At 43.5% G+C, this 144,179-nt stretch overlaps 1 protein-coding gene across 1 annotated transcript; it reads left to right on the top strand.

Moving 5' to 3' along the window:
• The first annotated feature begins 42,240 nt into the window (after nt 1–42,240).
• On the top strand, nt 42,241–103,728 carry LOC126455837 (uncharacterized). The gene is made up of 5 exons (XM_050091599.1): nt 42,241–42,251; nt 53,267–53,476; nt 70,252–70,352; nt 98,987–99,139; nt 102,141–103,728. Exons 1-5 carry the CDS (start codon nt 42,241–42,243, stop codon nt 102,353–102,355), a joined length of 690 nt encoding a protein of 229 aa, XP_049947556.1. The 3' UTR covers nt 102,356–103,728.
• The last annotated feature ends 40,451 nt before the right edge of the window (nt 103,729–144,179 follow it).

The following is a 144,179-nucleotide window of genomic DNA, read 5'->3' on the forward strand; positions in this document are numbered from 1 at the left end:
GCAATTCACATCTATTGCCTAACTGACGATTCCTTCACTGCTCAGGCGGTATCCTATCAACAAAGACCTTCTTTTAGTCAAGATGTGCCATAAAATTCTTTTTTCTCTGTTATGGTTCGGTACTTCCCCGTTAGTTACTCGATATATCTGTCTAACCTTTAACATTCTTCTATAACACCACATTTAAAAAGCTTCTATTTACTTGTTGCCTGAACTGCTCACTGTCCACGTTTCAGGTTCGTAGAAGGTTACGCTTCATACAAAGATCTTCGGGAAAGACTTACTAACATTAAAATTTATGCTCGATGTTAACAAATTCCTCTCTTTCAGAAACACTTTTTCTGCTGTATAAAGTCTGCAGTTGATATCTTCACAACTTCGGCCATCATCATTTATTTTCCCGTCCAAAATGTAAAACTTATCTACTAATTTTGATGTCTCATGTCATAATCTAATTCCTTCAGCATTACCTGATTCAATTCAACTACATTCCATTACACTATGCTCAATACGTACACAGGAGGAAAAAGAAAATGTTACGCCCACAAGGACAGGGTCATTTTTATTAACAGCTCATGCGACAGGAAATTCATCATTGTTGGAGTGAGTATACGGTAAATTCAGACCAAATGAAACACCCACGTTACGGTAAAGGGTGGCCAAACAGTCGCGTCAGTATGCAATGTACGCCTCTCAGACGGAAACGCAGGCGTGTGTTCTCGCACACTAACAATCGTGAAGATGGGAGATTACATCTTGCAGTAAATTTTCCCAGACACCGTACAACCTCTCTTGCAATTTGGCAATATTTCTTGCAGGCTCTGGAAGACGAGTAACTTCTCACTTCACCACATTTGTTACGTGGCCAGTTGGCGAGAGATCTGGCGCTCTTGCTAGCCTGGGTACTTACTGTACTCCAAGAAGAGCACACTGTGTGGCAGCAGTCGTAGGTAGAGGTAGACGTTCATTGTCCTGCAGATAAAGGACATCACCTTCCTGTCGAAGAAGTAGTGGTAGCACGGGGATAACAGCCCGTGCAGTGTAGCGGGCACTTGTTACTTTACCCAACAGAAACACCATATGTGGTCGCGAGCTTTAACTGGTGTCTCCTCACACTATGAGCTGTGGGGAGGGACCTGTGTGTCGTGAACTCATGCACTCCGGAATAGGTCGCTCACCAAGTCTACGCGTAGCCGTTTGTGTCCATCACGCGCATACAGTCAGAACCTACTCCAATCACTGAAGGCGACAGAGCGACATCCCACCATCCGACTCTTTCAATGAAGCGGTGTCGGTGGCTGCCGGGCCAGAGGCACACGTGATCTTTGTTCTACAGCCAGGAGACGGTTTACAGTGGTCCTAGGTGACACAGCAAGATCACCATGTACCCGAATATCTTCCCTAGATACTTTTCGGTCGTCCGCCGCTGCAAGAACTGCGTCGATCTTGATGTGCATTTGCATTACGCGAACGACCAGAACCTGGTCTACAGGTGTGGGAATGTTCCACAGATCACTGCTGAAAGAACGACACACCATCGATACAATGTGCCCAACATGTTCAGCAGTACGTGGATGCGCCCATCCAGCTTCCCGCGAAAGGAGAACGTATTTGTCGGTGAGGCATGGTTGTAACCTAGAATGAATTTTGCAACCACAGTTCACCTTTAAATGTAGCATAGTTACTGCCTGCAGAGACAAGAGGGAGGACGCACAGCTAGGCTTCCTGTGCGCCATCGTATCGCCGATGACCGTGAAAAATGACTCACAAACGCTACAACCCCTCGGCATACACGTATTATACCTTGGTTCCACTGAAGACAGTCCCTGAGGAAAGCGCATTTTTGTTGCGGCACTATATATTACTTCATGTAGCTCATAGCGTCTTAATGGACAAAGATGTAAAGATAGAGAAATTGAGACTTGCCAGGTAAATATTCACACTATGTGCTTTACATTGTCAAGCTATGGGTGATCTGGATTATTGCCATCATAAAGTCTGCTGTATCTGATAATGGCAACGTAGTTTGCTGAAACTGGTCTTCGCAATAAAGGCTGTTTTAAATTGTACATCCGTTTCTGAAATATCCACAAGAAGAAGAGACAGGATCAGAGCACATGTGTGAAGACGTGTGTTAAGGCTTCCATGGTACTTGTGGAAACTATAAGGGGAAAAAACAATAGGAGAAGACAGAGACTTGAATATATCCAACAGATGATTGATGACGCTGGATGCAAATACTACTCTGAGACGAGAAGGTTGGCGCGTCTGATGAAACCAGTATGACACCGAAAAAGGCGCGCCATCATCGACTGGAATACCATCTCCAATGACCGCGCGGTAGATGGGATGTTAACTCTGATCTTCCTTGAGGAAATTGGATGATTTTTTTTTATTTCGTCCGTCTCAGTTGCACTGATATAATATTCATCTGTAGTGGTGACACACCCATTTTCAAATAAAATCGTTGCTCCTGAGCAACAGTTCGGTTTTGTCAGTCAGTAGCAACGGAGGCATAGTCTAAGATCACTGAGCGTACTTGTTGCCCACTGTATACTTTCTAGTGCTTTTTGGCACCATATTGTATAAATAATTACAGTTAACAGCACGGTGTGTGGTTTGAAAACAGTAGTATCAGCCCGAAACCGGTAACCAGTACAGCTGAATTTTATATCAGTGCAACTGAGTCGGACGAAATAAAAAATAAATTATCCAATTTCCTCAGTACTGAGCAGCTGCGTACCTCCTACCCAGTGGCAGCATGCCTCGAATTACCTAATCTTTCTTCCTTCCTTTGACTGCAATAAGAGGAGAGGAAAATTATTCTATTCGTAGCAGATGGGGCTTCAAGGCCAGATGCAGATTGTGATACGTCATTTGTCGTTTTTCACTCTCTCTGTTTTGTGTATCTACAGTACTCTGTCATGCACACATGTGCACCAATGCTGGTTCGCATGTTCAACCAATAATGCACCCCCCCCCCCCCCAAACACGCACACTCACCTCGTGAAGACGTCCGATTTCTCTTTGCACATTCCACATTCTGGGTCGATGTTTCATTCCACCCAGTCAGTAACGGTAAGCGGACAGCGCTACTCTGCAACCAGTTTATCATGCTGTATGTATAAAAGTTACTTGGAGGTTGTGTGACGCATATCTCCGCCGCTGTTCATGACTACACATCACTCGCGCCATCATTACTGACCAGCGTCCACCTGTCTTCGAAATACTGTCAATATTTTTTGCCAGTATTCAACACATTCCCGGGCCTGTGGGACGCTACTTTGACAAATTTCACGCAATTTTGAGCATGGGCAGCGGTAAGCCCAATAACATTAATGTGACCACCTGTCAAAAGCCGGAATATGGTCGCTAAGGACGGAAGGTTATTTGTGTTCCTCCACTGTGCCTTCAAGAATGACGAGACCACCCAGGCAATGCTACGGAACATTCCGCAGACCATAACGCTCCTACCGACCTGGTCCTTCCGATGATTATTATTTCTTTCAGATGTTTCACGCCATACACGCCAACGGCCATCTGTCCTATGGCAATTAAAAGACGGTTCATCTGAAAAGGCCATCTGCCGACACTCAGTGGACGTCCACTTGTGCTACTGGCGTGCAAATTCGCCTTCGTCGCCTATGAACAGCGGTTCTTCAGGAAACACTGTTCGTAATCGTCTGGTGCATCTGGGCGGTCAGTTGCTCAACAGCTACACGTATATTCGCCCGTACACATCTCAGTAGCCGTTGTCCACCGCTGTCATCCATAGTCTGTGGTGCCCACAGTTGGCTCGGCGCCTGTTATGGATAGCGCCTATTTGCCATGTATGCTATACTTCAGCCATTGCGGGACGCGAAAAATTTGCAAACATAGCCGTTTCGGAAATGCTTCTACCCTTGGACGCTTTATATACCCGCCAGTACTTGGGCTGCCACCCGCCGTCTGGGAGTAGTTGTTGCACGTTGACGTAGAACATACTAATCTGACTGGATCGTCTGTCAGACAGGGTGCGCTGCTGCGATTTTACCTTCAGCCGTAAAGTTTGTTGTCAAGCGCAAACTGTGGACGAAAGAGAAAAAGGGAAACGTTCTTTCACTTTAACTTGTTGCACGAAATCCGTTTTACGGAAACTGCAGAATATTAGAACAATTTTCTTGTGGAGATAAGTACATTAAACTAGTTAGATTGTACCAGAAACTCCTCACCCCTCGTTCTCCCCATCCCCACTTCTTTAAAAAAACTCGCATTTACATTTTCACCAGTGTGTAATACAGTGATATAATTTTGCTGGTTCTTTCAGTGGTGTATGTGGATACTGCGTGCAAAATGTTTTGCGAATAGAGTTAGTAGTAAAGAAGCTATCTCTTTATGATGATTTACGGTCTGTATTCAGATAAATGGACAATATCTCGTCTGATGTAGGAATTTATTTTTCTTTTGTTGTAATATTTTGTTTCCCTGGGGCTCCGACATTTCGCCAATCACTTATTTAGGTTAGGGTTATCCCTATGTCTTATTACCACTTGAAGATTGTCCAAGTACGCCCCTCTGTCAGTGCTTACACTACAGTTTCTCCCATTCAGGTAAATAACAAAGCAAAACAGAAGTCAGTTTTACTTACAGTACACCGTCCAGTTTCTAGTGGTGACGACCAAAGCCAAATAAGTTCAGATCCTTATCAAACCGACTGTTATAATCCTGTCTTAACCTGTACTGTCTGCGTAGATGGTCAGTATTATTCACCGAGCGAGGTGGCGCAGTGGTTAGTACACTGGACTCGCATTCGGAAGGACGACGGTTCAAACCCGTGTCCGGCCATCCTGATTTACGTTTTCCGTGATTTCCCTAAATCGCTCCAGGCCAGTGCTGGGATGGTTCCTCTGAAAGGGCACGGCCGACTTCCTTCCCTAATCCGATGAGACCGATGACCTCGCTGTTTGGTCTCTTCCTCCAAACAACCAACCCAACCCTCAGTATTATTGTCTTTGTGGTTAAGCACTTTCAGCGTCATGGATCGTGTTGATTTCAATTAATAACAGGAAAAATCGCCTATATTAGTTTCTGTTGGACTACAGCAGTGTTGGCATATGAAAAAGTCATGCTCACAGTCTTGTACCCATCGGCCTTATACAGCCGTTGCAAGAATGCAGAAAACAATTTCTGGCATCTTACTGAGTATTATCCTGCGAATGCCATCTCCATGTGACACAAACAAATACACATGTACACAGTAGAATAACTCTATACTGACGCTTGCACGCATATTACCTGCCGCCAGTGCTGGCCCTGTCACACGCCTCAGCTGAAACTAAAGGAAACTGACGAGCTGCCCGCGTTAATAGACAAGTCATCTGTTGTGATATCATAAAGATTGCATGTATCTGTCATACTGCACAGATTCTCCGACCTGCAGAAATCACCGGACCGTGATCTGCTCTGTGCAGCGCAGACCCCATTGACCGTCGTTTACATCTTCATCTCTGTGCCATGTCGATCAGTGAACGCGCTCGTCACACCGCATACAGCACGTATAACAACACCAGTAGGGACTGATAACGCCATGTCGCAAACGTGTTCTCACCCGTACGGAACAAAGCAAAGCCATGAGAGCTCTGTTTTTTATTAGTGTTATCGCTAACGATCTATATTTCCTCAGTTAACTTCGCTGTAGCACTATTACTATCTTAATTCATCGCAGGGTGCAATGACAGTAATGTGACCACCGCCTATGCTCGATGTCAACTCGCAATAAACACTCACAGACGGCAGGTGGCAACACTGGCAGTGGAGGGTATACAAAGTGTGACACAGAAAACACTGCAGTCGTCGTTACCGGAATTGGAGCGATTTATCTGACGTCCAAGAGGGCAAGATCATTGCCTTTCGGGCCAAGGGTGGAAGAATTTCCGAAACGGCTAAGTTTCTAAACTGTACTTGTGCTGCCGACCGGAATGGCCGAGCGATTTTAGGCACTACAGTCTGGAACCGCGCGACCGCTATGGTCGCAGGTTCGAATTCTGCCTCGGGCATGGATGTGTGCGATGTCTTTAGCTTAGTTAGGTTTAAGTAGTTCTAAGTTCTAGGGGACTGATGACCACAGCAGTTAAGTCCCATAGTGCTCAGAGCCATTTGAACCATTTTTGTACTTGTGCTGCCGTGGTTAAAGTATACCGTTTACGGAAAAATGGAGCTATCAAAAACAGGACAACTGTGGTGCACCACGGACCATAGATGACAGGGGTAGACGACGGCTGCGGAGATGTTTACAGGTCAATATTTGTGCAACCGACTGCCGGGACGGGCCAAGGGGTTACCAATAGTGTCTCCTCCACGACTGCTCGGCAAACGTTGCTGCGTATGTGTTTTCGCAGCAGGCGTCTGCTTGATGCAACCATGCGAACTGCCCTTTATCGGCGAGGATAACTGGAATTTGCACGCCAGTATAGCAACTTTATGTCCACTGAGTGGCGACGTGTGGCCTTTTCAGATGACTCACTGAATGTGGCCCATTGGACAGGTGGCCTTCCCACTGTGGACGAGCGGCTCTAGGCGCTTCAGTCAGAAACCGTGCTGCTGTTACGGTCGCAGGTTCGAATCCTGCCTCGGGTATGGATGTGTGTGATGTCCTTAGGTTAATTAGGTTTAAGTAGTTCTAAGTGAAGGGCACTGATGACCTCAGATGTTAAGTCCCATAGTGCTTAGAGCCATTTGACTCATTTGAACAGGTGACCTTTGGAGTGTACGGTGTGAAACGCCTGAAAGTAAACACACGGCAACAAACGTCGGAAGTTTCCAGTACGGAGGACAGAGCGTTATGCTCTGGGGAATGCTTTCGTGGCAGTCCCTGGGTAATCTCGTCATCCTGGACGGCACAATGGAGGAACACAAGTATGCATATGTGCTGTGGGATCATGTCGACCCCCACATGCAGGTCTTGTTTCCTCGAGACGATGACATGTACCAGCAGGACAATGCGACGTGTCACATAGCTTACAACGCATATGCGAATTTCCAAGAGCGCCAGGACGAGTTTAACGTACCTCCATGCCCATCAGTATCCCCGAGAATCTGTGGGACAACCTCTGTCGGGCTGTTGATCATCAATTGAGTAACCTAGCGCAGCTGGCAAAGGCACTGTAGGCAGTATGGCTACGTGTACCTGTCGGTACCTTCGAGAACCTCATTGACTCTTCCAGCACTTCTCACAGAAAGCTGCGTTGCAAAAAGTGGTTAGTCATGCTTCTCACAGGTGGTCACATTTGTTGTGGCTTGGCAAGACAGCCAAGCCACTAGCCGGCCGGAGTGGCCGAGCGGTTAAAGGCGCTACAGTCTGGAACCGCACGACCACTACGGTCGCAGGTTCGAATCCTGCCTCGGGCATGGATGTGTGTGATGTCCTTAGGTTAGTTAGGTTTAAGTAGTTCTAAGTTCTAGGGGACTTATGACCACAGCAGTTGAGTCCCATAGTGCTCAGAGCCATTTGAACCATTTTTTGAACCAAGCCACTATGAGGAAGTCGAAAGGCACGCGTTTAAGCTCACGCAGGCTGGCGCGAGGTCTGGAACAGGACAAGGTAATTATAATAGCCAATAACGTACGTAGCTGCTGGAATACTTAACTTTAATCCATAATTGGTGAGCATCGCTCGTGACGGTACATGTTTTACAGCATCAATAGTAACTGGTAATGGCGCCTTGCTAGGTCGTAGCAAACGACGTAGCTGAAGGCTACACTAACTATCGTCTCGGCAAATGAGAGCGTAATTTGTCAGTGAACCATCGCTAGCAAAGTCGGCTGTACTAACTGGGGCGAGTGCTAGGAAGTCTCTCTAGACCTGCCGTGTGGCGGCGCTCGGTCTGCAATCACTGATAGTGGCGACACGCGGGTCCGACGTATACTAAAGGACCGCGGCCGATTTAAAGGCTACCACCTAGCAAGTGTGGTGTCTGGCGGTGACACCACAACATTAATGTCACTGGGCAATGTATCATTCACTCTAAAACTATTTCTTCATGGGGACAATATTCGATACGCAACGTTTTGGCAGTGTTGTGGAATATCAGAATCAAACCGATCCTGTGAGCGTCGGCTGCGCGTGCTCGTGAATAAATATTGTGCTTCCGCTGACCACGTGTTCCAGAGAAGAAGTGTCTTTCGTGAGCGGCGTAGTCGCCTGATCAGCTCCAACAACGTATTTGTGGATCAGCAAAACAGGACACGATTCCTCCCTACACATAAGGCTATTTATAATATCTGAAAGATTTTTAAATACAAAAGACTTACAAGGCTGTGGCTTGCTGACTCAGTATTTGGCGGATACTGACGTTTCCCGTTATACTGGACCATTGAACCCACAGCGTAATCAACACATTTGTCTGGAGACAGCCGTCACTTGCCACCCTCTGAGAAACATTCCACAATACCGCGTGCAAAGAGCTACTCCGTCTCTTCAAATATTCTGTCGGCACGTTCCTGCCAGTGCGCTACTTTCCACTTACTGCATCATTACTCGCATAAGCACAGCTCCTTTTTTTATGTCATCCGTTGTGTTCCACTGCTTGCCACTATCTGACGCTCCGGTCAACATAAAGAATCATTTAACCCGCCACAAATCAATAGGCTCGTGAGTGGGTCAATGGCTCGTCGAATATTTTTCCTACCCTTGTATCACAGATGAGGAGGTCCTTGACAGTCCCCATAGGAACAAGTAGCTGCTGTTGGCGGTGAGAGGCTGTTATCGGCAGCTCGTGGGAAGGGTGATGTTCTCGCCAGTCGCCCGCAGTGCCAGCCAGCACCGCTGCAGATAAGCCTAATCTGTGTGGTCCCTAGACTTGCCGATAAGTCCGACGGACGTCCTCCGCCAGTGGCGAATGAACTTGGCTTTCCCGTTGCAGACAAATTTATCAGTACCCAGCCCAGATGCAGAGTCCGTTAGCTGCTAAACTGCGATTCAATCAATGAAATCACCATCACTGGAACGCCTTTCTGTTTGCAGCGGCTTAGGTATTATACACGTGACAAACTAGTCATCTGCTTTACTGGGTAGGCTTTTACAAAAAAATACCTACTCGTACACTTAGCTTTCAGAGCTTTTCGGCATCTTCTACCTGAATTAAATTGAAGATAATTCAGCCCCCATCCCGCCGATTCCGAACAAGGTTCTTAGGAGGTTTCCGTTGGTTGTCAAGCAAATGTTGGATGTGGAAACATTCCCAAGTGTCACTATGTCTGCTCGACTATCAAAAATGTTCAAACGTATGTGAAATCTTCCCTAAGCTTACACACTACTTAACCTAAACTATCCTAAGGACAAACACACACACCCATGCCCGAGGGAGGACTCGAACCTCCACGGGGACCAGCCGCACAGTCCATGACTGCAGCGCCTGAGACCGCTCGGCTAATCCCGCGCGCCTCTGCTCGGCTAACAGCTCGATCTCTGTCTGCTGAATTTATTACGATAAATTGTAGAAGGCGGCTACGTACCGAATTTTCTTAATAGTTTCAGCTGTTATTTGTTAATTCCAACGAAAGTACGCTTCCTTGCAACTTTATTATTTATTTAATTTTCATGTTAATCTCATGTATGTACAGACAACAGACATCAAGACAATATTGTCTCATCTTCAGTAAGTGCCTAGATATCATTGGTACTCACATCAGTCATAGTAGCTTGTATTTCGTAGGAGACGCATATAGACACATTCCCACAGGCTATAAGCAGAAGATTTCTATAATTATTCCCCCTTTCACTAGAGGGATTAAGTATCTTCAGAAAGGAAAAAGCAAATGTATCTTCCACAAGAACAAGCAGAGACTCTGTAATAGTTTAACACTACAATACTACACAAAATTTCTAAGAAGAGTTATTAAAAAAATCAACGAAAATGCACATTATGTCAGAAATCAGTAATTCCTACGACAGGATTGGGGTTTGGGTTGTTTGGGGAAGGAGACCAGACAGCGAGATCATCGGTCTCATCGGGTTAGGGAAGGACGGGGAAGGAAGTCGGCCGTGCCCTTTCAAAGAAGCCATCCCGGCATTTGCTTGGAGCGATTTAGGGAAATCACGGAAAACCTAAATCAGGATGGCTGGACGCGGGATTGAACCGTCGTGCTCCCGAATGCGAGTCCAGTGTGCTAGCCACTGCGCCACCTCGCTCGGTCATTCCTACAACAGGCTTAAGGCTATACGGAACGTAGTGAAACGAGAGACAGAACAACCAGCGACAGAACAAGATAATATAACTATTGGACTGAATGAAAGGGCTATAAATGGTGAGTCAGAGGTAGCAAAAACATTTAATAATCATTCCCTAAATTTCGCAGAAGGTATAGGTATTAACACATCAAGAGAAAAATCACAGCAGTATGTCGAAAAATCCTCATAAAATTCAGTGATATGAATGCACACTATGTGATCAAAAGTGTCCGGACACCTCGCTGAAAATGACTTACAATTCCGTGGCGCCCTCCATCGGTAATGCTGGAATTCAATATGGTGTTGGCCCACCCTTAGCCTTGATGACAGCTTCCAGGCATACGTTAAATCAGGTGCTGGAAGGTTTCTTGGGGAATGGCAGCCCATTCTTCACGGAGTGCTGCACTGAGGAGAGGCATCGATGTCGGTCGGTGCGGCCTGGCACTAAGTCGGCGTTCCAGAACATCCCAAAGGTGTTCTATAGGATTCAGGTCAGGACACTGTGCAAGCCAGGCCGATACAGGGATGTTATTATCGTGTAACCACTCCGCCACAGGCTGCGCATTGTGAACAGGTGCTCGAACGTGCTGAAAGATGCAATCGCCATGCCCGAGTAGCTCTTCAACAGTGGGAAGCAAGAAGGTGCTTAAAACATCATTATAGGCCAGTGCTGCGATAGTGCAAGCCCCCTCCGTGAGAAACTCGGCCACACCATAACACCACCGCCTCCGAATTTCACTGTTGGCTCTACACTCACTGCAAGATGAAGTTCGCCGGGCATTCGCCATACTCACACTCTGTCATCCAGTCGCCACATTTTGTACCGTGATTCGTCACTTCACACAACGTTTTTCCACTATTCAATCGTCAAATGTTTACACTCCTTACACCACGCGAGGTGTTGTTTAGCATTTACCGCCGTAATGTGTGTCTTATGAGCAGCCGCTCGATCGTGAAATCCACGTTTTCCCACCTCCTGCCTAACTGTCATAGTACTTGCAGTGGATCGTGATGCAGTTTCGAATTCCTGTGTGATGGTCTGGATAGATATCTGCCGATTACACATTATGACCTCCTTCGACTGCCGGCGGTCTCTGTGAGTCAACAGACGAGGTCGGTCTGTACGCTTCTGTGCTGTACGTGTCCCTTCACGTTTCCACTTGACTATGATAGCGGAAACAGTGGACCTAGGGATGTTTAGGAGTGTGGAAATCTCGCGTACAGACGTATGACACAAATGACACCCAATCACCTGACTACAGAGGTCACTGTTGTGGAGTACCTGGCAGTAGGCGACAACATAATGCATGTAATATGAAAGACGTACGTTTTTGGGGGTGTCCGGATGCTTTTTATCACATAGTGCATCACCAAGTTTTCCTTCTGAAATTGAGACTTATACGTTCTCTGAACAATAAAAGCTCATCTAGTTTTGATGGTCTTTCCAACAGAATACTAAAGTCTTGTTCCCACATAATAAGCACAGCCTTACCTGACGTATATAATGCATCACTGAAATTAAGACTCATGTTATATATTATCTATTGGTCTTCAATAGGGCACTAAAGATTTGTTCCATACAATGAGCCCAGTCTTATCTGAAATATGTAATGCATCATTAACGAAGGCATTTTTCCAGGGAGAAATGTCATTGTTAAACCTTTCTTCGCCTGGAGATGACAATTAGGAAACTTGTTGAAAAGTTGCTGCAGAACGACGCCTTAACTTGGCTCATAACGCTAAAAGACTTTATCTCCGAGATTAGCTGAGAAAGTCTAAATTCGCGTATAATATGTCAATTTGCCAACAATAATATCCTCAGAGAATTAAATAATACAATAGCACCGAATGGTATTTTATCAGACCTATCCAAGGCATTTGTGTAAGTGAATCACAATATTCTCCCAGATAAACTTAAATTTTATGGAATTCGTGGTAGAGCCAACCAATGGATAATATCATATGTGACTAAAAGAACGCAGAGAGTTGTACTTAGTCATTCAACCAATCTAATGAAGGGAAATTTTTCTGACTTTACAGGAACCATGTATGATGTAGCCCCAAGGCTCAACCTTGGGTCCGCTATTATTCCTCGTATTTATAAACGATCTTGTGTCTTTTATACAACAAGCAGGATTAGTTCTTTTTGCGGATGACACAAGTATTGTAATTAGTCCAAGCATACATACAGCAACGGAAGAAACGGCACACTATGTTCTTAGTAGAATTATTGGCTGGTTTCCTGCGAATGGTCTCACACTCAATTTTAAACAGACACGATATATTCAGTTCTGCATACCTATAGGCACTACACCAATGATAAGTGTAATACATGGTGAGAAAATAAAAAATAGATTGAAAAGTTAAAAAAAATGTAGGTGTCCATACTGATGAGAATTTAAACGGGAAACATTACGTTTGGGATCTCCTAAAACAACTTAGTTCAGCCACATTTTTACTTAGAATCATTACAAATACTTTGGAAAAGGCAAATCAGTAAGTTGACGTATATTGGATATTTTCATTCAGTATTGTCGTATGGAATTATGTTCTGAGGCAACTCATCTTTATGGAAGTCTTCTTTGTTCAGAAACGTGCTATAAGAATAATATGTGATGCTCACCCACAATAATCTTGTAGACAAATTTTTAATAAGGTGTTGGCCATTTTGATTACTGCTTCGCAATATACTTATTCCCTCATGAAATTGAGTTCAAAACGAATAATGATGTAATAATTACAAAAAGAGAAGAAAAATGACGTTCATTACTACACATTTAGTTTGCCTTTACCACAAAGAAGGTGCAAAGTGCTGCAAATAATATTTTGGTGCTCACTCAGTGATATAAGATGTCTGACAGACAACAAAGTAGAATTTCAAAATAAACTGAAAAAGTCTCTCCGTGGAAACACCTTCTGTTCTGCAGAAAAATTTCTATTATTGCAGCGTGTAAAAGGTGGTGGGTAGGGGTTACTAACTCAGATATGAATATTTTTAAATAAAATAAGAACAAATTTATAAATGTTTATCAAGTAGCCATATTTACGCCTTAATTTTCGATGTGAATGTAAAGCGGTACGTCCCACCCCCTTACGATTTATAGTGAAAGTGATCCATGGAACATTAAACTGACTAACTAACTTCAATGAATACAGTGATATATGCAAACGCACTGATATATTATGACTACCATCCTAAGTTAGACTCCCTCCTAATAGTTCTATATAATTTTAGATGTGTTTGACGGAAATATCTTCACACATGGGTACACCGTAAGTAGGATTTTATACTACTGACAAAATATTATGCAAATGCTACGGGTATGATTATCTGTAATTATTTTACTTGACTACCAAATCACGTATACTTTCGGGAATATCAACTGAGGAATATTTGACTAATACCTGCAGTTACATCATAAGTGTAATGGAGGTGGTCACACGCGAGCTTTGTGTGGAGTAGATACCTGAAGATGAGACAATATTGTCTCTTGTACGAGGCGAACATTATAAGAAACTAAAAAATACAGCCACAGGAAAAATGAATTTCATTGGAATTAATGAAAGACTTACAACGGGCCAAAAGTCGAGTAGTTCATTCCATTAGGAGTAGAAATGAAAAGTGTGCGGGGTTTCCCAGGAGGAATGGTTAATATTCAAGGATATCACAGGAACGATCATTCAGAACAAAAAACTCTAGTAAACACCGGATGTAAAGTGCAGAGCTATGAGCATTTGTTCATTTCCGCTACTGTGCAAGTCATCTCGTCTACTGAACAAGTGCTCATCTATCTTAAGGTATGCAAGTTTACTTTACTAGAACTTTTTGCTTTGAATTATCGCTTTTCTCATACCTTTTCGTTGTTCCTGGGACACCCTGCGCAAGATATGCTAAATTTATTAATACACACACACACACACACACACACACACACACACACACACACACACACACACACACATCCATACATACAAACAATTGTTTGATTTTTGACTGCGTCAGCGAACTACATGGGCCCAGAAATCTGTTAATATAAACCCAGTCCCCCAGCTCTGAGCAAGATTTTCAGGATGGTGCCTTTGGTTTTCAAGAGAATGCCAGAACAGTAAATTCTCTCCCGGTTATTTGGGAATCATTGCCCCCAACTTTCACTCTGCTGGGATATTTGCCTGGGAAAAGCGAAGTTATACAGCAACTCGCCTTGTTCTAATAAGTAGGGAATAAAATTTACATGAAAACTGAAACTTTCTAGCAGATTTAAACTGTGTCGGACTAAGACGAACCTGGGATCTTTACCTTTTGAAGGGCAGAGCTCTACTGATCGAGCACTCCAGCTCTGCACACGATCCGCCCTCGCAGCTTTACTTCTTCCAGTACCTCTTTCTCTTAGTAATTTTTGGTGAGATATTTAAGATTATAGCAGAAAAAGATCACAATAATTATTTATTTATTGATTCTTGTATTCAAACCACTTCGTGAACCGGCTCCACAAGTCATCAAGGTGCGTCTGACCTGTAGATGGTCGCCTAGCCAGAAACCGTTTACTATAATGTTAAATAAATAATTACTGTGACCTGCGCTGCCTTTTTCTGTTGTACTCTATCTTCTAACTTCGAAACATCACTGGTCTTAATCCACCAGGAAGTGCAAGGCACAAGATCTCGACGAGTCTCCCACCACGTTTTACATGGAGTCAGCTACGGAATTGGACCCTTTCCTATCTCGTATTTGTCGAGAATCTTCCGTGCGGCGAGTAATTCCACGTGACTCCCAAAGGGCGCTCTATTATCTAAGAACAGTCTGGCCTTGTGTTATAGTGGTGATGTGTGTGCCTGGAAACCAAAATGTCGCGGTACCGAATGCCGGTCGGACCACAGAAAATTTCAGTCTGCCTTTAATGTAGCCTCCAACTCTCAATGACGTGAAGATTTGCCAGTAAATAAGTGTGGTTCGGATTCCACGTTCAACTATAAGTTTCATTTCCCCGCGTAGATTACTCGTGTAGCAAAGAAACACGAAAGTCGCAGAAATTTAGTTCAATTGAAAGACTTTCACGAGTCCATCAAGCCACACAGAATTATTATTAAGGAAGAAATTTACCGTTCATAAATCTTCCTACGGTTGAAAGTCTGCCGCTTGAGACCTACTTACAGCTTATCCCATTGTTTGTTTGTTCAGCGTTGCAGGTCGATGGTTCCAATATATTTTTGACATAGTCTTAATTTTATAAATAACAACCAGAAACTTCTAGCTATGACTGATTATTATTGTTCGGTACAAAATAATAACACGAACACGACGAACTGAAATAGTTCGCTGCCGCAGTATTGTACCCTTGTCCCTAGGCAAACACAGTACAACGCCATCTTGAAAACGTGCACTTTAATGTGCATTTATGTTTTGTTTTCATACAGTTCATATGCATTGTAACCATCTGTTTTAAGATGGATACGTACGGTACACACTCTGGAGGGGGAAAGGAAGCATCCAAATGACATCGGCAGTCACAAATTGCTGGTTCTGAGCCCGTTTATAATACAATGATTGAAACATATCGAAATGCGGAAGGTCTACAAACATACGAAAACAAAAATTACTAAAAAAATTGCAAGGTATTTCGTCTTCGTGCTTGGACTAAAATATTTCAAGTCCTTTCTACAGACAGTGACAGAATTAATATCAAGCTTTGCAGGATAAATTTTCGAAAACAAATCAAATACAAAACTAGAACTTCAGAAAGCTGATAAAGTAAATACAAAAAACATTTCGATGTGGAAAGGGACGGATAATTTCAAGTAATTTTATGCAGTGGGCGAGAGTGTCTGTTATCTTACATCAGAGACAACTTTTATTACGTAGAATTTAGGTAATGACGAACAAAGCAGTTGTCATTGATTAGTAATTGGCAGATTGCATCGAAGCATTGTATTTGGAATATATCGAGTAGAAGGGGTCGATCTCGGCTTTATAAAAATTGTATGACACGCTATGGGAAGTGAATAGCATCTGTATTTCAAACGCGTGCATCCTGCCGCTCGCGCCATCTTTTCCGCAGTTTCGTGGTGGGCACGCTACGTCACAACGCCTTCGTTACCCCGCTGATAGACTTGGCTCCACGATCCTGGCACACTGTCTCGTATTGTACTGTGCTGGCGAGAGCTTTAGTGAGGTAACACTGAAGTATCTCGTTTACTTTGCACGCTCAAGGTCAGGAAACGCGAACAACTGTATCTGTTTCGCTTGCAAGGTCACTCACGCAGGTATTCTTCACCACTTGTAACCGAGGACTGTCACTGCACCTCTTGAACCTCTCTAGCATTATTATTATTACAAGCCGCAGTACAGCGTCTGCGAGCCTGTAGGAATGTGCAGGGACTTGACTCATCGTGAAGCGGCAGGTGGCGTCCAGAAATAGACTGGCGCAACTGTACAGGGCGTGGGCCGCTCTCACTGGTACACTTGCGGCAACTAGCAGCCAAGTCAGCGACCGGATCTGTCATACGACTGTTGACATGCGGCGTTCGACTTTGGAAAAAGCCTTCCGATTACTTTAGATAGACACTATGATGACTTCTTCAGTAAAGCCAGAGCGATTTTCTTCGCTCAACTATGATCTGGGTGCGCGACCTCAGTCGGTAAGAACGGAACTCTAATTGGATCAATTTGTTGTCCGTCTGGTATACGTCCGTTAGCCTGTCCGACTGTTTAGACCATTTTTCTCAGGATGCCGGCCGGAGTGGCCGAGCGGTTCTAGGCGCTACAGTCTGGAGCAGCGCGTCCGCTACGGTCACAGGTTCGAATCCTACCTCGGACATGGATGTGTGTGATGTCCTTAGGTTAGTTAGGTTTAAGTAGTTCTAGGGGGACTGATGACCTCAGAAGTTAAGTCCCATAGTGCTCAGAGCCATTTGAACCATTTTTTTTCTCAGGGACTGGTAGAGGTATCAAATTGAAATTTATGTCAGATACTAAGGTCTACGGTCTCTCAACAGGATAAAAAATTTGATCTCCTAAGTCAGCGCAGTCGAAACATACGGAAGTTATGGGTCATATTTTTATGTTCCCAAACTCACTCATCAAACCTGTAGATTAATAGGTTTCTTAATTGTGTTTCCGCTCTTTTTAAATGATTTGTAGCCTGCCTGTTTGTTTAACCAATGGCTTATCTCCATAATAAAAACCACGATTTATACCTGTCGATTCTAGTGATCTGTAACCTTCCTACTTGCTTAATGCTTCTTACCGTATGTTAAGAACGAGCATTTGTAACTGTTGTTTGCTCATTTTTTTCCGCAACTTTGTTATTTAGTCAAAATGGCTTTGAGCTTTTCAACAAAATTTACTTTTTCCAGTTTTTAAATACGTTTTAACTGTTATGGCTAGTCAGGTAGATGTGCTGTGCTGCAGCTAGTACGAGGTGCATTCAAGTTCTAAGGCCTCCGATTTTTTTTCTAATTGACTACTCACGATGAAACTGGCGTTACTTCTCGACGTAATCGCCCTGCAGACGTACACATTTTTCACAACGCTGACGCCATGATTCCATGGTAGCGGCGAAGGCTTCTTTAGGAGTCTGTTTTGACCACTGGAAAATCGCTGAGGCAATAGCAGCACGGCTGGTGAATGTGCGGCCACGGAGAGTGTCTTTCATTGTTGGAAAAAGCCAAAAGTCACTAGGAGCCAGGTCAGGTGAGTAGGGAGCATGAGGAATCACTTCAAAGTTGTTATCACAAAGAAACTGTTGCGTAACGTTAGCTCGATGTGCGGGTGCGTTGTCTTGGTGAAACAGCACACGCGCAGCCCTTCCCGGACGTTTTTGTTGCAGTGCAGGAAGGAATTTGTTCTTCAAAACATTTTCGTAGGATGCGCCTGTTACCGTAGTGCCCTTTGGAACGCAATGGCTAAGGATTACGCCGTCGCTGTCCCAGAACATGGACACCATCATTTTTTCACACTGGCGGTTACCCGAAATTTTTTTGATGGCGGTGAATCTGTGTGCTTCCATTGAGCTGACTGGCGCTTTGTTTCTGGATTGAAAAATGGCATCCACGTCTCATCCATTGTCACAATCGACGAAAAGAAAGTCCCATTCATGCTGTCGTTGCGCGTCAACATTGCTTGGCAACATGCCACACGGGCAGCCATGTGGTAGTCCGTCAGCATTTGTGGCACCCACCTGGATGACACTTTTCGCATTTTCAGGTCGTCATTCAGGATTTTGTGCACAGAACCCACAGAAATGCCAACTCTGGAGGCGATGTGTTCAACAGTCACTCGGCGATCCCCGAAAACAATTCTCTCCACTTTCTCGATCATGTCGTCAGACCGGCCTGTGCGAGCCCGAGGTTGTTTCGGTTTGTTGTCACACAATGTTCTGCCTTCATTAAACTGTCGCACTCACGAACGCACTTTCGACACATCCATAACTCCATCACCACTTGTCTCCTTCAACTGTCGATGAATTTCAATTGGTTTCACACCACGCAAATTCAGAAAACGAATGATTGCACGCTGTTCAAGGAAGGAAAACGTCGCCATTTTAAGTTTTTAAAACAGCACTCATTCTCGCCGCTGGCGGTAAAATTCCATCTGCCGTGCGGTGCTGCCATCTCTGGGACGTATTGACAATGAACGCGGCCTCATTTTAAAACAATGTGCATGTTTCTATCTCTTTCCAGTCCGGAGAAAAAAAAATCGGAGGCCTTAAACCTTGAATGCACCTCGTATTTATATTAGGTGTAGATAGAGGTCCTAAACGGAAACACAACTTGTAAATACGCACTGGTTGCTCGCGGTCGCCATCGAGTCGGATGTCTAAGCCGTGGCGGACCCACTTACTCGCGGTGCTGAAAACTCGTATCCAGCGGCCGGCCTCTGGGTCAAGATACTGGAAAGTTCACTGTAGCGCCGCTTCTCCATTGGCCCATGGCGCCACCTTAAGCTGATTATTAAATAAACCTCATCATTGTACCCGTTCTTCAGCCCCTTTTTACCAGCTATGTCATTTTTGTGTATAAATTTTAAACGCTTGATTGGCACGTGACGTAAGGTCCTAATGGTGTTTCATTTGTTTAAGACTGACGTTCAGTTTCGTTTGACTTATGTTACAGGTACGAGCGCCCTCATTGTGTTTGATCTTCGTAAGCTTGTAGGCACTCTAGCGGTCGTTGCTTCTTATACACTGAAGAGCCAAAGAAATTGGTACAACTGCCTAATATCGTGTAGGGCCCCCACGAGTACGCAGAAGTGCCGCAACACGACGTGGCATGGGCTCGACTAATGTCTGAAATAGTGCTGGAGGGAATTGACGTACGGGAAAATCCCCACTTCATCGCTACCTCTCAGACGCTGTGTTCCATCGCTCATGCGCCGACCACGTTCAGACTCAAATCTTGATAACCTTCCATTGAAGCAGCAGTAACCGACATAACAACTGCGCCAAATACTTGTTGTCTTATGTAGACGTATACGACCGTAACGCCGTATTCTGCCTGTTTACATACCTCCGTATTTGAATCTGCTTGCCTGTACCGGTTTCTTTGGTGCTTCAGTTTATAAGGGATATCTTCTATAGTCAAACCATCAGTCTGTTGGTGCTAATCTTCTTGTGTCTCGTGGTTTTCTATATTTTGCTTGTGATGCAAAGTTCTTTGGTCACCATATCTTCGCGTTTTTTATGTTACTTTCTGAGAGTTTTTCAGTACTAGGTAAAATTCTTAACGAATGTACGTTTATAATCTGTTTACTCTGGTACATTTACAGCTATTAATCTGCTGTTAATTGTGATCTAACCCTGGTAATCACTAAATTCTTATTCTATATCCATTCTTGTAGAACTGTATTGTCCAGAGTTTGCTTGACGACTGCTTTCCGATTTAAGCTTAACTGCACGATCTTCCGAGGATGGCAAATTAATTTGCCGAAACTACTCAAGAAATTAAATTAATAAAAATTTGTGCAGCTAACGCCTGATTATTTCTATTCTTAAAACGTGTTTCGCAGCTGCTGATTGACAGCCACGAATAAAATTTTAAACCTACAGATTAGCATTGCATATATACGTCGTATCCGGTTGTTCAGCGATAAAGCGTGTGCCTGGAAACCGAGAGGTCACTGGATTGAGACTCGGTTGAACAACGATTTGTTTTCAGTCTTCGTTTTAACCTAGTCTTCACCTCTGAACAATGTGAGGAGTAACTGGAAACAACTTGTGGCTGGGATTCCACTTTGCACTGTAGAACACGTTTCCCATGTTGTACACGCAAGTCTCCAAAGTGTCTTCCAATAGAAAGACTTGCAACAGACCACTGAGCCACATGAAATTATTCTTATCACCTGTATGTACATAATTTATTTTGTATGAAATTTTTAGGATGTGAATCTTTCTCGGCCTTGTCTGGTTTTTATTTTTTCTTGCTTTTGATCTATACAGAGAGTTCATCCGAGGGCAAACACCCTATGGAGAACCCCTCTGGTTCGGATAAAAGTATTGGTTCATCTTATTACCAATAAGTGAACCCCTTCTTTTATAAACAAAGCGTACAGAACTGGTGAACTTGTCTGACCCGAGGCCATGTGAACTGCGCTGACGAATGTACACGGTTTCCAAGCAGCCTTCGATAACGTAAGGCATCGCCTGGCAACAGCCAATTGACTAAGTTCACACGTATACTGAAAGGGAGGAAGGAAGATAGGTGTTTACCGGTTTATTGCAGACGGCATGTTAGTCAGGATTCTTTTTTTATGGGTCATTAGCGTTCTCTTGTGACAACCTCTTCAATCTCGGCACTTGCACTCAACGTCCTCTATTTTTTTTTAATCTTTCGCAATCTACGTATTCGCCTACAGCTTCTACCTGCACAGCTCTCTCCAGCACTATGGAAGATATTCAATGGTGTCTTAACCTGTGTCCTATTATCCTGTCTCTTTTTCACGTCATGTTTTCTACATCTTTCGTCACTCATTCTACGGAGTAAGTCCTGATCTCTTATCTTACCGATGTACCTAATTTCAACATCCTTCTTAGCACCACGTCTCAAACGTCTCGATTCTCTTATTTTTCTGTTTTCCCACAGTCTATAAGTCACTACCACGCGATGCTATACTTCGAACGTACTTTCTCACACATTTCTTTTAGATTAAAGCCTATATTTGATACTAGTTTTCTTTTGGCCAGCAACGTGCATTTTATCTGTTAGTCTACTTTCTGCATTCTCCTTGCTTCGTCTGTCATGTGTTATTTTGCTTCCAAGGTAGCAAAATTTCTTAACTTTGTCTACTTCGCCATGCCTAATTTTGATGTTAATTTTGCAGCTAATCTAATTTCTGCTACTCCTCATTATTTTCGTCTTTCTTCGGCTTATTCTTAATCCATATTCTGTATTCATTACTGCTCATGCCTCTAAACACATCCGGCAATTATTTGTCACTTTCGCTTATGATGAAAATACCATTAGTGAATCATGTAATTGATATCCTTTCACCCTGAATTTTAATCCCACTCCTAAATCGTTCTTTTATTTACGTCATTGTTCCTTCGATGTATAAATTGAGCAGTAGGGGCGAAACTACGTCCCCAGCTTACACACTTTTCAATCAGACCACTTCTATCTTAGTCTCCCATTCTTATTTTTCACTCTAGGCCCTTCTACACATTGTATTTTGTACTTTGGTTTCACGACAAACGCGATAATTGGTCTCCTGTGCCGGCCGCGGTGGTCTCGCGGTTCTAGGCGCGCAGTCCGGAACCGTGCGACTGCTATGGTCGCAGGTTCGAATCCTGCCTCGGGCATGGATGTGTGTGATGTCCTTAGGTTAGTTAGGTTTAAGTAGTTCTAAGTTCTAGGGGACTGATAACCACAGCAGTTGAGTCCCATAGTGCTCAGAGCCATTTGAACCATTTTTTTGGTCTCCTGTTGGATTGAACGCAACGGCTTAGTCTGCTTGTAGTGGTGTAAAATGGTTATTACCGCTTACCTCTATCAACAATTTTTATTTATTTTTAATTGAAGCTTGAAGCATTTCTAATATCCAACTAAATTTTTTCGTTGCTGTATTGGTACACTACTGGCCATTAAAATTGCTACACCACGAAGTTGACGTGCTACAGAGGCGAAATTTAACCGACAGGAAGAAGATGCTGTGATATGGAAGTGATTAGCTTTTCAGAACATTCACACAAGGTTGGCACCGGCGGCGACACCTACAACGTGCTAACATGAGGAAAGTTTCCAACCGATTTCTCATACACAACCAGCAGTTGACCGGCGCTGCCTGGTGAAACGTTGTTGTGATGCCTCGTGTAAGGAGGAGAAATGCGTACCACCACGTTTCCGACTTTAATAAGGGTCAGATTGTAGCCTATCGCGAATGCGGTTTATCGTATCACGACATTGCTGCTAGCGGTGGTCGAGATCCAATGACTGTAAGCAGAATATGGAATCTGTGGGTTCAGGAGGGTAATACGGAACGCCATGCTGTATCCCAAAGGCCACGTATCACTAGCAGTCGAGATGACAGGCATCTTATCCGCATGGCTGTAACGGATCGTGCAGCCACGTCTCGATCCCTGAGTCAACAGATGGGGACGTTTGCAACAACAACCATCTGCACGAATAATTCGATGACGTTTGCAGCAGCATGGGCTATTAGCTCGGAGACCATGGCTGCGGTTACCCTTGACGCTGCATCACAGCAGGAGCGCCTGCGATGGTGTACTCAACGACGAACCTGGGTGCACGAATGGCAAAACGTAATTTTTTCGGATGAATCCAGGTTCTGTTTACAGCATCATGATGGTCGCATCCGTGTTTGGCGACATCGCTGTCTACGCACATTGGAAGCGTGCATTCGTCATCGCCATACTGGCGTATCACCCGGCGTGATGGTGTGGGCTGCCATTGGTTACACGTCTCGGTCACCTCTTGTTCGCATTGACGGCACTTTGAACAGTGGACGTTACATTTCAGATGTGTTACGACCCGTGGCTCTACCCGTCATTCGAACCCTGCAAAATCCTACATTTTAGCAGGATAATGCGCGACCTCATATTGCAGGTCCTGTACGGGCCTTTCTGGATACAGAAAATGTTGGACTGCTGCCCTGGCCAGCACATTATCGATATCTATCACCAACTGAAAACGTCTGGTCAATGGTGGCCGAGCAACTGGCTCGTCACAATACGCCAGTCATTACTCTTGATGAACTGTGGTATCGTGTTGAAGCTGCATGGGCAGCTGTACCTGTGCACGCCATCCAAGCTCTGTTTGACTCAATGCCCAGGCGTATCAAGGCCGTTATTACGGCCAGAGGTGGTTGTTGTGGGTACTGATTTCTCAGGATCTATGCACCCAAATTGCGTGAAAATGTAATCACATGTCAGCTAGTATAATATATTTGTCCAATGAATACCCGTTTATCAGCCGGCCGCGGTGGCCGTGCGGTTCTGGCGCTGCAGTCCGGAACCGCGAGGCTGCTACGGTCGCAGGTTCGAATCTTGCCTCGGGCATGGGTGTGTGTGATGTCCTTAGGTTAGTTAGGTTTAAGTAGTTCTAAGTTCTAGGGGACTTATGACCTAAGATGTTGAGTCCCATAGTGCTCAGAGCCATTTGAACCATTTGAACCCGTTTATCATCTGCATTTCTTCTTGGTGTAGCAATTTTAATGGCCAGTAATGTAAACAAGTCTGAAAATTGTCTGTGCGTTGTTAGCCATATCGTGTATTTAGTCTGCTGGAAACTGTCAAACGAGCTCCAGGTGTTTTGATTGCATAGCGGTAGCAGCTCGGACCAAGCCGCTACTTAGCCACTGCTGAAGTACTGCTTATTCTTCGTATTTTATTGTCCCTAACGGTACATATCGGTAAAACAAATATCAGACTGGGCTAATTTGGGACAGCTCTATCGAATGGGCACGTATAATTCCGCTTTGATTATACTTTTGCTCGTAAATGGAAACAAACCTATACTTCTGGTGGACAGTGAGCGTCACAATGAACGAAATGACGAGCGGTGTTTGTTTGGGCTGACTTCAGCTGCAAATTGCAAAATCAAAATTGCAGATATCTGCCGAAACACCAGAGAAAATGAGGGCTGCTAGGAAGGACACTCGGCACATGTAGATGTTAGTCTGGGTAAAGTCGCATCTCGAAAATAAAGAATGCTTAGCGTGCAGTGGACATCAAGATTACAATGAAGAATGAATTCAAGGAGAAAGATTAGGTGGACGAAACTGGGCATGATCTTCTTATATGAACCGTTCTGTCATTCTCCTGAATGCACTTAACAAAATTATTGAATTTTTAGATGGCATAAAGGAGGTTGGTAATATTTAATGATCACAAGAGTGCAGGGAGAGATAATTAAGATGACGTGCGCTACGAAAATACATGTAGGGGGAGTGAGGCAAGTAGATACAGATGGGACTGTGAGCTACCGCGCATGCGCCGGACGTACATGAGTGAGTAGAGGCTGTTGTTTACCGCGACGCAGTGCCACACGGCGTCCAGCTGTCAACAGTGTACTCTATGCGTGTTTATTGTTGAAATTGTGTTTTCATGAGTAGAAAGTAATTGTTGGCTAGTGTGAGTTGGCGTTCCAGCAAGAGGATATTCTTCAGGAAGTTCACTGTTGGCACAGTTAAACGCCTGTTTCTTGGTAAGAATTTCATGATAGTTTCATCTTTCTAGACTTTATATTTTAGAGACTTATGTTTGACTTAAGAGACACTTATTCAATGGGGCAAGTTGATAGCGTAGCTGGGGCAAATTGATACAGTGTATCAACGTACCCCAATACTGTAAAAATTAGAATTTTGTTCAAAATGGTTCAAATGGCTCTGAGCACTATGGGACTTAACTTCTGAGGTCATCAGTCCCCAAGAACTTCGAATTACTTAAACCTAACTAACCTAAGGACATCACACACATCCATGCTCGAGGCAGGATTCGAACCTGCGACCGCAGCGGTCGCGCGGCTCCAGACCTAGAACCGCTCGGCCACTCCGGCCGGCTAGAGTTTTGTCTTTTCTTACAGAAACATGGTGCGGAGGGAAAGTCCCAAATGAGAGCTTTGAAAAAGCCTATGAAGCCGTCAAGACCAAAACCATATCTTTACGTGAAGCAGCTTAGCCTTCGAGATCGACAAAATGACATTGTTTAGATTTATAAGAAAAAAAAAGATGAATCGCAAAGTCAAACGGTTACAATAGGGTATGCCAAACCAAGACAAATTTTTCCAGACCAATTATAATCTCAACTCGAAGAGTGTATAATACACTATTCTAAAATCTACTAGTGTCTTACACCACAAAACATCAAAGTTTTAGCTTACGAACTTGCTGTGGCTAATAGGAATATCATTACATTGCCTGATTCATGGATTAACCATAAAATGGCTACAGAGGACTGGTTTAGCTTATTTATCAAAAGACACCCGCGACTATCAATCAGGGAGCCTGAGGCTACGAGCCTTAGTCGCGCCACCAGTTTCAATAAAGCCAATGTTGATCTATTTTTTGACAATTTGAAGAGTACTTTAGATAAATACAAATTTGAATCTAAGGATATTTGGAATGTCGACGAGACCGGTGTGCAAACAGTTCAGAGACCAAACAAAATCGTTGCTCGGAAAGGAGTACGCCAAGTAGGGAAAGCTACGTCAGCGGAAAGGGGGCAGACTGTCACTAGAGTATTGGCTGTCAGTGCCATCGGCAACTCAGTTCCTCCGATGTTCATATTTCCAAGAGTATTCTTCAAAGATCACTTCATCATTAAAGGACTACCAGGATGTATTGTAACTTCCTACCCATCCGGATGGATCACACCTGAATCGTTTCTGAAGTTCATTAAACATTTTCACGGCCTCGGGCCACGTAAGATCTACCAAGGGCAATCCCTGCTTGTTGGTTTTGGATAACCATGAATCACATTTATCTATTGAAGTGCTCAACTTCTGCAAAGAAAATGGTATCGTCATGTTGTCGTTTCCCCCGCACACTTCCCACCGCCTGCAACCGCTTGACAGGTCAGTTTATGGTCCTTTCAAGAAATTTTACTTCGCTTCAGTCGACGACTGGATGATCAACAATCCAGGGAAAACTGTAACAATCTACGACATTCCTAGCATAGTAAAGATGGCACTACCTAGAGCAATAAATGCTACAAATATTATGTCTGGATTTAAAGCAACAGGAATCGCGCGATACAACAGAGAAGTGTTTACTGATGGTGACTTCTTGTCCAGCGCAGTCACGGATAGAGAGATGACTTCACAAGACAGCACTGTCAAGACTTCTCAGGCTGGGACAAGCAAAGTGAACCGAACTGAGACTACAACTGCAGTTCCATCTACAAGTAAGGATGTTTCTCTAGGTGTATTCACTGTAAGCCCTCAAGACATCCGCCCATACCGTAGAGCGAAAAAATATCAAAAAAGGGAATAAACCTTTAAAATACGCTATCCTTACTAGCACACCAGTAAAGGAGAGACTGGAAGAGGAAGCCAAAGAAAAGGAAGCTAAAATGGTAGCCCAGTCAGAAAACGCCAAATAAAAGGCTTTTTAAAATGATAGAGAGTCAGACTAAGGAGAAGAAGAAGGTGAACTAAAAGAAATGCGTCCCAAAGAATAAAATGAAGGTTGCATCAGAGTCTGAGGAAGAAAACGACGCCTTGTGTCTCATATGTTTGGAGCCATTCTCCGAGTCCAAGCAATGTCAGGACTGGATACAGTGCATTTCTTGCAAAGAATGGGCCTATATAGAATGTGGTAACGTCTGTAAGATGTATACTTGTATTCACTGTACATCTGACTTTGTAATCAGTGATTATGAGTAGGTTATGGACACAATCTCATGATCTGTGTGTTTAAAATAAGATAATAATATGTCTTACGTTACCTTTGTACTATATTCTGCTTAATAAATGTTTTCGATTATCTATTGAGTGATTATTTGCTACCTTAATGTCAATTAGCTTATTATTTGTACATTTGTATCAACTTGCCTCTCGCTAGTATCAACTTGCCCCCATGTGGGGAACATTGATACACTTTGCAGCATTAAACAAATATTTTAATTTTGGGAGATACATGTGGTTGATCAAAGCGTAAATACCATAGAAAAGTGCACAACTAATTGAAGTATAATATTATAATTTTCCCAATTAAAACAAAATTAAAACAAAAAATGTAAGAAATAAAATCTGAAATTTGTCTCAACATGCCTCCCTCTCCCCTACGCCAATTCATTACCAGACTCGTTATTGAGCTTTGCTGACGCATTCTTCGCAGGGATAATTCACTATTCGGTTCTCTGCATTGTTACTAAATTCAGTTGTGTTGATAACCGATATGAGTGCATGGACAGTGCAGTGTGCAATATGGTTGCACTGTTGAACGTGATTAGGAAAAAGAAAGGAAGAAGAGGATGGAAGCAGGTGGTGCCACCATAGTCTGTTCCTCTGGAACAACAACAAGGGAGTCGCCGAGCTTGACTTCCCGATATGGCGGATGGATCAACACCAACTGAGCAACGTGTTCTGGCTCCATGAGGCACTGTGGACGGATTTAATTTTTTAAACTTAAGACATTCTTAAATAGTTCAGTGAACAGAAACTGTTGACGACCACCTCTGCTTTCCTTGCCAGTGACACACTAGTGATAAACGTTTCTTATGCTGACATGACTCACACTGGTTACCTTGGACTCGAATGGCACGAGCGAGTAAAGGGAGCGCGTGCTCGGAGGATCAGTAATGTGATCAGTACACATGCTGCTCCATCGCAGTGATAATACGCAGCAGTACTAGGTAGGAACGTAACCAGTTTGGACGTGGGCAGAAGAAAACAGCCAGTGTGGCTGATATGCGGTAAAGCAGTGAGTATAATGAACCAGCTGAAATAAAGGAATATACAAAGTGTCCATAATTAAAGCTCCAGTTTCAAAACGCTGTCGAAAGACCTATTGCTCAAAATGACGACAAACTCGAACAGTCCCGAAACATTCCTACAATTCGATATTTCAGATACTTCAGATAGCTTTTAGTTCTTTCGGCGATGCGTTTTCAATCTTATCTATGCTTGTAAAACGACGGACCTTTAATGTTTTCGGTATTTATGAACAGAAAAAGCTACATAGGGCCATAACGCGAATATACAGATGGACGCATCATTATAGTACTGCTTTTGTCCAAAAATCCAGGAGCAAGCAATGAACGGTGGGCAGGGGTATTATCGTTGTGCAGACGCCATGAATTGTTTCACTACAGATCTTGGTGTTTGCATAAGTTGAACTCCTTATTGATCCAACTCATGAGAACGCATGGTCCATTATGCCGCTAAAATCAAAGAACACAGTGTGCACAGCCTTCGCATCTGACCGCACTTTTCGAGCGTTTTACCGACTTGGCGATCCAAAATGCTACCTCTGTGATGATGTAGCCAAGTTTCGAATTCATATATGTACGACCATGTGTAACTACCTTAATAAGACACGTTTCTGTCGTTCTGCATCGTTGCTGACTTCATCTGGCGACTCAAAAGCAACTTGCATTCGCCGCTGCTTTTGTTCAAAATTCAAAAATTTTAGAACAGATTTTGCTGTCGCACGTTCCATATTCAAGAAAACCGTAAAATTTCGTGGCATGAGCCAGTTACTGTGTTACCACCGTCAGCGACCGTTCTTAATATTTTCTGTCACTTATTTCATCAGTTTAGGGTTTGCTGAACCGTCCAGGGCGCTCGTCATATTCATCTTCGGGGCATCTTCGAAACCTTTATAGCACTTTCCTCATACTTAAAAAAAGCAATACTTACCATTTCTAATTCAGTGCTGCATTTTATCCAGTTCCTACGGCAAAATTTAATACAAATTCTCTAATCCATTTTTATATAACACAAACAATCGCTGTTACTGACAAAACACATGTTATCCCTTTGGTAGCTCAAGATAGACTAAATATGCCATATAGATAAATCCGTACTCATAATTAAAAGACTTATTTATTAACAGAACAAGCTCGATTTGGACTAACAGCTGGCGAGGAATTGCTAAATTTCCATTACTTTCCGGACACACCACATAATTTATGACACTGAACTTGATATCGATCACAAACTGAAAACGTACAGGGCATATGTCTTACAATCCGAGGAACATTATCTAGGAAAAAGAGAAAAGAAACAATACTGAAATTTTCTGAATTAATAGCCCTGGCAATTTTGCTTAGCGGCCCAGAGACGTGGGTGGCTAGAGACGAACATTTTAGTAAGATACAGAAGTCATAAATGAGACACCGAGACGCGTAAAAGGCTCCATATGACTGCATAGATTTAAAAACGCCTACATACAGTGAGAACTGGACGTTTTTGAAACAGAATCAACCAAAATGGAGAGACGCGATTCTCACATCTGATTAGAATGCCAAGAAGAGAAAAAACCAAAAGAAGTTTCATGATGCGAAAGCTTGCAGGAGGACCTGGTATTGTTCCTACTAGTGTTCTTCTATGTTGTTGTTGTTGTGTTGTTTTGTTGTTATGTTGTTGTTGTGGCCTTTAGTCCAAAGACTGGAAGACTAAGGAAACGTTGGCAACAACTTTCTCCGTGACCGAAAAAGGCGAATCACCTACTGTCTGAAGAATAAGAAGAAAAAGGAAAGAGGAAGGAGAAGAAGAAGAATGAAAAGAACTTTATTCTGAACTGCTGCATTGAGACTCGAATCCCGCTCCTCCCGAATTCGATCAGAGGCTAAACTATCTATGGTGTTGCCTGGATCGGTGAGCGCATTAAGTCCGTTTCACACGAGCGACTTTCTGATCAAAACTGACTTCTCGTTGTGGATACGCATCACGTGACTGTGCAAATCCGCAGCAAACCACGTTGCGACTGGATCAGTAACGTCCATGCTCAACTGACTGAATCGAGTGCAGAGTTCTAAAATCTTTATTGCTGCAAAATGTGCATGAACCAAAACAACTGCTAACATCAGAAGTTAACCTGTTGTCAACGATCTTTCTCCTACTATACGAAGTAATAGGTTTTGTGATTTATGTCTTCTTAATCTATATTTCGTTGTTTGTTTTACTTTTTCAGCGCATTACAAAGCTTGCAGGAGGACCTGGTATTGTTCCTCCTAGTGTTCTTCCATGTTGTTGCTGTGGTTTTGTTGTTATGCTGTTGTTGTGGTCTTTAGTCCAAAGACTGGTTTGACGCAGCTCTCCGTGCTATTCTATCGTGTGCAAGGCTTTTCATCTCTAAGTGACTACTATAACCTACTACATCCTTCTGAACCTACTTGCTGTATTCCTCTCTTGGTCTTCATCTACGATTTTTACCCCCCACGCTTCCCTCCAGTACTAAATTGGGATCCCTTGATGCCTTGGAATGTGTCCTACCAAACGGACCTTTCTTCTAGTCAGGTTGTACGATAAATTTCTCCTCTCCCCAGTTCTATTCAGTACCTCCTCATTAGTTACGTGATCTATCCATCTAATCTTCAGCATTTTTCTGTAGCACCTCATTTCAAATGAATCTATTCTCTTCTTGTCTAAACTGTTTAGCGTCCTTGTATGGCTTCCATACATGGCTACACTCCATACAAATTAGAAAGTACTTCCTGATATTTAAATCTATATTCTATGTTAACAAATTTCTCTTCTTCAGAAATGCTTTTCTTGCCATTGCTAGTCTGCATTTTATATCCTCCCTGCTTCGACCGTCATCAGTTATTTTGCTGCGCAAATAGTAAACTCATCTACTACTTTAAGTGTCTCATCTCCTAATCGAATTCCCTCAGCATCCACCTACTTTAATTAGACTGCATTCCATTACCCTCGTTTTGTGTTTGTTGATGTTCATCTTATATCCTCCTTTCAAGACTCTGTCCACACCGTTCAACTGCTCTTCCAAGCAGCAAGAGAGGGGAAAAAAACCAATGTGCACTCCGTGTGCATACCGGGAGGAGTCATTCCAGATGTGGAAAGGGTCCTTCCGGATGCCATGAAGGGTACAGGGTGCACCCATCTGCAGGTGGTCGCTCATGTCGGCACCAATGATGTGTGTCGCTATGGATCGGAGGAAATCCTCTCTGGCTTCCGGCGGCTATCTGATTTGGTGAAGACTGTCAGTCTCGCTAGCGGGATGAAAGCAGAGCTCACCATCTGCAGCATCGTCGACAGAACTGACTGCGGACTTTTGGTACAGAGCCGAGTGGAGGGTCTGAATCAGAGGCTGAGACGGTTCTGCGACCGTGTGGGCTGCAGATTCCTCGACTTGCGCCATAGGGTGGTGGGGTTTCGGGTTCCGCTGGATAGGTCAGGAGTCCACTACATGCAGCAAGCGGCTACACGGGTAGCAGGGATTGTGTGGCGTGGACTGGGCGGTTTTTTAGGTTAGATGGCCTCGGGAAAGTACAGAAAGGGCAACAGCCTCAAAGGGTGCGGGGCAAAATCCAGGACATGCGGGAACCAAGCAGCAATCGGTATTGTAATTGTAAACTGTCGAAGCAGCATTGGTAAAGTACCGGAACTTCAAGCGCTGATAGAAAGCACCGAAGCTGAAATCGTTAGAGGTACAGAAAGCTGGCTGAAGCCAGAGATAAATTCAGCACAGACGGTGTTTAGAAAGGATAGATTGCATGCAACCGGTGGTGGTGTGTTTGTCGCTGTTAGTAGTAGTTTATCCTGTAGTGTAGTAGAAGTAGATAGTTCCTGTGAAATATCATGGGTGGAGGTTACACTCAACAACCGAGCTAGGTTAATAATTGGCTCCTTTTACCGACCTCCCGACTCAGCAGCATTAGTGGCAGAACAACTGAGAGAAAATTTGGAATACATTTCACATAAATTTTCTCAGCATATTATAGTCTTAGGTGGAGATTTCAATTTACCAGATATAGACTGGGACACTCAGATGTTTAGGACGTGTGGTAGGGACAGAGCATCTAGTGACATACTGGAGTGCACATCCGAAAATTACCTCGATCAATTAAACAGAGAATCGGCTCGTGGAGATAACATCTTGGACCTACTGATAACAAAAAGACCCGAACTTTTCGACTCTGTAAGTGCAGAAGAAGGAATCAGTGATCATAAGGCCGTTGCAGCATCCCTGAATATGGAAGTTAATAGGAATATAAAAAAAGGGAGGAAGATTTATCTGTTTAGCAAGAGTAATAGAAGGCAGATTTCAGACTACCTAACAGATCAAAACGAAAATTTCTGTTCCGACACTGACAATGTTGAGTGTTTATGGAAAAAGTTTAAGGCAATTGTAAAATGCGTTTTAGACAGGTACGTGCCGAGCAAAACTGTGAGGGACGGGAAAAACTCACCGTGGTTCAGCAACAAAGTTAGGAAACTACTGCGAAAGCAAAGAGAGCTTCACTCCAAGTTTAAACGCAGCCAAAACCTCTCAGACAAACAGAAGCTAAACGATTAGGTGAGGGCTATGCGTGAAGCGTTCAGTGAATTCGAAAGTAAAATTCTATGTACCGACTTGACAGAAAATCCTAGGAAGTTCTGGTCGTAGGTTAAATCAGTAAGTGGCTCGAAACAGCATATCCAGACACTCCGGGATGATGATGGCAATGAAACAGAGGATGACACGCGTAAAGCTGAAATACTAAACACCTTTTTGCAAAGCTGTTTCACAGAGGAAGACCGTACTGCAGTTCCTTCTCTAAATCCTCCCACGAACGAAAAAATGGCTGACATCGAAATAAGTGTCCAAGGAATAGAAAAGCAACTGAAATCACTCAACAGAGGAAAGTCCACTGGACCTGACGGGATACCAAATCGATTCTACACAGAGTACGCGAAAGAACATGCCTCCCTTCTAATAGCCGTGTACCGCAAGTCTCTAGAGGAACGGAAGGTTCCAAATGATTGGAAAAGAGCACAGGTAGTCCCAGTCTTCAAGAAGGGTCGTCGAGCAGATGCGCAAAACTATAGACCTATATCTCTGACGTCGATTTGTTGTAGAATTTTAGAACATGTTTTTTGCTCGAGTATCATGTCGTTTTTGGAAACCCAGAATCTACTCTGTAGGAATCAACATGGATTCCGGAAACAGCGATCGTGTCAGACCCAACTCGCTTTATTTGTTCATGAGACCCAGAAAATATTAGATACAGGCTCTCAGGTAGATGCTATTTTCCTTGACTTCCGGAAGGCGTTCGATACAGTTCCGCACTGTCGCCTGATAAACAAAGTAAGAGCTTACGAAATATCAGACCAGCTGTGTGGCTGGATTGAAGAGTTTTTAGCAAACAGAACACAGCATGTTGTCATCAATGGAGAGACGTCTACAGACGTTAAAGTAACCTCTGGCGTGCCACAGGGGAGTGTTATGGGACCATTGCTTTTCACAATATATACAAATGTCCTAGTAGATAGTGTCGGACGTTCCATGCGGCTTTTCGCGGATGATACTGTAGTATACAGAGAAGTTGCAGCATTGGAAAATTGTAGCGATATGCAGGAAGATCTGCAGCGGATAGGCAAGTGGTGCAGGGAGTGGCAACTGACCCTTAACATAGACAAATGTAATGTGTTGCGAATACATAGAAAGAAGGATCCTTTATTGTATGATTATATGATAGCGGAACAAACACTGGTAGCAATTACTTCTGTAAAATATCTGGGAGTATGCGTGCGGAACGATCTGAAGTGGAATGATCATATAAAATTAATGGTTGGTAAGGCGGGCACCAGGTTGAGATTCATTGGGAGAGTCCTTAGAAAATGTAGTCCATCAACAAAGGAGGTGGATTACAAAACACTCGTTCGACCTACACTTGAGTATTGCTCATCAGTGTGGGATCCGTACCAGATCGGGTTGACGGAGGAGATAGAGAAGATCCAAAGGTGAGCGGCGCGTTTCGTCACAGAGTTATTTGGTAAGCGTGATAGCGTTACGGAGATGTTTAGCAAACTCAAGTGGCAGACTCTGCAAGAGAAGCGCTGTGCATCGCGTTGTAGCTTGCTGTCCAGATTTCGAGAGGGTGCGTTTCTTGATGAGGTATTGAATATATTGCTTCCCCCTACTTATACCTCCCGAGGAGATGACGAATGCAAAATTAGAGAGATTAGAGCGCGCACGGAGGATTTCAGACAGTCGTTCTTCTCGCGAACCATACGCGACTGGAACAGGAAAGGGAGGTAATGACAGTGGCACGTAAAGTGCCCTCCGCCACACACCGCTGGGTGGCTTGCGGAGTATAAATGTAGATGTAGATGTAGATGTAGATGCTGTCTCCGACCGAATTAAAACGTCATCGGCACACCTCCAAGTTTTTATTTCTTCTCCTTGGACTTTAATCCCTACTCCAAACACTTTTGTTTGCTTTACAGCTTGCTCAATTTACGGATTGAATAACATCGGGGATAGGCTACAACCCTGTCTAACTCCCTTCTCAGCCACTGCTTCCCTTTCGTGCCCCTAAATTCTTATAATGCCATCTGGTTTCTGTAGAAATTGAAACTTGTCACACTGATGGCTCCAAACAGGAGAATTTCCTTGGCTGTTCTGTGGTGTTCCCTGATCATGTTACCCGGATTCGCCTCCCTGCTGAATATACCGTTTTCGCAGCGGAGCTCGACGCGATCCTGAAGGCACTGGAGCTGATGCATCGTGTTCGGGACGATCGATTTCTTCTCTGCTCCGATTCTCTTAGTGCCTTACGATCACTGCAGAACCTATACCCGACTGAGGAGATGGTCCAGCTGATATGTGACCAACTATACTTGCTCCAACGGCGGGGTAAAGAGGTATCCTTCTGCTGGGTGCCTGGTCATGTCGGCATATGGGGCAATGAACAAGCCGATCGGGCTGCCAAGGAGGCCTCCAGAGAGCAGGATGTGGTCCAGTGTCCTATCCCCTTGCAGTCGGTCATTGCTGCACTCCACAGGAAGTGCATGGAGTTGTGGGAGGACGAATGGCTGGCGGTGACGGCCAATAAACTGCGGTTGGTAAAGTCAACCACTCGGCCGTGGCGTTCCTCCTGCCGGTTGCTCAGGCGGGAAGAGGTGGTTACCCCTGTTTTATGTTCCGTTTTATATTCCTGTTCTGGGATTTTTCTTGACACCCGTCTCCCTATGTTACTGAACGGGCGCTGAAGACCTTGCTGTCGTGCGCCCAAAAACCCCTCTACTACTACTACTACTACTACTACTGTAACTTGTCTTTCGCTCCCTGTATTTTACCCCTGCCACCTTTTGAATCCCATAAGAGAGACGAAATATCTTATGGCAAAAATACTGGACAAGGGAAAATATTACACTATGTATAAATAAATACTTAAAAGGAAACGTTCTTTAACGTAAATTCTTTAAAAAACGCACAAGTCAGCTCTGTTCAACAAGGAAAATAGCTGTCGGTGTTATGTGGCATTAACAAAGAAAACAAACATTGAAAGATAACATTATATTGTTCTTGAAAAATCGGGTTCGCCAAGATCGTCTCTAAATCTTTTTGTTGATTACCGGTTTCGGCAGATCTGTGTTGCCATCATTGGATTTTGTAGTAGCAAAGATCTGTGGAAATCAGTAATCAGTAAAAATATTTACAAGAGATGTAGGTGGACTTGATTTTTCGAGAATAATATAAAAATTTAGATCGCCCCAACAGTTGTCACAGTGTCAAGCTTTTATAAAGGATAACGTATTCTAAATATTGTTTGATGTGTTCTTCAGTAAATGTTTTCTATAGCAAATAAATGTAGAGGTACTGAAATGTCTGGACGATTCTTTTCCCATTCAGTTCTCAGGAGGAAATTTTACTACACGATCTTTGTCCAGTATAAGTTTTGGGTTGGTCATTAATGAAGTATTATCACAGCTTATTTCTGCATTCTGTTGCTGTATTTCTATTTTTTCATGAAATTCCTGCTTTCAGCGTTCCGGTGCCAAACTGCAAAGCGGACAACTGTCGTAATACACATAATTTTGGCACTGACGTGTAAACGAAAAAAGACACTCGTGACGTACGAGAAAACAGGAGTAAACTCCAGGGGTGCTGCAGTAGACTCATTGGCTACGGGTAGTCGAGTGAAACAAGAAAGTCGCTCACGTAAAAGGGCCTTTATAGTCGGAGCACAAACTCACTTGGGAAATGATGAGGAAGGTAGACTGCCGTGGCCTTTGAAAGGAACGACTTCTTCTTGCGTCAGCGTGTATGTAGCGCGTAAAGAACCAGCCATTAAGCTGTTGTGTGCTTTACGAGTTAGTCCACAAATCTCGATCTCGACTGGTCGACCCGACAGAGGAGAAAGCTGCGTCTTAATGGGCAGCGTTTTGTATGCTGGAACGCTACGGGCTTTTAGTGCCGTCTGTGCGGCTGGAACTAGATGTGTCACGAGCGACATGGCGTCTTCACGAGCTCTGAGAGAGTCTGATGTTGCTTTTCCAGCGTCATGTAATGGGCGTAGGAGCAACAAGCTCTACAAAGATACGTCTCTAACGCCCTAAGTAACAAAAGACGTAAAAAGTAAGACAAGTTTCTTGTAACAATAATTATCTTCGCTCCTTCATTTGGACGTCTAGCACGGGCAAGTCTATTCCTGGAACTATTTTATGAACAAGGGCTTCCTCCTTCTTATCCCATCACCACAGTAATGCGCACTTAGCCAGTGTTAAGTTACTGTGATACGTCCGTATGAAAAACTAGTCGTTATTCGTGCCCCATGAGTTGTCAGCTGAGCTGACTCTCTCGGAATTTCCTATTCGGCATTGAATGTAACACAGCTTCACCAAGATCAGCCTGGAATTGAGCATAAAATGCGTGATATTCTGTAACACCAATAACGCAGCACCTAACTTTGTACAAGCCTTGAAAAACACGACATCTCTGGGAAGTAAGTGCCAAAGTCAATAAAATTCACCAACAGCCGTGTAACTTAAGATATTATTTTATTTTACTTTATTGTGAAGGCTACTAGTTTCAGCATTACATTATACCATCTTCAGGCCCCATACGCCTCAGTCCAAATAAAATAGCAATTCTATCACGTCTTAGAATGAGGCCATTGTGTAACGATTGATTTCACGATATCCAGTGTGTTATGGCTCTATACGACATGTCCGTTTATTTGAATAGAGGCGTATGGTGCCTGAAGATGGTATAATTTAAAGCTGAAGAGAAGCCTTCACAATAAAATAAAACAATATCTTAAGTTATACTGCTGTTGATGAATTATATTGACATTGACAATTACTTAACCAGCCGATGTTCACTGTTCATGATGGACCAACAGAGATCTCTGGGAAGTGTCGATAGAGCTGTAATATTTCCAAGCTGTCTTTACTCGAGTACAGTGACAAAGTATTGGGTGCTGCTTTCAGTAATTAGTTTAACTCTAGACGCTGCCGGAAGTAGAGTAAAGCTGGCTGATAACAATATTTAATGTCCATTTATAGTGTAACTTGGTTACTCCTACAAGACAGTTGCAACACCAGAGAACTGTACCGAAATGCAGCACGAAATTGACCAATGGTGCAGGGACTTACAAGGTGACCAGTAAGGCGAGGTTTACTATCATTTGACCGAAAAAAGCATGTTCTTTGAGAATTTTTTTTCTCGGGATGTGTTATAGATATCAATGCCAAGTTTGGTCAAAATGTTTATTTATATTTCCTCTACAAACTATAATTTTTTAGACCGGAAATGTCGAAGAGCAAAGGCGGCAGTGCCGTTGGAATGAAACAAAATTTCGATGTAGACCTCCATGAGCGGTCTGAAATCAAAACTGAGTTGGTGCTAGAGAAGTATATAAGATTCTTTAGGAGTTGTACCTCCCTTAAGTTATTTGGACCATAGGAAACAAAATGACGGCCATTTAGAACAAAATAGGGTTCTTTCATTGATTTTTCGACTTAGTCGGCTAAGTAAAAATATTTATAGTTGATGGATCGGAATGAAAGTGGTTCAACTCCTAGACAATTTAGTTAGCTTCGTTGGAAACAATCTTTTCAGTAGATTTGAAGTTACCATACCGCGCGATAAAGAAAACAAGTCATTTCGAGAAAAACGGGTTTGAAGTTTTGACTACATATAAATGCAATATTATGCAACTTACGTTCAATCTGCTATTCGAGGTCCACAAAATAGTGCTTCCAGTTCGTCACAGAGGGCGTTCTGCTCGATCTGGGCCATCCTGCGCTGCTCCAGACCCGCTCGTAAGGCCGGTGACAAGCGGTTTCCGGCGCTTGAATCCGGTGGTCGTCCGAATGCTTGGCGAACTGCGTCAAATAGAGTCCCAGGGTGACGTCCATCGTTGTCATGGTCTTCAGAATTGCTGAATACCTTTCGTTGAAACTGCTCACTGCCAGGAGAGTCGCAATCTCCACAGTCTTCGCACGAGAATGCAAATGCTTGGGGGCTAACTTCCAAACGCACGCGTTCAAACTTTCATTTGAATTTTGCGTGTTTCCTCCCAAGCACCGGTACAATAACTCGTCCTCCGAAAGAAAAAAAACTGGTGCTTGAAAAAGACCGATTTCAGGCAGGTGATTTTTTTGCTCAACCGCGAATAACAAACATTTCCGTCCCGTATTCGTAAAACCCGTTTCAGGGGTGGATTCTTAACACTTTTATGGATCCAAAAATGCAATTTTAAAAAAGTGGATTTTTTGAACCAAAAGATAATAAACCTCCCCTTAACCCAAATACATCGCCTCGGGAAAAAAACAGTACACCGTTTTAGAGGTTTACAATTCACTCAAGATTTATTGCTGCAAGAGTGCATATGGAGTACATGAAATCATTACATTTACAGATCATTGGCATAAGCGGTTCTGATGTACCAAGACCGAGCGAGGTGGCGCAGTGGTTAGCACACTGGACTCGCATTCGGGAGGACGACGGTTCAATCCCGTCTCCGGCCATCCTGATTTAGGTTTTCCGTGATTTCCCTAAATCGCTTCAGGCAAATGCCGGGATGGTTCCTTTGAAAGGGCACAGCCGATTTCCTTCCCCATCCTTCCCTCACCCGAGCTTGCGCTCCGTCTCTAATGACCTCGTTGTCGACGGGACGTTAAACACTAATATCCTCCTCCTCCTCTGATGTACCAGGTATCGATTTATGTTCAAACACGCATATTAGTCGGTGGTGTAGCCTCCGCAGGTAACAAAGCAGGCGCTGACTCTGCCATCCACTCGATCGTACAGGTGGCGAATACTGTCTTGGGATACGTTCTGCCACGCCTGATCGACCAGTTCACCTAGTTCTCTGTAGAGAGTTATTGGTTGATGAGTCACGTGAGCCACTTCTTGTCCTATTACATAACACACGTGCTTGAGTGGATACAAGTTTCGAGATCCTGCTGGCTAGGTAAGTTGCTGGACGTCTTGCAGAGCACACTGATTTTCATATTGGAACAACACATTACCTTCCCATTGCAATAACGGCTAAAGAAGGGGTCTAACAACATTCTGCACTTAGCCGGCCTCGGTGGCCGTGCGGTTCTAGGCGCTCCAGTCCGGAGCCGCGCTGCTGCTACGGTCGCAGGTTCGAATCCTGCCTCGGGCATGGGGGTGTGTGATGTCCTTAGGTTAGTTAGGTTTAAGTAGTTCTAAGTTCTAAGGGACTGTTGACCACAGCAGTTGAGTCCCATAGTGCTCAGAGCCATTTGAGCCATTCTGCACTTACCGAGAGCTGGTTAGCGTCATTTCGAGAAACGCCCGAGTGAACGGGAGTTGTAGCTTATCGCACCCCAGTTCGTTAGTCCTGGGGTGGGGCCAGTTTGTTTTGGACGAATGCCCTCTGAGACAGAGCTCACCAGGTCTAGTCCAAACAACCATCACTTCTTCGCTGAAGAACGCGGCTCGCCATTCCATCTTCCAAGCGATCCTCTGTTAGCACCAGTCGAGCAGTGCACGTCGATGCTGTGGCGTGAGTGGAAGGCAGGCGAGAATGGTGCGTGCCCGTAGTCCCATCGCTAATAACCGGTTCGCAGCAGTTCGTGTCGACACGTCTGGGTTTACAAGCCATCTCATTTGTGCTAAGGTTGCTGTACGACCTGCCACTGCTGCCCTTACAATACAACGGCGGGCGTGTGTGTTGCGTGGAAGCAAGGATCATCCGAAAGGACCATCCCAGCACTCGGCAGTCCACAGTTTGACCCCTTTCAGACTCGTTCAGTCAACATTTTCGGTAGGCAGCGTGCCCAAATCTTAGAGTAGGTCATTTTTTTCAGTAACTGCCTCTACGCTGCCTTTACCGATTGATAAACGGCGACAGACTTCACCAGGTGCCACCCAGCAGTCGTCACGGGTGATTTGGGCGACACGTTGTTGCAATCGCCGGCCAATCGCTCCGCCTTCTGTAAAGCGACGAAACAATCGTCTAACAACGATGAGGTCCACCGTAGCACCTCCACACAATTTCTTAAGCCTTTCATGAATACGACTGGGCGTTTTACATTCTGCAGTAAGAAATTCATCCACAGAATTCTGTCTTATACACTCATGCTCATAAATTAAGGATAATGCTGGTACATGGTGAACTAACGCTCTGATGGGCGGTTTGCGGGCTTAAATCACCTTGGGATATGACCATGCGGTGCATTTGCCCTGCGGTCGTCGCACGGTGACGCTGGCAGCAGTCCACATACGCAGTGGTGTGTTGGCGCATGTCAGAGTACGGTGTAGCGAGTAAATGTGCAGACGTTTTCAGACGTGCTAATGGTGACTGTGTGTTGAAAATGGCTTAAAGACCGCATAATGATGACGTTATGAGGGATAGAATACTAGGGCGACTGGAGGCTGGTCAAAAACAGCAGGTCGTAGCTCGGGCCCTTCGTGTGGCACAAAGCGTGATCTCACGATTATGATGACGATTCCAGCTGACAAGAAACGTGTCCAGGCGCTACAGTACGGGACGTCCACAGTGTACTATACCACAAGAAGACCGATAGCTCACCATCAGTACCCGCAGACGGCCACAGAGTACTGCAGTTAGCCTAGCTCGGGACCTTACTGCAGCCACTGGAACAGTTGTCTCCAGACACACAGTCTACAGACGACTGAACAGATATGGTTCATTCGTCCGGAGACCTGGAAGGTGCATTCCACTGACCCCTGGTCACAGGAGAGCCCGTAAATCCTGGTGTCAATAACACAGTACATGATCATGGGAGCAATGGTCCCAGGTTATGTTCACGGACGAGAGCAGGTATAGTCTGAAAAGTGATTCTCGCAGTGTTTTCATCTGGCATGAACCAGGAACCAGATACCAACCCCTTAATGTTCTTGAAAGAGACCTGTATGGAGGTCGGGGTCTGATGGTGTGGGGTGGGATTATAACTGATGCACGTAAACCACTGCTTATCTTTGACAGAGGAACTGTTATAAGTCAGGTGTATCGGGACGTCATTTTGCACCAGTATGTCTGCCTTTTCAGCGGTGCAGTGGGTCCCTCCTTCCTCCTGATGGATGATTACGCTCGGTCCGACCGAGCTGCCACTGTGGAGGAGTACCTTGAAACAGAAGATATCAGGCGAATGGAGTGGCCTGCCTGTTCTCCAGACCTAAATCCCATCGAGGACGTCTGGGATGTTCTCGGTCGACGTATCGCTGCACGTCTTCAAACCCCTACGACACTTCAGGTGCTCCGACAGGCACTGGTGCAAGAATGGGAGACTATACCCCAGCAGCTGCTCGACCATCTGATCCAGAGTATGCCAACACGTTGTGCGGCCTGTGTAAGTGTGCATGGTGATCATACCCCATATTGATGTCGGGATGCATGCGCAGGAAACAGTGGCGTTTTGTATCAAATGTGTTTCGGGACGGTTTCCTCAACTTATCACCAATACCGTGGACTTACAGATCTGTGTCGTGTGTGTTCCCTATGTGCCTATGCATTTAGCGCCAGTTTTGTGTAGTGCCACGTTGTGTGGCGCCACATTCTGCAGTTATCCTTAATTTATGAGCATGAGTGTACATGCGTCAGTGCGCTAAACGCTACAAGAGAGTCGTTGTGTGGAGTGGTTTACGTGTTTAAATTCCGAAGGCATGCGTTTCAAGACGAATCGGGCAAGGTATGACGGTCACGTAAGTCTCATCGTAAGGTGATTGGTGGAGTACAGAGAATAGGTACATGATGGGCCTCTAATACAATGGTACTTTTCTCAAAGAGAGAACATTCACATACGCTCAGCAAAATGGACGAGACGTTGTGATGCGCAATCCTGCTCACCAGAAGAGTCGTCATTGTTTAGAAACATTCGGTTTTCTGTCCCGGAGCGGAAGTATGTTCAATTGATAATTGCAATCAGTTTGTGGCCGGAAGATCTTTAATCACGGCGTCGTCCTTGTACCTGTGTGCCGCTATTGAATTCAGTGTTTACATCCTTTATTTCAGCAAACATCAAAAGCAACACAAAAATATCACATTCCACGAGCACATTACAATGCGATGTATATCAAGCATCAAATCACCAGACAAAATATTTAGGATGGTGCAACCAAGTTCATAGCATTTTTGTTTTGCATGTCCTGGTTGCTACGGCTCTATTTATGGAGTATCACTGTTTTGTTATTTACTGTTACTATCTGAATTTACATATTGTCATTTCGTAATCTGGAGATGGTGAGCGGAGTTGTGGACGCTAGAAGATCGAGTGACAAGTGGAGAAATCGGAACATTTCCGACATATTCTTCTGTTTGAGATCATTAGAGGGGGCAGCAGTGGAAGCAGCCAGAAATATTTTTGCCCTGTATTGGGATAGCACTATTGGACAAAACACGCCAATCGTTTTAACATTAGTGGCTCTCCACCTTCAGGAAGACTTTTCGGCATTTCATGAAAACCTTTAAAACATATTACTCCACAATGATTCACATTATTGTACTCGAGAAGTGGCAAATGGGATGAACTGTGACAATTTCCGATCGTGCGACATTTGCATGCAGAGGGGAAGGTTACAAAATCGGGTGTGAATAAGCCAACATCACAAAAATCAGTAGGTGGCCTTATGGGCATCTCTGCTTACTCGTCATCAATTCGCTCGTTAACAACACCGACCATTCCAATCCAGTATCGCTACTGATGACGAGAAAAGGTGTCTTTATGCTAACATAACGAAAAGGAATCGTTCAGACCATACAAAGCAGCAACTCCTCGAAAGATACTGTTATGCATGTGGTGGAACAGTGACGGTGTGATGTACTACGAATTGCTTCCCTGAGGTCTAGCCATCACTGATGACATATGTCAACAACTGAGATGTCTTGAAGAATCAATCCAAGAACAACGACCAAGAATACTGCGTGAACTAAAGCTACTCTACGATGACGCCCGCCCACATTGTTACACTGACGAAATACATTATACGGGAGTTGGAATGTGGAGTCATCCCGCACCCACCTTATTCGCCTGATCTTGCGCCCCCAGATTTTCACCTTTTCCATTCTCTATTATACATCCTTCAAGGAACTTTCTTCTCGGATGAAAATGCGCTCCGAACATGGCTCGCTGAGTTCTTCGCCTCCAAATCACATAATTTCTACAGTCGCGGAATCGAAAAGTTACCAAAGCATTGGTAGACTGTTGTGAATAGTGAAGAAGAATATATCATTGATGACTAAAGTCTCTGTTACGTGCATCTCTTGTATTTATAAGCTTATGGAAAAATGCTACGAACTGATGCCACCAACTTAATATAAGACAGTACACGTACTACGTTGAGGAAAGGAAAGGAAGTGTATCTTAGTGTTTCAATACAACCTACTACCACCCGTGAAAATAGGTCACAAGTCACAAAGAAACGCTCGAGCTAATGGCTAGCCATTAACAGTGACTATTCTTGGAGATGAGTTTTTAAAAGCCCCTCTGCAGTAGTAAAAACAAACATTCAGCGGCAATATTTTTTGTATAACGTTCCTTTTGCTTGTCGCAGTAGCCAGCCGAGATTGATCAGCGTGGTGTGCCTACAGTGCGAAGTAACTGTCTGGATGATAAGTTGTGGTAAAAAGGAGCCTCACATAATTCGTATCTGCCTGTTTCCTTGACACGCAGTCTTGGGAATAATTAATCCATGAAAAATCTCCTTGCTGAAAAACAGTACAGTAGAAGAATTTGTAACCACTGAAATACAACCAATAGGTATCAGGATATGTTTTGCTTTGTGTTATGTGTTGTATCAGCCGCTACAGAATGAAGGGGACTATCCCAGGTTATCACACTGTATAGATCTATTGGTCGACAAGGATGTACGAGGGCTGTTTCAAAAAGTAGGGTGACTTTTCAAATTGAGCGGCAACGTAGATTCGACTATCGATCTTTTTTTTGTTATATTGGTTCACATGTCCAGAACATATGTTCAGAGTTTCAGGTATACAGTATACTTCGTTTGTTTTTGACAGAAGAAAGGTTAGACGTGTTCTAGTGGGCTCGGCGATTTTTGATTATTATAAAAATGGAGCAAGGAATTTGCATCAAAATTTGTGTGAAAAATGGAATCAAGTGCTCTAAAACACTTGAAATGTTTACAATGGCATACTGTGAGTCTGCTCTAAGTAAAAAACGTGTTCACAAGTGGTACAAGCTCTTCCAAGATGGCCGAGGAGATGCCAATGACGAACCTCGCTCTGGACGCCCCAGAAAGTCAATAACAGATGATAGCGTCGAAACTGAGAAGAATATTATTTTCGAAAATCGTCGAATTACCGCAAGAGAAGCTGCTGAGGACTTTGGCATATCGGTCTGCTCGTGTAATGCATTTTTCGGGCATGAGACGTGTGTCAGCGAGTTTGTTCCAAAGCTTCTCAAATTCGATCATAAGAACCGTCGCATGAGCATCGCTCAAGAGCTCTTGAATGACGTCAGTGATGATCCTGATTTGCTCAGAGGAGTAATAACTAGTGACGAAATATGGGTTTACGGTTATGACGTCGAAACCAAAGCCCAATCGTTCCAATGGAAGCATCCCGGAGAGCCAAGACCGAAAAAAGCACACAAACTTTGATCAAATTTCAAAGATTTGGTCACTGTTTTTTCAATTACAAAAAATGGTTCAAATGGCTCTATGGGACTTAACTTCTAAGGTCATCAGTCCCCTAGAACTTAGAACTACTTAAACCTAACTAACCTAAGGACATCACACACATCCATGCCCGAGGCAGGATTCGAACCTGCGACCGTGGCGGCCGCGCGGTTCCAGACTGTAGCGCCTTTAACCGCTTGGCCACCACGGCCGGCTTTTCAATTACAGTGGTGTAGCCCATCATGAATTTTTTCCTCAAGGTTGTACGATTAATAAGGAGTATTACCTTGACGTTATGCGCCGTTTGCGAGAAGCAACGCGCAAAAAACGTGTGGAGAAACAATTCATGGCTTTTGCATCACGATAATGCACCTGCTCATTCATAGTTGCTTGTGAGAGATTTTCTGGCCAAGTACAACATGACAATCATGCCTGTCACCACATACATCGGATTTGGCCCCCTGCGACTTTGTCCTGTTCCCAACAGTGAAGAGACCTATGAATGGACGAAGATTTTCAACGACTGGGGAAATAAATACTGCATCGCTGGAAGTACTCAAGGCTGTACCAAAAAGTGCTTATGAGAAGTGCTTCGAGGAGTGGAAGAAGCGGCCGTCAGTCCGGAATCGCGCAGCCGCTACGGTCGCAGGTTCGAATCCTGCCTCGGGCATGGATGTGTGTGATGTCCTTAGGTTAGTTAGGTTTAAGTAGTTCTAAGTTCTAGGGGACTGATGACCACAGATGTTAAGTCCCATAGTGCTCAGAGACATTTGAACCATTTTTTTTGGAAGAAGCGTTGGCATAAGTGTATTGTATCTGAGGGGGATAACTTTGAAGGGGACAACGAAAATATTTTTTTTTCATAAAAATACAGTCACCTCACTTTTGGAACACACCTAGTATTTGTAATTTCCACGCCGATACACAGTGCTGCAAGATGCTGCAGGCACTTTCTCCTGATCGTATTGCTGGCTCAAGTGACATTCTTTCTACCGCACTATACGGTATAGTATCCATGCTTTACCCCTTCTCTAGCCATCGTAATTTATTTTGTACCAGGTTTCCATTAAGCACTATAGGCAACAGGTATTACCACATTTGAAACCCATATTGACTGTTAATCGACCGCGAGTCTTTGAAAAATGTAAACTGTTTTTCAGAAACCGTTTCCAGACACGAATTTCTGCGGACTTACTTAAATTATGCTATCAAGAAACATGTTTCGAGATACGAGCCTCGGCCTCAGGCTAAAAATGGTTCAAATGGCTCTGAGCTCTATGGGACTTAACTTCTGAGGTCATCAGTCCCCTAGAACTTAGAACTACTTAAACCTAACTAACCTAATGACATCACACACATCCATGCCGAATGCAGGATTCGAACCTGCGAGCGTAGCGGCCGCGCGGTTTCCAGACTGTAACGCCTAGAACCGCTCGGCCACGCCGGCCGGCGCCTCAGGCTAAGATGGCAAAGCAAAAAGCATTTTTTCCAAAGTTCACACAGACTACCCAGTCACGTTAATGTGACCAACTTTCACCACATTTTGCGGCGCCGCCCGCTGCGAGACGTGCAGGAAGACAGCGAGTGAGATTCTGCAAGGTAGCGACAGGGATGTGGAGCCATGCCGACTCTGCTGCCCTGGCCAGCTGCTCTAGGTTTCGCGGTTGAGGATCCACGTTGCGAATAGCTCGATCGAGGTAGTCCCAAAGATTCTGAGTTTGGGGTTCAATCCAGGGAGTTTGGTGGCTAGGGGAGCACGGTCAACTTATCCTGGTGCTCTTGAAACCACTGTGAGCTGTGTGAGACGTTCCATTGTCCTGCTGGTACATGCCATCGGGCCGAGGAAACACAGGCATCGTAACCTCATCTACATTTATACTCCGCAAGTCACCCAACGGTGTATGGCGGAGGGCACTTTACGTGCCACTGTCATTACTTCCCTTTCCTGTTCCAGTAGCGTATGGTTCGCTGCAAGAACGACTGCCGGAAAGCTTCCGTGCGCGCTCGAATCTCTCTAATTTTACATTCGTGATCCCCTGGGGGGTATAAGTAGGGGGAAGCAATATATTCGATACCTCATCCAGAAACGCACCCTCTCGAAACCTGGACAGCATGCTACACCGCGATGCACAGCACCTCTCTTGCAGAGTCTGCCACTTGAGTTTGCTAAACATCTCCGTAACTCTATCACGCTTACCAAATAACCCTGTGACGAAACGCGTCGCTCTTCTTTGGATCTTCTCTATCTCCTCCGTCAACCCGACCTGGTACGGATCCCACACTGATGAACAATACTCAAGTATGGGTCGAACGAGTGTTTTGTAAGCCACCTCCTTTGTTGATGGACTACATTTTCTAAGGACTCTCCCAATGAATCTCAGCCTGGCACCCGCCTTACCAATAATTAATTTTATCAGATCATTCCTCTTCAAATCGTACCCCACGCATACTCCCAGATATTTTACAGAAGTAACTGCTACCAGTGTTTGTTCCGCTATCATATAATCATACAGTAAAGGATCCTTCTTTCTATGTATTCGCAATACATTACATTTGCCTACGTTAAGGGTCAGTTGCCACTCCCAGCACCAAGTGACTATCCGCTGCCGATCTTCCTGCATTTCGCTGCAACTTTCTAATGTTGCAACTTCTCTGTGTACTACAGCATCATCCGCGAAAAGCCGCATGGAACTTCCGACACTATCTACTAGGTCATTTATATATAATGTGAAAAGCAATGGTCTCATAACACTCCCCTGTGGCACGCCAGAGGTTACTTTAACGTCTGTAGACGTCTCTCCAATGATAACAACTTGCTGTGTTCTGTTTTCTAAAAACTCTTCAATCCAGCCACACAGCTGGTCTGATATTCCGTAGGCTCTTACATTATTTATCAGGCGACAGTGCGGAACTGTATCGAACGCCTTCCGGAAGTCATGGAAAATGGCATCTACCTGGGAGCCTGAATCTAATATTTTCTGGGTCTCATGAACAAATAAAGCGAGTTGGGTCTGACACGATCGCTGTTTCCGGAATCCATGTTGATTCCTACAGAGTAGACTCTGGGTTTCCAGAAATGACATGATACGCGAGCAAAAAACATGTTCTAAAATTCTAGAACAGATATATAGGCCTATAGTTTTGCGCATCTGCTCGACGACCCTTCTTGAAAACTGGAACTATCTGTACTCTTTTCCAGTCATTTGGAACCTTCCGTTCCTCTTGAGACTTGCGGTACACGGCTGTTAGAACGGGGGAAACTTCGTTCGCGTGCTCTGTGCAGAATCGAATTGGTATCCCGTCAGGTCCAGTGGACTTTCCTCCGTTGAGTGATTTCAGTTGCTTTTCTATTCCTTGGACACTTATTTCGATGTCAGCCATTTTTTCGTTCGTGGGAGGATTTAGAGAAGGAACTGCAGTGCGGTCTTCCTCTGTGAAACAGCTTTGGAAAAAGGTGTTTAGTATTTCAGCTTTAAACGTGTCATCCTGTGTTTCAAGGCCATCATCATCCCAGAGTGTCTGGATATGCTGTTTCGATCCACTTACTGATTTAACGTAAGGCCAGAACTTCCTAGGATTTTCTGTCAAGTCGGTACATAGAATTTTACTTTCGAATTCACTGAACGCTTCATGCATAGCCTTCCTTATGCTAACTTTGACATCGTTTGTCTGAGAGGTTTTGGCTGCGTTTAAACTTGGAGTGAAGCTCTCTTTGCTTTCGCAATAGTTTCCTAACTTTGTTGTTGAACCACGGTGGGTTTTTCCCGTCCCTCACACTTTTGCTCGGCACTTACCTGTATAAAACGCATTTTGCGATTGCCTTGAACGTTTTCCATAAACACTCAACATTGTCAGTGTCGGAACAGAAAATTTCGTTTTGGTCTGTTAGGTGGTCTGAAATCTGCCTCCTATTACTCTTGCTAAACAGATACCTTCCTCCTTTTTTATATTCCTATTTACTTCCATATTCTGGGATGCTGCAACGGCCTTATGATCAGTGAATCCCTCTTCTGCGCTTGCACAGTCGAAGAGTTCGGATCTGTTTGTTATCAGTAGGTCCAGGATGTTATCTCCACGAGTCGGTTCTCTTTTTAATTGCTCGAGGTAATTTTCGGATAGTGCACTCCAATATGTCACTAGATGCTCTGTCCCTACCACCCATCCTAAACATCTGATTGTCGCAGTCTACACTCCTGGAAATGGAAAAAAGAACACATTGACACCGGTGTGTCAGACCCACCATACTTGCTCCGGACACTGCGAGAGGACTGTACAAGCAATGATCACACGCACGGCACAGCGGACACACCAGGAACCGCGGTGTTGGCCGTCGAATGGCGCTAGCTGCGCAGCATTTGTGCACCGCCGCCGTCAGTGTCAGCCAGTTTGCCGTGGCATACGGAGCTCCATCGCAGTCTTTAACACTGGTAGCATGCCGCGACAGCGTGGACGTGAACCGTATGTGCAGTTGACGGACTTTGAGCGAGGGCGTATAGTGGGCATGCGGGAGGCCGGGTGGACGTACCGCCGAATTGCTCAACACGTGGGGCGTGAGGTCTCCACAGTACATCGATGTTGTCGCCAGTGGTTGGCGGAAGGTGCACGTGCCCGTCGACCTGGGACCGGACCGCAGCGACGCACGGATGCGCGCCAAGACCGTAGGATCCTACGCAGTGCCGTAGGGGACCGCACCGCCACTTCCCAGCAAATTAGGGACACTGTTGCTCCTGGGGTATCGGCGAGGACCATTCGCAACCGTCTCCATGAAGCTGGGCTACGGTCCCGCACACCGTTAGGCCGTCTTCCGCTCACGCCCCAACATCGTGCAGCCCGCCTCCAGTGGTGTCGCGACAGGCATGAATGGAGGGACGAATGGAGACGTGTCGTCTTCAGCGATGAGAGTCGCTTCTGCCTTGGTGCCAATGATGGTCGTATGCGTGTTTGGCGCCGTGCAGGTGAGCGCCACAATCAGGACTGCATACGACCGAGGCACACAGGGCCAACACCCGGCATCATGGTGTGGGGAGCGATCTCCTACACTGGCCGTACACCACTGGTGATCGTCGAGGGGACACTGAATAGTGCACGGGACATCCAAACCGTCATAGAACCCATCGTTCTACCATTCCTAGACCGGCAAGGGAACTTGCTGTTCCAACAGGACAATGCACGTCCGCATGTATCCCGTGCCACCCAACGTGCTCTAGAAGGTGTAAGTCAACTACCCTGGCCAGCAAGATCTCCGGATCTGTCCCCCATTGAGCATGTTTGGGACTGGATGAAGCGTCGTCTCACACGGTCTGCACGTCCAGCACGAACGCTGGTCCAACTGAGGCGCCAGGTGGAAATGGCATGGCAAGCCGTTCCACAGGACTACATCCAGCATCTCTACGATCGTCTCCATGGGAGAATAGCAGCCTGCATTGCTGCGAAAGGTGGATATAAACTGTACTAGTGCCGACATTGTGCATGCTCTGTTGCCTGTGTCTATGTGCCTGTGGTTCTGTCAGTGTGATCATGTGATGTATCTGACCCCAGGAATGTGTCAATAAAGTTTCCCCTTCCTGGGACAATGAATTCACGGTGTTCTTATTTCAATTTCCAGTAGTGTATATCTGGTAAATTGAAATCTCCACCTAAGACTTTAACGTGCTGAGGAAATTCATATGAAATGTATTCCAGATTTTCTCTCAGTTGTTCTGCCACTAATGCTGCTGAGTTGGGAGGTCGGTAAAAGGAGCCAATTATTAACCTAGCTCGGTTGTTGAGTATAACCTCCACCCATAATAATTCACAGGAACTATCCACTTCTATTTCACTACAGGATTAGTGGTGGGGACTCTATTGTGAATCGTGACTGTGTAGTCGGTGAGTTACTTAACGTAACGCTACATTTGACCCCTGTTTTAATCTGCCAGGAAGTTTCATATCACCGCACACTTCGCTGCAGAGTGAAACTCTCATTCTGGAAACATCCCCCAGGCTGTGGCTAAGCCATGTCTCCGCAATATCCTTTCTTTCAGGAGTGCTAGTTCTGCAAGGTTCGCAGGAGAGCTTCTGTAAAGTTTGGAAGGTAGGAGACGAGATACTGACAGAAGTAAAGCTGTGAGGACCGGGCGTGAGTCGTGCTTCGGAAGCTTAGATGAGCGTCTCTTTGCCATCGGTTTAAGTGACACTAACCTCTGCAGCAAATGCAACCTCGTTGATAGTGTGCCTCATTGTTACACATGTGGAGATCGGATTATCAACTGGAGGTGGACCAGGGAGAAAATTGCTCAAATAACAATAACTTCAGCAAACACTGTAGCGACTAACATTTTCTTCAGACCAGAGGAAAGTTACTATCCTCAGGCAAAATATAACGCAGTGATTTGGTTAATGGGCAAATATACAAGTTATGTTTTTAACAATATTGGGAGCGATGAACATATTGAATACAAGATGTATATGGAAAATGAATTCGAGAAAATACTTAAATATCAGAATCACAATAAGAAATATGCTAACATGCTCCGAATTGTCTTCAACAATATGGGTATAGGTTAGGAACTGGATTCCTAGTAGAGGGGAAATGGGTTGGGTCACGTTCCCGACCGTAACCTCACCTGCAAGTCACACATGAAAAATAAATCAGTAGTACAGCAGATACAAGAATATGGCGACAAACATCTGGTGTCTGATATAAAGGAAGATCTTGAACTCCCTATGGATGCGTTTAGAAGGCTGGAACTGACAAAAATAACAAGGCAATGAAGTATTTTGCAATGTCGCTGTTCTTCTGTCCACGTAATTTACCCTGGAAGGAACACACATCAAGGATTTACTGAATGATTAATTTGGGTCTGGGAAATGATGATGAGGAACCGGCTGCAGAAGAAGAAAATGTGCATGCTGAACTGCCACCAGTTGAAGGTGACAGTGAAGGTGCTAAATTGTGCTACTGCAAAAGACTCATTCTTTGAGTGCTGTAATTTATGACTGCAATTATCTGTCACCTTCAGAATGAGATTTTCGCTCTGCAGCGGAGTGTACGCTGATATGAAACGTCCTGGCAGATTAAAACTGTGTGCCGGACCGAGACTCGAACTCGGCACCTTTGCCTTTCGCGGGCAAGTGCTCTACCATCTGAACTACCGAAGCACGACTCACGCCCGGTCCTCACAGCTTTACTTCTGCCAGTATCTCGTCTCCTACCTTCCAAACTTTACAGAAGCTCTCCTGCTAACCAAGCAGAACTAGCACTCCTGAAAGAAAGGATACTGCGGAGACATGGATTAGCCACAGCCTGGGGGATGTTTCTAGAATGAGATTTCACTCTGCAGCGGAGTGTGCGCTGATATGAAACTTCCTGGCAGATGAAAACTGTCACCTTATTTATGTCATTTCATTGTAGCCATTTTTGTTACTGTTTTTGTGGAATTAAAAAGCGGTTGCACTTAAAAAAAATTTAAAAAGAGATGGTAGAGCACTTGCCCGCGAAAGGCAAAGGTCCCGGGTTCGAGTCTCGGTCGGGCACACAAAAAAAAAAAAAACGATTCAAATGGCTCTGAGCACTATGGGACTTAACATCTGAGGTCATCAGTCCCCTAGAACTTAGAACTATTTAAACCTAACTAACCTAAGGACATCACACACATCCATGCCCGAGGCAGGATTCGAACCTGCTACCGTAGCGGTCGCGCGGTTCCAGACTGAAGCGCCTAGAACCGCTCGGCCACTCCGGCCGGCTGGTCGGGCACACAGTTTTAATCTGCCAGGAAGTTGCACATCAGCGCACACTTCGCTGCAGAGTGAAACTGTCATTCTGGAGCATTTATAATTTTTAAATTGGGTCAGTAATTATATGAAATACTGAAGATCAGTTTTGCTGCGTCTGGAAGCCGTTAGTTAGGCAACGTGCAACAGGGACCGCGCGTCGTTTAAGATGCTTAGTAACGTGGACAGGGAGAGTGTGTTCCGCCAGTGATTGGCCATCTCGGCAGTGGCCCCGTTGGCAGCGACACTGCGATGCCTGCTATAAACGTAGTGCCGGGTGCCGTGGCGAGAGTGTAGTGCGGCGAGTTCTGGTGTAAACTGCCCAGATCTGGCCGCGGCGCGCGCCCACGCCAGGCCCGCTCGCAGCACGGCAGAGCATTGCCAGCTGCTGGGACGACCGCAGCCCGTTGCCCACTGGCCACTGCTGCACAGCGAGCAGCGCACACCGGGCGTCCGACTACAGCAGCCGCCGGACGCTGCTTGGGGATCCGCGGCGCGTTTGTGACGCAGCAGCAGCCTCAGCCGCACCGCCTCCGGTAGGCGCCGCTCACCGCTCCTCCGTCACGTTTGTTTGGCACCGTAGCGAGCTCCTGCCCTTCTTTAACACCCGAGTGGTTACTAACGGTATCTACGACATCTTTGCCCAAAAATAGTGACTAATTTGGGTCTACCTATGCGACGTTAAGTGGTCGTATCTTTTGATTGCACTGACTTAGAAGCTTCACTTTTTCACACCACCAAGGGACAGTAGACATCAGTGTGTGAAATAAATTTCAACTTGATACCTCTACTTGTTTGTGAGGAAAAGGTTTTTTGACAGTCAGACAGACAGAGAGACCGACAAGAAAGTGATCCTATAAGGGTCCCCTTTCTACCGAATAAGGTACAGAACCCTAAAAATGTGCATGAATTTCGCAAATAGAGATTTTGCGCAACTCAGCTCGCTCTGTACCGAAGAAATCCGCAACTCCGCACACAACGGCGCTCAGGCTTATGTCGTAATCCTTAATTCCACAAAGATATTTGACACAGTTCGGCGTTCTTGTTCAGTGAAGGAAATATCAACTCGCCTGCGACGTTAAGTGGTCATATCTTTTGATTGCACTGACTTAGAAGCTTCACTTTTTCACACCGCCATGGGACGGTAGGCATCAGTATGTGAAATAAATTTCAACTTGATACCCCTGCTTGTTTATGAAGAAAAGGTTTTTTGACAGTCAGACAGACAGAAAGACGGACAAGAAAGTGATCCTGTAAGGGTCCAGATTTTACCGATTAAGGTACAGAATCCTAAAAATGTGCATGAATTCCGCAAATACAGGGTGAAAAGTATTTAAACCGACAAACTCTGGGAGGTTTTAGGCGATATCAAAACAAATATTTTTCCCTAATGTCATTTTTTTTCCTATGAGGATTATTTAAACCGGTGGTGGCCGTATTATGCTCTTCATTTGTTAGAGGTCGTATTACGATCTTCACTTGTTAGAGAGCGTTTTACGCTCTTCAGTTGTAGGCAACTGCTGTCCACCAGTGTAGTAGTGCATTGTCTCTGTTTACTAATGGAGCGATACACCTGCAGTGAGTACACTGATATGGTTGGTGCGTACTACGTAGCGCACCACAGTGGAGGACCTGCACAGCGGGTTTATCAACAACAGTATCCTAATCGCCGTATCCCGCATCATACGACCTTTGCTGCTGTGTACCAACGTCTGCGTGAGACCGGGTCATTTAGCAGATTACCTGGACAGGGAAGCCGTCGCACGGTAAGAACGCTGCAGTTTGAGGAAGCTGTCTTGCAGCATGTGGAGCGGGATCCTTCAATCAGCACTCGTGCAATTGCATGTAACATGGGGACGAATCAGACGAATGTAAGAACAACCCTTCGAGAGCAATTGTTACGTCCATTTCACTTACAGCGTGTCCACAACCTGGAACCAATTAATTATTCAAAAAATGGTTCAAATGGCTCTGAGCACTATGGGACTTAACATCTATGGTCATCAGTCCCCTAGAACTTAGAACTACTTAAACCTAACTAACCTAAGGATATCACACAACACCCAATCATCACGAGGCAGAGAAAGTCCCTGACCCCGCCGGGAATCGAACCCGGGAACCCGGGGTTAATTATTCACCCAGAGCACAGTTTTCGCAGTGGTACCCAGAACAGTGTGAAATGCATCCTACATTTCCATCCTCTGTGTTTTTTACCGATGAAGCAACGTTCGGGCGTGTTGGAGTCTTCAACATGCACAATTCGCATCTTTGGAATGAGGATAACCCACATGCCACAGTTACTAGCGCTCATCAAGTGCGGTTCTTCGTTAATGTGTGGGTCGGTTTTGTTGGGGACTGTTTAATTGGGCCGTATCTGCTACCTAGGCCATTAAATGGCAGGCACTATTACAATTTTCTCGCCAGAGCATTGCCAGAAGACGTCCTGCTCCCTACAAGACAATGCATGTGGTTCCAACATGACGGGGCGCCGGCACATTTCAGTCGTAGTGTGCGTCGATTCATGGACCATCGGTTCCCAGAAACGTGGATTGGCAGAGATGGTGCCATAGCCTGCTCGATCTCCAGATATGTCCACTCGGGACTTTTTTGTGTGGGGAGAGATGCGCAACCTTGTTTACGCAACTCCTGTTGCATCTGAAGAGGATCTGGTTGCCCGGATAGCAGCAACAGGAACAATTCAGGATACTCCTGGGGTTTTTTCTCATATCAGACAGAACATGATCCGACGGTGTAACCTTTGCTTACGTGTCAATGGAGGCATTTTTGAAAATCTACTGTAACTGAAATTGGGTTGTGTTAGTGTGTTGTGTTTTGGTCACAGAAAAATGGAAAAGTGTTCGTTGGTTTAATTAATTTGTCGCCAGAGAAATCTTCCTCTACCGGCTTAAATACTCGTCATAGGAAAAAATGACATTAGGGAAAAATATTTGTTTTGATGTCCCCTACAACCTCCCAGAGTTTGCCGGTTTAAATACTTTTCACCCTGTAGAGATTTTGCGCAACTCAGCTCGCTCTGTACTGAAGAAATCCGCAACTCCGCACACAACGGCGCTCAGGGTTATGTCGTAATCCTTTACTCCACAAAAGGTATTTGACACAGTTCGGCATTCTTGTTCAGTGATGGAAATATCAACTCGCCCGTGTTTCGCACTAGATTTGTGACTGATTTCAGGACTTCCTTGCAGACAGAGCTCAATCCGTCGTTTTTAACCCAGCGAAATTATTTCATTAGCCCTGTGCACAGCGTATGCCAGTAGTGATTTGACGTGATTAGTGATTCAACTGAAAGATATTAACAAAGGTAACATCACAGGCGCAACATACGGCTGTGACGTGAACACACAATCATGTCAGATGTTTTTAACTTTTGACATTTCCTAAAGCACAGTTCTACCACTTTATAATGTCCATATGGTCGAAATTGCAAGGTAGATAGTAGAAATAAGTACTTTTATAGTCAAAGACGACTCTCATGTCATCTGAAAAATTTTACATGACTCTGAACCCCAGCTACGAGAAGTTCAACAGATTTCTCTTTTGTTTTCCCCTCGCCTAGACGCTAATAAAGCAAACCAAGGAGATATCTGGAGAGGGAATTAAAGATCATAGAGAAGAAATAAACAATAGAGAAGAAATAAACAAATTTAGGTTCTCTGATGACATTGTAATTCATTTAGAGACAGCAAAGGACTTGGAAGATAAGCTGGACGTATTGGATAGTGTCCTCAAAGGAGGTTTTAAGATGAATGTCAACAAAACGAAGCTAACTGTCCTTTCGCGAGATATATGTAGGAGGAAGCAGTATATACACTGACTCTTCTAGGAACGAACGAACGGAATTAAGTGTTAAATGTGCTTACCAATTGTACTACCATGCATAATGTGTTTGCTCCTGAGTCATCGATATGAATATTTACCATCCTGCAACTCATGGTAGATGTAGAAATACATAATAAATTGACCAGGTTTATTCACTAGTAGTTCCAAAGGGTACATAAATGACAAAAATTATTCGTGTGATATAATTACAAATTAACAGTTCCCTGCCGGAAATCGAAACTGGGCCCCTTCGGTTGACATCCAGTCACACTGACCCCGCGGTTACCGTGGTGTTCATATCTGTATTGAAACCATCTCATGTTAGTACATACATGTCACTTACAGCAATTCACACTATGAAGCATAGCGCCTCTCCTGCTGCCTCTGTCACTAAGAACTGGATGACCATCTGCTTGACACTTTCGGGCTTAGTAAATGTAACGTGCTGCTTTCCTTTGGAAATCATCTATTTCCTCTCGGTAAAATCTAGTAAAGCTCCCACACTAATGAGAATTACTCAAGAATCGGTCGAACAACTGTTTCATAAGGCAATAGTGGGTTGTATAAATAAATAATTTGACAGTCAAAGGCGACCATAAGGTCATTTACGAAAGGGAAAACTTCATACAGCTGTACTATTACAGGTAAAATTCCAATTTGCAGCTGTTACACTCCTATGGGTTGCGGACTGCTTTACTTATCGTTTACAGAGAGTCCAGGAAAAATACAATAGTTATCACAGTCAACCTAGAATTGTGAATTTTCCCAAGAAACAAGGTTTCACAATACAATCAAAGGAATTGTCAATTTATTATTATATGATGCGAAAAAATATTTTTTTCATTTGTTATTTGATTTCAAACTTGAAATTAAAACGTTCTCTGAAGTCTTGGAATTCCCGGGACCAATACCTTGCCAGTATCAATGTCGATAACAGGCAAAAGTCGTCGCGACTCTCGATTCCCGGGGTGGATGAACTGTCTATACACACAATTAAGTTTGTACGGGGCCATCAGCACGCGAGTGCTACTCGCACCCGGCCAATTTTTAGAGAAAATTTTCGTTCTTCAATAACGTCATAATACTTGAGTGAAAAGCAATTTCTGCAATTCTACACCAGACTGACTTCAGTGATGTAGGCTTATAATTATGTGCAGTATGACCAATACAAGCCTTCTTTAAAACCGGAATGTCTTGTTCGTCGTCTCTTTCGTGATACAAATTAAAAAAGTGCAATCAATACTGCTTGACTATAAATGTACCTACAAAACGTCTCAGAGTCGTGACAGTTTACGAAGTATTAGGGGTGTACAGTTTATGTGGGGGACTCGGCTGTTGTCTGCTTTTGGTGTTCTGCTGGCGGAAGGCGGCGACAGCTGTGGGCGCCGGCGACCTTGCATCTGGTGATGTCTGCGAAGCCGCGTGGCCGCTGTCAGCACTAGCTCTGCTGACGCCGCGCCGCCGTCCTCCTCCAAACACTGCTGCTGGCACGAGGACGCCGTCACGTGACAGACAAGAGGCATCGGAGCGCAACGTGCTCGAGTAAACTGCGCTAAGCCGTCCTCACACGGGACGAGTTAACTAACGCTGACGGGGACGCGCCCGTTAAGTGACGACCACTTGCTGTCATTTCACGTTGAGGAGCCATTTTGTCACGTGCAACACAGAATAAAGGTCCCTACAAACTGCGGAACCGACCGACAGACAAATTAGACGTGTGTAGGAACCAAGAGAGCCACCAACTTTCCTTGTCCTGCCATCGGTTAGGAACGACGACAGCCGTCGCCTCCTCCCCCCTCCCGCCCCCCCCCCCCTCACCACCACAAACACTATCTGTGCCGTGCGTAGCGATCTCATGCCAACTGCTACCATACAATAGTTCGTCTTTTCTCATTGAGCCCAGGTTTATATGCTGTTCTAATATACGTGGTACAGTGCGAGGTGGACGAAACTTTAATGAAAAAATCTGGAGAAATTTAAATGTTGGAGATGTTTGTGGGATACATCATGCAGGGGAGCACAGCAACAGAGATGCAAGAGATGAAGTACTTGTTTCATTTTTTAACGAATTCATAATGGTTTCAGGTCACACGTAGAGACAGTAAACTATATTACATTTTATGAGTAAAAGTCTGTCGACCTCTGTATTTCGGTTTTATTTCCGGTACCTATCAAAAATGAAAAGCCAGAATACAGACAGATTAGATCTTACATTTCGTTTCCGATGTGTACCAGAAATGAAACCTACAAACCGAAACCGAAACATATATAGTAAACGGACTGATAAGAAATGCAGCCTGTATTACTGTCTTCGGATATGAACATCAAAGTGGAGGACTTTCTTACTCTTCCAAACCGGCCGCTGTGGCCGAGTGGTTCTAGGCGCTTCAGTCTGGAACCGCTCGAGCGCTACGGTCGCAGGTTCGAATCCTGCCTCGGGCATGGATGTGTGTGATGTCCTTAGGTTAGTTAGGTTTAAGTACTTCTAAGTCCTAGGGGACTGATGACCTCAGATCTTGAGTCCCGTAGTGCTCAGAGCCATTTGAACCATTTACTCTTCCAACCGTTTCTAAATGCTTCATTCGCCCATAAAACCATATCCATCCATCCATCTAAATGTTTCATTTCTCATGTGTCTGTTGTATGTATTAGATGATGTGCGCCAAAACATCTGTATTCTTCATTATTCTAATTTAAAATAAGTTACTCCTGATAGTGTGTGTAGCGTTACATTATGAAATAATGTGTGTATACTGTATGCAGTGACTAGTAGAGAGCAGGCCGGGGTGGCTGAGCGGTTCTAGGCGCTACAGTCTGCAAGCGTGCGACCGCTTCGGTCGCAGTTTCGAATCCTGCCTCGGGCATGGTTGTGTGTGATGTCCTTAGGTTAGTTAGGTTTAAGTAGTTCTAAGTTCTAGGGGACTGATGACCTTAGAAGTTAAGTCCCATAGTGGTCAGAGCCATTTTTGACTGGTAGTGAGAAATGTATCGATAGTGTAGTACTGGCAGTTTACGTTTTAAAGTAACTTCTTTGCTAAACAGGATAGCGCACCAGAGAAGAACGAAATGATGTTACGCTGTGTTTTAAAATGACTAAGCTTGCATTCGGAAGGTCCTAGGCACCAATCTCCACCTTGCCATCCTGATATAGGTATTCCATGTTCTTCCTAAGTTTCTTCTGGCAAATTTCGGGATTCTTTAATAGGTGATATACTGTGAAATGGAAACATGCGACCTTAAACAGGGTGAATCACCTAAAACTTGCACCGCAGATATTGCGGAAATGGAAAGTGCTATTGATGTGTGGTTTCGACATAAAGGATTGCTAGTTAGGGGATCACACTGTTAGACAATCAACAAATTGTAATCGTACTTAGAATCTGTACTTTTTGTACAAACATACAATTTTTTAAATGAAACAATTCCTACTGATATTAACAAACTATAAGAAGGGTCAGTCAGAATGTCAGTGGTGTTTATTGCAGGATTCTAGTGTGAGTCCTTTGCGCGATACCATATTTTGGAAAGTTTCCACACCGACACATCTTTGTGGCATTCAACCTGCGTGGTTCCCAAGTACGATGTCGTCATGTTTCATTACAGAGTACTTGTGTGTTCCTCCGCCAAGTCAGTGTGTGACAGTGTAAGCGGTAGGTGGTGAGTGGACGATGTGATTTATCAATGCAGGATAGTCGACAGGCTCATGGTGTATGAAGTGTAGTAAGAATCAATTCGTTCATGTACGGTGTGTCCAGCAAGATATCCCAATAGACCTCATCTGTCTCAGCAGTTGTTTATCAACTTCTCCAACCAGTTACGTGAAAGTGGTAGAGTAACACGTAGACAACGTAACAGAAGGAAATAAGTGACGACATAAGAGGCGCGAACTTAATGTTCTTGCTGCTGTTGCAGTTGATCCTCACGATAGCCCCAAGTAATCGCACGAGAAGGTGGCATGAGGCAGCAAGTGTCCTACGACATAGGTTCCATCCCTATCACATCTGTCTCCATCACGAGCTGCATGGAAACGATTATGAGAATTGTGTTAACTTCTCCAGATGTATGATGATACTCCAGAGGTACCATGTATCTTGTTTAGCGATGAAGCCACATTTACCAGTCATGACCATTTAAACCGCAGAAACGTGCGTTATTGGTCTGTTGATGATCCCCGTTGGCTTCGTCTAGTGAAACGCCGGCGTCCATGTAGTGTAAACGTGTGGCGTGGGATAGTGAACTACCAGCTCACAGGTCTGTTCTTCGTACTCGGGAAACAGAACGCGCACAGGTATCGCAACCTCGTAACAGACCGTCTTCCACGGATGTAGAAAGACGTTCCTCTGCAGACTAGGAGGAGCCTGTGGTGTCAACATGATGGATGTCCAGCCCATATTGCAAGAAGTACTACAGCATGTCTTCACGAATTGTTTCTAAATCGTTGGACTGGACGCAGAGGGCCAGTAAAGTGGCCGACTCGTTCCCCAGATTTGACGCCAGTAGACTTTTTTCTGTGGGGGAAGCTGAAAGACGCTGTATACAAGGACATATCAGTTACACCCGATGAAATGCCACGACGTATTACTGCAGAATGCTCGGATATCTCCGCTGACATTCTGCCAATTGTGTAGCAGTCGTTCCATACCAGCGTGTATTGCCGATGCCGGTGGTCATTTTGAACACAACCTGTGATGGTCAGTTGTATCGTTAATGGTCAGAATCCAGATCCCTAATGTATGCACTTGTGTTGTTCCTTTTTGTGTGCTACCACAGGTATTGTACAAGTTTCGGTGCGGAAACATTCCAAAATACGATACCTCGTAAACGACCTGCAATAGAACCCTGCAACAAATACCGCTGACGTTCTGATTGACCGTTCTTTTAGTTTGTTAATGTCAATTGGAACTGTTCCATTTAAAAAAGTGTATATCTGCACAAAATTACAGTTTCTTAGTATTATTACAGTCTGTTGATTTGCTAACATTACGATCCTCTGACTACGAATCTATTCTGTTGAAACCACAATATTTACGGTGCAAGTTGTAGGTGGTTCAACCTGTATATGTTTGTGCAATAACTTATAATGTCGCGATAGCCACTAATTGCTACAAACATTCATATCGCTGATTTTGACACATTAACTACATTCTTCAGATGTGACAGTAATTCATAAAGAGTTTCGTAATAATGTATAAACACTAATTACAAATTACGAAAAAAGGTAAAAATATGTCAATAAAATAAGCATGCATTTTGCCGGTTTTTATCACGTGACTAGGGTCAGCAGCTGTATAAAGCTATTTAGTGAAATAAATTTTCCTTCACTTTGTTCTAATAATTAGAAAATAATGTACATCTTTTACCCAGTCAGCTGGCCTAAGCCTCTGTGACCATTTTCAAGTGTAGACAAATCAGAAATGTGCTTATAATGTCGAAATTACATTTATGTCTCCGACGAAAATGTAGCAGCTCTGTGTACACTTTCTCGAATTGATTTAGAGGTTAACAAAGACGTGCCTCCATACTCAGTAACTTCCAGATGTTAACGAAAGATTGAAATTGAGCGTCGCAATATCATTTACTGCAATTATAGAAGCAGCATTTTTCATTGGCAGCTTCGGCAAATATCGTATGCATGTTTCATTCTTCCCAAGTAATTCCTTTCGACAGTCTGACTTCTGCTGCTGGAAGTTTGTAATAGAGACGACTATGCAACATTTGCCTGGTTTACCGCAGGTGCTCCTGTTTGTATCAACAGACAGTTGATGAATGTAAGCAAACAATGAATGGAAAAAGACTTGCAGAAACAGTGCAAGCGCGTGAGGGAAAGGTGGCTTTTCGCGAAAGTTCAACAAAAACTTAGCGCGAGGCGAGTGAAACTTTCGTAGTCGCCCTGGTGTACGAAATGTGCTTCTGAATCCGATTTCTCCGTTTCTTATTCACTGGAAGTTCTTTCAGAGCGCTATCACGTAAGAAATTGCATGGTCACATTCCTGAGCCCGTATTGTAAATGGTCGGCTATAACCGGTTCCGACAAGATTGCATAAGATGACTTTAGCAGACGAATCATGACCTACAAAAGATTAATATAAGCTGATTGACATAATTCTTCTTTAGTGATATAGCTGTTTCGTAACAAATGACAAATACTGACGCACCGCTATAAAAATATATATATATTGTTACACGTATATAAGATCCCAAAAATTTGTACACTTCTCCTTTATCCTGCTAATAAATTTTTTCTTTTTTTTCTGAAGACATTCAAAATGTGACCGTCGTTAAAAATTAAATGTGAGTTGAGATACTATTGTACTTCATTTGATAGTCTTGGTCACCTACTGTTGAGCTCAACTGCTTGTAATGACAGTGGTGAGCTATTTTAGTCCTTGCTGTTACTTTCTCATCGAGTCTAGTATATACTTCGGAATAAAATTGAGACGCCAGTTGCACAGATATTTCGCTTTACCGGCTTCACCTGATTAATCTGTCATCTTCAGATGCTTAGAATTGGTTTATCGAATGTCAGTATCCTCACGGAAGCATACTGCCATTACATGTCCAAAAATGTATATACTCGTATTGGGTGTGATTGTTATAAACACACATTTGCGGACTGACAGTTTACAGTGAAGAAGATACTGACATCTGCTAAATCAGTGTTTAGCTTCTGAAGATGACAGATTAATCTGTTGAAACCAGTAGAGAGAAATAAAAATGTCTGTGCAACTGGTGAACGAATGTTATTCTGAAATGGTGATGGTATAGTTTTGTAGCATTTTCTACTTTTTGAATTTTTATGATAGTTTTTAAACGCTTTTTGAGTACAATATGGTAAATTAAAAGGTAGTGTTATAAGCATTATACAGTTGTAATTTCATTCTTTATACTCAGAAATAAGAAGCACTTTAACATTTTCGCTTAATTTCAACGTACTAAGTACTGTTTTTCAGTGAAGGAGAAACGTGAATGGTATGTAATAGTTACATGAAGATAATAGTTTCTGAAATGTGGCGCTGCAGAAATTGGGGAGAAAAGAGATTTATGACACTAGCTGAACTAAAAGAAGGGATAGGTCAGTCATGGCAACTACGATACATCGTGGGAATATATGACATCATCGTAATCGCAGTATACATATTCGAAAGCCCGCGGCAAACAGTACTACAATCAACAGACAACTGCGATCGAGATATCTTGGTACCATCACCTGCAACATTGTGTGTGAGCTTGGCCATGCTGCAAGATGGATGTGAGCAGAGTGGAACAGCGAGAATATGTGAAAATAGCCCTATTCGCTGTCAGAAACGCTAGTCAGTGCCAAGCGTAACTACGGAAAGTTGTAGGTGACAGGCCCATAGTCATGCTCATTCTGTCGTATGAGAGCCACGGTATTCTGGAGTCACCCTGTTAGGGACGGCCCTACCGTCAATGACAAATACTACCGTAACTTTCTGCTGTACCACCTGCGATATACACTTCTGCGAAAACGTCTGGCACTGCTGTGTAATGCAATTATACTCCGTGATAACGCTACAGCCCATAGTGCAGGCGTCATCAGGAACTGCGGTGGGGTTGGAGAAAGCTCTCCCACCCATCCGAATTACGGAATCTCAGTCTATGCGACTTCGACCTTGTTCCACAGCAGAAGAAACCAGTGCATGGGAAGGACTTTGCAAAGAGGTCGAAAATCCTCACGACATTTCGGCGACAGGCAGCACACATTGATGGCAATGACAATAGCATTCGTCGCCTTTCCCATCGTTGGCAACGCTGTGTGGATGCACTGGTGGACTATTTTGAAATTCAGTAGAAGATTTTGGTTCATTTTTGTTCCATTTGTACTCGTGCGCAATAAATGTACACAGAGATCCAATGAGCATGTTACATTTCAATTTTTACCTCCTGTACTGAAATCCTGTTTTATGTTGCCATTCAGATACACACTGCCTTACCGGTTCAGTACATATCGTGGGATTTCCTTGTCGCATTATCACAACATATACTATCGTTGCCAAGAGTTATGGAATGTCCCTCGTGTGTATGTTCACGAAAATAAATTAAAAATGCCGACGACAGCGTAATATTGTGCCTGTTGGACACATCTGACCCTAAATCCAAATCCTCTGGTTTCTCTTGTTTATGGGGAAAATACCGGAACTAGTATGCCTTTCCAAACATTCCCGGCTAACAACACCCGTGACCCACTGCCGCATCGTTGCGAAAAGCAACCAGAGCACTATAACAGCCTGTGCAGGTAACGTATAGGAAATGAAAGACGAGGTAAACGTGGTTCCGATATCTTCTTAAATTCACTCAACGGAGTCAGTTTGATTCTGTAACGAAGGGTGCTCCAAGGCAATTTTTGTATGACGTTTCGTATGAAGTGGGAGGAATAAATAAGATAAGGATCGGCAGAATGGCCAGTTATCTGAAATCGTTAATTAGTGAGCGCTTATGACCTAATAGGCAGGATTAACAGTTTTAAGTGCCAAGTCCGCTAAAGAGCGCGCAGCGTCTAGCGTTAGCTGGAATCAACCAGTGCCAGCCAGCCCTTTCACGATTGGGGCAATCGATTCTGGTAAGCTCTTTAGTGAAGCTGCCTTCATCCGAGAACTTTTCTGCAATCTGTGAAAAGAAAAAACGCTCTGATTCTTTTTTAATGCTTTATTACATAAGTACTGTAGTTTGCTGACTTAACATGATAACTTTTAACTGAAGTCACTTGTGTTTAGATGTCTATGTTTCTTCGTCTGCCGGTGTATCAGTGGTTGTGTTGCAATGTTACTCCACGCTGGGTTTCAACGCGGCTCGTTAATTTCTCTCGGAGCAATCTTATCGCCTCTATAACGCGGAACTACGAGCGCCCACCGTAAACTGGTGTGGTACAAGGTCGTCGGCCTTAAGTTCTTGTCCGAATAAATCGATGTACTTAGCGACTGGCGGACTCATAGAGAAAACGGAAAAAAGGAGTTTGGATAGGTTTAATCACCTTGCATGAGTACAAATTAAAGCAACTGTACAAATCAATTAGTTACAACTAGCTGTTTCCATTGCTGCGCAAACCGTTGTTTTACAATTCTCGCATCAGAGCTGCGACAGGCATGAGCTGAATTGACTCCCCGAGCCGTATATTAGCCACCCTTGGCATGGTACTGCAGCGAGGCACAATATCAAACTTACAGGGTTGTGGATGGTTGGTTGATTTGGGATAGGAGACCAAACAGCGAGGTCATTGTCCCATCGGATTAGGGAAGGATGGAGAAGGAAATCGGGCGTGCACTTTCAAAGAAACCACCCTGGGTGTGTGTGTGTGTGTGTGTTGTTCTTAGCGTAAGTATAAGTAATGTGTAAGGTTAGGGACCAATGACCTCAGCAGTTTGGTCCCTTAGAAATTCACATAGGTTTGAACATTTTGATACCACCCTAGCATTTGCCTGAAGCGATTTAGAAAAATCACGGAAAACCTAAATCAGGATGTCCGGACGCGGATTTGAACCGTCGTCCTCCCGAATGGGAGTCCAGTGTGCTAACCATTGCGCCACCTCGCTCGGTAGGGGTTTCCCTCACCTGTATCAGCACAGTGGTTACTCATTTCAGCCTGACAAATAGTGTCCAAACAGTGGTAACATGAAAACTCGGGATAAAATAACCAAATTGAACACCGAGGAAGACACATAACTGAAACAATGTACAACACTCTCTGCGTGACAATATATATATGCGATGACTATGACAGCATTGGGTATGATCTCGGCCTTTAAAGCGACAGAATAATGTGGTGCCGTGGTTAAGAAATCGTTCAGTATTTTCATTAGTATCCGACAAAACTTTTCGCAGTCTTTCACTCTTTTGGAAACAAAGGTTTCAGACTGTGTTTATATTTGTCACCAGATGTTTTCATCTTCATCTGCTGCCGCAGTAAGAAGTACTTAGCTGTTTCTGGTTCAAACGCTATTTTAATTTTCGGTTTTTTGCCATGCCGTTTTCTTTTTATTTTTTTCATGCGATTATAGTCACATAGGACGGTTGATGTCGGACATTCGATTATTTGTAGCCTTCGGCTTGTAACTGAGTCTGTTTAGCTTTCTCCTGGTTCTCCTGTCTCTCGTCTCACCCTTGTGCAGGTAGCCTAATTGTGGCTCATCAGTAATGTCTAAATTACTTCCCAGGCGATGTGTGTGGGTTCTGGTTCCTTAATCAATTCCTTCCAGGTTATACGTCATTAAAAGATAGACAAGCGTTGTGCGACCACTCATGACTGCAGGACATGCACTGTGATGACAATTTTGTCCAGTCTGTTGCGATTTACAATCATTTGCAATGTTTAGTGATAAATAAAAGCGTTCTAATTCCCATACGCTATTGCGAAAGTAATTTGATAACATCAGTCGAAACACACTCTAGGAAATAACACGATACTGGAAATTTAGAAGGTGCAGCATTCGCTTGAGACTTGATTATCTGTACGTTATATCTTGCTTTTTTATCTATGAATTTATTTCGCCTGACATGGTTAGGTCCTCCACGGCCACACATATTTTTCCTCCTCAGCAAGGTCCCTGTACGTTATATCTTGCTTTTTATTTCGCCTGACATGGTTAGGTCCTCCACGGCCACACACATCGTTTTCTTCCTCAGCAAGGTAGAGCCATAATATTAGAGGCGACCAAAATATTTCCGTTTGAATGCGTTTCTACACCGTATTTGCAACGTAGCGCGACTCCGATGCGGGTATATAATCACCGATATGTAGGCAAGAAATTAGCGTGGCAATCGTATCGTTTGGACGTGTGTACGGTGTACGTTGGAATGTGAACTATGGCAACATTATTACCAAATGCGTCCAAATACGACTAACTTGCTGTTATTCTTTTCATGGCTGCTGAAGGACAAATGCCGTAGTCATCTACAGTGGGATGAACAGTGTATATGTGGCAGCATGTTTGTCGCTAACCACCGCTATAGAATGGTGCGTGCACTGATCGCGATTCGACAGAAGACATCGACCGATCTTGGGTTCTTTGTAGCAGGCGACGTTAGTTGGTGTCACGATTAGGAACCGGAGGCGAAATCGTCGACGATGCAGTGCTGTCATCCATAGTCCCATTGTCCCAATAAGTTCAAGAGCTAGCCATCTGCTGGAAAGGTGATGCTCATCCTGTTCTTTGAATACCGTGGCCCAATTCTTCTAAGAACCTGGTGTCTCCATCGCTGGGGAACGGTACTGCACAATACTAGAGCAATTACGGCCTGCAGAAAGGGATAACTGCGACAAGAAGAGCTGCTGCTTCGTCATAACACACATCTCGATATTGTAAATGTCACGACACAGAAGTTACGCCAGTTCAAGTGGGAGATACTTGAACATAAGCCCTATAGTACTGAACTCTCCCCATGCGATTATCACGTCTTCGGTCGCTTAATAAGGACCTGATTGGTATACCGATTCTGGACTGTAAGACTTTCGAATGGAAACACTTTAATCTCCCCTTATAAGTGTAGTACATGAACAGTAAATAGTTATAATAATAATAATCGTAAGAATAATACCAGTCAGATTAAAGGTCATGCCTCTTAATCGAAGTCTTAATTCCGTGTGATGGGAACATTAAAGATAAGGCGGCACAGAAGAAAATGAAGTATTATTATCTGAGGTAGCTTCTTCAGAAAGCTGGATGTGAACTGCAATTGACTTGATTACACCAAACAATGTAAGCTATGTTGTGCAAAACAAAGACAACAGTAATGTGACAATATGCGGGATGATAGGGGGTATTAGCACAAATATTTCTATTGGTGACAATGTATTGAACGACGTTACATCAATACGTACCTCATTTGCAGACTAATAATTATAGCTATTAGTAGTAGAATGTTTTTAGGTTGGATATCATCTACAAGAACATATGGCAAGCAAGCCATTAATGCTTATTTTTCACTGTGCGGCAGGTTGGGTGTTGAAGAGTGGACACACGGATGCAAAACGATTAATTTATGCTGAGACGAGCAGTCGACTTAGTTGTGTATGACCGAGCAGAAAACATCACGTAGTAAATTATGTGACGTATTTGTGGGAAGATTGGTTCTAACGCAGAGAAAAACAACAGACTAAAATGGGTACATGTTAAGGTACCTATGATAGCCAAATCTGCAGTTATACCCATAAGACTCTCTACACCACAACGATATCTAAAGGAATGTATGGCAGCAACACAGAAGGAGTGAACGTTGGAGAAGAAGCTGATCGTCAGAGAGAAGAGCGTAAAAGAGTAAGATTAGCAGAGGAGATGGAGGGCTGAAATAAACGTTGTCAGTCAAATGTTTTTTATTCCAGTCTCTGATCACAATATGAATTCTTTAGACGATGACCGGTTTCAGTCCGTAATGACCATCCTCAGATCTTTTTTACACCATGTTCTAAAGTGATAAGGCCATAATGGCATCGTCAAACATATAAATATAATCAGCACAGCATCGTCACATAGATCTAAAATAAGGTGTAGAATAGGCCACATCGTCCACACAGTGATTATTGCAATAATGTGGCCTATTCTACGCCATATTTTAGATCTATGTGACGATGCTGTGCTGATTATATTTATATGTTTGACGATGCCATTATGGCCTTATCACTTTAGGACATGATGTAAAAAAGATTTGAGGATGGTCATTACGGGCAGAAACCGGTCATCGTCTAAAGGATTGATGTTGTGATCAGAGACTGGAATAAAGAACATTTGACACTATTGGATCACTGTTTGTATACGCGATTATGTTGCAGCTGGTGGAACGTTGACAGTGTTGACAATATGCCACGAGTAATAGTTCGTTGTTGAACATATGGAAGCTGGGACATCCCGTGATAGAGGAGTCTAATCCCCTCTTTTATGCAGAGTGGCTTTGAATAGTAACTGGGTAGTGTGTTCAAGATTCGCACGGGCTGATATGAAGAAGGAGATGGGGAAAAATTAGGTGTTATGCATAGGTAAAAATAAAAATTCAGGACATATCAGATCTTGAGTTGTTGTTAGGGAATGCTGGTAGATGTCTGATATGCGGTGAGGGGCATTGACGACACGTGTCGTTTCTTGAAAGCTCCTTATATTTGCCGGGGTAGGTGGGTGTATTAATAGCTTTCTGACTGATTTGACGTGGTCCACCACGAATCCCCTTCCTGTGTCGACCTTTTCATGTCAGGGTACTGTTGCACCTAACATCCTCAATTATTTGTTGGATATATTCAAACCCCTGTCTTCCCCTACAGTTTTTGCTCTGTACACTTCCCTCTAGTACCATTGAGGTTATTTCTCGATGTGTTAATACATCTCCTGTCTTCCTTTCCCTTCTTCTTGTCAATGCTTTGCACACATGCCTCTCCTCGCCGATTCTGCAGAGAACCTCCCCATTTCTCGTCTAATGTGACCACCTGGCTCCCCATGACGGTTAACTGAATTTTATTGCTTTGTTTCAGAGAGAATTCCGCCAACATGGCCAGGTCACTGCTCCCATCGCAGCTTCTCGCCCAATGTGGGAGTTCGCTACTTGTGCTTCTGCTGGTCTGCCTGCCCGCTGGTAAGTCATATCACGTCTGTATTCCAACAAGACATGTGTTTTTGTACGAACTCCTGACAGTGTGCTCGTTGATACATAGCAGAAGGATAATTGTGTAGGAAGCCGAAGCCCAAGATTAGTACAGGGTTATTTGCAAGTACAACCAGTGTTTCAGGAGACGACTGCGTAGAAGCTACATACGGAAAATAGACATACATCAGTGGATGGCATCTCTCCAAGTTTTCAGCTCACAGTTCAGGTGCTCAATATGGGCATTATTTGCGACGTAGCAAACGTCAATACGAGAATCAAATTCTTGCCATAAACGCCCCAATACGTCATGGTCCATATCAGCTACCATATTAGCTTCCTTGAATTTCTCCCAAAGGCAACAACACACGATCTTTGACATAAGTAGAACTCTCATGGCCCCAAGCGAGGTGAGCGTGAGGGCCATTGAAGAACAGAAGATTCATGATGGGAAGTACGTCCCATCCAATGCTGAGGCAGTTCGGCATTGAGGTAATGGCAGAAAATATGGCGGAGCACTGTCTTACTACAAAATGAGGTACCACTGTCTTTCTATAATTGTAGCCTAAGTCACTGCAGCAGCATTTCCGGGTAAACGAAACCAGTCACAGTTTTTCCGAAAGAAGAATGGTCCATATACTGTTGAAGAGGATATGGCAAGAAAGACGTTAACTTGAGATGAAACACGAATGTGTTCCACAGTCTGGTGTCGACGTTCTCTGCCCTATACACATACGTTGTGAGCACATGGAACATGGCTTCGTCACTGAAGAGCAAATGTTTAGAACTGGCTTCCTTCAGTAGACACGGCAAGCCACTGCAGAAGCCAGAACTGCAATGGTTTGGGTCTACACGCAGACTTTTGCGTAGAAGGCGCCAGACAGTAGACTGCGGTTCTCTGATAAGGAGCGTCGTCTATTTGTGACGAAACGATTCCCGCACACGGTCTAACTTCCCTGCAAACGATCCTGATCCGCCTGTTTGCTTCGCATAACATAAGGACCTAGTCTCACGGAATATGTTGTCCCACCTTTTGTCTGTTCTGTCTCTCTGAGCTCTCAACTGTTATATGGCACGAAACGATGGCTGAAACGTTGCAGCTGACTCACACGTAGCGCATTCAAGAACACAAAACGCACACGTTTTCCTATTATATATCGTGTCCTATCATACCTGCCCCCCCTCCCGCCAAGGTGCTACGAATCGAAACTTGGAAAGAGGTTTCACCCACTTTTATGTATCACTTTTCTGTATGTCTTCCAGTTTTCACGCAGTAGTTTTCTGAAACACCAAGAAGTTCTTACGAATAACACCATAAATTTGATGGGATAAAGCCTTCTCCTTCGCCACAATCAGTAGCCTCAAATATGCGCTACATTGGCGGATAAAGCGGAGTTTTACGTGTAAATGAGTAGTGTATATTGTCTGCGTATGTAATCGAGCATTTGCAATAAAACATAAACACTAATCACACGGAGCTTCTCGCTGGGAAAGGTGGTATACGACTGTTGTGTGTGTGACTATGTATACAACGGTAAGGGGACGTGGGCTACACAGTGGCAACTGTCGTTGTAGGGAAGTGGACAGGAGCAGAAGTGATAAGAGAACAAGTTAACGCAATAAACAGAAGATTTACTTAATCAATATTCCTCCCAGTGACGTAGACTCACTGCAGATGGCGCAGCAAGAAATAAAGTCCAGCTCTCAACGTCAACAAGAATTAAGCTCTCTGAACTAAGAATGAACGATGGTGTCGGAGCTGCGACTGGACTGTCTCTGCATAGCTTCACGTGGTGAAGTGTCTCCCAGCGCAAGAAGGCTGAGTGACAGTCATTCTGTATTACTACTTCAAAGGGGGTCCGTAGCCGAGAACCACTGTGGCATGTCCAGTGGGTGCGCATCGTTGGTTCCGCCGGATCCTGCATAATTGCTCTCGGCGTCTGATGGAAACTTGCAGTTCCGCGGACACCTTTGACGCCTGTGATGTGGTACTGATACGCGATGCCACACTAACAACAATACAATGGGGCAAAATATTTCTGTCTAACATTAGAAAGTGCAGGAGACTTGCGTGCTTTGCTCTGGACTAGTGACTAGTCACAAATCAGTCTCAGGTAGGGCTTGCACAAAGTAAGATGGATCTGGCAAAAAATGCGTTTTCATACTGAACACTGGACGAGTCCATCCCATCGTTCTGAAGCTATGGACTCCTCAGTTGCCTGAGCCTCCAGACCAGCGCATTTTGGGTGTCTTCGTTGCTCTCTCTTTATTAACTAGCATGGCTGTGCAGCTAAAAGAGGCAAATGAGGAAACAAAAATCTCATTAAAAATGTGCCTGAGAGGACTGCAGGAACCGCTAGCTACTGCAATGCCACAATAACGAGAATAAAAGGAGATGGGCAAACATAGCTAGAAGTACTTTCCAAGCCTACATTACTTTAGAGAGATACAGGAGAAGAAAATTTTATACTTAGGCAATAAAGGCGAACAGGTTGCCAGAGGACTGACACATAACTTCCACGTGACACATGTTCTTTATTTTGCACTAGCTGAGCAACTACTGCTTCGCTCGCGTGGACTGTATACTCTAATTAAGACCATAAAACATAGACTTTTCCGAGTGTAGTTCTGACCAGAACACTATTGATAGTTGAAGTTTTTATTAATCCAGTTTTGAGTTATTGTAGCGATATTTCCATAGAACCTTTCAGCCTTTAACACGTTTTTCTTTATTTCGAACCAAGATAATGAAATATTTTCATAAAATCTTTCATTCCCAGTGTCACGCCTTGGGGGTTTAATTTCCAAAATTACTGAAATACGTATTTCTTTATTTATGGCGGAGAAGTCAAATACCACATTTTCATAGATGTAGCTTTGAAAATGCTGTAGTACTTATTTAATAACCATTTCTTTAAAAATCTTTCACGTATTATTTCATCGCCTTAGGGATTGAATTTCCAAATATGTTGAAACAAGTATTTTTTTTGTTACTGACCGAGAAATCAAATACCATTTTTCGTACTTCCAGCTTCAAAATTGCCAAAATAGCAACATATTTTCAGAAGACCTTTTATCCCCTATTTCACCCCCTCAGAGGTCGAATTTCTAAAAATCGCTTTTCACGGGATACCTACGACATAAGATAGACACCCTTTCCAAATTTGATCCATGAGGGGTCAATGAGGGGTCAGTCAGACATTTCCTTTTATGTATAGAGATTGTAAGTGTCGTACTAAGTAACGTCGTTCGCTGCGCTACATTTTTATATCTGTTTTTTTGTAAACTAGGGAGAAACTATTGACTTTGAATTTTTACTTATGTATTTGGCGATTTCATGGTTGAAATAACATACCCTGTTAATATTATTGTTTGCAGACCGCTAGCTTAGCTTACAAGTTACACGTTTGTACCTAGGCATCATCTGTCGAACTGTAACTCACCTACTGGACAGTGACCATTCACAATAGAGCCCCCACCACTAATGTGGTCTCCTCCCTAACACCCACTGTGCAGCTACAGGCCAAGTTATTTCACGTGCGCCCTACTGTTTACCTCAGAGTTATACTTTAAAATTTTTGTGATTGTATTTATTCTTTATAAACACATGCTCTGATAAGTGGAACCCAAAACGTCTGAAAATTTCCGGCTGTGTCGTCCAGTAAGTACTTTATTGACAGCCATCGGCCATGTGATGTCATGGGCGCAGAGGAGTCATCAGCGAAATGGAAATGCTATCCATTTTTTTTGGTTTGTTTCAGTTTGCAGAGCTAAAGAATATATTTTCTTGAAAAAACGCCATATTTCATTTCAAAAGCTACTCACTGTAAATGAGTGCAATACTGGTATTTGTGTATACATTGACTTTACAATGGTACGGGCAGTACGCAAAGGCAATGTACTATAGTCCCTACAAATTTCAGTACTGGCCATTAAAATTACTATACCACGAAGATGACGTGCTACAGACGCGAAACTTAACCGACAAGAAGAAGATGCTGTGATATGCAAATGATAGCTTTTCAGAGCATTCACACAAGGTTGGCGCCGGTGGCGACACCTACAACGTGCTGACATGTGGAAAGTTTCCAGCCGATTTCTCGTACACAAACAGCAGTTGACCGGCGTTGCCTGGTGAAACCCGATACCTCGTGTAAGGAGGAAAAACGCATACTATCACGTTTCCGAGTTTGATAAAGGTCGGATTGTAGCCTATCGCGATTTCGGTTTATCGTATCGCGACATTGCTGCTCGCGTTTGTCGAGATATGATGACTGTTAGCAGTGGGTTCATGAGGGTAATACAGAACGCCGTGCTGGATCCCAACGGCCTCGTATCACTAGCAGTCGAGATGACAGGCATCTTACCCGCATGGCTGTAACGGATGGTGCAGCCACGTCTCGATCCCTGAGTCAACAGATGGGGACGTTTGCAAGACAACAACCATCTGCACGAACAGTTCGACGACGTTTGCAGCAGCATGGACTATCAGCGCGGAGACCATGACTGCGGTTACCCTTGACTCTCCATCACAGACAGGAGCGCCTGCGATGGTGTACTCACGACGATCCTGGGTGCACGAATGGCAAAATGTCATTTTTTCGGATGAATCTAGGTTCTGTTTACAGCATCATGATGGTCGCATCCGTGTTTGGAGACATCGCGGTGAACGCACATTGGAAGCGTTTTATTCGTCATCGCCACACTGGCGTATCACCTGGCGTGATGGTATGGGGTGCCATTGGTTACACGGCTCGGTCACCTCTTGTTCGCATTGACGGCACTTTGAACAGTGGATGTTACATTTCAGATGTGTTACGACCCGTGGCTCTACCCTTCATTCGATCACTGCGAAACCCTACATTTCAGCAGGATAATGCACGACATCATGTTGAAGGTCCCGTACGGGCCTTTCTGGATACAGGAAATGTTCGACTGCTGCCCTGGCCAGCACATTCTCCATATCTCTCCCCAACTGAAAACGTCTGGTCAATGGTGGCCGAGCAACTGGCTCGTCACAGTACGCCAGTCACTACTCTTGATGAACTTTGGTACCGTGTTGAAGCCGCATGGACAGCTGTCCTGTACACGCCATCCGAGCTCCGTCTGACTCAATTTCCAGCCGTATTAAGGCCGTTATTACGGCCAGAGGTGGTTGTTCTGGGTACTGATTTCTCAGGATCTATGCACCCAAATTGCGTGAAAATGTAATCACATGTCAGTTCTAGTGTAATGTATTTGTCCAATGAATACCCGTTTATCGTCTGCATGTCTTCTTGGTGTAGCACTTTTAATGGCCAGCAGTGTACACTATTTCATCGGGGACCTATTAGTGTTGCGTCCAGACTTCACCTTTGTGACATCCTGAATGCTGTAGGCAATTTCAGTGAGGTATCTCAATGACTGTGAAGGAATGGCGACCCATTCGTCCTCAGGAGCCGTAGCTAGAAGTGTAATGATAGTAGCCGCTGGGGTATGGAACCAAGTCGGCGTTCTAACTCATCCCAACGGAGTTCCATTGAGGAGGGACTGGTCAGATCAGTCCATTTCTGTGAATGTTGCAGTCCACGAACCATTGCCTCACAGTGGACTGTGGAAAAACCGAAAAAGAAGAGAATCGGAACATTTAACGTGTGGTGCCGTAGAAGGAGGTTGAAAATTAGGTGGGCTGATAACATAAGGAATGAGGAGGCTCTCCGTATAATCGGCGAACAATGGAACATACCAAAACACTGAAAAGGAGAAGAGGCAGGATAATGGGACCTGTTTTAAGACATCAGGGAATATCTTCTATACTGCCAGATGGAGCTGAACAGTGTAAAACTATTGGGGGAAGACAGAGATTAGAATTCGTTCAACAAATATCTAGTGACATAGGGTGCAAGTGCTACACTCCTGGAAATTGAAATAAGAACACCGTGAATTCATTGTCCCAGGAAGGGGAAACTTTATTGACACATTCCTGGGATCAGATACATCACATGATCACACTGACAGAACCACAGGCACATAGACACAGGCAACAGAGCATGCACAATGTCGGCACTAGTACAGTGTATATCCACCTTTCGCAGCAATGCAGGCTGCTATTCTCCCGTGGAGACGATCGTAGAGATGCTGGATGTAGTCCTGTGGAACGGCTTGCCATGCCATTTCCACCTGGCGCCTCAGTTGGACCAGCGTTCGTGCTGGACGTGCAGACCGCATGAGACGACGCTTCATCCAGTCCCAAACATGCTCAATGGGGGACAGATCCGGAGATCTTGCTGGCCAGGGTAGTTGACTTACACCTTCTAGAGCACGTTGGGTGGCACGGGATACATGCGGACGTGCATTGTCCTGTTGGAACAGCAAGTTCCCTTGCCGGTCTAGCAATGGTAGAACGATGGGTTCGATGACGGTTTGGATGTACCGTGCACTATTCAGTGTCCCCTCGACGATCACCAGTGGTGTACGGCCAGTGTAGGAGATCGCACCCCACACCATGATGCCGGGTGTTGGCCCTGTGTGCCTCGGTCGTATGCAGTCCTGATTGTGGCGCTCACCTGCACGGCGCCAAACACGCATACGACCATCATTGGCACCAAGGCAGAAGCGACTCTCATCGCTGAAGACGACACGTCTCCATTCGTCCCTCCATTCACGCCTGTCGCGACACCACTGGAGGCGGGCTGCACGATGTTGGGGCGTGAGCGGAAGACGGCCTAACGGTGTGCGGGACCGTAGCCCAGCTTCATGGAGACGGTTGCGAATGGTCCTCGCCGATACCCCAGGAGCAACAGTGTCCCTAATTTGCTGGGAAGTGGCGGTGCGGTCCCCTACGGCACTGCGTAGGATCCTACGGTCTTGGCGTGCATCCGTGCGTCGCTGCGGTCCGGTCCCAGGTCGACGGGCACGTGCACGTTCCGCCGACCACTGGCGACAACATCGATGTACTGTGGAGACCTCACGCCCCACGTGTTGAGCAATTCGGCGGTACGTCCACCCGGCCTCCCGCATGCCCACTATACGCCCTCGCTCAAAGTCCGTCAACTGCACATACGGTTCACGTCCACGCTGTCGCGGCATGCTACCAGTGTTAAAGACTGCGATGGAGCTCCGTATGCCACGGCAAACTGGCTGACACTGACGGCGGCGGTGCACAAATGCTGCGCAGCTAGCGCCATTCGGCGGCCAACACCGCGGTTCCTGGTGTGTCCGCTGTGCCGTGCGCGTGATCATTGCTTGTACAGCCCTCTCGCAGTGTCCGGAGCAAGTATGGTGGGTGTGACACACCGGTGTCAATGTGTTCTTTTTTCCATTTCCAGGAGTGTATTTTGATATGAAGAGGTTTGTGCAGTAGAAGAATTCGTAAAGAAAAAAAAAAAATTCTGGGACAGATCAGGCATCTGCTTATGACAGCAACCAAAAACGTGAGTAACCCACCTCCCTGCTAACCTAATGGAACTGCATACTTGAATAGGTGCCTCCATACTCTTCTGTGACGATCATTAGGCGTCAGACAAATCCTGAACCCGACACCACTGACCCAAGTTGCGCACCATGTGTTCCATCGCCCACATCATTCGCCCACGATACTGCCTGAAAGTTTCTACTGTTGATCTTGTTGTTCGTGAGTGACGTCTGAAGGCCAAACTGATTGACTGGATTCGACTGCGTACTGTATGGATTCAGTATAGCATCTCCAGTCGTCTCCAAAACGAGAACGCTCAATACTGCCTCGTTTTCATCAGAGTACACTCAGGCCACAAACTGTACATAGCGGTCATCAGCTGCTGTTGTTTAACGTGTTGACAGTGACTGGTCATTAGGAAACAGGTCTTCACTGTTTTGTGTCTAGCGATGGCGTCTGAATGTTCGAGTGATGTCGCTGTTGCGTACACCAGGTTGGCGGGCAATACCACTTTCTGAGAACGTTTCTTGTCCTAAACAGAGTAATGTACACAAAAGACGCAGCGTCCTGTTCAACAATCAGGACGCAGAGATCTTTACTCAGCTGCGTAGAGAATAAAGTTTTGTCTTTACATCTACATCTCATCTTATGATGTCTACCACTTTGCTGTTCCAATCGGGAATGGTCAGCGGGAAGAACGATTGCTGGTGAGATTCCGCGTGAGCTCTAATTTTTCTGTAATTTTACTTTCGTGAAGTTTTAGATGTATATAAGTAGGCGAAAGCAGTATATTGGTTGACTCTTACACCATATTTATGGATGTCCATCTTACTGCATTGGAGACAACACGCTGCCGAATATAGATTCCTGATGAAAGCTAGTCCACGTGTGCTAGTAACAGGGATCCCACAGTAAATACGCCAAGGAAGTGAAGTAGTCTTTTGTTAGTGGTGGGCCCTGAGGATGGCGGTAATGTGCCACCGAAACTAGTATGTGATAGTAGAAAAGCTTTCTCAAGATACAGCTGGAGCGATACTTTTTCTCATAAACTATTTCCCCGTCGCTTTGATCCCGTCTAGTTCGCGGTCCAACGTACTCAAGATTTTTGAAATTTATTTCGTTTAACCCTCTGGGCGGATGGTCTTCCTGTGGCCTCAGTCGTCAGTTACCTAAAGGAGAGAATCCGCGCAACCCATATGCGAATCTTGTAAACTCTGTCGTGTGTGTGACCGTATTTTAACCGTTTGTGAGTCGCATTTCTTGAGGCGGAAATTTGGGACCAGCCTAGAATTTATCTTAACCCGCCTAAGAACACAAGCAGGCTGGCAGTGCACAAGACACGATCGTTAAGCCGCAGGCAGATTCGATCCGGGTCTGGCTCACTTCTCTGTCCCTCAAGCCAGGGTGCTGAGCGTTACGCAACATGAGCCAGTCACTTCTAGGAAAGTAAGGTCTCTGACTTAACAATGAACCACACCATTACACACAACACGTTTCATGTAGGACCAGCAGGAACTGAATGCCGTAGACGAAAAAAATGAATTGAGAAGTGCTGATTAGCCCGGTGGACTGAATAGCAAGGAAGCGTTCCTGACAGGTAGCGGTTACTATATGGCAACACACCTTTTGGTTTCAAGAGAGAAACTGTATGTGATCCTGAGAAGCAGTTGTAGGTCAATTAACACTGTAGTGCACTTGTCCACTGCAGTGGGCAGCTGTTAATAGTCATTCCTTTGGCATTTTGAATCAGTCCTGAGGCTGCAAATGCACGCAGTTCACTCTTGCAGATACTCCCCACTGGTGCTATACTCTCCGTGCATTTGCAGCCTCAGGACTGATTAAGAACGCCAAAGAAACCACCGATAACAGCCGTCCACTGCAGTGGACGGCTGCACCACAGTGTTAATTTCCAAATAAAAGGCTCCAAGTGCGGGTTCTCCGCAACAAAAATTTATCTGACAAGAACTGGCATGTGTCTGCACTTTCACGTTTAGTTTCGTTAATACAGTAAATGAAAATGCTTGTCGTGGTCTGGCCAGTGTTAACATTGGTGTTTGCTCTGTCGTTGCTCCTTCGATATCCGAGTTAAACAGCAGTCAGAGCGGTGGTCTCGCGGTTCCAGGCGCGCAGTCCGGAACCGCGCGACTGCTACGGTCGCAGGTTCGAATCCTGCCTCGGGCATTGATGTGTGTGATGTCCTTAGGTTAGTTAGGTTTAAGTAGTTCTAAGTTCTAGGGGACTGATGACCACAGCTGTTAAGTCCCATAGTGCTCAGAGCCATTTGAACCAAGCCATCAGTCAGACTGCAAATATCGATGACGTGCAGACATAAACAACAGTTATTTAAGGAAGGGTCGGTACTTATAGTAAAGCGTCGGATTTCTGATATAACGGCAGCCTGGCGGTCTGACACGCGCTTCGGCTACGCGTAATGATTGCCTGGGATCTAAACGAATTTGAGTTTTGAGCATTTTATGTCTGAACTACACAAAATATTATAAAGTTCGAACAGTTAAAATTAAATTATTTCCTCCGTTGATTACAGAGGGAACGGCAGCACTGACGGCAATGAAAATAAATTCATGTCTCGGCGTCGTAAGCTGTGCGCTTTCCATGGACAAGGTTGTCTCCAGGACTCTTACCCTACAACACAACTGACCGCGGAGGCTGTTACGTCAGTCTTCTAGTCTGAAGGTAATAAGGGAAGATGTCAGAGTCACGGGTGTTGGCCATCGCGTTAGCTTCCCTGTCAGAGAATTTGACTAACAAATTGCTTCGCTCTATTTGTTCCGTCTCATGCGTGGTTAAGCAATTCGTGCCGGTTACGGAATGAAACCACTCAAGGACGGTAAGCTGACGTCAGACAAACATCTTTTCGGCGGAGTGAACGAAGTAAGCATTTCAATTACAGCACTTTAGACGCTTTGTTGCTAACTGCAGAACATACACACGTGCAACTGGGATGTGTATTAATCGTCCGGGGAGAAGCTATTTTAGTGGCAACTAACGAGTTATTTAAAAACTGTAGTCTAATTTACAGGCTTTGATGGTACATGAATGACAGATGCAAGTAATGAAACATTAATAATTTCATGCTAAGTACAAAATTAATATCATTTCCGGTTGTGAAAAATAAATACTGGTTGCTTCATTTGTTTCTGAGCTATCACGTAGGTTGATGACATACGAAATGAATACCAGTCAGGCTTCTATTAAGGGGGGTAGGTACACTTCTTCGTAAGTAAGAGAGACTGTTCGATGAATTTTTCATATCATACAAACCATACTTACAAGTGTCTGAAACTCTAGAATCTATTTCATTTATGAAAAAATGAATGAGCTGTTACGTTTTAAACTTTATGTTTAGAAAAAATCAAATTTTGTAGTTAATTATCTCAATTTTTACCACAGTTTTTAATAGATTTAGAAAATTCTAGAGTTTCATACACCTGTAAGTATGGTTTGTATGCTGTACAAAATTCATCAAAGAATCTCTCTTAGTTGCGAAGGAAAATGTACCTATAGCAACAAATGCAGCCAATAGTAAGCGAAAAAACGATGAAATTTTACATGTAATAAAATTTATTTTGTTATGTTTTTGAACTTCTACTGCTATGAGTGTGAATCCCGAATCCTTCCTGGTCATGCTGACAAAGTTTTATGAATTTATTTGTGAAAGCATAGACAGTGGAAATTAAAATGTCCTGTGGTGTCTCTCCTAATCCAAGTCGGCCCGTTCGACGTCCTACCCCCCTTAACGTCAAACACAGCATCTGCTCGAGTAAAAGTTACGGACGACTAGAAGATACCAATGGACACACTTAAAGTTGCAGAAGTGTGCTTTTTAGGTTTTAGCAAACCTTTCGACATTTTCTTTGACAAAGTTAGCAGACAGAATTTTTCACCACGCGTTATACAATGTTTTCGCTTGTACCTGACGTCTCGTCAGTATTACATGATATATGATACTTCAAATTCGTCATGGACATGCATTGTCAGGCATCATCCTGGCTTCATATTAAGTGTGAGGGTCTTTTCATTGTATGCCAACGACATATCCTCCGTTCTGTCCCAACTGTCAGAACCACGTGTGTGCTAATGACCTCTGGTTATAGGTAAGTGTATAAGAAATTAACTTGAGAGCATCCACCGTGAAGGTCAATGTCAACATGTGCATCGTAATAGGCATGGAATATTGGGTTAAACTTCAGACTGCAAAATCCAAGAGATACTGGTAAGCCGGCTGGGGTGGCCGAGCGGTTCTAGGCACTACAGTCTGGAACCGCGCGACCGCTACGGTCACAGGTTCGAATCCTGCCTCGGGCATGGATGTGTGTGATGTCCTTAGGTTAGTTAGGTTTAAGTAGTTCTAAGTTCTAGGGGACTGATGACCTCAGATGTTAAGTCCCATAGTGCTCAGAGCCATTTGAACCATTTTGAACCAGAAATGTTGCGACAAACTCCAAAGGGCTGAAGAGGATCCCTTGAGGATAGGATCCCATGTCCAGGAACGTCACTCAACGACGCTACAGAGCGTCGAAGTTATAGGCGCTGGCACCTGCCACTACGTTACCGCTTCAGCAGCGAACGTAACTTTGTACGCTGACAGACCGTAGGCGGAACGTCTTGAGACTTCATTCGTTATTCAGTGATCTCAACCGATTGCCACGATTGCCAGTGGAGAAGATGGAGCTAGCTGCTGCCTAGACAGGCCTCGACTCCTATGAATACGACTCTCTGTTGCCTTGATGGATGATGGTTTCAGACACGGGTTTCTATCTGCAGTTACTTTTTCTCGTGGGACCGTCTGAAATCTGCGATGTTTTACGTCGTACGGGAGTATAAAAATTTTTACTGGATACTATGGACAGTATACTGAAAACCATTACATCAGAACTTGCTTCATTTGAGACTAGTTACTGTAGCTATTAAGAGTACTATGTTTTCAGTTTCGTTAGTACTTCCAAGTACATGTGGCAAGAGCAAGCCATTAATACTTACACCGAGTTGACGAAAGTCTCGGGATACCTCATAACGTTGTGTCGGTCCAGTGTAGTGCAGCAACTCGACGTGGTGTGGACTCAACACGTTATTTCAAGTCCGCTGCAGAAATATTGAGCCATGCTGCCTCTATAGCCGTCCATAATTGTGGAAGTGTTGCCGGTGCAGAATTTTGTTCACGAACTGACCACACATTGCACCCCATAAATGTTCGATGGGGCTCATGTCGGGCGATCTGGGTGGCCAAATCATTCCCTCGAATCGTCCAAAATGTTCTTCAAACCACTCGCGTACAGTTGTGGCGCGGTGACGTGGCACATTGTCATTCATAAAAATTCTATCTTCGTTTGGGAACATGAAATCCATGAATGGCTGTATTTGGTCTCCATGCAGCCAGACATAACCTTTTCCAATGATTGGTTTAGTTGGAGCAGAGGACTCTGTCCACTTCATGTAAACACAGCCCACTTCATTATGGAGGCACCACCAGCTTGCACAGTGGCTTGTTGACAACCTGGGCCCATGGCTCGAATCCTACCATCAGCTCTTACCAACTGAAATCGGGACTCATCTGACCAGGCCACAGTATTCCCGTCACCTGGCATCCAACCGATATTATGACAAACCAAGGAGAGGCGCTGCAGGTGCTGCCATAGACCACTGACGCCAGATTTCGCTGGAATGTTCTAGCAGATAGATTAATCATATCTCACATTGATTTCTGCGGGTATTTCACGCAGTGTCGCTCGTCTGTTAGCACTGACAACTCTATTACCGCTGCTCTCGGTCATTAAGTGAGGCTCTCAGCTAGCACATTGTTCCTGGTGAGAGGTAATGCCCGAAATGTGGTATTCTCGGACATGCTTGACATTGTGGATCACGGAATATTGAATTTCCTAAAGATTGTTGCCTGTCGTGCGGCTACTTCCACGTCGGAAACCTTTTCGCATGAATCACCTAAGCAGAAATGACAGCTCCGCCTATGTTAATGCTCTTTTATACCTTGTGTATGCGGTAATACCGCCATCTGTACATCTCCATATCACTATCCCATGACTTTTGTCACCTCAAAGGATAATCCCTGGGCAGCAGGTCAGATTTTGAAGTGTTGACGCAAAACGGTTAGCCTTTGCTGGCAGGCAACACTTACAGGTGGAGCTATGACTTTGCAAAAAACATCAAGTAGTAAATTACGTGACATGTTTGCGGGAAGACGTTAGACACAGAGAAAACACAAGAAATAACAATGAACTGGGTACATATTAAGGTAACAATGGTCACAATATCTGCAGTTACACCCCTAACACCCAATATGTATATGTTGTGTGTGTGTATTTGTGCAGACATACACTTTTTAAAAGGAACAATGCCTACTGACATTAACAAAATAAATGTAAATTAGAATGTCAATGTCATCAAGCATTATTGCATTTAAAACGTGTATGTTTGCACAGAAAATACACTTTCTAAGTGTGTTATTACAATCTTTTGTATTGGCTAACAATACGAGCCCCTAATTACCAATCCATTCTCTAAAAACCGAAAATCAATAGCATTTTGCATTTTCGCAACATTGGCAGTGCAGGTTTTAGGTGATTCACCCTGTGCGTGACAACAGATACTTTGGCTTTCCCTATCACTTCGACCCTTTCCTGTTCCGCTCATGAAAGGTGTACTGGAAGAACGACGGTCACTAAGAGCAACATATCTAATTTCCCCGATTTTTACCGTTATTGCCATGTTAGTGAGTGGAAGTATATGTTGCCTAACTCTTGCAATATATATTCTCGGATCTTTTAACAGTAAACCTCTCTGTGATGCACAACGTCTCTCTAAGTAGCATCTACCACTAGATTTTGACGGGTACGCTTTTAATCCATGTATCCGATTGTATAACCTACTACAATGTTCGAAATAAGAGAGACAGAGAGAGAGAGAGAGAGAGAGAGAGAGAGAGAGAGACACTCTTGAAAAAGCAATAAAAAAAAACAATACAACTGCACTGCACGAGACATCCACACTTCGATAACACTGAAGATGCTCTAAGAACCAGCAGCATGATGAGCTTGACCATGGGTTGCTGCAATTACGAGTGTGTTTATGGAACATGTAAATGTAGGCCCCAAATACTGCGTTGGTGCTAAAGGTTGTAAGTTTATAAATGCCGTGTCGCGTCACCAGTACAAAGTCCCGAAGCAGCGACTGGTGCTTACCACAATCAAAAGATTTACGTACGATTTCACACTGATTTCTGTAACCATTACTTCACAGGAGTCTAACATTTCAGTTTTGAATCTTACTCTTTCGATTGCGATTTCTACCAGTTCCTGCTTAACTGGTCGGCTTTTCTCTAGACGATTCCGACCATCGTCAAAATTCGACGAAAGCGGATCAGCATGTATGTTCAGTTGGTTTATCCTGATTGAGAGAATTTAAATCGATTTATGTTGAACACAATACTGTGAAAAACCGTAGTTTTCATCTAAAATCTGTAGGTTTGCTTCAGGTGCTATTCGAGCTGTTGCAATAAGAATAGAAGTAATATTATAATGGCAAGTAACGAACATGGCTAGACGGTGGATACTTTGCGTAACGGACGACATCTTTGAGAGGAGGGATGTCTGGGAATAGCTTAACACTGAATCTGAAACTTACAACATACAGTAGGAAACTTCGATTTGGACCATGATTCAAATTAAAGATATCGTAAATTTTTGCCTCTGATATTGCTGCAAAGCCATTATGTCTAATCCACAGTTTTTAGTTTAGGTACTGTCCACGTACTCAGCACTTATTTTTTCTGGTTTGTTGGTTCCGTGTAAAACTAACTGATAATTATGCGGGAAGTCATCGGTATTGAAAACTTGGTATTACCTCATGTTTTGCCTACGACATGTCCAAAAAGCTCTGGAAAATAGAATCCACCTTCGAGGGCAATTTTTTTTCATATCCAGTGCCACAGTCACATTTAAGAAATCCCTCCATTTTGTTTTCAATGTGACCACAGCCATAACTTCACACGATTAACTGATTTTGTCAATGTGCCATTATAAAGTGGTTAGTTCTGTTCTCATAATTTTACGCGGTCGGTGTAGTATACTCGAACGATAGGAACATTTCGAACTCGTACTCTACACACATCAAAAAAAGTTTTGCATCAACACGGTGCCCAGAACTCCTGAAGACAGACGTTGACTGTGGATATTGTATCACAGATACAGTCCCATTGACTGCTCAGAGATCTCACTAAACCTGCCCAAAAATGTTAACAATCATGCATGAGCAGCGCCTATCAGACGGGGGGAGTCCGACAGCCGATCAGTTCCAGTCATTCCACCAGGAAGGAGGTACACGGCTCGTTTGTCTGTAGTTCAAACATGTCTAGACCGTCAGTACCGCAGTTCTCTCCACAAGGGAAGTGTCCAGGCGCCTCGGAGTGAACCAAAGCGATGTTGTTCGGACATGGAGGAGATACAGAGAGACATGAACTGACGATGACGTGCCTTGCTCAGGCCGCTACCTACGGATTACGGCTCGGAGGAACGCCGACAGCAACACGATGTTGAATAATGCTTTTCGTGCAGCCATAGGACGCCGTGTTACGACTCAAACTGTACGCTACGCAATAGGGTGCATGATGCGCAACTTCATGCCCAACGTCCATGGCGAGGTCCATCTTTAGAACCACGACAGCATGCGCGGTACGGATGGGCCCAACAACATGCCGAACGGACCGCTCAAGATTGGCATCACGTTCTCTTCACCAAGGAGTGTCGCATATACCTTCAACCAGACAATTGCCAGAGACGAGACCCGGTCAGGCTGAACGCCTTAGATTAGATTAGATTAGATTTACTTCCATTCCAATTGATCCATAGTGAGGAGGTCCTCCAGGATGCGGAACATGTCAGAAAAACAACAACACATGACAAATATTTACAACTAAAACAAATAAGCTAATGTACCATTCCACAGGTCCCAAGTGGAATAATCGTCATTTTTTAATGAACACTAAGAGTCATTTTACAAATAATAATGCACTGAATTTAAAATAAAAAAGTTTTTTATTTATTTATAAGGTAATAAACATGTAATTCAACTACTGTAATACTTATTTACAATGAACACATTACTGCACTGAAATGGTGCAGAAGTTAGATTATACTTACACACACACACACACACACACACACACACACACACACGCACACACACACACACACACACACAAATTTTCAATGAACACATTACTGCACTGAAATTGTGCAGAAGTTATGTTGTACTTATATACAAATCAGTTGGTTTTACTAAGAAATTCATCAATGGAGTAGAAGGAGTTGGCCACCAATAAATCCTTTAGGCTTCTCTTAAATTGAATTTCATTGGTTGTTAAGCTTTTTATGGCTGCTAGCAAGTTATTGAAAATGTGTGTTCCTGAATAATGCACACCTTTTTGTACAAGACTAAGTGACTTTAAATCCTTGTGAAGATTATTCTTATTTCTAGTATTGATTCCATCAATTGAGCTGTTGGTTTGAAAAAGTGATATATTTTTAATGACAAGTTTCATTAAGGAATAAATATATTGGGAAGCAATAGTTAGTATCCCTAGTTCCCTAAACAGGCTTCTGCAGGATGTTCTTGAGTTCACACCACATATAACTCTTACTGCACGTTTTTGTGCCCGGAATACTTTAGCTTGGCTTGATGAATTACCCCAAAAAATAATCCCATTTGACATTATGGAATGAAAGTAAGCATAGCATGCCAGCTTTTTCATTTTTATATCCCCTATGTCTGACAAAATTCACATTGCAAACAGAGATTTGTTAAGACGCTTCAGCAGTTCTGTGGTGTGCTCCTCCCAGTTGAATTTATTATCAAGTTGTAATCCCAAGAATTTAACACTGTCCACTTCTTCTATCTTCTTGTCATCGTATGTTAGACATATACTCTTGGGACACCCCTTACAAGTTCTGAACTGCATGTAGTGTGTTTTTTCAAAGTTTAGTGACAAAGAATTGGCTAGGAACCAGTGATTAATGTCCACAAATATATTATTGGCTGATATTTCTAAGACTATACTTGATTTGCTATTTATTGCAATGTTTGTATCATCGGCAAACAAAACAAATTTGGCATCTGGTAATGTTACTGATGAAAGGTAATTAATATACACAAGAAAAAGTAAGGGCCCCAAAATGGAACCTTGTGGGACCCCACATGTAATTAGTTCCCAGTTCGATGACGCCTGATAGCTTGATACATGTCTCTTTCCTAACAACACCCTTTGTTTCCTGCCAGAGATATAAGATTTGAACCATTTTGCAGCATTTCCTGTAACACTATAACATTCTAGTTTACTTAAAAGGATATTGTGATTTACACAGTCAAATGCCTTTGACAGATCACAAAATATACCAGTTGCCTGCAATTTTTTGTCTAATGAATTAAGCACATTTTCACTGTAAGTGTAGATAGCCTTCTCAATATCAGAACCTTTTAGAAATCCAAACTGTGACTTTGACAGTATGTTATTTGAGATAAGATGGTTATAAAGACGACTGTACATTACTTTTTCGAAAATTTTTGAGAATGCTGGCAACAGTGAAATTGGACGGGAATTTGATGCTATTTCTTTATCTCCCTTCTTAAACAGTGGCTTAACTTCAGCTTATTTCAGCCATTCAGGAAATATTCCACTGATAGACGACTGGTTACACAGATAGCTTAATATATTACTTAGCTCAGAATCACATTCTTTAATTAACTTTGTTGATATTTCATCATACTCTCTAGATGTTTTTGATTTTAAAGATTTTATAATGGACATTATTTCTGTTGGGGTAGTGAGGGTCAAATTCATATTATGGAAGTTACTTGAGAAGTCTGGTATAAGGTAATCCATAGCAGCATCTACCGAACCCGACAACCCCATATTTTCAGTAACAGTTATAAAATGTGTGGTGTCACCGCCAGACACCACACTTGCTAGGTGGTAGTTTTAAATCGGCCGCGGTCCATTAGTACATGTCGGACCCGCGTGTCGCCACTGTTAGTGATCGCAGACCAAGCGCCACCACACGGCAGGTCTCGAGAGACGGACTAGCACTCGCCCCAGTTGTACGGACGACTTTGCTAGCGACTACACTGACGAAGCCTCGCTCCTTTGCCGAGCAGATAGTTAGAATAGCCTTCAGCTAAGTCCATGGCTACGACCTAGCAAGGCGCCATTAGCCTTACATAGCAATTGATACTTTTCGTATAAAGCATGTCTCATCAAGAACGATGTATACAACAAGGATGGATTAAAGTTAAGTATTCCAAAAGCTACGTACTTTTCTTTATAGCATTCATTACGTATCCTGTTTCAGACCTCTCGCCATCCTTCGTGTGTTTATAGCGTGCATTGCGGTCCCCTCAAATCACACTGTGTCGGCACTTCTGTCGACACATCAAAATGTTTGTTAAAAAGTTCTGCAACACTATACACATCTGTCACCAATGTATCATTTACTTTTAATGCTATTTGTTCCTCTTCATGTCTGGTTCTACCAGTCTCCTCCTTCACTATATCCCATATTGTCTTTATTTTGTTATCTGATATGACTATCTTTTCCTTGTAATATATTTGCTTTGACATCCGTATTACAGTCTTTAATATTTTGCAGTATTTCTTATAATGTGCTATAGCATCAACATTGGAAATGTTTCGGTTTGACAGATACAGTTTTCTTTTTGTTTTACAACATACCCCTATTCCTCGAGTAATCCATGGCTTCTTTGTAGACTTTGCTCTAACCTTGGTAAGTTTTGGGGGAAAGCAGTGTTCGAATAAGGTAAGCACTTTATTAGCAAAAATGTTATATTTTTCATTCATGCCATGAGCACTGTAAACATCAGTCGAGTGAATGTCTCTGAGGAGTGTCCTAAAATAATCAATTTTTGGCTTACTGATTACCCTCTTGAGCTCAGATTTAACAGATTTTATATCCTGTTCAGTATTAACATTTAACAGAAGGAACTGCATGTCATGGTCTGAGAGGCCATTGACTATTGGTTTTGTAATATAATTTTGTTCATTGGACTTTTCTATAAAGATATTATCAATGGCTGTTTGTGAGCAAGTGGCTATCCTAGTGGGGAACTTTACAGTGGGAATTAAATTGAATGATAGTGTTACTAACTCAAATAAGTTCTTATTTGGAGAGTCTTTAAGGAAATCTACATTGAAATCACCAGCAACCACTATTTCTTTGTTTTTGGTTGTTAAATGGGCCAGTACAGCTTCAAGGTGGTTTACAAACAGATTAAAGTTACCTGCAGGTGCTCGATATACACTTAATATTATGAAGGATTTTTTGTGAAATTCCAGTTCTGTTGCACATGCTTCCATATGCTGTTCTGGACAAAATTTATGAATGTCTATGTTCTTAAATTTATGACAGTTCCTGATGAATGTGGCAACTCCTCCTTTCTCCATTTCTGATCTACGAAAGTGAGATGCTAACCTAAACCCTGTAACACTTAAAAGTTTTATACCAGTGGTCACATGATGTTCAGAGAGGCAGATTATGTCAGCTGGATTTCAAGACTCTAATTCATCTATGCAGATAGTTAATTCATTAATTTTATTTCTCAGTCCTCGAATATTTTGACACACTGTCCAGCGAGTGCAGCAAGGTGGAGGTTGCCTGCTGTTTTGGAGTGGCACTATGTGGGGCCGACGTACGCCGCTGTTGGTCATGGAAGGCGTCGTAACGGCTGTACAATACGTGAATACCATCCTCCAACTGATAGTGCAACCATATCGGCAGCAGATTGGCTAGACATTCGTCGTCTTCTTCCGCGCCCCCATCATGCACAAATTGTGAATGACCACCTTCAGGATAACGACATCGCTCGACTAGAGTGGGCAGCATGTGCTCCACAGATTAACCCTATCGAACATGCCTGGATCGATTGAAAATGGCTGTTTGTGGACGACATGACCCACCAACCACTCCAAGGGATCTACGCCGAATCGCCGTTGAGGAGTGAGACAATCTGGACCAACGGTGCCTTGATAAACTTGTGGATAATATGCCACGACGAATACAGGTATACATCAATGCAAGAGGACATGCTACTGGGCATTAGAGGTACTGTTGTGTACAGCAATCTGGACCACCACCTCTGAAGGTCTCGCTGTATGGTGGTACAAAATGCAGTGTGTGGTTTTCATGAGCAATAAAAAGGGTGGAAATGATGTTTATGTTGATCTCTATTCCAGTTTTCTGTACAGGTACCTTAACTCTCGGAACTGAGACGATGTAAAACTTGTTTTCTTATGTGTATTTGAATAACACTTCTGCCGTAGTGACATGTGCACCTAAACACAAAAACTATTGATATATTGATTGTTTGACACGGTGTCAAATCAACTCGCGGAAAGCAATGTTATAGACAATACAACACGATATTTTATTTTCACGTACGTTTTTATATATGTGATAATAATAGTGAAGGTAGAAAATGGAAGTGTGTTCCAGTGTTATAAACCACAACGAGCTCTTGCAAACACAGTGATACCTACCAGGAACATATAAAACTTTGTTAGCTGGGGAGAGTTCTGCGACTTTTCTGGTCAAGGTATGGAGTGACAAGCACGAAAATCAGAAGTGACGGTCTGGGGTGCCATTTCTTGTCATAACAGGACCCCTTTGGTTGTCATCTGTGACATCCTTACAGCACATCATTACGTCGACTGTTTTGTACTCTCCTTTTGTTTCCATTCATGGCAAGCCGTTCTGAGCTAACATTTCAGCAAGATAGCGTCCGACCGATCATGGCGAGAGTTTCTATAGTTTATCTTTGTGGTTACCAAACCCCACGTTGGTCAGGAAGATCTCCGAACCTTTCCCCAGTTAGTAAAGTTTGGAGCATATCAGCATCTCGATATTTTCACTATCTAAATCGCCAATTGGACAGAATTTGGCACTATATTCCCCAGGATGACACCCAATGAATCTATTAATCAATGCCAATAGTCAGAGGTGTACCAAAGCTTTACTGAGTTGCCCAATTTGTGAAGTTCTTTCTCTTGAGCGAATCACCCAGTTTCTCTGAAACTGTAATCATTTGTACGAATGTGGATGTGCACCACATCTATCGATTTCCATATCATTCGAATAATTCCTTCGTGGTGCCTCTTTTTCTCTGAGCGTATTTATTACCAGCTTATGACTTAAATCATGAGACCACCTACAACAGCCATTATTGTCAGAGTTGTTTCTGTTTCTTCTCCCAGTCAAGTTATTGAACTGAGGTTCGAAGTTTTTTAGCGCATTGGCGAAAAGTATGGAGACTAAGTTATGAGAAAGCATCTGTTGTAGACTGATACGACTTATTGTGGAATGTGCTGATACGTTTCAGATTATTTGATTGGACATTTTATCACATCTCAGTTCCACAAACTGATACGAAGGACACATAACGTCCTAGTCGTCTTAAGGCGAACTCCAAGAGTACATTGTGGCTGATGTAGAATTTCTGACAAACGAAAGAATATGTGCAGATTGAAAAGAAGGAATATTAGGCGATAATGTTGTCCACCTGTATTGTTGATTTTAGTTTAAAAAAACACCCTAACGCGTTCCGGTCACAGCCATAGTCATAATCCGTCAGATAAGAAACAGAACAATGAGAAGTAATATTTACACAAGCATCAGAATAATATATCTACAGGTAAAAATAAAATTATAACACATTCAAAACGTCGGTACACTACATCTTGTCATTTCTCATGTATACCTCCACCATACACTTGTGCTGTTTACTGAGGCAGAATGCTTAAAATAAAAATCTGCTGCCGCTTGTTAGCATCAAATGCAAACAGACTTCTACAATTTTTTCTACTATTCTTAAAAAAATGGCTTTGTGTTTCAGGTGCATTTGTCTGTTTGCTACACCTAAGCGAACTTTGGCGTTTTGTCTCTGGACCGTACTGAAAAAAACCAAAGAAATGGTTCAAATGGCTCTGAGCACTATGGGACTTAACATCTGTGGTCGTTAGTCCCCTAGAACTTAGAACTACTTAAACCTAACTAACCTAAGGACATCACACACATCCATGCCCGAGGCAGGATTCGAACCTGCGACCGTAGCAGTCGCGCGGTTCAGGACTGAGCGCATAGAACCGCTAGACCACCGCGGCCGGCCTTCTATTCTTAGTTAGCAGCACTTGTCTATGGTACAAATAGGCATGAGAACTGACAAGATACAGTGTATCGAAGTTTTAACAGTGATATGTTTCCGTTTCGTCCTTTATATGTATTATTATAATAATTTTAGAAATACAGCCGCTGATTTGTTCTACTTCTAATCTGACAGATTGTGATGATGGCTGTGACCGAAGTACCATAGGGCATATAATTAAAACACGTAGCGATCTAGATGGATAATTATATTAGTTAATAACTATGAACGCGGACTCACATAATGATGTTAAGTCATTTATAGACAAGGAAGATTAGAATTTAGCGCCTCGCCGACTCTCGTTAGGGTTGTAACTTAAGGCTGGAATGAACAACGAAGAGGGAGAAGCTCCACTGAGTCCATTTCAAAAATAACCGTCCTAGCATGGGCGTTAAATGATACAAGGAAACGACGAAGAATCCTAATCCATTGGCTGAACGGACATTTGAATCCTTTCCATCGCGAAAGCGAGTTCCGTTAGACTTCTTGTGCGCCACCTCGCTTAGGTGTAGCAAACAGACAAATGCACCTGAAACACAAAGCCAAAAACCAACAGATTGTGCCCAGCCAGAAACAGTACATATGTTCCGTATAACTTAGTCCTTCAACTTCCAGAAACAACCATGCTCTGCTACTAAAATGGTGCACACTACTGTAGTAACGTCGCCTGGGAATGGAAGGACTGGGCAAAACAACGACTGAACATCATTCGTATCAAGATTTTTATTCTTGTTCTTCCGAAAAAATAGCTTTACCAATTAGGTCAGCAGGACCTTGATATATTAAACAAAACAATTCAGACAAGATAATTTAAAAGTTCTTAAGATTTAAGTTTCTTACGGTTTAAGTACAAAACTCAATAAAGTCCAAATAAGAGTTTTTTTACAATAAGTAGAACATAACCTAAGAACAGTCCCCGAAACAGTCAGGCAATACACATCTCTAGAAAGTGTGGCTAAAATAAAATACCTAAAAGAGAGTATATCAAAAGGAAGAAAAAGAATTAAAGCTGCTCGATAAGAAACCACCATGCATTGGGCAATGTGGTCCGGACGAACGGTCCCAAAATTACTCTAGGCAGACGTGATACGCTCTTCACCATGCTCCTCCTTTTCTAAGCAGCCAGTGGGCCCATGCCCCAAGACACAAACATACAATGATAGCTTGAAGAACAGAAGTAGTTTTTAAATAAAACAAGTAAAAACTTAAGTCATCAGTTAGACCCTGACAGCGTAGACAAAACAGTTGTGGTGAGTTGTTAAAAGGTAATAAGGTACCTGGCCAAGGCAATCCTACCCACTTGCACCTGATTGGAAGGAAGTTCAGGAGATTCAGTTTCAAATCACGCTATGCGGTGGAACCGGTAAATGCTTAACTGTCGTGTGGGACGGAAACATAGGTGGAAGGAAGAAGCGAATGGTTGGCTGATGAACTTCACTTACGTCAAACACAAGCTTGGCTTGGAGTCATAACCCAGCAAAATACAGTACAAGAAACAACAAGATTTGCCCCCTAAGACACATGAGCCTGCGGGCTCCAAATAGCTAAAGAAAACGACTTGACGATTTATTGTCAATGTAACAAGCAAAAAAAAAAAAAAAAAAAAAAAATTTGGAACGTCTTGAATAGTGATACGCTGAACATAAAAAGATTTCAAAACCTCAATAATTTAAAAGAGACAGTCAAATCACAGCTCTATGACTGTCAGAAAACTGAAGCTATTACGTTTTCACACGAGTGACATGCTACTCGGATCGCCTGGCTAGACACAGGAACAGGGAACAACAACAGGAGGCTGAACTGAGTCCGATATAGAAGCAGCAGGGCACAAATACACGCTGGAAGCGAACCAGTCACTGTTATCACACTCACAGCGGGGAGCAAGATCAGACTTTACGAATGCCGCGTGGCTTCGGCACCTAAGCAACGGACTAAAAGTATCCAGAATGAGATTTTCACTCTGCAGTGGAGTGTGCGCTGATATGAAACTTCCCGGCAGATTAAAACTGTGTGCCCGACCGAGACTCGAACTCGGGACCTTTGCCTTTCGCGGGCAAGTGTTCTACCATCTGAGCTACAGAAGCACGACTCACACCCGGTACTCACAGCTTTACTTCTGCCAGTATCTCGTCTCCTACCTTCCAAACTTTACAGAAGCTCTCCTGCGAAACTTGCAGAACTAGCACTCCTGAAAGAAAGGATATAGCGGAGACTTGGCTTAGCCACAGCCTGGGGGATGTTTCCAGAATGAGATTTTCACTCTGCAGCGGAGTTTGCGCTGATATCAAACTTCCTGGCAGATTAAAACTGTGTGCCCGACCGAGACTCGAACTCGGGACCTTTGCCTTTCGCGGGCAAGTGCTCTACCATCTGAGCTACCGAAGCACGAGTCACGCCCGGTACTCACAGCTTTACTTCTGCCAGTACTTCGTCTCCTACCTTCCAAACTTTACAGAAGCTCTCCTGCGAACATTGCAGAACTAGCACTCCTGAAAGAAAGGATATAGCGGAGACTTGGCTTAGCCACAGCCTGGGGGATGTTTCCAGAATGAGATTTTCACTCTGCAGCGGAGTGTGCACTGATATCAAACTTCCTGGCAGATTAAAACTGTGTGCCCGACCGAGACTCGAACTCGGGACCTTTGCCTTTCGCGGGCAAGTGCTCTACCATCTGAGCTACCGAAGCACGAGTCACGCCCGGTACTCACAGCTTTACTTCTGCCAGTACTTCGTCTCCTACCTTCCAAACTTTACAGAAGCTCTCCTGCGAACCTTGCAGAACTACACTCCTGAAAGAAAGGATAGCTCAGATGGTAGAGTACTTGCCCGCGAAAGGCAAAGGTCCGGAGTTCGAGTCTCGGTCGGGCACACAGTTTTATTCTGCCAGGAAGTTTCGGGACTAAAAGTAGTTCATCGAACACCCATATCCGCTTTGCAGTGACAAACAGCGAAAAACTTGGAGCCGCCAGGAAATGTGTGGATGACGATGACCCACCGTTCGCCTCAGAATCTGGCCAGTCATAGGAATAATATGTCCACTCCCATTTCCGGTGCACGTCCCTCATGTCCGGAAGATGCTCAGCCAGGCAAACTTGGAGGTCACCACGGACGGCAGAAGAAACAGGCAGCCCGTTGCCCCTGAGACCCACACTGCCCGTGCTGCTTCACTTACCGCCTCTCCTGGAAAAATGCCTCAAAGCCAATCGCAGCAGACATGCCTCGCCACTTAAACGTCGAAGATCGTGTTCCAGGAGACGTGGCGTGAGTTTTCGATCGTGCAACGGTTCATTATTGTTATTAGTTGTAGCAGAAGCAGTACTAGAAATACTTTCAATATTAACATCATTAGTGCGTAATCAAGCAGGTGTTGACAGATGTGAAAATTACCGAACTATCAGTTTAATAAGCCACAGCTGCAAAATACCAACGCGAATTATTTACAGACGAATGGAAAAACTGGTAGAAGCCGACCTCGGGGAAGATCAGTTTGGATTCCGTAGAAATGTTGGAACACGTGAGGCAATACTGACCTTACGACTTATCTTAGGAGAAAGATTAAGGAAAGGCAAACCTACGTTTCTAGCATTTACAGACTTAGAGAAATCTTTTGAGAATGTTGACAGGAATACTCTTGTTTTTATATGGATGTACAAATTTTGTACAAGAGTCGAGGGGCATGAAAGGGAAGCAATGGTTGGGAAGGGAGTGAGACGGGGTTGTTGCCTCTCCCCAATGTTATTCAATCTGTATATTGAGCAAGCAGTAAAGGAAACAAAAGAAAAGTTCGGAGTAGGTATTAAAATCCAGTGAGAAGAAATAAAAACTTTGAGGTTCGCCGATGACATTGTAATTCTGTCAGAGACAGCAAAGGACTTGGAAGAGCAATTGACCGGAATGGACAGTGTCTTGAAGGGAGGATATAAGATGAACATCAACAAAAGTAAAACGAGGATAATGGAATTTAGTCGAATTAAGTCGGGTGATGCTGAGGGAATTAGATTAGGAAATGAGACACTTAAAGTAGTAAAGGAGTTTTGCTATTTGGGGAGCAAAATAACTGATGATAGTCGAAGTAGAGAGGATATAAAATGTAGACTGGCAATGGCAAGGAAAGCGTTTCTGAAGAAGAGAAATTTGTTAACATCGAATATAGATTTAAGTGTCAGGAAGTCGTTTCTGAAAGTATTTGTATGGAGTGTAGCCATGTATGCAAGTGAAACATGGACAATAAATAGTTTGGACAAGAAGAGAATAGAAGCTTTCGAAATGTGGTGCTACAGAAGAATGTTGAAGATTAGGTGGGTAGATCACATAACTAATGAGGAGGTATTGAATAGGATTGGGGAGAAGAGAAGTTTGTGATACAACTTGAGTAGAAGAAGGGATCGGTTGGTAGGACATGTCCTGAGGCTTCAAGGGATCACAAATTTAGCATTGGAGGGCAGCGTGGAGGGTAAAAATCGTAGAGGGAGACCAAGAGACGAATACATTAAGCAGATTCAGAAGGATGTAGGTTGCAGTAGGTACTGGGAGACGAAGGAGCTTGCACAGGATAGATTAGAATGGAGAGCTGCATCAAACCAATCTCAGGACTGAAGACCACAACAACAACAACAACAACAGTGCATAATCAGTATTATTTACTCCTACTGTCAATGTAGACATTCAAATCATTTTGATACTATCTGCCATACTATAATTGTTATTTCTTAGGGAACTATGATGTAAAGAAAGTACTGTATGTGTGAAATCCTGGTGTGATGTAGAGAGGATCTGATGGCCCTAATCAGGTGAGGCTAAATGAGTGAATAAATAAATAAATAGAATATGTCAGAGGATTTTAAGGTTTGACGTGAGTTGAAGTAAAATCTTTTGGATACCACTTGATAATGGCCTTAAGCCCGAAACTTAATTGTACAATAAAGTATCCCTGCAGTCAACGGCGAATATGATGTCCTTTAAAAAATTCTACGTGACTGTGAACTACAATCATGAGATGTTAATCGAGTGGTCACTTACGTGTTACGTAGGACTGTAAGGATAATTACGTTCAGAAGGTTTATAACTATCAAAAGATTACATTTTAATCATCGATAATACGTCTGGTCTCGAATTTTTCTAGGTCAATGTATGTCGTAAGTTATCGATTCTTTTGTATCAATGTTTTAATTAAGTGATTTTAATTGAATCATCGGCTTTGGATGAAACAAAGCACTTGTATCGAGGCATTTCGACCACGTACGTAGATTGTTATACTTTAACTACTTTAGAATGCTTCCCAAAAAAAAAAAAGTAGTTGAGCATTAGAGTCATATTAGACTTTGTAGGCTTTGCTTAGTTAAAAACATCTTTTCTAGTGAGAGGTAACCTTTTCTTCCAGTAACTGCTAGTCGCCCTGGGGACAATTTCTAAAAGAGAATGGTTCAAATGGCTCTGAGGACTATGGGACTTAACTTCTGAGGTCATCAGTCCCCTAGAACAGAACTACTTAAACCTAACTAAGGACATCAAACATATCCATGCCCGAGGCAGGATTCGAACCTGCGAACGTAGCGGTCGCGCGGTTCCAGACTGTAGCGCATAGAACCGCTCGGCCACCCCGGCCGGCTCTAAAAGAGAAGCCAAATACGAATAAAGTAATTGCAAGTAAAGAGATCGATATAGAAAGAGACGAATAATGTTAAGCAATTTTATGTTACAGCCAAAAGTGACTGCTACGTTACATTAGAGTCGAATTGTACTGGGCGAACATGTAGGTTGTGATGATCAGGGGGCTTTCGTTCTGAAGCAATCGATGAGATACAGATTTAGTTCTCCAAAGGTTAATCTACGAAATGAACGGAGAATAAAAAGAATTATATGGCACAGTGAACTTAGTATCAACTGTTGTGTATGAATTGTGGAATTTGTCGTTCTCATGTAACAGGAGAGCCACCGCAGTTGCTGCATCGGCAGTGGATCTGCGCTGACAACGGTGTGTCTCGATATGTTGCAGCTCGCGCCATCAGCTGCTACCAGTGTAACTCCTTCGAGGATCCTGACTGCGACAAGATAACGATGGGCAACGCGACGTACGATCGCCTTCTCAAGCCGTGTGACGGCGACTATAACGGGGCGGAGCCCTTCTGCCGCAAAATGGTTCAAACGCGTGAGTACTGCACACAGTATCTACATTTAGTGAACAATCTGAACAGCTTTCGCAGAAATGAAATAATTTTCTTCCGCTACTGAGTTAGCAATGTCGTAGTAATACACTGCTGAGCCAAAACATTAAGACAAACGGGTTAACAGCGTGTTGGTTGACGTTTGGAACGTAATACAGCAGCAATTGGCTGGTGTCGATTCGGCGAGTCCTTGGTAAGTTCCTAGAGGTATGTGGCAACAGTAACCGCACATCACGTGTTTGCGGTCGGTGGGTGCGTTTTTGGCTTCCACCAGCGTGCAAGATGTATTCTGTCGGGTTCAGATCAGATGAATTTGGAGGCCAGGACATCAACATGAGCTCACTATCATGCTCGCTGTGACATGGACATTTAGTCTGCTGGAAGAGGCTATGTCTATTGGGGGAGACATCTAGGGATGCAAGGGATGCAAGTGGTGAGCAATAATGTTCACTTAATCCTCAGCAGTCACGGCGCCTTCGTTGCTACCAGAGATCCCAGGGATGCCCAGCTGAATATCCCCCACAGCTTAATACTGCCCCATTGACCTGTGTCCCTGCTACAGTACATGCCTTGAACAGCTGTTCAAATTGATGACGGAGTATCCAGACACGACCAATGACATGTTGTAACAATGAACCTGATTCATCCGGCTGGGCGACACTTTTCTGTTGATCGACGGTCCGATCTCTATGATCCCGTGCCCCGTACAGTCGTAACTGACAATGTCTTGGGTCGGCATGGGGTGGCGTAGGTTTCATCTGCTGCGCAGCCTCATGTTCAACAATTTGTACTGAATCATGTGTTCAAAAACACTTGTTCCGCACTGGTATTGCAGTCTGTCGTCAGATCTGTCACAAATTGCCACTTGTCCTGCGCGTGGTTTCACCATCTTTCAACCACTTTCCATATATGTTCACAACAGTAGCAAGTGAACATCTAATTAGCTTCACTCTTTCCGAGATGCTCGTTTTCAGTTGCTGGGCCATAGTTATCTATGTCAGTGACATAGATGTGCATAGCGAACAGGAGTAGACCCAAAGTAGAGCCCTGTGGGACATACCTCCTGCATTGTACCGAAACACTAAAATTTTCTCTCCAGCGACCGTTGTTTGAAATATTCCACGTAACTTTTTGCTTTGTTTTTGTTAACTGTGATCGAAACCAGTTATTAGTGAAGCCATCGGTTCCATAAAACTTATGTTTTTCTAAGAGAGTAATAATGTACGATCTAGAGCAAGGGTTGCCAAAAAAACTTTCTCGAGGACCCCCTCATCGAGCATGATTGGTACCTTGTCATATCATAGTATCAAGTACCTAAAAAAGCCAAATTAAGAGGCTTTTTATACTTTTTCTATATTTGGTACTTAGAAAAAGCATTGACATATTAATTACTGAAAAAAATTGAGATTAAAACTTTTTCAATTTAGACATCATTGTTATTGTTAAATTTTTGATTATTGCTCAAAAACTTTGTCTTCAGATCTGGGTGTTTAGTATAACAAACTCCTTAAAAAATAAAAATTGAGTATGAACTGAAAAGACAGGAAAAAATGAAAACTGAGTGTATTGGTCCATCAAATGTACTACACTTGAGATTGCATTGAGTAGACATGTGTGAAAAATAAGGAACCACTAATTTCATGCAGGGTATTATTTATTTGAAAAAATACACTTACAACACAGTACTCCATCAGTATACAGTTAGTTTTAATTTTCAGTTCTTAGTTGTCAGCTGGAAAGAGGCAGTGAGCACAGTCTAACGGCATACAGCAGAACTATTTGCCTCTATCTAATTCTAGTTTTGCTAGTGTGCTAGTGTCAGTTGGCTCTAGGAAGACGCTAGACGCAGAGGCTAGCGTTCGCTAAGGCTCTGCTCATGCAGGAAGCGGCCACAACAAATAATCTGTTATCATACGTGTTGTGTACATAGTTCCATGTAGTCAGCGTGTACACAACTTTCCCACTAGAGCGCGCCCCGCTAAGCACAACAGCGCAGATGCAGCGCTCATCCGTCTCTGCACTACAAGATGGCGCTGCCATAGAGACGGACCAAATTCTGCTTCCGCCGATCCGCGTATTAATATGTATCGCAGGCAATGAGATTGCTGCTAACGTAGAACCTTTTCTCCTCATGGATCACACTCGCGCAGTGATACATGAACGCGCGAGGTATTATAACGAGTGTACAGACCTCCGATTAGTCAGTCTGCATTTGTCTGTACCAGTCTATAGTCAAGTTTCACTCTGCGCCTAATAAGATTCTCATATTCCTGTACACAGCCATGAAGATAAATGTATAGACACTTTTGTCAAGTATCAGAGATATGTGTGAGAATAAGATTAACGTACCAGTACCAAAGGAACTTCAGACTGTCAATTGTAAATAGCATCCAGAACAAAGTTAAGTAATTTTTATGCTTGTTATTATTTTAATAAATGTGTGTGAAAATTAATCAAGTTTTGTTTAAAGTTGGTCACTGTCAATCTGCTACTCTAAGCGTGCAAGTGACAGTTCTATCCTCCGACCTAACGGCAGAAGATAAACTCGCCACGATAAGACCACGAGATATATTGCTGACACTCCCCTACTGCGTTAGAGCGACAAGTCAAATAATCTGCTGGTGTGTGTACTGAAGGTCTTACAGTACACACACCACAATACGAAATATATTTAACGTATCTTTTATTCTAATAGCATCTTGCGGACCCCTCTGGCATAGCTCGCGGACCCCTGGGGGTCTGCGGACCACCTGTTGGGAACCACTGATCTAGAGAATCAAATGCCTTGGAAACACCACGAAATGTACCGACTGGCTGGAGATGATCTTCACGCCATTTTTCTCAGGGATGACTAATTCTTTGTACATAGCGCTCACAACGGCCTTTGGGAGGCTGCATGAAACATCTTTTCCCAGCGAGTTGCTTTCCCCTGCCTCCAGGCCTGCCCTTTCAGACACGCAACAAGTCTCATTTGCCGTGTTGCAGTGCAACGCGACGAGCCGGTGGTCCGCGTGCGCCGCACGTGCAGCTGGGAGCGCAGCCGCAACCCGTGCTACCAGTACGAGGACGACGACCACCTGGAGGTGGTGTGCCAGTGCTTCGCGGACGGCTGCAACGCGGCCACGGCGCCGGCGTCTCTGGGCGTCGCGACGCTGCTGTCCGGCCTGGCGTCCGTCACGGCCTTCCTGCGGCCGCACTGACTGCCGCTGCAGCTGCCGCCTCTCCAGACCTCGCTCTGGAATCCAGGCCTCTGCACCGCATCACATCCAGCTGGCCGGAGGCCGCCGCTCGCCTCGTCCAGCGAGGTCGTCGTCTCTCCGTGTGGACATCTGCGGCGAAAGTGCTCCGTGTTGTGCTGCGACCCGGTGATCCGAAAGACCAGCGATCCCAGAGGCGAAAACTCATCGCGTCTCACCATCACGATGGCTTGCTTTTCGTCATTTCCGTTTCTTACATCAACTGTATTCTAGAGGCGAGGACAGCGCGATAGCAATGTATCTCATCATAAACGTGACTGCAGTGAGATACGCCCAAATTGCCGCTAATCGGATGAGTTCTGTCACTGTCCTTGCCTCCACGTATTATCTTTATTTCTCAGCCATCATCATCAGCAATCTTACATTCACTACTGCAGTAAGACACAGCCTTCTCCACGCATTATGATCACTTACATAGTAAATACTCAAAAAAATTCAGTTACCTCCGAGAACACTGGAAAGCTCTAACTTCTGCCCCTCTCCCAGATACCTCTCATTTACATTCTGAAGTGAAAATCACTACCCATACAATTTGCACAGTTCACGTGACGGTGGGATTTTTACACTACGAAGAAACGTCAGGTAACAGGACAAATACTCATGAAATTGATTACATTCTTCTAGAAATATTTGTGACAGCCGTGTAGACGCAGTATGTCAGTATGTTACCATTGAAAAGTACAAAGGGACAAATTTTGAAACATTGATACCAATAGGATGTGATTATCTGGAAAAATGCTTGTATCATATTATTGTTACTCTACAGACAGATAGAAAGTGCGATAGGAAACGATAAGTGTGCAGAAAATGAAAACGTTTCTATTACATTCCTCTTATCGAACAACATAGTGGTTGTGTCCTTTGTTAATGGAACCCTTTAAATTCGCCTTTTCTTTCATCTCTACATACATGTGCTTTTTGTAGTACCAAGTAATCGCACATATGCACTGGAAGCGCGATTCACATCTAATAGCTTATTTACTTCACCTGCAGCTAATTTTTGAAAATGTGATATGAAGGAGAATACCCTGGACAGGCAGTAAATTTTTAATTCCAAAATAATCAGTATTTTTTCCTTTTTGTAGCCCTGTGAAAATATCAGATATGTAATGCATTCAGAGAATTTCAGCTTCCAAAAATGTGCTCCAGGGAATTCTACTCTGCAATATGCGTAAAAGTACAAATCTTCAAATATACCAATTTTTTGATGTATAAACGACTTGCCACAATAGTGAAACCAATTGTTGTTAAGGTGTAATTTCTTTTTGGAAACGTAAACTTGTGTGAATACATTAAAAACTAAGTTTCGAGCCACAGTGTAGTCTTTGTGACTCTGAATAAAATATTATATAAAGAAAATATAAACATCGTCATTCATCTGTTGATTTTATGTTGAAATGGATTTCCAAGATGGGATTCTGTGCTTTATTACACTGTTTGTTAATATGTGAAGGGCTGTACGACAGTAGTCCATGCAGTCTGTTGGCTGTGATGTTGTGGTGGTGTAATTGCTAGCAACCTGCCTAGTACGCAAGGTAACCCGGGTTCAAGTCCTAGCCATGGCACAAATTTTAATTCATTCCTTCAGTTTCCATCATTATCGTAAAAATAAAGAGTTGATATCGTTTGCTACCTTAACGGTTGTAAAGCACTAAACAATTCGCTGCAGTATTTGTATGTGAAGCATTATCCATTGTTTGTGAGCACTAATCATCTCTGATCAATGGGATTTCTCAAGAAAGTATCTTGAAATCTGAAAGTTTGCTTGAGATCTTCTAGGTTCTCCAGGCACTCGCAAATCACTTTGTCAGTGCAACAACCAAGGTACATAATCTTATATATATATCCCGTAAAAGTTTGGTTTTTAGGCGCAAAGTCTACAGACCATGCTTCCAGCACCTTATAATGTAAGTGCTACATCTGACAAATACAAAAAATTTGCAAGGATTACATAGCACATAGTACCTAATATAAGGTCATAATGTCACAACAGTTCTTTCAAATCGTTGAACAATAAACAGATAAAGAATAAAACAGAATCTTCCGTCGGTTCTTGGTAGAACAACATTATAATAAGTGTGTCATACTCCATGTTCCATACCTCCTGATGCAGCCTTGTCTAGTACTAATTTTATTTTATTTTATTAGTTTTGTTTATTAATAGAAACTGTTATGTAGGCATGCCATTCCTATTTTGTCTTAAAGGTTATCCTGTCAACTCCATTGTTATTAATGTACTGTTCAGTTTTTACTTTTTCGTTGCAAGATGTTACTTACTATATGTTTCTACTTTAGTCTAGATGTGTTACTTCTCTTCCAATATTGTTTGCTAACATTTAACTTCTTTGGTGATTGTACTCAATAAATGTCTGAAGATGGGCATGTAAGCCGAAAACCGGTTAACAATCGCAATACTTTTTCTGAAGCGATACTGCAAGGTAATCTTTTGGGTACACGATGGGATCTACAAGGTAAGCTTTAGCTTTGAAGCTTTAACAACACCCGCGTTTACAGACAAAACTATGGCTGCAAGGTCTGCCTGTTATGCAAACAACTGCTTTTCACATCAAATCCAGACGTGTGTCAGCACCTTTGTGCCATCGCCAATGGGTATTTTTTATTTAGTTCTTTAAAATGTAAACGAGTTTTAGTGACATTTATTGTAACGAAAATTAGGCCTAAAACAGTTATTGTAGGTTGTTATCATCATCTTGGATAATGCAGTGCCCTCTGTACATTATTGGATATTAGCATCTACAAGTATCCATTAATGTATAGAGGACCTTACATAGCTCAACAATGTAAAAATTAAGGCACTGATAGCAACAGACAGAAACTGTCTTTAGGCCTAATTTTTGTGAGAGTAATTGTCACTTCAAACATGTTAATATTTTATAAAACTAAATAAAGAAATCTACTGGCGAAGATGCTGAATCATGTTTGGCTATTATATGAAGAAACAGCGGTTTTCATGGCAGACTGACAGTATATCCATCATATTAAGCGATATGTACATAGAGGATTAGACATAACACTCGCTGGCATTGTACGGAAGTTTTCTGTAGGAATACACTCAATACTTGTCTACATTACAGTCCATTAAAATCTCTGTTATCATGTTTAATTCTCTGTTGCGAAGACAGTGCTATAGAAGTTGTAAGCCGATATTTCAACTTCCTACAGCATCGTGCACGAAGGACTTAGGGGCCATGATAATACTCAGGCGAAAAGGTGTTTTAAGTCATTTTTCCAGATCCCTGTCCGTCGGGTGTTCGCCATTATATTTTATATGATATCGAATAATTACGAAGTTCTTGAAAATCGGTATTGAAATGTGGCCTAGAATTACACAATAAATGAAAAATAAACTCTCGAAGCTTTTCATTTTTGTTAAGTATTTTGTGTGGCTACTCTTCGTCACAAGACACACATCTACTCAGTAATCCTATTCTGCCAATGCCCAACCCAGCATGTCAAGAGCGTCGGTACGAATAGCTACCGCGACGCGTTGTCGCATGTTTTCGAGGTTCTGTGGCAGAGGTGGAACATAAACGCTGTCCTTGATGTAACCCCACAAGAAAAAATCAGTGACTGGTGAACACACGAGTAGCACCAGATCAGCGGCCGCAACACGACCTGTCCATCGACTTGGCAACGTCTCATTCAGGTAATCTCGTACACGACTTGTGTTGGAACTGATGACCATGCCCTTTAGTCCCTTTACCCAACAAACAAACCAACCAACCAACACAACTGTGGAAATGTGGAGGGGCGCCATATTGATGAAAGATGAAATCCATCCTATCAGTGTCAAGCTCTGGTATGAGCCACATTTGTGGCACGTCGAGATAGGTGGTACTATTGACAGTTCTCTCAGAATAGAAGACGGGTCCATAGACTATGTTGTTGGACATGGTACAAAACACACTAATTATCTCGGAATCCCGGACGAGCTCGACAGCTGCTTGTAGATTATTTGCCCGCATATTCGTGTGCTGTGCCTGTTGAATTTTTCCCGAAAAGTGAAAGGTGGCTTTGTCACTTAAGATTAATTTACTAACGAAGTCGTAATATTTAGATTTTTCTGCAATTGGCGAGGAGATGCGGACAACACAGTTTTTAGTCACGGTTTATTGCTTCCTGGAGTTGCACTTCGTATGGGTTCACCTTCAGTCGTTTTAGAAAGATTTTTCACACTGCTGAATGAGGTCCGTTCTCACGTATTAGAAAGGTAGACTGTATGGGACATCGCAACACCATGACGCTCACACGGTCCACTATATGTTTTGACACTACTGCTGAGCTCGAATGTTTCTTGTCGCACAAAGGGCCTTTCTTTTCGAGAATTTCTTGTACCAGTTCACTGTACTGTTGTAATTTTGCCACGGAAAGCACTTCGCACATGCACTACCGATTGGCAACGTGTAAATTCTAATAACCAAAATGCTTTCTCTTCGCGGGTCACCGCCATTTTCAGCAACTACAGTCAGTGGAGCCCTTGTTGGTGGTTTTCCAAACTAACTTGCCAGCACTAAACACGTTTAAAAAAGAGAGAAAGAGGGAGAGATTTGTATTCACATACTGTATCATTTCTTACATTGTTACATTATGAATGACAATCTACCTAGACCAGTTTTTTTTAAAATGATTCATATGCTTTAGAATCTCCTCGCGTTATACAATTATGGCAATTTATTTGATGCTACTTGGCTGCTACGAATCTGTAGGCAAACAAACTTAATTAGAAGGACTACTGGCGACTGTAAGTAATGTAGCAGAATGCTGACGCTTCTTAGAAACTCATGGTGTTTTCTTCATTGAACTTGATACAATATGAAGGAGAAATTAAATACTTCAACCGAGCATATTTAGGTATCAGCCTCGACACCTTTATTATAGAAAGAAAGCAGCTGAGTTCTTCAATACGCGGCATCTGAATAATGAGCTCTGACCAAGATGGCCAAACAGAATGCGTCTCACAATCGATCTTTATAGCGAGGCGTGTATGAAAAATGAACTTAACATTTTGATGTTGTGGTCTTCAGTCCGAAGACTTTACTGATGCATCTCCCCACGCTATACTATTCAGTGCAAGCCTCTTCATTTCTACATAATTGCTGCAACCTAGAGCTATTTGAAACTGCTACTCAGGTCTTGGTTTCCTACAATTTTTATACGTCACACTCCATTCCTTTACCAAAATGACCTTACCTTGACGTCTCACAATGTGTCCTTCCTTCTTTGAGTCAAGCTGTGCCATATTTTCTCATTTCCCCAATTCGATTCAGTACCTTCTTATCTAAACTTCAGCATTCTTCTACAGCACCATATTTCAAATGCTTCTATTCTCTTATCTGAGCTGCTTATTGTCCACAATTCACTCCCGTAGGAGGCAACACTGCTTACATGCAACATCTGGAAAGACTTCCTAAAATTTAAATATATATTCAGTTGTAACAAATTTCGCTCTTTCAGAAAGTCTTATCTTGCTGGTTCCAGTCCGCATTTTACATATTCAACACTGCGGCCATAGTTGGTTATTTTGCTGCCCAAATAACAAAATTCATCTACTGCTTTGAGTCTCTAATTTCCTAATATAATTTCCTGAGCATCACCTGATTTAATTCGACTATATTAAATTAGCCTTGTTTCACTTTTCTTGATGTTCATCTTAGATACCTTGCCTCCATCTTTAGGTTAGTGGAGGTAGCGCAAGTCTCCGAGCTGTTTCTTAGGCTAGTAGAGGCAGCCATGGTGTGTTGTATTGTCCTGATGGAATTTGAACTTTCCGCCATTTTCTGGGGGAGGGGAAGGGTTTAGGTTAGTGAAGGTAGCCCAATTGACCTATCTTCCCGACATTAAACTTCCCACCATGACGCCCTTGCGATGTTGCCATATCTATCGCCGCCATCTTGGATCCGCCATCTTGAATCAATTTTGCAACAATACAACGTGGGGTGGTACGAACTTTGCACCACTACTGCCGGGTAGTGACAATTATCAGTGTGAAGATACCAGTCAGTGTGAGTTGACTTCCAATAAACAAGTCCCATGTAGGGAAGGCAGCGAAAAATCGATCGATTGGTGAAAATTAATAACTATAAATCGAATGGTGTTTCATCATCCTTGAAATCTTCTACAAACTATGATCTAATTTTCGTTTCTCTCTCGTCTCAAGAAAAATTTGGAAATTTGGTGTAAGTTCCTATGGGACCAAACTGCTGAGGTCATCGGTCCCTAGGCTTACACACTACTTAATGTAACTTAAACTAACTTAAGCTAAGGACAGCGCACGCACCCATGCCCAAGGGAGGACTCGAACCTCTGACTGGAGGAGCCGCGCGAACCGTGGCAAGGCGCCTCAGACCGCACGGCTACCCCTCGAGGCTCTCGTCTCAAGAACTTTTAGAAAATTGCTATGCAAAATTTAGTATTTATCAAGTAAAACATATCGCATAAGGGAAATACCCATTTCACTTGAAGCAAGTTTCCTAGGTCGTCGTTTTTTCCGTTTTCTGTCGTTCCTTAGTTGCTTCAAAATTGATGGAGGTTTCTTCCGTCTTTGCAACTAAATAAAAGACACTTTGTTTTTTGCTGTCGCGTTTCGCTTCTTTTACTTATTAAGCATCTTCAGTGTCCTGTAATGCATGTCTGTTTGGATATATGTAATAATTTCATCATGCAGTGGTAACAACAATGTTACGATGTTACGTTTCCTCATGTTTTTCTCTTGTTTTCCAGATTAGAAACAACTTTTGTGGCACAAGTTTCGTGAGGTAAAATCATCATTTCGTGTTAATGACGATTTCCAATGTTGCTAGTCCGTGTTTGTTGTCCTGGAGACGTGTTCATACGGTCCCCATGCAAAGGGACCTTGCAATGAAAAAGAAAGTAATCAATGATCAAATCAATGTAAGCAGTAGCTCAGTGATCATAATAGCCATTAAAACAATAACAAACAATAATGTGAAACATAACCTAACTAAATAATTAACGAATCGTCCTCTCTTCTGGCCGTCACTCTCTCTCTCTCTTCTCGCTCTCTCTCTCTCTCTCTCACACACACACACACACACACACACACACACACACACACACACGTACACACATAAAGAATAAAAAGAATAACAGATCCTCATTTGTAAGCACTCTCACAGTGAATGACACATTCACACATAACAAAACACACTCACAAGAACACACACACACACACACACACACACACACACACACGCTGGCATAGACACACACTCACACACAAAAAAAACAATTGAAAAATATCAAACTACAAACTCTACACAAACAAAAGGAGAAAAGGTAAGCCCACAGCGACAGATGACGACACTGCAAACAGTAAACACACACATGTGATCACACAATGAAAAATGTACATGATGAGCTGTAATAAATGATGCTGGAAAATGCCGGGAATCGGCCATCTGGAGTATGGGGACTGAATGAATACATCTCCAGGACCACATACACGGACTAGCAACATCGGAAATCGTAAGTAACACCTAGCGATAATTTAACCTCACGAAGATGCTTCATAAATAAAAAAATAAAAGAAACGAAACGTCATGACGGAAAACAAACTGTTTTTCATTTACTTGCGAAGACTGAACATACCTCCATGAAGTATCCTAATCAGATAATTTTACTAAAATTCCCACATCTCTGGTTGCCGCACTACGTGCGGCGAGCTTTCCCAGGTATCTAGGATTGGAAAAAGTACTGAAGAAGACGCCCTCCTTCCATCAAGAGTCATTATTGTGCTGTAAGCCTAAATGTCGAAACAAGTCGTAGCTGTAGAAGTTCTTTGCGGTTGTGACTGAAAATGATATTATTTTGTGAAGTATGAGGTGAACGTGGGAATATCATCCAGTAACAATCCCCTCACGTTTTTTTACACTGCGTAAACATTATTCCTTTTGTGAATGGACTACGTACTTGTCAAACTCATTCAGCTTAGGTTTCGCTTGTGTGCTTCCTTATGAACAGACGACTGAGCACTCGAATCGTTCCTTACCTACCAGCAGGAGACGCGCAATCTTCTGGCGCACACTAGGAGTCGCCCGCTGAAGTGGCAAGTAACGAGGTCTCGGCGCTGACATCTCCGGCAGACGACGCTGGAGTGTCACGTCGACGAAAAGGCGTCTCACGTGTTCCCGCCAGGTCGGTAACCGGCAAATCACTGATTCGCGCCCACTGAAATTTACTTCACAGGAAGACTATATCTGTCGCTTTCTTTTTACTGAAATATATACAGAAGTTTGCTAGTTTTCGAGATATAAAGTACCGCACTGTCGTTTAGTGAACAAAATACAGGGTGTCCGTGCTTAAAGTCCCAGTTTCAAAACGCTATTTAAAGAGAACCACTGTTCAGAACGACTTCAAATCTGAACAGCAACTTATTGACTCAGGGGGAAGCTTCGTGGAACAAAAAATAATTTAGCAAAAATTTTACCAGTAGATAGCACTGTAACTTACAAATGACGGATAAAACGCAATACGACGGCTACGGTTTGTGTTGCACATTACCATGTGTACTGTTCAATGTGCATGACTGCACAAGTTCGGCAGTCAACTGTTGTGGCACTGTTAGGTAAGCCCATCCACCAAGGCGAGATTGTACCGCATCGGATGGGAAAAAATCAGGTTTTAGTCGTCCTGAGGCGAAAAATCACATAAAAAGCAAAATGACATCACTTTCCCGCTGTTGTGAGACTGACACAAGACACGTTCAGTGTGCTGACCACTGTTTTCTGCCACAAGTGTAAATCGAGAAACTGCATGTTCCACAAAAACGTTCAGAATGCGTTGCGCAATGTGTATCTGTAATTCAGCTACGTTCGTAAGTGGAGCAGTGAACACAATATCTTTCAGAGAACCCCACAGCCAGAAGTCACACAGTTTAAAATCAGGTGATCTTGGCGGCCAGGCTGCAGGGAAATGACGGCTGATTATTCTCGCATTTCTGGAATGCCTCTGCAGCAGCCGCTTCACTGGCTGTGCAATGTGCAGAGGAGCGCCATCTTGCATAAAATTGATTTTACCCACACATCCACGCTGTTGAAGGGCTAGAATGACGCTGGTGCGCAAACTCTCATAGCGTTTACCAGTGGCGTTACAGATAAGTCTAAACATTCTGCGTGGTGTCTGTTTGTTCTATATCGTGTCTCCCTACCACTTTCGCGCAACGACGCTCTGAGCGTGTTTTTTAGGGAATTGACTAGTTTGAACCTGGGACCTGTTGCTGGTAAGGAGACGCCAGACCACACATGACATGTAGAATTCAGAAGAGTTCAGTGAGACTAGCGATGATATAACCAAATACTTAATGATTTCAGCGTCAGCTCCACTGCACTCCCTGTAAAAGAATCTTAATACTAACTAAATTTAGTGGAAGGGGTTCAAGGCTTTCCTATTTTTAGTTAACTGGTAAAATAACGTCGAAAAAGCAGTTAAGTTTACCATTGGAAATTTTATTCTACTCACAAAACGTTGTTTATAAATTGCACTATTGATAAAAGGAAATGTTTTAATACAGGATGGTAAAAACCAACTGCGTTCAACAAATATGTGAACGAATATTCCCTGAATGGGTTTCCAAGTTCTACAATGGATCGAAGGATGACCTATGCCATATCACATCTATAATCTAGGTTTAAATTAAGTTTCACAAAAGAGCAAACTATCAAAATGGTCTACAGTGACCCTCAATTATCTTTAATTACTTATCTAACTTGTCGTAAATTACAGTGGCTGATGTGGCTTCTCAATAACTATATAACAGAAAAATCATCGCGTTTCAGATTTTTATTTCAAGTGGCAAACGTGAACACCATGAGCTTTAATTGACGATCAACACTAGTATTACGCAAAAAGGGGGTGTAACAGATGAGACTTCTGCAGTTGTGAGTGAAGCCTTATGCGCTCAAAAATGCGGCATCGCGTGCATTCATTACCTTGTCGGTGTTTGTCAGGGGGCGGCGGGCAGCACAGCTCCGCTCACCTCGCCATCTCGGAAGCGACTCTGTCCTAACTTCTCCTTACTACAATTTACCGAAGTTGGTTAAAAAAAAACTATCTGGCTGTGGTTTTATCTGACCAATCAGGGTCTCAATGTTAACCAGAATCTCCGCCTACAAAAATTCTGTCTATCCAGTGAGAAACGTTATACTTTTCGTGGTGGGGCAATGTTTTTAAAATTTGCAACATAACAGAGACGCGAAAAAGTCTCACGCTAAAACTTGCAGCTGGTGTGGTCCTTTTAGCGTTATCGTAAGATCTATACTGTTCTTCTGGAGGGCTCTGTCTTTTAACATCGGCTGGGGGGTGGTCCTAACGTAACAGAGACGCGAAAAAGTCTCACGCTAAAACTTGCGGGTGGTGTAGCCCTTTTTGTGTTATCGTAAGATCTATACCGTTCTTCTGGAGGGCTCTAGCTTTTAACATTGGCTGGCTGACGTAACAGAGATGCGAAAAAGTCTCACGCTAAAACTTGCGGGTGGTGTGGTCCTAGCGGTTAGCTGGCGACGTGGGTGTCCGTCCGTCCCCTATCGTAGGGCCTTCCAGCTTAACACGGTTCTGCTCTCAGCTTCTGTTCTCGTTTCTCCCCTCGGAACTGCGTCTGTCTCACGGTGGGAAGGTATGACATGCATTTAGGCACTCTTGTGTTAGTCTGTGGTATTCCATTTGCTCACTCGTTACTCGTATTACTTTGGTTAATTTAATGTCACGATTTATTCGGAGCTATGTGACATACTACTGGACTTGCTTATCATGTCAGGGTTTTCATGGAAGGTGTTGGATTTGCCTGACACCTTACAACAGGACCCGCAGAACGAATCTCCTCGAAGAAATACGCTCCTGCCACAAGCGACACCGTCAACCCTCACCACTCAGTCACTAATGTGGAATGAAGCGGTACCGGTTGATTTGCGTCATGATTTTCTGTTGCCCACATTCTGCAGTTCTGCGAATTGACATGTCCTTGGTGGTGGAAATGGGTTTCGTCTGTGCAGGGACTGATCCATCTCCGTTCATTTTTCACTTCCACGTGCGAAAGAAACTCCGTAACTCTTCAACACAGATGATTTTGTATAGATAACAAAGCAGGATATTTCCTAGGATTTGTGCACCGTGCTCGCAGGCATATCCAACGTTCGGGCAGTTCCCCGTGTAATGCATGTTTGCACACAAACTCTCGACCTCGCCTGTAGTTCTGTAGCCATATCTTCGGCAGACGTCGAATCCCTGCTCTCCTCCCTCTGTAACACTGCTCTTCGAATTTTATAAGCATTTTCTTCTAACTCTTAGCAGGCGTCGGACCAATGCCTTATTTCATACCCGTGACTGTCCGCAACGTCTGCAGGCCTACTGGCGCACAGTCAGGATTCTTTTAAAAGCACGTGTCTGTTTGTATACATATTCTGTCGCTTATCTAATGCTTAAATTTTCGTTTTCTCTTTTCCAAAGACGTTTGCCCCTGCGCCTGTAAATAAATGATGTGTGGCTAGGGCCTCCCGTCGGGTAGACCGTTCGCCTGGAGGAAGCCTTTCGAGTTGACGTCACTTTGGCGACTTGCATGTCGATGGGGATGAAATGATGATAAGCACAAAACAAAACCCAGTCCCTGGGCGGAGAAAATCTCCGACTCAGCCTGGAATCGAACTCGGACCGTTAGACATGACATTAAGTCGTGCTGACCATTCAGATACCAATACTGCGTCGGTAATATGCTGCTCAAATGTCAATAGCAGTGTTTGAGATTAGGGGGAATTGGATAAGATGGTAATTGGATCCAAAACTTGCTTGCAAACAGAAGTCAACAAGTCGTTCTTAGCAGAAATAATAGACAGATGCAAGGGTAATTTCAGAAATGCCTGAAGGAAGTGTGATAGGACCGTTACTGTTTGCAATTTACATTATGCAATGAATGATACTGGAAGCTCCATAGCTGTGTTCGCAGGTGATGCGTTAGTCTATAAGCAGGTAGCAACGCCATAACACTGCGGCAAGTTTCAAGAAGAACTGCAGGAGGTGGATTAGTAATGCAAGGCCTGGCAGTTAATTCTGAAAGTAAATAAATGTATCGTGTTGCGCATAAATAGGCGAATAAATCCGCTATTTTACGATTAAGCTATTGGCGACAAATCACTCAAGATGGTTACTAACACAAAATACCTACGAATAACTATCTGCAGAGAGCTAAAATGGAATAACCACATAAAACAAATTTTAGCAAAAACATTCCTGGCAAACAGAATTCTGCTAATATAAAAAAAAATGGTTCAAATGGCTCTGAGCACTATGGGACTTAACATCTTAGGTCATCAGTCTCGTAGAACTTAGAACTACTTAAACCTAACTAACCTAAGGACATCACACACATCCATGCGCGAGGCAGGATTCGAACCTGCGACCGTAGCAGTCGCGCGGCTCCGGACTGAGCGCCTAGAACCGCGAGACCACCGCGGCCGGCCTACTAATATCAAACATAGTCTTTAACCACAGGGAGAAATTTCGGAGACTGTACATTTGGAGCACAGTACTCTATGGTGGGGAAATACGGACTGTGGGGAAACTGGAACAGAAGAGAATCGAAGCGTTTGAGACCTGGTGCTACAGACAAAAGTTAAAATTAGGTGGACTGATAAGATACGAAATGAGGAGGTTCTCCGCAGAATCGACGAGGAAAGAAATATGTGGAAAACACTAACAAGGAGAAGGGACAGGATGACAGAACACCTGTTAAGACATCAGGGAATAACCTCTGTTGCACTGGGGTAAAAACTGTAGAGGAAAAGAAAAATTGCAATACATCTAGAAAATAATTTAGGACGTTGGTGGAAAGTTCTGCTTTGAGATGAAAAGTTTGGCACGGATGAGAAGATTCTTTACGAGATAAATGACGTACAGAAGGCTTTTTGACCAATTCTTGAATATTGCTCATCATTCTGCGAACCTTACCAGGTTACATTAATAAAGAAGAGCGTTACGGAGTTGATCGACAGGATCTCTTTGCAGACGCTGCATGAGAGGCATTGTGCGATACTGAAAAATTTGCTATGGAGTTTCCGAGAGAGTACGTTCTGCTTTGAGTTAGGAAACATGTTATTTCTTCCGACATAAGGATCGTGAAATGGAAACAGAGAGAAAATCTGAGAATTTAGAACGCGAGACTTTACCTACAATCATTCTCCTCACGCCCCATTCACGAATGGAACACAGACGAGTTGGTGGAAAATGATACCAGAAGTTCCCCTTCGTCATCAACCGTCACGTGGCTTTCGTAATAGCGAAGTGAAAGTAAATGGACCCAAAAACAATGGCCAGACTTCAAGGACACATTAGTCCAACATAGAACGAAATATATGCTCTGCACGGATGAGAGAACTACTGTCCAAATCCGCACTTTATCTAAAAATCCGTTATCCGCATCCGATCAATATTTTATCCCCGTCAGCGTCAGTGGATACAAAAATATTGTAAGCCACTGCAATGGGTTCGATAAGCAACATTTTTGAGGTAGGCGTGCCCCTGGATAGAATTTTCGTCTGTTGAATGCAGACCTCGGAATTTAGATTTCTTGGACTAAGTACATAGAGGCTGATCATGGACATATAGTGTAGTCATATTGTTGATAAGTTGCTTAAGGGGCTCTGGAAAGGCTCAAAATCATGAAAAGTTTAATTTTTACTTTTTTGCGTTTTCTGAATCTGCAGACTATTACCTTTTAATAGATATATAATTTATTCAATTCCGAAGACTACAACTATTTTTAATTTTTTTTTGAAATGTGTTCTACATGGGCGTGACCCACTGTGGCGCTGTTAAACTGCTGTCAAATGGTGTTATTATTAACGTCCGTGTTCATCAGGTACTTTTTAGTGATGTGAGATAAAGTATGTGTTGTGGCTAACCTGTGATGGTTCAATATATATCGCTGGTGTGATTGTCGATTGTTTCATGTTTATTTACTCTGTCGTTATCTCGAAAATATTCGTAATTAATTCTGTTTCTTGAGTCTCTGTTTTGTTGAAGTATAATAATGAGTAAAAGTAAAGTTATTAGAAATCCTCTGAAGGCTTTTAAGAAAAGGAGAAATGTTGGAAAGCCAAAGGTATGTGTTATTACTGTAAACAATAAAGACGATAACCAAGTGAGTGAACCTAACTTCTCAAGTACACCTGCCCATAGCACTCAAAGTGGGAAAGAAAATACTTCACAGAAGAAGCTTGGTTCAATGAGTGAAAACTATGAATGTTTTATGGGCGAATCGGATGTGAATGAAATATTTGGTATGTGGGTTCTCAAAGGAATTTTTTCAAACTGTGTAAGATGTATTCATTGTAGTGAAATTGGTCTGGAACTCTCCATAATAAAGCACGTAGGACTTGCTAGTGAAATACAACTGAAATGTGATAAGTGTTCATACATGACCACCTTTTGGAACAGTGTTGCAGTAACTGCAACTGAAGAAAATGGTAGCAAAATCTACGAACACAACAACGAGCGATGCTTGCTTTAGACAAGGAACGCCTTCGGGCTGCAGACAGGGCTGTAAAGAGTCTAGAAATACAAGCAAGAGTAAACAGGAGGAGGAACAAGAGGAAGATGGAGGAGGAGTTTGCAGAGAATGAAGATAATCCATACTATGGACCTGGAATGCACTAAAACGTTAATCCAACCTTTGTCGCTCGATTCCCAAAACTTTTATTTTCTCATACTAATTACATGTTTTCTAAGGATCTTCCAAACATATTTGTTTCAAACTTTCAGTAAATGTTACACAGTACCTTCTGCATAATTTAACACAGCCTTTTTCCAAAAAACTGTATATTTTTGAATATATAAATAAAAAATTGCAAAAAAATGTTGTGAATTTTCATTACAATTGAAAAAAAAATCATCTTTAATAACTGAACTAAAATTTTGTAAAATCCCTGTGTTAAGTTGTAGCCCATATTCCAATAAATAATCTGTAAAAAGTTCAACTTCCTACCTCAAATACTTTGTCAGGAAAGATGTAATTTATAAGCGTTATTTTAACATTGCAAGTATAGGGCGTTCCGGAGCCCCTTAAGTGGCGTCTTTCTATCTGAATTACCGAAACAGATTTTATGAAACATGCTGCGTGATATTTCCTCGGGTTTGGGAAGTCAGTTGATCGTGTTACAAGTTGTCACATCTTGCACACTATTAACTGTTAGTCATTGTTGCATTTATTAACACACGTCAATTCGCTATAATTTTAAACCATATTACAGTGTGGTAACTGTTAGTTTAGTAAGCGTTGCCCTGTATACTTGCAAACATATTTAAGAGAAAATTCGGTTGTTTTATTGATTTCACGCCGAAGATTATTTGCGTCATATGTGACATGCAAACAGGAGACATGTCAAAAGCGAAGATTCCACTGGATGGAGTATATTAGAACGTAATGTGAATGAAACAGGAGTGGGGCAGACACAAGGCAGCTGCTGATTGAACGAAAGCAGGACGTACATGTAATTCTGCCAGATGCAAGAAAAACGGACATTTTACGAACTTTAGTCCTTGTAAACGCCAGCAGTGTATCTACCGCCCCCCAGTAGAATGCACCTTCAAATAAATATGCTGGCATTCGGTCCAAATGCTGTACTAACAGTCCTATAAAGTATACTCGGATTACAATTACGGTGTTCTACATATATAGATGTAATGACAGCGTCTGGAACGTTCCAGAGAGGGCCAGAGGACGACTGCATTGGAGGCAAGCTGTGCAGCTCCTAGCGGCTCCGTCCGCTGCGGGACCGGGTGACGTCACATGGGGCCAGCAGCAGGCGCCACGTTTGAACCTGCCGTTTCCGCGTCCCTAAAAGCGTTAAGCCTACGTCTTTGCTTTCACTCAATGACCAAAGCCCTCCCTCATGGCCTACTGAGTGTGTACACCTGGTCTCTGTTAATACTATTGCAGTTTATTCTAATTCCGACCGCTTCTCTGATAACAGAATACCGGTATGATGATATATGAGCCAAATCTAACGTGTTTTAAATTGTATTTTCTGCCCGTTTCGCAGCAGGTAATTTTTAGCCACGGCCAACTTCTGAAGGTCCCCTTATTTCATATGTCTTGAATCCTCTGCACAATATTCGGCAACAGCGTGAATAGTCTGACCAATGGAGATGCTACCACATTCACACTTGATACCATACACACGAGGAGCTCAGTGACGTATATTGACTTTAATGGGACGCAACATATCTCTTATCTTGGAGGCAGGCCAGATCACTGCTCTCAGCCCACGTCTCTTCCTTCTGCTGAAAACGTGCTCAGTAGCGCTTTCTTTTGTTCAGGGTGATGAAACCTGTTGGCGTTTAAGACCAGGTCAGTGTACCAAACATCCAAGAACGGAAGGTCACCCATGTCCAACTCGGCAGTAAATTTAATGTTGGAATGGACACCACTTATGTTGTCCTCGAACTGCCACAGTGCATTTTCAGAATGAGGCAATATGAAGAAGACATTGTCAACAAATAGTAGGAAGCAAAATAGTCGCAACCTCGCAGAGTTCAGAGCTTGCTCCATAATGTGCTTCATGGAAAGGTTCACGATGGCCAGAGACTGTGGGAAGCCGATGGCTGTGACATCGGCCATCTCGTACTATTTGTTGCAGTATAGAAAGGACATTGTCTTGGCAGAACAGGCTTACAATATCAGGTGAAAACTGTTGGACCGAAAGACCCAGAGTGTCCTGACTATGACGGCATAGACATCTATTGAAAGCCCGAGTGTTTTATTCGAAATGACTTGGCTTGTAAACTGAGAGGACTTTATCGAAACATGCAACTGTAAAGACTCCAAGGACACACGTGTAATAACACGGATGTCATAAGGTGGCAGAATAAATGAAGGTCAATTTCACACCTTACGTAAGAGTTTTATACATCATAATGGGAAGGTGAATATGACACCTAACTTACTTCGATAAAGAGCAGATTTGCCTGTAAGTATGTAATGCAAAAGGGATTACACTCAGTCGACGGTATTAACACGCCGCTCCTTATATAATGCATGTCAATGAGCAGAAGGTGAAACAAACACCAAAAGGATATGTTTTGTGTAGTAGCATCCAGGGGCAGAAGCAGAGGCCGCACCACGGGAGGCACAACGAAAAGCTCTTCGGGGGCGTCCCGCAGCGAGAGTCAGCGACCAGTCAGGTGACGCATACTGGAGAGCAAGTAATGAGCCACCAGAAGTAGGACAGAAAGAAGCTTTAGAAAGCTGCGTTTCGGAATTCCAAATGGATACAAACAAAACCAGTGACAGAGTTGATCACGCGAACAGCGAGTGGTACACATGTGATGTACACATGTAACTTATAGTCGTCTGGAGCGGGCAAGAAATGTCTGATTGTCGGAAACGAACTAGGAACGAGTAAAGTGCCGAGATTTCGAAGCAGTTTAATGGTAGAGCCCTTGCAATTGGCACAGAGAGCTTCCACAAAATAAGAGGAACACTCCCATTGGTCGAAAAAAGCCGTGGCATGGAGAACAAAAGAACCCAGGTGGGGAGACAGCTCGGCTACGAGAAAGACAAGTCCGAAATTTTGCGAGGACTCTTCCCTGAACTGGTGTCAAGTGCAGAACGGGCCGCATAACGCTCTGTACGGCGCAAAGGAGAAATTTGTGTGAACACTGCTATTACTGCGGCTGACATTCAGCTAGATATTAGCTGTAGAATCGTTGAGCTCCAACTGTGGAGAAACGAACCAGCTAATTAGTTAATTGTTCTTGCAAGGACTGAGAGGGCATTTTGATATGCACGCTGCTCCAGCCATGCGCTTGCATATCGCCGTATTCCAAGACTATGGATCAGTACATGTTTTCTCGCATAACAAGAAACATAGGGAGAGTTTCTGTTGGAAAAATCAGCAGAGGCTTAATTAATTTTTATAGGAATTTCAGAGGACAGGAGCAGCCATGCAGATGACAGCTCATTCAGCTAAGGTAAATATCGTGAGGAGAGGCGTAAAGTTGTTGGTTCATCAGCTTGTGTCCACTGTAAACTCGAGCGACCTTGGGTAATCTTTTGCTCAACTTATACCAAAACTAACCATCCTTAGTAGACTTGATTGTCACCCTAAATAGTACTGAACTTTGAACCGGAATCAGATGATTTATCATAGTACTGGCCAACATCATGACGTAGGCGTAGGAATAGTGTTGTAAATAAACTTCTAGTTAAAATTTACCATTGTTGTCTATAGGATTATTTCACTTTCTGCAGACGAGATGCGCTCGTTTGACAACTGTCGTAACATTGTCACATTGTAAACTGTGTAAATGCGTGTATTTCTGTGATAAGATTGCTACATTAAACCAAAAATATTTACAGCTTACACAGTTGTTGTTCTGTCCTCAAACCCTTACAATGTAAATGTATTGTTATTGATGTGTAACTGGCTTAAACGTACACAACAAATACCAAGAGAAGGCTGGGTCTCTCAGTTTCTAGCAGCAGCCTCCATATGGCGCTCACCAACTGGGACCACTTTCTGCTTCTGCACCACGTCCATCTCTGCGTCATGCTCGTCCACCTATAGTGTTTCTAGGATCCAAAAGGAGGGCTGTAAACCACTGACCACATTAATTCCGACTTGTACCTGGCAGAGACGGAAATCCTTCCTCTAACAGTCACAAGCCACTCGTACAATTCCGATCCTATAGTTGGACGAGACAGTTCAAATCCTGCAGTCAAACAGTTCAGTTCACTGCATGCAATTAAGCTGTGGCCACAGTTCTACGAGTTCCGTTAAGAACAAAACATTCCGACGCATTAGTCGCTAATTACAGAGTGTTGAGACAACCAAGAATGTCTGAAAAATTACGTTCAGTCATAGTGAAAATATCATAGACAGGCAAGAGACAACAAAGTAATTTACACTTCATTCTGTAGGAGATAGGACATCAAGTGCCAAACATCAAATTGCACCGAAGTTAAGTACCATTTTGTAACACACTCTTAATAAATGTTATTCGTTATTTCTTATTGTGTTCCCACATTTCGGTTCTAGTGCAGTCCTGCTGCGATAGTACCTAACTGATACTGCTACTGAGTGTACGACGAGGGCAGACTATGTTGACACTCGGCTTGGGGGCTGATGGGAGCGACGGGAAAGACATTTCCCATTTGCAGTCTCTCCTGTCATCCTCTGCCACAACTGTCATCTTAGCTTGAGCGAATATTAGTGCTCTTCCAAAGAGAATCCCATACAAGCAAACAAGTTCCTTCTCTAAATATAGTTATTGATACTTTAGGTACTTTGTCTATGCAGGGCTCTGTTTAAGAAGAATAGCTCAATGTAGTCATAGGGTCGAGCCGCGCACATCTGCTTTCGTGCTCCGTAACTAACTCGCTGTGAATAATAATCTGTAGCCGTGATGCTACAGTCAAACAGTTTGTGCACTAGTTACATTTCAAATCAATAAATTACACAAAAACGCAAAATAAAAGTTATATGAATAATTTAATAACAAAGGTTCTGCTCTAACGTCTGTAATTGATGTGAGTGACAGAGAACTACATTGAATAATGTTTATTCACGAATGGCCATCTCAAATAAACAGGAAATGGTCCTACAACATCCATTTAAAATACAGACAGAAAATACCCTTGTCAAATGCAGCAAAGTTAAGTCGGGAGCGTTAAGAGAAAGGTAGCAATATCTCCAAACTAAACAGTCATCAAAGATATGCAAACATTAAGTCCATTTTGTAATCACAGTACACACTATATTGACTATCTAAAAACAGTTCAGAGTTCAACATAATGATTCCAAAATGAAATTTTCGTTCTGCAGCGGAGTGTGCGCCGATATGAATCTTCCTGGCAGATTAAAACTGTGTGTCGGACACAGACTCGAACTTCGAATCTTTACTTTTTGCGAGCAAGTTTGAAATGTGGAGATGAGATATTGGCGGAAGTAAAGCTGTGATGACAGGTCGTGAATCGTGCTGTGGTAGCTCAGCCGGTAGAGCACTTGCCCGCAAAAGGCAAAGGTCCCGAATTCGAGTCTCTGTCTGGCACACAGCTTTAATCTGCTGGGAAGTTTCAACATGATGACTCACAAATTGACACAAGCAATACAATGAATAGTAACGCATACTCTGCCTACCCTCAGTTCCGTAATTCAAATGGAAAAAGTTAGAATCCTACTCTGGCACATATTCAGACCTCTCAAAGTTTAAAGTCCTTTCAGAGATTAAAGTCTGGTATCGGCTGTTCACCACCTAGACTCAATCACCTATACAACCGAATCACGCATGTTACTGTGAAACGTCCCGCGCCACTACTGCCAGCTAAATAAAAGATTCAAACTACGGAAGGCACTAACTACTGATAGGGATAGTTAGCAAATGAAAGATATTAATAGAGAACAAACAATGTATTTACCTTGATAGTCATAATATATATAGCAGTTCATGACAAATTACAAAACTCCGCCATCTCTCTCCCCACATCCACCACTGCTGGCGGCTCACCTCCAACTGCGCAACGCTACGCGCTGTTCACATCCAGCTGCCGCTGCCCAACACTACAATGGCAGAAAACAATGCAAACTAGCCACAGACTGCACACAGCACAGCCAGTGATTTTCATACAGGGCGCTACGTAACGTTGCCAATAAGAAAACATAAACAGCCTACTTACAACTGTAGACAGATCAACTTTCATTCTGCACTCAACATAAAGTGAGCAGAATAGCACCCATGAGCTCTTTACTCGAAAAGTCCCAGTCTTCAGTTGACTTCCATAGAATTCTGCACTCAACATAAAGCGAGCAGAATAGCACCCATGAGCTCTTTACTCGAAAAGTTCCAGTCTTCAGTTGACTTCCATAGAGTTCTATTACTGTCTGCTCTTCCTTTGGTTGAAGGCCGTCCTCACCAAAACTACATCTTCCTTACATGCTACAAACATGATGTGACTCATCATGATCACTTCCCAGACTAAACTAATATGTTACAGGAAGATATGTTTAAGAAATGTTATAAATATTGAGTCACAGACAGATCGTTCAGAATAATTACAAATAAAGGGTTGTCATAAATAAATAAGCTAGTGTTTTTGCGCCAGTGCACTCATGTTAAATGATAACGAATTGTCGTTACAAACTATTTAAACAATTATTTAGGGCTGCCTAATAGAAGCCTCTTTTGGTTCTCTGTCCAACTGTGGTGTCCGCTACCATATGCAACTGACCGCTTTTAAATTTGCACAGTTTTGTAATAACACTTGCAATCAAAATTTGAATAAAGTTGCTGGCAAAACAGAAAACTGTTCATTAAGAGAGACAAACAAAATGACAAAACATGAAGTCTTCATGGTGTACTCGTTTGTTGTGCAACTGTTGAGGATATGCTGTTCAGACAAACATTTGCATAATGAAAAGATATAAAAAACACAATAAACTAATAAATTAAATAGATACATATAAGTAGCTTTCACTGTTGATAGCTGTAGTGCAATGCTGTCATCTGAGATATGATACGCTGAAATCACATGAAGCGCTTAAAAGTTGTTAATTCAGAGGTTCATTATAAAAATTTTTATTCGCTGTTAAATATTAACTTTTTAGTTTTAAAGACATTGAAATATTGTTGTATCATTGTACGCACCAGACTTTTATGAGCTGTCAAACATATTGAGGTGTGCTGATTGTGAACTATTACAGATTCTTGAAGAACTCTAAGAAGCCATCTTTCAGTTTGTCTCAAAGCCCACCGTTGCTGGTCATTCCGCATTCTGCTAGGCGAGCGACCATTGTCCAGCTCCGCTCTGTTGGGATTCACCCACATCTGGTCTTCATTTTGGGTGGACCTGGAGCAGGCGCTATGTCTGCCATGAGCCCCAGGCTCAGTTCCGTTCAGCCCACCTTGTAGCAATTCTGAGTGAGGGACTAGCTCGCCTAAATAAGCGTAACATTACTCTGTCAAGCGAGTATATATGCTGCTAGTTCAATCATGGCGTTTCCACGCAATTTATTCAACAGTAGCAGGAAACCGCTGTTCTGTTACCGAGGATATCTGGGCAGAATTAATAACAGCTTTTAGTTGCAGCATTCCCAACAATTATCCATCGCATGTAATGGAAAAAGAGGAAAATCGTAATATTCGCACTGTCATTTAACTTAAAACAGCAATGTATTTTTTTTTTCGGATGTCTGCAGGTATACTCACCGATATTCGTATCGGTTCTACCTTTTGTCGGTAAACTAAGTATTACTGCGAATGACCGCGAATATGTCTGCGAAAAACCGCATCAGCGTAGACCTCCTCAGGGTCATCTCACAAGATATATTTCTCCACGAATGAAGATGGGAACTTTTGGTAGATTTTCCTCGTGCATAAGGCAACGAATTCTTTGTTCTCAAAAGAACCATATACTTGTTTAAAAGTATGTCTTCTACATTCATTCGCGAACAACATTCTACTACTTTTTACAGTTACGTTTAATACCAAAGCTTTCTTTTCGCTTTCACAAATGTTCAGAGTGCCCTTCACCGGAAGCACGAGAGACGTCCAAACCACAGTCAAACTCGTCAAGTGCTTTTGTGAGCATCTTTGGAGTTATGATGTTCACTGCTGTTGATACGTGGCGTTGTCTATCACTCAAAATTATTAGAAGGGGAGGCAGATGTTTGGAGCCTAAAAAAAGTGACACATACCTTGAAATCAAGTGACCTTTGAGGCGAATGGTTCATCCCCATCCCCGTACGTCCCTTTCGGCGATTCATTGTTAAGGCAATTTATTGTTAAGAAACGATCTCACATCGTGGTGCCAATGCAGTATTGGCCTATCCTGTCTAGTAATGGAATTTTCGGCGTTTTCTTGCAATTGTGGAAAAAGTCAGATATGCTATTGTCATCTTCGAATGCTTTGACATGTAGGAGTTGCAGCGTCGTACTCAGACAAAAAGTACTCCTCACAACTTGTAACTTCATCGCACCTTTTTAACCGAAGATCGCCAATCGCCTTTTGTTCCTGTATTATCGCCATTTTAATTCGACGCATATTGGCAATGAATGACTGAGCGACTATCGGGATAACTCCTGTCGTCAATAACATAACCAGAAGCACACAACCGGCGCCGATTCGCAAGTTAAAATTCACTCCAAACTTACACGTTCATTCGTGTAGAAGATATTAACTGCCTGACAAAAAAAGTGAAGCACGCAGAAGACACGTTCGGATGTCAATGTAACTTCACAGATGCACACATCAACAGCTAGTATATCGACGATTAGAGTTGCAGTTCTCTGTTATTGGTACAATGGTCAACAGAGCGCATTAGCATTGTTTATGTTGCTGTTGTTACAAGACGTGAACAGCTTCAGATGTTAAGTGATCACTGTGAAGGACATCGGTATGTTGCATAATTGTGTAAGACGTAGTTATCAGCCAGGCTGAGTTCGAAAGTTATGCAACTGTGGGCCTCCATCTGGCTAGGTGGTCGGTCGAATCGTGAAATATCCAGATTTTTGGCGCATTTTGCTGTGACAGTGGTGCGATGTCGGACATATGGGAACGCGTGGCCAAGCATACACGTCACCAAGGCTCCGACTGACCGAATAGTCATCGGAAGGAAGAATCACCCCGTAGTGCACCAGCATCTTGTAACCTCTTCAAATCTGCGCCTGCTGTCCGGGCCGACCCTGCGTGACTGCGCGACAAGGCTCAAGCGGTAGAATAGAATTTGCTTGAGCTTAATTTGTCATTGTTTACGTTCTAAGGATTTTTTTGTTAAAAAAGACTGTGCAAGAGTTATCTTTTACGTACTTACTGTTTGAGAGAGGTTTTAATGTGGTTTATTTTTCTCTGTTGCTGGCACTGATTCCTCGTGGTACCAAGAATCAAAAGTTTAGTCATGTCAGTCTGTGGTTAAAATTTAAAAGGACTTATTTTCATTTAATAACCTCTTATGTTCAGAGGTATTTGGTGATTATTGTATTTTATTTTGTGCTATCATGTTCACTGTAAATAAATGGGATCATTCAAAGGACAAATGATGCAAGAACTGTGGACCTACCCTTCCATGTGATTCTTTTCCTATCGCAACCTTTATCTTCAGGTTTCATATGATTTCAGGGCACAGTTGATTGGGGGAACTCTGACGGCACAACGTTACGTCACGGGCATCCTGCGTCCTCATGTGTCACCACTTATGTGACATTACCATGGTGCCATTTTTCAAAAGGACGATCCTCGTCCGTATGGCACGTGTCTTTATGAATTTTCTGCGTGATGTTGAGGTACTAGCGTGGCCAGCAAAATAGCCACATTCGTCCTCGATAGCCCGATAGAACATGTGCGGCACTATATCGGGAGTGAACTGTGTCTTAGTGACAGTTTACGGCTATAAGGAACCAGCTACAACAGTTTTGGCCCAGTCTGTCTAGCGGACAATGCCACACTCATAAGAGCTCGATTTTGTAAACACATACCCTGTCAGCCAGTGAATTTTCATTTAGTTTCCTCCTCCGCTTCTGGTGCTTACACTTTTTTCGTCAGACAGTGTTGTCTTGTGAAACCAGATGAATCTGTATGAAACAGCATGTATATTAATAATAAGAAACAAACAACGCATTAGTATACCACACGAAAGTTCTTCTGACAAGCAACGCCCTCTGGTGCCGTTGACACGTGCACCAACTACCAACATGATGAATCATGGACGCAGTGACGCTTCACATTCCTTCACAATATGCAAACGAAGATTCTCTGTATCTTGTACTGGGGACTCTCAATATGTCCTATACATAAAAGAATAGTGAATTTAAGTCCTGAGAATGTTGATGACAGAGAACGCCTACATCTCTTCCCAGGCACTCACGACGAATCGCCAATACAACTACTGAGGGATTTCTAGCGTCCAGAATCGGCAAAAAAAAAAAAAAAAACTTCTGGATGACGCGTTCTTAATAATTACAGCAAGTCATAGTGAGACTTTTGAAATTAACAACTAAACTTTTATTTTATTAAAATTCGTAGTTAGTTTTTCGTTTCAGTTTTTAGACGTAAAACAGGCAGGTACAATGAAGTCTTACCTCTCCAAAGCTTAGATGACTAAAACGAGGCTCAATTAATATTCGAGGATGAGTAAATAAATAATGAACCACAAATGCCAGAATACTGGATGCCATTTTGACTCCGTGTGGTTCTAGACGGCGACAGCTTAGGTCTGGTGGAAGATAGGCTACCCACAGTTAGTGAGTTCCAGCCAGTGCAAGATGGCAGACGAAGCTATAGAAATGAGCCGGACTAGAATTGAGCACCGGACTAGAATTGAGCACAGTTGTGCGATTTGCGGCCCATGGGGTATTGTTTCCTCAGTCTTCGTTGGATTTGTCAACATTCAATCATCGACTGTACTCAAATACAGAATTTTACACATTACTTATCTTCATTGGTGGTAGAACAGACATATCTCCGTATTTTAAGATAATTTTTATTCGATTCAAGCTAGAGTATCTACCATGTCAGTGGCCTGGAGAGGGACCAACTAAAAATGCAGTTCGTGTTTTGTTTCAGACAAATGACAAATATCTGTGTAAATGATGGTACTGTGAGATGAACAAGAAAAGTAACACTTACGTCCAATAGCAGTGTTTTGATTATGTTGTATTTTTCGAAAACTGGGAGTGTACATGGTCGCAGGCATGAGCTGAAAGTGTACCAATGACTACGAGTGACGACTATGAGGTCACGCATCACACATCACTTTACTACGAGTATGTGATATGCATGTGCGTTAGCCCGAGGTTGCTCCACGCGTTATGAAGTACCCCGTTATCAGTCCACATAGCATACATGACGGTAACATGGGTTGCCTAACTATCAGGTAACCACCTGTTCGCTTTCCTCCTAAATAACGTTTCTTTCTGCGCTAACCGTAGAGATTAGCGTTTATTACCAAAGATATCTTTGTTTTAATATCTCTTTGTATGCTGATTTCTAACACATCCTGCAAACTTGGTTCATGTTCACGATTTCAAAGCTGTAAGCAGCATTGTGAACACCTGTTTCATGAATGATGGGATGTAGTCTCCGTAATGACATGTGCGATAACGTCTCATGCCGATGTTTGCTGTATGTCAATTTTCATTGTTTCTCCCCAAAAATATTCTCATTCTTCTTTAAGTGTCACATTTGAAACCCCAGTTACCCGGTCACCAACCCATTCTAAAATCACATTAGATTTTTTCGACTGTTCGTTCCGTTAGTTCGTACCTGGGCTAATGTTCGAAAACAGTTCTTGCTACCCAGTCAACAAGAGCCAGAGGAACATTTATGGGATAACTAAAACAGGGTCAAAAAGCTGATAAATCGCTCTGTGTTATCCACGTGTCGACTTATGACCTGAATAAGAAGTATCTTTTCAAGAACACGAGGAAAATTGAGGTAAAATCTGTGTTAGGGTATCTAAAAGTTTTCTGTTGAATTAATAAAAGTTCCTGCATGGATTAATAACGGTGCACTGATTCCGCATCTAGAAACCCTGTTAGAAAAAATCGGTAATAGCGTCTTGCAACTTGGAACTGAAAAGCTAGGGAGTTTGCAAGGCATGAAGTCGATATGTGGTGCCGAGAAACTTCTACTTGCCACGCAGTGTGTCATGCAGGCGGCACAAAATGCAACAAAAAAGTTTCTAAAATCTGAGAGGCAGCTGACTGAAATAACGTCACAGTTCCATAAGAGTGTTGCATACAAAACTACATTAAATAAGTTTTTCACATCTTGAGAAAGCAATTCTTTTCGTTATACTGCTCCGTCATCTCAAAAGTAATTTCTAGTACAGTCGTCCCAGGTACGCATGGCTGTATAGCGGGGACGAGGTACGGACGCTACTACGACTTTCTAGCTGACGCTCTAGGCGTATCCGGGCGCAGATGACATACGAAAAATCTCTCTGAAATTCTATGAGATATTGGCCTGTGACAATGAAATACCTCTAGTTCTTTAATTAGTTGCTTGTAAGTTTTCCAATTATTATTTTATTTCTAATAGAGGGCTGATGCCAGCGAAACTGGAGAAAAACCATCACAGTACTTCAGTAAACATTGCTAAAATAACGTAAAAACGTTGCTGAACCATAGTCCTTCACCTCCAACAAAATATGTTCATCATTTAGTGTGCTTTCAAATATTACAAATTCAGTTATAAAATTATGTACAGCATCACTTATTCCTTAACTGGAATATCTAAATTGTTCTCGCAGTTCAAACAGTTAACGTAGCATGTTTTTAGTTTTATACTGGAAAATAACATTTGCTTAATAGCCTGCAAATAATGAATATATTCTAAAATGGCCTTTAGGAAGATATTTTCTACAGAAATCCACAGGAAGGTTCAACGCTTTGATGACATAACCGACATTCTAGCCAAGGCGAGGCGCGAGTTGAATGACATCCGCAAGACGTGAGAGTTTCACATGGTTGTGTGGACGTTCTGTGCGGTGTACTCGTATGAGGGTACGGGGGGGGGGGGGGGAGGAGGAGCCGGTGTGGGCGGGGGGGGGGGGAGGGGGGGAGGAATATGCAGAACACCCGTAGCATCAAAACCACCATCTTAAATGTTCTCTATTTTTGGTTAATTCTTTCTCAAACTTGTCAGACTGTTTCTGACTGATGTGGTTGTCGTTAGTGGTCCCTCTCACACAGATAGCTCGCTCATTAATTACCCAATAGGTTTTCAGTCGAGATGGTGACAGCGCAGCAAACAAAAGGCGTTTTGTATTTAACGTTTCAACAGACGCAGCTCAGTTACAACGGCACGGAGAGTTTTCATGGGGCCTATGACACTATAACCCATGCAGCTCAACGCTTTCGACGATGACAGAAGTTGTTTTAAGGACAGGTTGTTTATGGATGGGGAAATCCACAGGTCGCCCTCCTGCGCTTGTCCAAGAAGTAGACAGCATTTAAAAGAGTTCTGCACGCAGTCCACAGACGTGTACTCATCGTGACAGCCAAGGGGTAGCCATGCCTCATATGTTTGTCTGGCGTGTTATGCGATGGCGTTTCAGTTTGAAACCATACACATTAAATTACTACAAGCCGCACGTGACGATGATAAGCAACAACGTGTAGAATTTTGGGAACCTGTTCTGGGTGCGGAGGTGGAAGATAACAAATTTCATTTATGTTAAGTACTACTTAAAAAACAGTCGTAGGTTGCAAAATATGCTTTATTATTTTAAGAGCAACGAGTTTCGTCCGGATAGCGCATCATCAGGTTATGTTAAAAAATCAGAAATTTTCTGCCAAAAAGCATCCGTAAGGAATGCGAGATAGCATGAGATTGCCTTTTAGTACGTTTTATTCGATATCTTGCCCTGTTGACGGATGACTTTTGGCGAAAAATTCTGATTTTTTAACATATCTGATGACGCCCCATCCGGGCGAAACGCGTTTCTCTTTACAGAATATCGTGCAACCTAAGATTCTTTTTCAGATAGTAGCAATAGGTTTTCTACCACCACGTCAAGATAGAATGGAATAATTTTCATGTTTAGTGTTCAGTTACGCGGCTACGTTCCATTCACGCGGAAAGTGAACCGCAAGAAAGAACGAATATGGGGAACACAATAGCCATGCGCCGTAGTCCAGTACGAAAGGGCTAAACCACATCTGATCCCCAAGAAAATATTTACGGTTTTATTTCTCGGAGACTGTGGTTACGGAAATTGCATAATATATAGAGTTAACACGGCGAAAATTTCATTTATCAGCAAAACGGAGCGTCATAAGACTGTTACGTGCGTGTAACAGTATTTTTTAACAACCAGTATATCCCCTCCGACGCCGATTCTTCATGGACTCGGACTCGCAGGTATCAAACAGCTTCACATGGCGCCGACTGCCTTACAAATGACTCAACGTGATAAATATTTGACGTTAAGGATGTTGTTGTTGTTGTTGTCGTCTTCAGTACTGAGACTGGTTTGATGCAGCTCTCCATGCTAGTCTATCCTGCGCAAGCTTCTTCATCTGCCAGTACCCACTGCAACCTACAACCATCTGAATCTGTTTAGTGTATTCATCTCTTGGTCTCCCTCTAGGATTTTTACCCTCCACGCTGCCCTCCACTACTAAACTGGTGATCCCTTGATGCCTCAGAACATGTCCTACCAACCGATCCCTTCTTCTAGTCAAGTTGTGCCACAAACTCCTCCCCAATTCAATTCAATACGTCCTCATTAGTTATGTGATCTACCCATCTAATCTTCAGCATTCTTCTGTAGCACCACATTTCGAAAGCTTCTATTCTCTTCTTGTCTAAATTATTTATCGCCCATGTTTCACTTCCACACATGGCTACACTCCATACAAATACTTTCAGAAACGACTTCCTGACACTTCAATCAATACACGATGTTAACAAATTTCTCTTCTTCAGAAACGCTGTCCTTGCTATTGCCAGTCTACATTTTATATTCTCTCTACTTCGACCATCATCAGTTATTTTGCTCCCCAAATAGCAAAACTCCTTTACTACTTTAAGTGTCTCATTTCCCAATCTAATTCCCTCAGCATCACCCGACTGAATTCGACTACATTCCATTATCCTCGTTCTGCTTTTATTGATGTTCATCTTATATCCTCCTTTCAAGACACTGTCCATTCCGTTCATCTGCTCTCTCAATTACAATGTCATCGGCAAACCTCAAAGTTCTTATTTCATCTCCATGGATTTTAATACCTACTCCGCATTTTTCTTTTGTTTCCTTACCTGCTTGCTAAATATGCAGATTGAATTATGCTTCCCTTTCATGTCGCTCGACTCTCATAATTACCATCTGGTTTCTGTACAAAGTGTAAATAGCCTTTCGCTCCCTGTATTTTACCCCTCCCACCTTCAGAATTTGTAACAGAGTATTCCAGTCAGCATTGTCAAAAGCTTTCTCTGAGTCTACAAATGCTAGAAACGTAGGTTTGCCTTTCCTTATTCTATCTTCTAAGATAAGTCGTAGGGTCAGTATTGCCTCACGTGTTCCAATATTTCTACGAAATCCAAACTGATCTTCCCCGAGGTCGGCTTCTACCAGTTTTTCCATTCGTCTGTAAAGAATTCGCGTTAGTATTTTGCAGCCGTGACTTATGAAACTGATAGTTCGGTAATTTTCATATCTGTCAACACCTGCTTTCTTTGTAATTGGAATTGTTATATTCTTCTTCACGTCTGAGGGTATTTCGCGTATCTCATACATCTTGCTCACCAGATGGTATAGTTTTGTCAGGAATGGCTCTCCCAAGGTTGTGAGTTGTTCAAATGGAATGTTGTCTACTCCCGGGGACTTGTTTCGACTCAGGTCTTTCAGTGCTCTGTCAAACTCTTCACGCAGTATCATATCTTCCATTTCATCTTCATCTACATCCTCTTCCATTTCCATATTATTGTCCTTAAGTACGTCGCCCTTGTATAGACCCTCTATATACTTCTACCACCTTTCTGCTTTCCCTTCTTTGCTTAGAACTGGGTTTCCATCTGAGCTCTTGATATTCATACAAGTGGTTCTCTTTTCTCCAAAGGCCTCTTTAATTTTCCTGTAGGCAGTATCTATCTTACCCCTAGTCAGATAAGCATCTACATCCTTACATTTGTCCTCTAGCCATCCACACTTGGCCATTTTGCACTTCCTGTCAATCTCATTTTTGAGACGTTGGTATTCCTTTTTGCCTGCTTCATTTACTGCATTTTTATATTTTCTCCTTTCATCAGTTAAATTCAATATTTCTTCTGTTACCCAAGGATTTCTACTAGCCCTCGTCTTTTTACCTATTTGATCCTCTGCTGTCTTCACTATTTCATCCCTCAAAGCCACCCATTCTTCTTCTACTGTATTTCTTTCCCCCATGCCTGTCAATCGTTCCTTTATGCTCTCCCTGAAACTCTGTACAACCTCTGGTTCTTTCAGTTTATCCAGGTCCCATCTCCTGAATTTCCCACCTTTTTGCAGTTTCTTCAATTTTAATCTACAGTTCATAACCAATAGATTGTGGTCAGAGTCCACATCTGCCCCTGGAAATGTCTTACAATTTAAAACCTGGTTCCTAAATCTCTGTCTTACCATTATATAACCTATCTGAAACCTTCTAGTATCTCCAGGGTTCTTCCATGTATACAACCTTCTTTCATGATTCTTGAACCAAGTGTTAGCTATAATTAAGTTATGCTGTGCGCAAAATTCTACCAGGCGGCTTCCTCTTTCATTTCTTTGCCCCAATCCATATTCACCTACTACGTTTCCTTGTCTTCCTTTTCCAGGTGTCGAATTCTAGTCACCCATGACTATTAAATTTTCGTCTCCTTTCACTACCTGAATAATTTCTCTCATCATACATGTTATCAACTTCCTCATCATCTGCGGAGCTAGTTGGCATATAAACTTGTACTGCTGTAGTAGTCGTGGGATTCGTGTCTCTCTTGGCGACAATAATGCGTTCACTATGCTGTTTGTAGTAGCTTACCCGCACTCCTATTTTTTCATTCATTATTAAACCTACTCCTGCATTACCCCTATTTGATTTTGTATTTATAACCTGTATTCATCTGACAAAAAGTCATGTTCCTCCTGCCACCGAACTTCACTAATTCCCAGTATATCTAACTTTAAGCCATCCATTTCCCTTTCTTAAATTTTCTAACCTACCTGCCCGATTAAGGGATCTGACATTCCACGCTCCGATCCGTTAAGGATATAAGCGAAAAAAGGTTTAGAAAAGCTTGTTGGAAGACGCTAAGCGCTCTCAATATCTAGCAATGGATGAGCGTATCCTCGGCATTTGAAGGAAAAGCTCGTCCATCAGCGAAGCAGAATCCTAACCGAAGGGGCTCGGGTTCAATTCCCAGTCGGGTAGGAGGTTTTCTCCGCTGCGGAGCTGGGTGTTGTGTTATCCGTACATTCATATAATCATAAATGACGAAAGTCCCCTCAACAAACGGCATTATATCGTCTTTTCACTATTGAGATGGCTGTATGGGTACAAACAGAAAGTCGAGAGAGTGAAAAAAAAAAAAAAAAGCAGAAGCTAGTTTTTCAAGAATTTCAGTGTTTATGACGTCATATCTCCTGCACTATGTGTCGCACAAAGATATAATTTTGCATAAACATTCTCTGATATATGGTGGAGACTGCCTACAAAATATGTTGCGAACAGTTTTAGTAGTTAAGACATACCATATGAAAACGTTACCACTGAGGCTGAAATTTTAGTTAAAAAAAAAGCGCAAATGCAATATCGTATGTGTGATAATTTGCGCGCCGTCTGCTAACGCTGCACTAATATCTATTCAGAGTTTCTAATTGGAATCCTTGCCTTATATCTATATCTTGTCGTTCAAGAGTTGGCTGCCTCTACATCTACATACATACGCACACACTCCGTAAGCTACCGTATGATGCGTGGCTGATGGTATTCTGTACTACTACTAGTCATATCCTTTCCTGTTCCACCCGCAAATAGAACGAGAGAAAAGTGACTATCTGTATGCCTCGGTACGAGTCCTAATGTTTTCAATTTTATCTTCGCACTCCTTACGCGAAATGTACGTTGACGGTAGTACAACTGTTCTGCAGCCAGCCTCAAATGCTGGGTCTTTGAATTTTCTCGATATTGCTCCCCGAAAAGAATTATCGCCTTCCCTACAGTGATTCACGTTTGAGTCCCCGAAGCAACTCCGTAATATTTGCGTGTTTTTCTGTAACCTACAGGTAACAGTTCTAGCAGCCTGTCTCTGAACTGATTCGATGTCTTCCCTTAACCGACCTGGTGCGGGTTCCAAAGACTCGAGCAGTACTCAACAAAGGGTCGCGCTAGTGCCCTGTATGACGTTTTCTTTAAACATGAACCACACTTTCGTAAAATTCACCCAGTAAATCGAAGTCGACCATTCGTTTTCCCTACTACAATCGTTACATGCTTATCCCGTTTCTTATTGCTTTGCAACGTTACTCTTAGATACTTAATCAACATAACTGGGTTAGGGAGCACACCACTAATGTTGTATTCGTACAGTGTGGGCTCCTACCCATCTGCAATAACTTACATTTTTCCACATTTAGAGCTAGCTATCACTCACCACACCAACCGGAAATTTTGTGTACGTCGTTTTGTATACTCCTACAGCCACTCAACGCCGACACCTTCCCGCAAACCTCAGCATCATCAGCAAACAACCTCAGATTGCTACTCCCTCAGCCAGATCAGTTGTAGCAAATAACGATAGTCCTATCACACTTCCTTGGCGCATTCCTGACCGTACCTTTGAGATGCCATCGACCATAACATCTTGGGTTCTGTTACTTAGGAAGTCTTCGAGCCACTCACATAACTGGGTACCTACTCCGTATGCTTGTACCTTAGTTAATAGCGGGCGCCGTGTCAAACCTAGGAAACATAAGAATATGGAATCCACCTGTTGTCCTTCATCCACAGGTCGCAAAATATCGTGTGAGAAAAGAGCAAGCTGAGTTTCGCCGGAGTCATGCTTTCTAAATCCGTGCTGATTTGTGGTTCAAATGATTCAAATGGCTCTAAGAACTATGGGACTTAGCATCTGAGGTCATCAGTCCCCTAGACGTAGAACTACTTAAACCTAACTAACCTAAGGACATCACACACATCCATGCCCGAGGCAGGATTCGAACCTGCGACCGTAGCAGCAGCGCGGTTCCGGACAGAAGCGCCTAGAACCGCTCGTCTACGGCGGCCGGTGCTGATTTGTGGACACAAGAACTTCCATTACAAGGAAATTTACTATATTCAAACTGGGAATGTAGTGTCTAGGATGCCCGCATTCGCGGATCGCTATACAAACATACACTCCTGGAAATGGAAAGAAGAACACATTGACACCGGTGTGTCAGACCCACCATACTTGCTCCGGACACTGCGAGAGGGCTGTACAAGCAATGATCACACGCACGGCACAGCGGACACACCAGGAACCGCGGTGTTGGCCGTCGAATGGCGCTAGCTGCGCAGCATTTGTGCACCGCCGCCGTCAGTGTCAGCCAGTTTGCCGTGGTATACGGAGCTCCATCGCAGTCTTTAACACTGGTAGCATGCCGCGACAGCGTGGACGTGAACCGTATGTGCAGTTGACGGACTTTGAGCGAGGGCGTATAGTGGGCATGCTGGAGGCCGGGTGGACGTACCGCCGAATTGCTCAACACGTGGGGCGTTAGGTCTCCACAGTACATCGATGTTGTCGCCAGTGGTCGGCGGAAGGTGCACGTGCCCGTCGACCTGGGACCGGACCGCAGCGACGCACGGATGCTCGCCAAGACCGTAGGATCCTACGCAGTGCCGTAGGGGACCGCACCGCCACTTCCCAGCAAATTAGGGACACTGTTGCTCTTGGGGTATCGGCGAGGACCATTCGCAACCGTCTCCATGAAGCTAGGCTACGGTCCCGCACACCGTTAGGCCGTCTTCCGCTCACGCCCCAACATCGTGCAGCCCGCCTCCAGTGGTGTCGCGACAGGCGTGAATGGAAGGACGAATGGAGACGTGTCGTCTTCAGCGATGAGAGTCGCTTCTGCCTTGGTGCCAATGATGGTCGTATGCGTGTTTGGCGCCGTGCAGGTGAGCGCCACAATCAGGACTGCATACGACCGAGGCACACAGGGTCAACACCCGGCATCGTGGTGTGGGGAGCGATCTCCTACACTGGCCGTACACCACTGGTGATCGTCGAGGGGACACTGAATAGTGCACGGTACATCCAAACCGTCATCGAACCCATCGTTCTACCATTCCTAGACCGGCAAGGGAACTTGCTGTTCCAACAGGACAATGCACGTCCGCATGTATCCCGTGCCACCCAACGTGCTCTAGAAGGTGTAAGTCAACTACCCTGGCCAGCAAGATCTCCGGATCTGTCCCCCATTGAGCATGTTTGGGACTGGATGAAGCGTCGTCTCACGCGGTCTGCACGTCCAGCACGAACGCTGGTCCAACTGAGGCGCCAGGTGGAAATGGCATGGCAAGCCGTTCCACAGGACTACATGCAGCATCTCTACGATCGTCTCCATGGGAGAATAGCAGCCTGCATTGCTGCGAAAGGTGGATATACACTGTACTAGTGCCGACATTGTGCATGCTCTGTTGCCTGTGTCTATGTGCCTGTGGTTCTGTCAGTGTGATCATGTGATGTATCTGACCCCAGGAATGTGTCAATAAAGTTTCCCCTTCCTGGGACAATGAATTCACGGTGTTCTTATTTCAATTTCCAGGAGTGTATAAACAAATCGTACTAATGTGTTTTATTAGAAAAAGTACATTAAAACTTAACTTTTGCAGTTATACAGATGTGTCACAAGCAAAGGACGGCGTAAAAAGTAAACAAGCTTCTTCAGTATAGACAATTCTAAGTCTGCACTACATAGAGAGTGCAAAGGATGTGATCCAGCGTTGACGCTGCTACACAAGTGCCTAATCTTGAAGCTGCTATTGAACTGGGCCGTCGCCAGACCGTCGCGGCGCTTACGTCCTCGTCACATAGGGACCGCAGCTGTCGCGATATCGTCCTGGAGGGAGTTGCGATCAGAGTGCGATTGACTGACCACTCCTCACAGCCATCTCTTCTCTGTCGTTCCCGACTGACGTGCCGGCGCGTGACTTTACCGCGTAACAGGGAGTATGTTCAAGGATCCTGCAGGAAACCGATGTTGCGCTGTCAGGCAGAATCAGCTAGGTGTTTGCTTGTGATCCGTGGATCTTATCGAATGAGAGTGTCCGCACGTTCCAGCGTTGCAGGAGCTCCATCGCAGTCCACAGCTGAATGTGGCCGCCTCGCACACAGGAGATCGCACAGCTTTGCGCCACCCTGTTGCTATGATGACAGATGCCTCACCCGACGACTCACCGTGATTTTGTTCAGTGCCAGGTCATCGCAGACATTCTGCAAGTACTTACGAATATCTACGATACTCTGGTTTTCCGCCAAAGAAACTCAATTACAACTCTGTGATTGGAACGCACCTCTGTTACAGGCACCTTTTTGAAGACTACATACAGCGGCGCTACCTATCGGAACTTCCTGAAACTATAAGGGCTGGAGCGGGAATATTCCACGATGCCTCACCACAAATTCCGCAGTTTTTAGACGGAAATTGAATGACAAAAGACAGTGTTACAGTAGTTATTGAATGCCAAAAAAATGGTTCAAATGGCTCTGAGCACTATGTGACTTAACTTCTCAGGTTATCGGTCGCCTAGAACTTAGAACTACTTAAACCTAACTAACCTAAGGACATCACAAACATCCATGCCCGAGGCAGGATTCGAACCTGCGACCGTAGCGGTTGCTCGGTTCCAGACTGTAGCATCTAGAACCGCACGGCCACTACGGCCGGCTATTGAATGCCCCTTCTAGTAACTTTCTTGTTAACCGTCCTGTGTGTACAGTTATCTAGAGCATGCATTCAAGTAAGAACTGTCAAGAAAGCTTGTATGTGGTGCTCTGGCCTAGGTATAGCAGTTTATTTTGAGTTTGTATGTCCTTTAGATTTTTTAAAATTTTGTACTTATTTTGATGAGCAGCACTCTGTAATGCAGTTATTCTACACTACTGGCCATTAAAATTGCTACTCGAAGAAGAAATGCAGTTGATAAACGGGTATTCATTGGACAAATATATTATACTAGAACTGACATGTGATTACACTTCACGTAGTTTGGGTGCATAGATCCTGAGAAATGAGTACCCAGAACAGCCACCTCTGGCCGTAATAACAGCCGTATACTCTGGGCATTGAGTCAAACGGAGCTTGGAAGGCGTGTACAGGTACAGCTGCCCATGCAGCTTTGACACGATATCACAGTTCATCAAGAGTAGTGACTGGCGTATTGTGACGAGCCAGTTGCTCGGCCACCATTGACCAGACGTTTTCAATTGGTGAGAGATCTGGAGAATGTGCAGACCAGGGCAACAGTCGAATATTTTCTGTATCCAGAAAGGCCCGTACAGTACCTGCAACATGCGGTCGTGTATTGTCCTACTGAAATGTAGGGTTTCGCAGGGATCGAATGAAGGGTAGAGCCACGGGTCGTAAAACATCTGAAAAGTAACGTCCACTGTTCAAAGTGCATTCAATGTGAACAAGAGGTGGCCGAGACGTTTAACCAATGGCACCCCATACCATCACGCCGGGTGATACGCCAGTATGACGATGACGAATACACGCTTCCAATGTGCGTTCACCGCGATGTCGCCAAATACGGATGCGACCATCATGATCCTGTAAACATAACCTGGATTCATCCGAAAAAATGACGTTTTGCCATTCGTGCACCCAGTTTCGTCGTTGAGTACACCATCGCACTCGCTCCTTTCTGTGATGCAGCGGCAAAGGTAACCGCAGCCATGGTCTCCGAGCTGATAGTCCATGCTGCTCCAATGTCGTCGAAATGTTCGTGCAGATGGTTTTTTTGTGTTGCAAACGTCCCCATCTGTTGACTCAGGGCCGGCCGCGGTGGTCTCGCGGTTCTAGGCGCGCAGTCCGGTACCGCGCGACTGCCACGATCGCAGGTTCGAATCCTGCCTCGGGCATGGATGTGTGTGATGTCCTTAGGTTAGTTAGGTTTAAGTAGTTCTAAGTTCTAGGGGGCTGATGACCACAGCTGTTAAGTCCCATAGTGCTCAGAGCCATTTGAACCATTTTTGTTGACTCAGGGATCGAGAAGGGCTGCACGATCCGTTACAGCCATGCCGATAAGATGCCTGTCATCTCGACTGCTAGTGATGCGAGGCCCTTTGGGATCCAGCACGGCGTTCCGTATTACCCTCCTGAACCCACCGATTCCATATTCTGCTAACAGTCATTGGATCTCGACCAACGCGAGCAGCAACGTCGCGATACGACAAACCGTAATAGCGATAGGCTACAATCCGACCTTTACCAAAGTCGTAAACGTGATGGTACGCATTTCTCCTCCTTACACGAGACATCACAACAACGTTTCACCAGGCAACGCCGATCAACTGCTGTTTGTGTATGAGAAATCGGTTGGAAACTTTCCTCATGTCAGCACGTTGTAGGTGTCGCCACCGGCTCCAACCTCGTGTGAATGCTCTGAAAAGCTAATCATTTGCATATCACAGCATCTTCTTCCCGTGGGTTAAATTTCGCGTGTGTAGCACGTCATCTTCGTGGTGTAGCAATTTTAATGGCCAGTAGTGTAGTTGTTTTACCATTATGTGGATGTCCTTACGGCCCGTTACCCGTTTTTGAATTTGTTCGTGGATATTGCAACGCCTTGGAAATTTGGCCTGATTCAGAGACTATCATTCAGTGCAGAATAATGTTGTAAGCTTAAAAACAATATCATTTTTAAAACTGCGGAAATTCATTACCAAATTGTTTCCTATTTTTCGTATGTTAATAAATGTAAGTTTTAGAGGTTGTAGTCACTCACAGCTCAACCGGGCCCCACCACTCCTTATTATGGCACAGGATAAAAGATTGATGTAGTATCTTGTACAGGGTGTTTCAAAAATGACCGGTATATTTGAACCGGCAATAAAAACTAAACGAGCAGCGATAGAAATACACCGTTTGTTGCAATATGCTGGGGACAACAGTACATTTTCAGGCGGACAAACTTTCGAAATTACAGTAGTTACAATTTTCAACAACAGATGGCGCTGCACGTGATGTGAAAGATATAGAAGACAACGCAGTCTGTGGGTGCGCTATTCTGTACGTCGTCTTTCTGCTGTAAGCGTGTGCTGTTCACAACGTGCAAGTGTGCTGTAGACAACATGGTTCATTCCTTAGAACAGAGGATTTTTCTGGTGTTGGAATTCCACCGCCTAGAACACAGTGTTGTTGCAACAAGTCGAAGTTTCAACGGAGGTTTAATGTAACCAAAGGACCGAAAAGCGATACAATAAAGGATCTGTTTGAAAAATTTCAACGGACTGGGAACGTGACGGATGAACGTGCTGGAAAGGTAGGGCGACCGCATATGGCAACCACAGAGGGCAACGCGCAGCTAGTGCAGCAGGTGATCCAACAGCGGCCTCGGGTTTCCGTTCGCCGTGTTGCAGCTGCGGTCCAAATGACGCCAACGTCCACGTATCGTCTCATGCGCCAGAGTTTACACCTCTATCCATACAAAATTCAAACGCGGCAACCCCTCAGCGCCGCTACCATTGCTGCACGAGAGACATTCGCTAACGATATAGTGCACAGGATTGATGACGGCGATATGCATGTGGGCAGCATTTGGTTTACTGACGAAGCTTATTTTTACCTGGACGGCTTCGTCAATAAACAGAACTGGCGCATATGGGGAACCGAAAAGCCCCATGTTGCAGTCCCATCGTCCCTGCATCCTCAAAAAGTACTGGTCTGGGCCGCCATTTCTTCCAAAGGAATCATTGGCCCATTTTTCAGATCCGAAACGATTACTGCATCACGCAATCTGGACATTCTTCGTGAATTTGTGGCGGTACAAACTGCCTTAGACGACACTGCGAACACCTCGTGGTTTATGCAACATGGTGCCCGGCCACATCGCACGGCCGACGTCTTTAATTTCCTGAATGAATATTTCGATGATCGTGTGATTGCTTTGGGCTATCCGAAACATACAGGAGGCGGCGTGGATTGGCCTCCCTATTCGGCAGACATGAACCCCTGTGACTTCTTTCTGTGGGGACACTTGAAAGACCAGGTGTACCGCCAGAATCCAGAAACAATTGAACAGCTGAAGCAGTACATCTCATCTGCATGTAGCGCCATTCCGCCAGACACGTTGTCAAAGGTTTCGGGTAATTTCATTCAGAGACTACGCCATATTATTGCTACGTATGGTGGATATGTGGAAAATATCGTACTATAGAGTTTCCCAGACCGCAGCGCCATCTGTTGTTGAAAATTGTAACTACTGTAATTTCGAAAGTTTGTCTGCCTGAAAATGTACTGTTGTCCCAAGCATATTGCAACAAACGGTGTATTTCTATCGCTGCTCGTTTAGTTTTTATTGCCGTTTCAAATATACCGGTCATTTTTGAAACAACCTGTATCTGGCACACAAGAATAGTAGATGGCTTACGTCTCCTTCTTCATTGCATAAATCACATCACGGAAATTCCTTCAGTCCTATTCGGAACAGATGGGGGAAATTTGGCATGGCTTAAGCGCGTAATCGTTGTTATGAATCCTCTGCTTCTACTCGAGTCTTTAAACAAGGGAGTGCATTCACAAGCGTTTCGCAGAGCGCATTAAAACTCTCAGCCCGCTTTCTGTGCACGTCTCTCGAGTTAAAAATTTGAATGCGGACCTCGTTTCTGCTATTCGGTGATGTGGCGGTGGAGGGAACGGGCGAACAGAGGTGGTGCAGCTACCTGACGTCAGAGGCGGCTCGCCAGTTATCGGCATAATGCAGCCCGTTTAATTAGCCACCATTCACTGCGCGGGCTGTGTGGGCCGGGAACACACACACGCCGCGGAACAAGTTACGTCACACGGCAAACCATAGCCCCGCTGCGAGGCCGAGCCGTGAACTGGAAAACTAATTGCCACGATAAACGTATAAATTATATAATGAGATAATGGTTAACGAATAAACAGCGTTAAATTCACAGCATCGAAAAAATCGTTTCATACAACAGCGGCTGTAACTCTCGCTTGTGTTAAACAGGTATCTGCATCTACATCTACACTCTGCGAACGACTGTGAAGCACATAGCAGAGGATACGTCCTGCTGTAGCAGTTATTATGACTTTTTCCCTTTGCATTCACGTATGGAGTGCGGGAAGAACGATTGTTTAAATGCCTCTGCACGTGCTTTTATTAGTCTGATCTTGTCCTCACGACGTATACGGGAGCAATATACAGGGTGAATCACCTAACGTTACCGCTGGATATATTTCGTAAACCACATCAAATACTGACGAACCGATTCCATAGACCGAACGTGAGGAGAGGGGCTAGTATAATTGTTAATACAAACCATACAAAAACGCACGGAAGTACGTTTTTTAACACAAACCTACGTTTTTTTTTAAATGGAACCACGTTAGTTTTTATTAGCGCATCTGAACATATAAACAAATACGTAATCAGTGCCGTTTGTTGCATTGTATAATGTTAATTACATTCGGAGATATTGTAACTAAAGTTGACGCTTGAGTACCACTCCTCCGCTGTTCGATCGTGCGTATCGGAGAGCACTGCAACATACATCGCGTTTCTACAGAATGATCTGCCAACGTTGCTCGAAAATGTCCCACTGGAAACGTGTCGACGTATGTGGTATCAGCATGATGGTGCACCTGCACATTCCGCAATTAACACTAGGCTGACCTTTGACAGGATGTTCGACGGGCGTTTCATAGGACGTGGAGGACGCATAAATTGGCCAGCCCGTTCTCCTGATCTTACACCTCTGGACTTCTTTTTGTGGGGTACGTTAAAGGAGAATGTGTACCGTGATGTGCCTACAACCCCAGAGGATATGAAACAACGTATTGTGGCAGCCTGCGGCGACATTACACCAGATGTACTGCGGCGTGTACGACATTCATTACGACAGAGATTGCAATTGTGTGCAGCAAATGATGGCCACCACATTGAACATCTATTGGCCTGACATGTCGGGACACACTCTATTCCACTCCGTAATTGAAAACGGAAACCACGTGTGTGCGTGTACCTCACCCCTCATGGTAATGTACATGTGCGTCATTGAAAAAGACCA

The sequence above is a fragment of the Schistocerca serialis genome, chromosome 2 (assembly GCF_023864345.2).
Source record: "Schistocerca serialis cubense isolate TAMUIC-IGC-003099 chromosome 2, iqSchSeri2.2, whole genome shotgun sequence".
In the NCBI taxonomy this organism is placed as follows: Eukaryota; Metazoa; Arthropoda; class Insecta; order Orthoptera; family Acrididae; genus Schistocerca; species Schistocerca serialis.

Bases quoted from the DNA above. Each gene is read 5' to 3' on its own strand.
- LOC126455837 (XM_050091599.1), top strand. The intron at 53,477-70,251 runs GTAGGCGCCGCT...GCTTTGTTTCAG, and splicing joins CCTCAGCCGCACCGCCTCCG to AGAGAATTCCGCCAACATGG. The intron at 70,353-98,986 runs GTAAGTCATATC...GATATGTTGCAG, and splicing joins GCTGGTCTGCCTGCCCGCTG to CTCGCGCCATCAGCTGCTAC.